This window comes from Athene cunicularia, assembly GCF_003259725.1.
Source record: "Athene cunicularia isolate RWA chromosome 7 unlocalized genomic scaffold, athCun1 chr7_part1, whole genome shotgun sequence".
NCBI lineage: Eukaryota > Metazoa > Chordata > Aves > Strigiformes > Strigidae > Athene > Athene cunicularia.
This window is the reverse complement of record NW_020799107.1, coordinates 235403-379581: the sequence shown is the minus strand read 5'-3', so window position 1 is coordinate 379581 and position 144179 is coordinate 235403.

Sequence of the window (144179 nt, the reverse complement as noted above, 5' to 3'; positions counted from 1 at the left end):
TCCATGGCTGAAAAAGGGACAAGGGGCTCCTCGTGTGGCACCTGGACAAAGGCGTTGGAAGAGGAGAGGGCTGATGACCCAAAGTGTTTACAATCCCAACATATAAAACTGCTAGTATTCAACAAATCTGGTTGATATCATTCCTCCCCCCCTCAGGCAAGAAAAAAATCAACCCTTTAAGACAGAACTCCTCTATGCGGCCAAACATAACACTAGTTCTTGTGCAAAGCTTTGCAGGAAAAGATTAAAAAATCCTGTTGTTTCCTAAGCTTGCTGCAAGCTCCCTCCCCAAATGAGCCTGGTATGCCTCACCGGTACTGGGCAGTATGCTTGGAGCTCCTGCTGTGGATTTCCTGATTTGGGAGAGGAAGGGTGAATCAGGTGACCCCTCAGTCATCCTAAATTTGGAGTGGTTTGGGGACCACGTGGAGGTCCCCAGCATGCCACGAGAGGCCAGGGCGCACAGTGCAGGGTGGAGGGGCTGTATTGGTGGAGGGGCTGTATTTGAGATCAGATACACACTGACTCTTTTTCTGGTAGAAAGGAAAGGGGGCAGCATAAGCCAGAAGCTGTGCTTAGGTGTTCCACAGGTAGCAACACTGTGGCATGAACGCGTCAGTTACCCCTGCACTTCCCCCACCTCGTTATTTCCCAGCAAAGCTCAGCCTACAATTTTGTCCTTATTTCTTGTTCACACATGGATACCTCACCACAACACCTCTTGGACCCTTCTGCAGAAAAATTCTGATTTTAAAATCTTTCAAGTTCTACTCCAGAAAATTCAATGCACATCACTGAATATGTGCTGGAACTCATTGAGTTCAGGTTTTTTCCCAGTTGTTGTGCACAAGACCTGTGGTATAAGATGAGCTGAGGGCAGGAGCTTTAATTGGCTGAAATTGAACCAAATCTGTAGGAGAAAATCTAACTAGACTAGTATGATACAAATACTCATACACTTCAATTTCTTCATATAACCAGGCTCTCCAAGTGAAACGTGGTCCTTCCTGCATCTAAGGACAGCAGTGCTGGAGGACCATCATGGTGCAGAGGCTGCACCAGCCCAGTGGCATGGAGCCCTGGGCAGGCACAGGGCTGCACCGATGGCACAGGGCTGCAGGAAGGACAAATTGTAAGACCAGCAGGTAAATCCCACTGATTTTCCAGCCTTTCTACCTGTTTCTCTCTGCCTGTCCAGCTAGAAGGATTGGGGTGGGAAGCAGGGATGCCAGCTGGTGCGGGGGGGTCATGCTTCACTGGTCTCATGCCCAGGCACTCAGCCTCTCTGCCAGGGCACTGGTGCCCAGTGGGCAGGAGCAGGGGCTGCCTCCTTCTCATCACTTTTCTGGCGTTTGGCAGCACAGGTCACCGGAAACACGCCAAGGCGCTCTGTGCCCCTGCCCTCTGCAGTGCAGGGGAAAATAATTTAATTTAGTGTTGCCAAGATTTAAATATTTACTGTCGGCTTGCCTGGCTGGTTGCCTCCAAGCACGGAGCTGGAGGGATAGCAGCCCGCGGGGCATTGTGGTTGGCTTTTGTGAATGGCAAGAAGTGCTTCGAGTCAATGGAAATAAAAGCATTGTGGGAACACTGGATGAGAAAGCTGGAGAAGCCCCACATTGTTACTGAGTCCCTAAAACATCTCCCTGGATAACACAATCGTACTTAAGAACGAGAAATAGAGGGCAAAGATTATTTTGAAGTGTGAAATTAACAGACTCTTCACCTCCCGCCTGGGGAAAACTTTCAAGGCTTCCAAGGATAAAGAAAAGGACCCAAGGACCCGAGCCACCTGAGATCTGCTGACGCCACCGCTCCGCCAACACCAGAGACCTTGAAACAAATATATAGGGACTCAACAACACTGGTGAGGGATGGGGACACAGAATCCTTTTGCAAAACACCGAGGTTCCATTGATTGCCAAGACAATGCCTGGAAAAGCTTCACGGCGGGTGGCAAATAATTGAGAGGCGCTGAGGGGTCTGTCCCTTCCAGCTCACAGGGCTAGAGCAGGGCCGGGGGGTCTCCTACAGCTTCAGCCCTTGGGTGCATCAGTGAGGAGCTGAGGACAAGCAAAAATAGACGGAGAGCAGACACTAGCCATGTGTAGCATAGAGCAGCTACTTGCCGTCCTTGTAGCAGAGGCAGAGGAGAGCAGCTGAGAAATCAAAGGGAAGAAGACAGCTTCAAGACTGTACAGAGCTCATCGAGTATACTGGATAGCTCTGATCAAATATTGCTTGTGGATCTGCATAATTTAAGCCTGTAGAAAGATAGATGGGAGGCTCATGGTTAATCCTTAGAACTTCTAAAAAGGGGAGCAAAGGAGAGGTGTCAGTGAGGTAGCTTCAGAAAAAAAGGTTTGTCCCAAGAGAAAGGAGGAAGGGGGTGTCAAAAAGGGATCAACAGGATTTTTAAGCTTGAAGGAATTATCATTCCTAAAGACAGACAGGTATGTGCACAGGTAGTGCTAAAATAATTCAGCTTTCTGTGACTATTTAGTTGGTGGTGTTTAAACACCGTCATGGTATTGGATCTTCAACCCAAGTTGCCCCAGGGCCCCTAGGCCTGTGGACACTGTCCTGCTGCTCCCCAGATCACAGGCAGGGCTGGGAAGGTACCCGGAGACCCTGAACCTGTGTGCAGGGAGGAGACCCAGGCACGTGATCGCAGCCAGTGGTCAGAGCCGTGTGAGACTGCATCTCATTGCACTAAAAATTTGTTGTATTTTTTAATCAAATTGTTCTTAAGTAGGTTTACCGAGTGAGAGGGAACAAGAGATGAATTGTCAGAGACCTTCATCTAGACAAACAACCAAAGCCACTCCTGCCTCCGCTGCCCCTGCAGCCTGCCTGCACACATGGGTGCCTACACCAAACTCTCCCAAGACTCTGAATCCATGAGCTCTCCATCTCTGATCATGATACAGGTTGTTTCTAGCACACCTGCGCTGTGGGCTCTCAAAGCTACTCATTTGCCCCTAAATTCATTCCCACTGACCTTGACAGACATTCAGATAGGCAACATTCAACAGCACCATTGCAAACGGCCTCAGGAATCCCACAGCTCATTGCCAAAGGCTTTCAGATATGCCTCAGATATTTAGAGTCACTCAAACCCAACCAGGGTTCCTCAGCAGGTATCACTGGATTAATCTTTCCTGACATGAAATTTGGCCCTCATACCAAACTTTACAAATGGGAAAAAACTCAGGGGACAAGTACATGATGACAAAACATGATGTTGAGCTTGCTAGTACACACAGCCAGGCTGAGAGGAAAGCAAAGTGAAGTAACAGTAACAGGAAAAAAAAAAAAAAAGAAGATGGAAGCAGACTTATTTCCATTGCTCACCGCAATTTTGGATTTTTTTTTTCTTCATGAAATAAATGACTTGGAATAAAAGAAGTAAAAGAGCAGATCAATATGGCTCTGTCAGTTCTAAGACATGGGTCTTGAAAGAGAAGGCTGAGCAGGGTTTGGAGCTACAAGGCACTGGCTGACAGCTCCTCGTGCTGCACAGCACACAGCGTGCCTCCTGCCTCGGCCGGCATGTGTAACGCTGAGCCACGCCACTGCTTGCCCACTACAGCGAATATCCACAAGAATGGCCCTCGGCCCTGTGTTGGTCAGATGCCTGCATTTGCACATGCCAGTTTCTCACACTCAGGCTGCGAGTGATGTGCATCACTGGGTCACACGGTATCCATATGGATATAGACATAAACTGTAGGAACTGCTGTGTTTGGGCCTGTAGCGTCATTGTGAAAGCTTCCCGTTTCCTCTGGGGCTCCTGTTTGTCCAATAAAACCACTTCTCCAAGTTTCTGCTATTGAGTCCCCTGCACATGAGATTCCAGCTGGGGTAAAACAACTGAAAAAATTAGAAGTCCCACAGTAGAGTAGAGAATAACCCAGGAGGTCATCTAGGGTCAGTGGCTATGCAGAAGCTTTTCTTATTGGGACTGGAAGATACAAGAGGTAAAGCTGTGACTCGGAGGGTGATGCTACGGGGCGTTTGCCGAAAGCTTGTGCTTTTTAGGGTGAATAGAAATAGGGCAGGATCTAAAGCCCTGAAGCTAGTGGAAAGAGTCCCTCTAATTCCAGTGGTCTATGAACCAGGCACATGTGGATTTGGCTGAAAAAATGTTTTATTTCACAGCGCTGTATAACGGAGTCACTCACAGTGAGCCCTTGATGGCAATGGTCCTTGAGGTTTTATGGGACAATGGCATTTCAGCTTAAGAAACAGAGTGCAAAGATCACTGTCAAGAGTGGGTTTGACAGGCACCATTTCACTAAACTAATTAGAAAAAGAAGGAATGCATGAGAATGACAGCTGCCTCTTAAGATAATATGAAACCTGTCTCTTTAAATGTGCTGGGGTTTTTCAATGCAGACCAGGCAGGGCTATAATCAGAGCAGCAGTGGGTCGGATTTAGGTTCAGTACAGTATAATTCCATTGCAAGGACCATCCAAGAATACTTTGGCAAGCTCAAATATTTTGAAATTGCCTTGGCTAGTGGCTTGCAAAATGGCTGTGGAAAGTCAAGATAATTAGAGCATTGTGGAGAGGAGAGACAGTAAAATAAAGGGTAGAAGACAAAAAAAGACAAGCCAATAAAAAAAAGGATTAAAGACATGAATAAAGTTTTGGAACAGAGTAATTGAAGGAGAAAGGCATACCCAGCAGATTGGAGTCGTGTCATTTGTACAGGAGGAAAAGGACGAGCACCAAGTGAAAAAAAGACCAACCACCCAACAATTTGAGATTAATAAATGAATTTAAAAACACCAAGAAAAACACAGCTGGAAGTTACACAGAGTTTTCTGAATGTATTTAAATTAGAAATCAGAGAGGAAGCTTGAGAGAAGAAAGTCGCTACTTTTGGAAGTAATGTTTTGAACTGATCCTTGCACGTTTGGCCTGGCTGGGAGTAGGACAAGCCAGGTAATAAAAAGTCAGTTATGTAAACTGAGAAGTCTTTCACTGAAGTAGCCACACCTTAGTCAATGCTAGCAAGTCTGAGCCCCATTCAGCCAGGTGCTTGAATCTACATCTAAATGTCTGCATGGTGCAGACCCATCAACCCCTACAATTTCCATGTTTATGAGCCCTGCTTAGTACCTGGTGCCTTGTTACTGGAAACCTGAGATCACTATACAATGTAAAAGACCCAAGCCAACAGGAATTTTGCCAGCAGCTACACTGGGATGAGTTCTGTGGGCATCTATTTTATAAAAAATAGATGGAGCACTAAGATGTGACAACACTCTCCCGATGCTCCCTAGCTCCAGAGTTGTTCGTCCTCCCATACGAAAGCAAACCATGCATCCACACTGTACTTCTATACACAGTTTGCTCTCAGCTCTAGTATACATTTGCCATTTACATTCTAGTTTCTTAATCCCGATTTCGACTTGCTGTTCCATTTGTATTTAAGTATCCCACAAAATGTATTTGCATAACGGTTAGCATCTACGCAAACACAGTAACAGAGATGTTTCTCTCCTGCACAAGCAAAATTTTGCTTCTACATATTAGTTACACATGTATACATTATTTATACGTATACTTACTACAAACACATAGATGCATATATAGCTATCCTTGTGCAGTTCCATTTTCCACAGAGGAAGCGACTTTCATGACTAATGAGTAACGTTATCATCCACGTTGTTGCGATCAATTACGAAAGCAGGGATGATGAAGAGCTTTTGAGCCTGTGACTGCTGCCTGGCTCTGTGAGCTGAAGGAGGAGGCTGGGGCTGCAGGAGCGGGTGGTGTTTTCAATGAACCCCACATCCTCCCAGCCCTGAGCAGGGTGGGCTGTCCACGAGGCTGGTCGTCATTTGACATGAAATACAGCTTCCTGCAGAGACCTGGCAGCCCCCACTCCCCTATGATCTGCCACCAATATGTTCCCTTCTCTGTGCTTGTACTGGGTTGCTTTTTTAAGGCTTGTGGGCCTGATCAAGCTGTAAACTGACACAGCTGAACTGGGATGGAGCGGCATTGCTACATCTCAAGTAAACTTTGAGTCTTGCAGGATAGTTTCGCTCACGGGCTGACACAGATATTACAGAAGGGGATGTCAGCATGTTCCTCCTCGTGCCAGCCTTCCTGTCAATTTGCAGCCACCATCAGAAGATTTTTATTCAGTAGTATTAACCTTCACAGTTAAAAAAAAAAAAAAAAGAGGATTTGTAGAGAAAAGGCAAGACAAGACAGCGTTTGTTCACAACCGTGGCAGGCAGAGTGCATTTCTGCAGGTAAGGACCTCTCACGCCTCTGGACAGGAGATAGCAGCTTGTTTGCAGAGGTTCAACTCCTATTTCAAACTTGGCATTACAAGATTTCCCTCACCTTCCCCTAAATCAGGTTGCTCTTGCCATGGGTGGGGGCAGGCTGCAAGACTAGACTGAAGGTCCCTCCAGCTTGGAAATTTCTCTCTTCCTACCTGACCTTACTCTTGTTTTCTGCTTAAAGATGAGGAGAGCACCAAAGCAAAGAACTTGCCCACCTGACTGGCACCCCAGGCAGATGTCCGATTGACAGGGGGCCACTGCATGTAATGGCACAGCAGCACTGGTGGCACTTGAGATGAGAGCAACCTGTGTTCAGTGACATATCACAGTTAACCTGAGCTGTGAAAATCATCACCAAAAGAAGCATGAAACACCGCCACTTTTAGTAAATATTCTCCGGGTATAGATGAGGAACTCATGGACTATGGCTCTGCCCTGGGATGCAACTTTGCAATGGGGCTAAGCCTTCCTTGAGAAATCCATGGTATAGCCAGCAGCGGAGCAGAGCCTGGCTGTGTCAGAGCGAGGGGTGCAGAGTCTCTGCACAGCCCCTGCTGCCAGCAGCCCCCGCCACAGCCATTAATGAAACAATTGCTGCCAAATGGACACTGTGCCCGCAGCAGTGGTGGCTACAGCTCGGGCTGTCCTGGGGCTGCTTTGTCTCACAGGCTGTGACAAACACAGGAACACAGAAAAATGTTTCTCACTTCCAACCACAACAAGGCTATACCCCATTCTGAAAGCTTAACATGTTAGCAGGGAGCATGATGAAAATTTCATCAGGCAGCTGTTCCCTGTGGTCCTTGTGGGGACTTGTCCCGGTCCTGCAGCCTCCCTCTTGCTCACACCAGCAGGCTCGAGGTCCTGCAATGGATTGTTTTAATGCGCAACATGGAAAAAATACTACCTGGAAATGCCTGGACGTATAACTCCTGATGCAACAAGCATCAGCCCCACTCTCTTTTAATCTTCATAGATGTGCTTCATTATTAACTTTTCATGTGACAACTGTTTGTGCATTAAAAGTGCTTCACAAAACATAAATATTGGAAGTGAGGACTTCTGACAGTCTGTATAAGCGGGTCCAGCTTTTTAAATGATGGTGACTGGGAAACTGGAACGCAAGTCAAAGAGGTCTGTTCTGACCATCACACCCTCATTTTCTACTCTTCAATTAAACCATTGCTTTTAGCTATTCATTTTTATCAGTATTATATAAAACTAGGACAGAGTAAATGAAAATTTATAATTTATAAACAATCTGGGGAAAAAAAAATCACTGAATTATTTATGGCACTTTTGAAATATGTTTGTTACTTGTACAAAAATTAGTTGTTAGGTCTTAATCACAGCAGTGCCACAAATATGTTGGAAATTAGGACTCACAAACCTGATTGTTTGGAAAGAAAAAAAAAACCTGTAACTCTACCTACAATTGGAGAACCCAAACCAAACTGATTCTGAATGGTCTAGTTAAACAAGTGCCAATTATTGAATAATTCTCTGACCTAAACAGAAAGTTATTGTATATGGAAAGATTTTTTTTTTTTTCCTGGAGAGTGCTTTATACCAGATGCCCTTTTAAATTGTTTTGAATTCTCTGTAGGCAGTAGATAACTAAACCTACAGAATGTAGTAATGGCAAAAAGGAAGCAATCAAGTTGGCCACTTCTAGTTAAGAGTCATGGAAAAGGCATCTGTTCTATATGAATTGCAGACTATAGGAACTTTGACAGTTCATAGACCAGACTTAATTTATTAAACTAAGTTTCTAATATAAACAGTAATTCGTTTCAGGCACTGACACTGAAGGTCTGGATTATGTGAATAAAATATAGAGACCTCCACTGGCCTCCTGAAAAAAGGTAGTTTTGCTGCATAGGAAGAACGTAACAGTGTGCCTTAGCAGCAGGCATCCGTGCCGAGGGCATGCCCTGCATGCACTGAGGCACAGCTCTCCCTGCACCCTCTCGCCCAGCAGAGGCACTGCTGGCAGCACGTCCAGCCGATGCTCCTGCCTGCATCCAGTCACTCGGGTGCAGAGCATCCTTGAGATCAAGGATGGCAGTTGTCAGATATCTCAGCAAAACTGCGGCTTGAAGTCTTCAGAGAGATGTTCAATTGTAAACAAAACAATGACTAACGGGATGAATGTTGGAGAAAAAAAGATTGAGAGAAGAATGCCTCGACACTGTGCCTGCGGCCTTTCCAGGAAGGCTGTTACCCCAGACTAAGCCAGGGCGTGGGTTTATCAGGGACCCACCTGCCCTGCCACCGGCACACCCTCCCTCCGGCAGTGTAAGGGACACCCTCTTAAGTGATATGGCTGCATCTGGTGTCCGTAGTGTACATGCACACAGAATCACAGAATCATCTAGGTTGGAAAGGACCTTGGAGATCATCTAGTCCAACCGTTCGCCTAGCACAGTTCCCACCTACAGCATATCCTTAAGCTCCAAATCGACCCTACTCTTGAACACCTCCAGGGATGGGGACCCCACCACCTCCCTGGGCAGCCCATTCCAACACCTAACAACCCCTTCTGTAAGGAAATGCCTCCTAATACCTAGTCTAAACCTTCCCTGGCACAGCTTGAGGCCATTCCCTCTTGTTCTGTTGCTTTCTACTAGGCTAAATAGGCTCAAACCCAGCTCTCTGCAGCTTCCTTTCAGGTACACGTGCATAGAAAAATACTTTCTCACTGGCAGTACAGTATGAGGCCTGATGCAGATCAGCAAATACTGCTATGAAGTACCCGAACAAAATGAAATACTCAAAGCATATTTTACAGGAGACCCTCACTTTGTTTGCCCAGCCCTGACTTCATCCAGATCTGGAAGAAGCATGGATCAAGGGGACTCAGGGCCTGATGTCAGTAAATGTTTATCTTCAAGCACTTTAATAATTCAGGTGAATGCAGTAGGACTATTTCACTGCTTAAAATTAGGCAGGTACCTAAACAATTTCCTGGATCAAGTTTACATTCATCTCAAGTTTCAAGCACTGGCTTTGCTGTAGCTTTGGCCAAAAGCTTGGTCATAACTCAGAAATCACACACAACTATTTCCTTATGTCATCAGCCCTCAGCAGAGACCGAGAATGGAAAACTTCAGTTAGGGTTTTTTCCCCACCAAAAATGTTATGGAAATGAGTGATGGGATAAAAGCATTTTACATTGGCACTGGCCAGTCCATTGCTCTTGGTGACAGTAATGGACCAAAGTTTCTGGTGACAGGAGTGTGAAAGCAAAAACTGAAGGCGAGCTCTCCATTGCCCCCCACCCCAGCAGAGGCAGCCAGAGGTGGCTTTTGTGTGGCACTTTGCTCAGGATAAACCCGTCACACTGCCAACCCCAGCTAATTGCTTGATTCCCCATCTCATTTGCCTGAGAACGACTGAGAATGTGAGACAGCGTAGGGTCTATAAAATCATTAATTGAATTACTAGTGTGGAATAAGTAGCGCATCAATTTGAATTCACCATCATCCCCCTCCTCTCCTCCCCCGTGTTTTAGAGACCAATCCTACTGTTGATATGTGCATAGCTTCGGAAGGAAGCTCGATAAATAGATGTGCTATTCTAGCTAAACAAATTTATTTTTCCAGCTGTTCTACTGAATTAGTAAATTGTAATGTTGACTTCAGACTATCTTCCCCATAAAATATATGCTGGCCTGTATATTTTACTGGCACTTCTTTTGCAACACCTCATTAAGGGCTGATCCAATTCATATCCCAATCTATTGGAATTTTGCTTTGACCTGAGTGAGCTTTGGACCAGGATGCAATATTGATTCAATACTTATTTTATGTTTTATTGTTGAAACCTGAGCATGATTTTTGCAACCCTTACTTAGTTTTCTAAGATATTTTAGGGCAATAATTGCAGGTACAAGGGGGCTTGGAGTTTTGTGCCAAATGTGTTGTCTGAATTCATGTGATTTCACCAGCACATATTAACAATTGCTTGTCTAGAAAGCAGTCAGGAATTTTTGTCCAGCTTTGATATGGAAACTTCTCTTTAGCCTGCCTCTGTGTTCAAGTGGACTTAAAAGCTTTTACAAATTTTGCAGGTTTGGTTTGTCATTGTTCCGCATCTTCCGTTTCATTTACACCAGTGCATAGTAAGCAGCAGTGTTACTAGGTCACAACTGCAGCATTTCAATCTTCTACATTAATATAAATTAATTCTGGGCTAAAGTTCAAATTTACCATTCTTAAAGCCAGTATCATGTCTCACCTGGCAATGACCAAGCGAAGCTGAGCCTGGTGGCTGCCCTGAGCAGGGCAGCACGCAGGCAGGCAGCACATTATTGGGGCTCCCGGCTGGCTGGGTGAGACGATTCGCAGGGCAAGGACAAAGCTGCAGGCACTGCATCTCCAGGTCGGTCAGGCACCGGGCAGACCCAGACAGGTTTGCCAGCACAGATGCAGCACAACCACCTGTCACCTATCGGCTTTGGCAAATCAGTGTATTCCTGTGAAAAGCAGGTTTGGTGGCAGAGTCCTGTCAGTGCTGCTGTGCAGCACCATCCCAGCCGGCGGGAGCTGGGACCACCGTCATAAGCTCCTAGACAGAGTGGCTACCATTTAAAAGGCTTGAGGGGGATGCGTGGCCCCTTGCCCCCAGCTGTCAGTGGTGCCTCTAGGCCATGGTTTAGGGTCATCCCTGGAGCCATCAGAGGCCGGACATGCCATGGGAGAGCCGCGGGACACGCCACCCGCCTGACATGCCAGCACAGCCACTGTGCCTGGGACCCTCGGCTGTGATCAGTCAAGCCCTGGGCGAGGAGCGGGACGCTGCGTTTCTGCCCGGTTGGCAAAGGGGCCAGGGGAGAGAGCGGGGAACGCACACGTGGTGAGCAATACTGCAAACTTTTTCCTTTGCAATAAAACCAAACCCAAACCAAAGCAAAACTTAAAAACAAACAAATAACATGCTTTTAATGTCCTGATATGAAAGGGGTCTAATACCATTTCCACATCCATTAGGCAAAGGATTTTGCATGTTCCCTCACAAAGAGCGAGCATTTTCAGCAGCTTTCCCTTAAATTAAGATGACAGGTTACCACTGCAGTGTTGTTAATCTTTTCCTAAAAGCTTAATGTTACTACTTAGTAGTTTACTAATAAATCAGAGAAAATATGGAATGTCATTTTGATTTAGATATAGATGGATGACTTTTTAGTATTTGTAAAGTTGTAAACCAGGTACTGTCATGGCATTCAGCAAAAGGAGCAATACTTGCCATGGTAGCTGTATTCCTTTCTGCCCTAGGGCCACAGTGCATTACATGTTCAAAACCAATTCAATACTCTGTCATATCTGTTCCACTAGTAACTGGCTTTCAGCTGTCTTTCATGCAAGATGTGTTAAGAATGGTTGTTAATTTTCATGTGCTTTCTGTTACTTTGATCCTATTTTTCATTATTTTAACCTTTCTTTCCCCTGAAAATATTCTGGTCATAACCTTTTAGGATTTTTTTTTTAAGAGTGCATCTTCACTGTTGTAATTCTGCACTTGATGTTGCTGCTGAATTCCCTCTAGTTTGTGAATTTACTGCTTTCGATGACATACAAGTGAATTTAAATTGGTAGCTAGGACGTTACCCTTTGTGTGTCACTGATGATGGGAGATGGTGCGTTTTCACGGGGATGTCCTGAGAGGCATCCCAAGTGGAGGAGGGCTCAACGAGTTTTATCTTTATCGTCGGGCAGTTTTATTTTACTGCTCAGGAAATGGCTGACAAAATTGAAAGCAAACAGAGCCATGGAAAGGAAGGGACCTTGTGCCTGCATCAGGACAGGCAGCTGCTGGAACATCTGCCATGCATTCCCCCATGCACCAATGAAGGTCTCACCCTGAGTTTCCAGTAACACTAACCCCACCTTTACTGGTAGGTCTGTCTTTGCCTATATGGAGTAGACATCCCTAAAAACCAATGGTCACCAGTAATCTGCACCGCTGGGGGCCACAAGCTCAGCACCCCATTGGCACTGCAGTGAGAGAGGGCAAGGGCTGCTTTCTGCTGCAACGAGTCCTGTTTGTTTGGGCACCAGGGTGGGAGCAAGACTGTGAGGGAAACTCACACAGTCCTAGTTTTGAAGCCAGCTGATGTTTCTGAAAACCCAGGCTCTCTGCGGATGCCTTGGGCACAAGTTCTCCCATCACAACAGTGTAAACCAGGAGCAACCCTGTTCCACTGAGTAGGGTTAGCGTAAAACCTGTATGAGCAGGAGACAAAACACGTGTGATACACCTGAACTACTTGGCCCATAGCACTTGCCTTTCTGAAGGCATTTTTCTCAGTTACTGTCACTACAGACAACAAACAGTGTCTTTTAGCTCTCTTCAGGAATGGCACGGCGCATTCTGCAGAAATACAGTGCCTTTCTGGAGAGAGGAGGTTGCCTCTAACAGTGAGAAAGAGGAGGAGAAAATCCCCATTTCCATCCTGGTCATCGCCTGTTGTCGCACAGGTACTGACTACAGTTGCCCTTTGGAGGGGCTGCAGCTGTGCAGAGAGAGGGGGAACAAGAAACATAGAGGGGAACCAGAAAGGTAAGCAAGGGGCCCCTGTGCCACCCCCTGCCTGTCTCCCTGGGGTGGGGGACAAGCCCCGAGTGGGGGGCCAGGAGCCAACACCTACCCTGCCGGAGGCCGTGCAAGGGCTGGCCCACGCTGGACTGTCCAGGTGCTCCCCGTCCAGGGAGCCAGGGGCTGCTTCCCCTTTATGGGGAATTTTTACAAGAAAAGCCCCGGCAGCCCATTTTGTACTTTCTAATGCCAGATCCCGTCTATATTCTTAGGTGCTCCTAAGGCCTCCTAATTATTGCTTCCTGGTCATTTTTACTTCCTTATTAACTTAATAGGTTCTCTGATGAGCAGAAGCAACAGCAAGCACCCAGGAGCCACCATCAAATGACCCTTCTTCTTTAACCCAGAACTCACGATTTTGTGCCAGTGAACTATGCATTTTTTGCTGCACAATAGATGGCAGTAGAGAAAAAAGGCTGAGAGTAGACAATTTATAGTTTGGAATATGCAGCTGATTTTTTTTTTCCCCTCAAATCACTGTACAGTATTTGTTGCTTTCTTCTCAACAGAGAGCTTTCCTAGAAAAGGCAGTCTGGTGCGGATGAGGCTAGATGAAATAAAAGATTCATGCATGAATAATTAACATATTGGAGGCCTCACTTGAACTTGTTGCCTTACCCAGATGAATGAGTTAACATGTTGGAGATTATTATAAAGAGGGACTATTCTGCTCCGGTAGATCAAATCAGCTGAAAATGATGAAGTATCGCCACACATATAAATATATGCTCAGTACTTAAAAATAACCCTTCCAATAAGTATAGTCATATTGGAGTTCAGCTACGCTGACAGTCGCAGCGACAAGATAAAAAGATTTGGCATGAGTCATTCAGTTTGACTTTTGCACTGAAATGAGATGCAAGCCTGGGAACTCGCTTTATGTAGGGCAGCCGCCGCGCAGGCGGGCAGCTCCCACCTCCCTGGTTTCACAGCGCGGGGGAAGAGCGGCGGCGAGCAGAGCGAGAGCACCTCCAACTTCAATACAAAGGCTGCTGGATAAGCGTGAAGGGCTCGCCAGCTCCTTGCAACGACCCTGGCTGGTGCTGTCTGCAGGGGCTCACCCAAACGCCGAGCTGGATGTCCAATGGGGCATCACCCAGTGGCCACGGGGCCTGTGCAGGAGCTGGCAGAGAGTGACGGAGTCAGCCATTGGCCCCACATTGAGCAGAAAGTGTCCCTTAACAGAGCCATGGTTTACCCTAGTCTTTTTAATTTAGCAAATGCTTTCCATTACTGTCTACTTCTTTGAAAGCTAATTGCCACAAAAAGGAATCTTCCTTGTAAATTGACATCAAACTCATGCTAACCACGGGTGGGAGAGAAAATTTAATTACAAACTTTAATTCCTACCTCAGCTTTACTAATTTTTAATTGTGCCTAATAATAGTGAAAACCAAGCTGGGAAAAATGCAGGAGATTAGACTCACCACAAAGAAATTGCTAGATTTCCTATTCAAAAGTATGCTGTGGCTTTCCTGCCTATCCATACCTCTCCATATCCCACAGCACTAATAGTAAAATAAGGTTGGGAAAGAAAACCGTATCATCACTTTTCCATGCCTCTGTTAAATAAAACCTTCCTGATGCAGGCGACACAGAGCTGTGGTGAGGATGGCGAGCTTGCACCATGCACATTGCTTGGGGGTGCCTGGGGTGTGAAGGAATGGCAGCCGTGGGCTGGTGCTTTGAAGGGACCGGGACTTGGCAAGGCATTTGTAAACTGAGAGCGCAGCACACCCTGTCCCAGTTGTGGCTCTCATTGCATTAGCTGCACAGAAATTATTCCAGAATCAAATTATTTTTCTTTTAGCCCTTGTGCCAGCCCAAGCACTGAGCAGGAGCAGTGCAAGGTCGCTCTGACACACAGCACCGGGCAGGCAATGGGTCCTCCCCTCATGCGCTTTCTTTTCCAGAGTGAGTTAAAGGTGTGCCATGCCATGCCATGACATTATTCAGGACTGCATGAAAAAAAAAAAATAGATTGGAAGTATTTTAGAGACATTTCTGTATATTATCTCTCAGCTGCACAGCGCTGTCAAGCAAAACATCTTCTTTCTTAAATCAGTACATAAACATAGACCAGATATAACAGGGCACAGAATTTGTGTGCAAAAATGCCTGATTTCTACATACAACTTAATTTTCGACAAACTGCAAGTTACCACTAGCTACAAGCGTGGTCAAAACAGAGCTTTTCTTCCAGCTCTGGCGGTGAACTGGGGCTCACCGGCTGCCTGCTACTGGGCTTGGGCTGCCAAGGGTTGGCAGAGCCACGGTGATGACTGAATGGCACTTTTCTATCCACAGGTCCCCCCAGCTGCTCACTGAGTCACAAGCCGATACACTTTATTCACATATGCCTTCAGTATATCGATACTTCCCAAAATCTGGGCAGCAGCAGCACAGGGATGCAGAGCATGCCTCTCACCGGAGGGTTTATTTAGCTATCCCTAAGGCTATCAGCTTTGGCACGGGAGGGAGGCAATCCTCCCTGCCACTCAAACGTCGTCGTGCTTCAGCGGGTGCTCGCTGATGAACTATCCTGTTCAGCAGATAGTTAAGGGATCCGGTAAGAAAATCTTCACCTGCTAACAATATTTTTCCACTTAGATCTGTTCCTAAAGCTTATTGCCACATCAAATCCCATTATAGAAAATAAGGAAATGTTAAAATTAAGAACTAATGTTCACATGAAAGAATTTTTTTTACTATTTCCTTCAGCAAACCAATGAATGTTTAACAGTTGAAATTGCTTTGAAACAGCAATAAATTATTTCATGCATACATGCCAAATATTAAAACCAGAAGGTTTCTTAATATGAAGTCACTGGTACCAAGATTCATGTTTGCCTTTGTTAATTATCTACTTGTTTATTAGCTTAGTTTCACTGAGAAGCTGCTGATATCCCCAAGTTAAGGATTTCGGAGCTGTTCACAGGATGTAATAATACAGTTTTATTGGGTGCTTGTTGAGAAAGTGTTTTTAGTTGTTTGCACTTAAGCAGTAAAACTGCCATTTCACTCAGCCTGAAGCCCCCTGCACAGGTCCCTGCTGGCCCGTGCCCCCCCGGGGTGGCTGCGGCATCCCCCAGTGCCGTGGGCATCACTGCCGAGGGAAGGCAGAAAGCTGCTGGCACTGCAGCTCAGTCAGGTCTCTCCTCTTTAGCCCAAGTTAAAACCAGCCTCAGCTCAGACAAGCCTGCCCTGAGGCCACGTTCCCCACGGCCCCATGATGTGAGAGGTGCTGCTCACTCAGAAAGACCCGTCTGAGTAGGCAAACCCAAAAAGACCCAACCTTTGCTGTGGATTTTTTAAATTTGGGAAAATTTTATATATATATATATATATATATATTTTTTTTTTTTTAAATCAGCAGATTGTGCATTCTCTACACAACAAACTGCTCCAGCCCACAGGGATTTCCTCTGGGAGGAAAAACCAGCGGCACAGACTCTGGGAGTACGTTATTATTGACTAAATAATTTTTATTACTGTCATTAAGGAGCTATTCCCTCAAGCTTCACCTCCCAAAGCTAGGGCATTAGAGCCAACTTTATGGGAAAAAAAGCTTCCAGTTGTACTGACTGCAAGGAAAGGCTCAAAATCTTCAGGTACATATGGGGTGAGAAAACAAATGCCTCCAAATCTCACCAGTTAGCAAGGCCTCATGGTGTTCAACCCGGTCTAATCACTCTGGAGTACTTGATGTGCTCAGTACTGCCTACTTCCAACCCAAAACTCATCTTCCCACCCACCAACCTGCCTGAAGCACCCGCTGCCTCGAAACAGTCCTGCCCACCCTGCCTGGATGCTGCGGGTGCCTCGGCACCAGGCGCAGCACCAACAGAGGTGGGAGCGAGGAGCTGTGGGGTGATGCCTGCCTCGCCCTGACCAAACATGGGGTACCTCTTTTCGGGCACCTGTCCCCACACCGTCTGGCAGCCCCTGCAAGAGGAGAGCACTAATCTCAGAGCAGGGCTGCTGCTACAGCAAAGGCTGCGGTGGCATTTCCACAACAAACCCCTGCTTGGGGGAATTTTCAAACGTGACCATAAAGTTTCACTCCGAGCCTTCTTCAATGTAGCTTTAAACCGACTCAGCCAAAGCCTATTTCCTTCAAACTCAAGCCCTCCGAAAGAAAAACACCGTGGCATTTCCTAATGCAATACCAGTGTGAAGGGTAAGGCAGGTCTCAGCTGTGGTTGATGCCTCTTTAGTCCATGGGGCACAGCCAGAGAACAGCATCAGTGTCTCAGGGGCGCACCTCCCTGATTCCCCGTGGATGCTGGGAGCCCCCACGGGAGCACCGCACTGCACCCTGCCAGGCTGTGGCACTGCTGTGACAAGGGCACTGGGCAGAGGGGCTGGGAAATGCACCCTGGCTGTGGGCTGTGGGTGGGAAATGCACCTGTGACTGAAACAAAAATGGGTTTTCTACTGACTATGGATATATTACATAGTATTTAGAGGAAAAGAATTATCTTACATTTTCCTCCCTCAAATCCAGCAAATGGCCCTTCTAGAAATGTTTGTTACTTTTTTTCAAAGTGACTTTAGAAAATAATCAGCTTTGGTTTCGAAAGCCTGCAATATTTTGAAACCCAGCTTTTCTTACTGCAGCTCAAAACCCCCAGAAGTTTAACACACTGAGAACAGCACAATTAAAAAAAAAATAAAAAAAAAATCACATGAAGAATAATGAATCCACCCAATCCACCCTGGTGCTTTTCAGAGGTAATACAGGTCCTGCACTGCAGGCCCCCCCAGGGTGCATGCTCCTTTGGCCTGTGATGGTAACTCAGCTGCAGGTTATTAGCAGACTTAGAGACATGCTTTTCCAGAAAGATAATAATTTTTTTGGGCATGTGTGGCAGATGGGAATGTTAACTCATAGTGCTAGGAGTTAACCTGATTGTATTATAATGTGATAGCTCCACAGCTAATGCCCATCAGCACTGTGGGCCATTTACTTTATCATAAAATAAAATTAATTGAGTGAAAATAAATTGCAGAGGGATACAGAAGAATTTGAGACTATATACATGAAATACACGATAGCTCAAGTCTCTAGTGACACTTATCTTCATTAAGGAGGAAACAATTATTATTAATTCACTCTTTAAAAATAAATATCCTGAAACTTGCAACAAGATTTACTGCGCGGGCTGCAGATGCTGATAGGGCTACATCAGCGCTTAAATTTCTTCACCTTTGAAAAAGGACTTTTAGACTCAGCAAAACATTTTGACAAGACTGGCTGCTGGTGCCACATCCCAGTGAAGAGTGTCCAGAGCCTGTGGGGTGCAGGGAGGGTGATGCTGGGGGCCCTGGTGCTGCTGCAGGAGCAGCACAGAGTATCCCCCCGGCCAGGTGAGCAGCAGGGAGCTGCTGGCTGGGCTGCAGGCAGCTAGAGTTAGCTAATGGGCCGCAATATTTCTAATGGAGAATGTTTATTTGAGTGCATGTGTGCCTTTGCCAAGTATAGCAAGGTAATGACATTGAGGCTTATTGATAATACAGTTATAATTCCATGTAATGACCAACTGAGCAAAATGACACAACCATCTCTCCTTCATCTATTATGCTCCTGTCCACAGAGACTTCTCAGTTAAGGGCTGTTTATTTCTGCAGCAAGACATAGACCAGATATGCGGAATATAAACCTTCCTATTAGGACTCACTAGTATACTCTTTTTTCCTTCCAAGTCATTTAACAGAACATCATTTGGGGGATCAGCTTTCTGGCTGTGTGGTGAGCTAGGCATCAGAAACGCAGCTGTGGCTGCAGCGCTGAGTGAGAGGTAGCAACCCTGCCTGGTCCCAGCCACAAACACCTCCTGCGCTCCCACTCGAGAGAAGCTTTTATTTGTTTTCTCACAGGTCAGTAACAAATTCCCACAAAAGGATTTCCATGTGTATTAGTGGCGGCGTTCCACAGGTCGCCATTTGTTAGCTTCCCTAAAAAACAAGTAGGGCAAAAGATTTTTTTCCTTTTCTTTTTCTCTTCTTTTTGACGTCTGTATACCAGCAGCCCCTCATGACTTCCAGTGTCAGCTCAGCACGGAGAAGCATGAGGGCAGCCCTTCCTCATGCCAGCACACGCAGGTATCAGCGGACACGCCAGGACAACTGCTCCTGCCCTGGCTGTGCTGGTTCCCTGCCAGATCCTGACCTGGAACCCTTTGACCCCTCTGGTGGGGCTGGGGAGAGACCCCTGGGCTGCTTCCCCAGACACCCTCTGGCTTCGGCTTTTGCAGATTTGCATTAAAATTCATGTCTACTCACAGCAAACCACACCAGAAGCTTCCACGTTTGCTGTGCAGTGCCTATGGGTGTGATCTTTCACTTACAGAACCACCCTGGCGAGTCACCCCTAACGCCTCCTCCTTTGTTTAACTGACATCAGACACAGATTTGTCACTCACAGGTGACATCTACAGCCTGGCCACTGAGAGACTGAGCAGTAATAAACCTCCACAGCGCTGGGTGAGCAGGAAGGACCCTTTAAACTCACAGGCATTTTACTTTGTTATTGAACACTCCATGTGCCTTTCACATTATGAGTTTTGTTCCCACTCTCAGATCTCTGTACTATTCAAGGTTAATTGGATATACTTAATAGAAATAGCCATGTCTGAAAGAGTAACACGCATCTGCCTCCCTATTTATAGGATGGGATAACCCTCAAGCGCCTGACCAGTGCATAATGACTCCAGGTAGCAAGAATTTGAAATCAGATTATATCCCCTCATTAGTGCGCTGCCCAGTGACCGGGGCACAGGTAGCAGTGTGAGGCGAACGCTCAGTAGCAGCGCAGTCTTTGGGTACTGCTCTGGACATGCAGGAAGACAGATAAGATGCAAGGGATGTGGTTTAATTAGGCCACAACTTTATTGAGTTAACTCATCTGGGATCTATCCAGCACAATTCTTTCTTTAATCACTCCCACATGGTGGAGAGTTGCCATTAGCCCTCCTGCTCCCCGCAGCTGGTAACCAGTCCTGCGCTGGGGCTCTGTCACCCCTCGCATGTACAAGGGTCAGGTCTTAGTTTTACAAGGGAAGAGGCACCATTGCTGCCATGGACACCGCACCTGGCACCAGCTCAGCTCAGCAGTGAAGCATCTCTCTTTGCTCCCATGAGGACAGCCTGCGGCATGGTGCCTGTCTCTCTGCCACTGGCCCTGGGGCCATGACGGTCCAAAGATGCTGTTGGCATAGGGCAAGAGTGTGCTGGGATAAATGACCCCTAAGATGCAAAGGAGAATTAGCATCATGTTGTGGAATATAATTTAAAAAAAAAAAAATTGTCTGTCAACCCTGTATGAAGAATGCAAGGTCTATTTTAGCACGGGAGATCTGTTTCCAAGGGAGAAAAGAGCTTGGCTTCTTCCAGCTATTGTCCACAGCATTGCATAGCAGCCAACGTTTTTTTTCCCTCCTGACAAAATGCAGACTACCTTCCTGTGTTAGAACATTTCAGTGACTTTAATTACCCAGTTGTGTGTGTGTTCGGGGCAGAGAGAGAGAGAGAGGCAAATCCAAATGCAGAACAGACATTACTCTGCACTGCCAAGTCCAGTGCTGGTCACCAAACTGCAGCGAGGGGCTCTTCCCCTGGGCATGCACTCACGCTTGCACCTTACCACCATGTCCCAACCGAGCAGTGTCACTCATGCTTCGATAAAGAAATATTGTCTGTGTGTGGGTCAGGAGCAGACAATTTTTCATCTCTCCATGGGCTAAGTGCGCCATTTTCCTGATCAAAAGTTAACAGAAAAAGCACCCTCCGAGGGCCAGCTCCAGCCTGTGGCTGGGCTCCACATCCGGGCAGCACTGCGCTCCCCAGCTGGGGTGGCATGGCGCCGCTGGCAGGCAACACAGCCTGCCTTGAGGTTGCTCACTGGCGTGGTGCAATGTTTCCACAGCATAACTTGAACTAATAATGTTTGTTGTGTCATGGACGCTCCTTTTTTCTACAAAACATCAGGGGTCAGAGGAAAAGGGCATCAACTGTTGCATGACTTTGTTGTTACATGCTCGCTGCGCTGGAAGCGGCAGCATCGTGCCCGGGATCCACCACAGCACCATGTGCAAGACGGTACCGCAATGTAACGGTGGCTATTCTTTCTGCTACATAACCCTTGTTCTTTGCTTTTCTCATACACAGCATTATGACTTTTTATTTTTTTATCTTCCACATTATTATAAGCCTTTATTTGGCTGCTGCAACCCAAGGTCTTAATCAAGCTCAAGGCTAAATTATGCTGGAAATCCCCCAAGGGAACAGAGGTAATGCCAAGCTGCAGGCTCCCAACTGGGGCCCAGTCTCTGACTCAGCAGCTGTGTGGCATTGTTTATTTTAAGCTATATATATATATATGCATACATATATAGAGAGAGCAAGCAGACACATGAGAGAGACCTGGGAGAGTCAGCAGCTACATCCTCAGCACCAATACTGAGGCTGCTGTTGGTGGCGTGGCCAAGGTGTACCCCTGTTTGAGCATTTAAATGTTTCAGCAGAGTGGAAACAGTTTCCTACCATATCAAAATCTTGCTCTGCTTTACCTCCATCTCCTCCTGGGGCCTGACTCTGGGTCCCTGCCAAAGCAGTGGGAGTCACGAGCATCCGAGAAAGTTTGTCCCCCCAGACCAGCCCTTGGGAAAGGAGTCATCTCCCACCTCTCCTCTCAGACCTCATGCTTTGAAGGACACTGAAGAAATTCCAACAGGGGACAAGGCCCTGCAGCAACACGCTTCTGCACTTGCTCCCCAAGCCCTGTGCAGAGCTGGTTTCACTCAACTGTTTCATGCCTTCCCAGGCTCCTTCACACCCCTGCTTCAAAGCCAAGCCATCAAATCCCGGTGGTCACTTAGCTGTTCCCTGTATTTGCTTGGTACAATTACAATGACATGCCTGTCATGTTTCTTAGGTGACACAAGGCTTCCTCCAACAGAACTGTATCATGCTCTTTTTACTGATGAATGAGAGTAATTTCTGGGGACCCCAGACACCCTCAGACCTCCAACAGATCCTGCTCTGAAGCTGCTGAAGGGCCAGAGGAAACCATGCCTGTGTTTACCTGTCAATGCTTTCCTGCCAAGGGCAATCAAGGTGGCAGGTGAAGCGGAGGACCTCACACCTCTTTCACTCAGAGCAGGCTGATGCTACAGACCAGCGGTGGAGCCCAGGGATGCAGCAGCCACTGCTCCCTCATATTCCTTCACTTGCTAATCACACATCTGCCTTCTGAATGTCAGACCTAACGCAACACGGCTATCATCACTCACTGACATAGCACCATGTATACACAAAACCAGTATCAGATATACCAGAAAAACCCCAAAGGTCATCAACTGACTTCAGTCTGCAAGAAAGCCCATTCACCAGGTTTGATAACCCAAAAACATACCTTCGTCAAGGGGCAGTCAGAATTTAAGCAATAGTCTTGAACCTGAGGCACAGCTACTGTGCTTTTGACAATAGCTTTTTTCCACATTACAAATACACATTGAGGGACACACAGCCCAAACAATAGAAAGAGGTTTTGTAGTTTTACTCTGTTATTAGCACCTTTTGTGACTTTGTTCACAGACACTATTTTAAAGCAAATTAAAATAGAATGGTATGAAATTGCAGATTTCTAAAGGCCAAAATGTACGTTCTGTATTTATTTGAAAGATTCATGACTTTATTTTGCCCTCAGACAAGTATATCTGAGCACCGTGCACCTGGGGACTTTAACCACAAGAAAATTCCTTTATCCCTCCCACCCCCAAGGTCTTCCCATGATTTGAGCACCAGAGGATCTTATAACCTCTTCCCCCTTGCTCAGTTAGAAAGCGAAACCAAGAAGTTGCATTTAATCTTATTACAGAAGTTCTTTTCAGGATGGGCAGTAAAGCCACGCTCTTGCACTTGCTCCCCAGGAACGTTATCTTGCCTTCAGCCCGGGACCAAACCCAACAACACAAGGTTTTCCTTAGAACCATTCTAACCGTGGTTCTTAGTGCCATTCCCCCTCCAAGTCTCTTTCTAAATCAGCTTGCTTGACAACTACCCAAAGTATGACGTTGCTAAACCATTGGCTGTAAATTAGCTGGAATTCACCATTCATCCAGACAATCCCTGGCATGAGTGCACTGATCTAGTTACATTACGTAGATGTTTATTTCTGTCAAAGATACTTGGGTTTCATAATGGGATTGAATCTGAGAAAATCCATGACTCCTAGTATTTTTTCCTTCCCGTTTTTAATGGTAGACACCAGCATTTTTCAGATGCCATGACTGCTGTGCTTATACAGATCTAATGAGGTCTTCCCATGCTGTGGACCACTCTTCCAACCCAAGCACTTGTCTCCAACCTGAGCCTCATTCCTCTGCTGGTGGGAAGCATCCTGGGAATGTTCCTTAACCCACTACTGGCCAAAGCCAAACTGGTTTAACAGCTACCAGAGGCTGTTCAAGCTAACCCAACACTGCAAGACGGCTCATATTCCAGAAACAAAGCTATGGGACAGGCAATTTTCAGCAGATGGGTGAAAGCATCTCCTCCTTGAATTGCTCTTTGCCATCAACACCTCCCCATGAAGGGCGAGTTTTACTGTCACCTTCAAATCAGCCTCTCTACTTGCTCCCTGTGTTCTGCGCTGACTCCATTGATAGACATGGTGCAATTAAGAAACAGGGTATTTTTATGTTTTGAAGACCTGTCATTAGAAGCAATCAACTCTTATTTTAATATACATGCTGTGTATCTCCACTTGCTGGAAGTCAACAAGATCACGAGATACAGGCAGCATTATGCCATGTCCTCAGCCAGTTTCCCAGGACATCTAGTTTCTTGTGCAGCTGAAGTAGAATCTCAGGGCACCTCAGGCACAAGGCAGTTATACTCCAGGCATCGTCAATCCCTGTAATGCAGGCCAGTCCCTGGACTCTCAGACCAGATCTGACAAGTTTTTGATCTTCAGCTGAAAGCAACCTAGATGGAAGAGGCTGCGCTGCCTTGGCTGCATGAATACTTAAGGCACTTGAGGAACATCACTGCTACTTGAGTCTGAGCATGTTTCTACCCAAATCTTTCCTGAGGGTTATATTTATTTTCTGCTAATTTTCTGGAACCACTGCTTGCTAACTCCTCTCTCTTCACCCAGATAAAGACTTCCCTGAGCTTTTGCCTGCTACCCCTCTTTGTGTTCACTGCTCTGTAGAAGTCAGTACAGCTGATATCCTAAGAATATGAGCTTACTCTCTATCTACTGCTGTCTCTAAGGAACACTCGTGTTTGCAAGAAAAGCAGAGATATCAGAATGAGAATAGAAATTACACTTGTAGCACTGCTTCCTTTTATTTAGCACATGTCATGGATAACCCTTACAGTACACACATTTCATCCCAAGCATACAATTTTCATCTGTAGTATGACTATTACAATATTACAACCCAAAACAAGATGACACTAATACCACATGTGGTATCCACAAAAGCACACAATCTCCTCATAAATCAGTCTATTCTGCACACAGTTAACACCCCATGTATTTATGTTGCTTGTACATTTTCTTTCTATGTCCCTCAAATATGAGTCTTTCGCTCTTACTGTAACGGAACATTTGCTGAGAGGAAAATCAACCTTTCTCCCTGAGCAATTGGAGTTGCCCAGCTCTCCCAGACCACACACAAGCACTGAGTGAGGACAAGGCGCTGGGGTCTGCAAAGGTTGACAAAGTGACACAGCTACAACAACACTTGGAAGATCTAGATCTCAACACATCTGCTTATGACTATTTTCTTCATAATGTACGAGTCCATGTGGCGAGTTTCAACTTGAGGTGCACAGCTTCCAAAATAGAGGGAAAGATGAACTAAAAGCTGTGTTGGCTTTGGTCAGTGTTGGCATTCATGCACCCCCAGTGCCAAGACACACGCCACGTGTCCAGTCCCCTCCTTCCATGTTCCTCTTGCAGCTACTGATGGCATATCAGCAGCTTGTCATTATGTAGGGATTTAATCTCAGCTGGCTATTTTATAACCCTAGTTTGTCCCATCTCTAAAATTAACATCTAGCATTAACATTTTTGAATGTGACTTTAAAGCTTTCAAGCAAATATAAGCAGAGATAGACCCATATAAAATAGGTTTCCTTGGCATGTTGACAAGCCTTCTGAAATGGTAGGCATGAAGGCTGTCTCTCTTCATGGGGTACAGTGCATGCTTTGGAACTGTTTGATAGTTTTAAAATATTTCTGATGCAACGGATCGTAATGCTTTCCAGATGTGTACACAGAGTGCAAAAGGTAACGGCACAGACACTTCACTGTTCTACCTCTTGCCCCCTTTCTGCCTATATTAGAAGAAATGGTCCCAACTTATCTCTAGTTTACTAGTAAATACAAGTTATCTGCTTACCCCTATACTAAACTGAAAATGTTGTTAAATGTACCATAAACAAAACTTATGAACTTTTTTTTTTATGTGATTAAAATGGTCATAACTATCTGATGTTTCTTGCTGATTGAATCTGCCACTTCCATTTACTAGGAAAATAAATAACACATGTTTGCTGTCTTTCTAAAAGGTTCCTATTTATTCTGTGGTCATTTCCCACTTATGATATTTCCAGCTTAATTTCATAAAACAGCTTTTACATGGCTAAAAAAAAAGGCTCTTATTGTACATTGTCTTCAAAATATTTTGCCTTTGAGCTGTGGGCTTTTATTTGTAGGAACAACCAACCACCCTGTTTGTGAGGCCTGTATTTCTCCAAATTAAAAAGAGAAACAGCTGTATGTCTTATAAGCGTCTGCAGAGCTCCAGCGAGATATTGTTGAATTGTTTGCTTCCCTATCTTCCCACAGGACATGCCTCCTAAATCCACTGCATGAGAGAGAAACATAGGTAAAAGCCAAACAAATGTTCCCCTCTGGGCGCATGCTTGTAGGCACAAGTCATCCATCCATTTCCAGCAGATTGTTTACAGCTACTTTTTGGGATTTAGGGGATGTAAATACGAACACGGATTGTTTGATAAGAAGTGATGGACCGACACACATTGGTTCAATTTTCTGAGTGAGGGCTTCAGCACCTAATTTATCAGTCATCAACACAATGTTAATTACAGCCCACTTTTGGCATTTCATTACAAGGCGTGGTTCTTCAAGCCCCAGGCTACTGGAATCAAGGGATTCCTTGAACATCTCTATCTCCCATTCATTGGCCTCTCCAGTTGTACAGGTGGAGTGGGGGGAATTGCTTTTAACCTGTTTGGTATCACATCTATGAGGAACAACTTCAAGAACAGGAGGGACTGTAAAGTCAAGGCTCTGGACAGAAAAAAGCAGACAAATTAAGAAAGATTCGTGGCTGATTTTGTTGAAAAGGAAAAAAAAATCTGAGATGATTTTTGTAGCCTACCTCACAACCCACGAGTGCTTCTGGTGGGTTCCCTTTTGCTGGCTGCTAACAAACACCCACCGTGTCCTCAGGCCTCTCTGGGTCCCACAGGGCACTCGTGGTGGCCGAGGACTGGTCCCATCTCCCAGTGTGGGATGCAAGCTGCATCCCAGCCCATCAGCCCTCACACATGCCTACCTTGTGCAGAGTTGCTGATTTTACAAGATGGGCTGTGTTGTGCTCACACATAATGATGAGCAGATTTGAGCCCTAAATCTGGAGAGCTCAACAGCTGCCCCCAAGTCAAACAGGAACAGAGACAATGCATAACTGAAATGGCAAGTCATGGGATAATTAAATTATTTGTGACAGTAAACCAAAATAGAAAGAAACAAAAAAACTAAAACAAACAAACAAACCAGACACAGAGCCATATGCTCCCATGTGCTGCATGCCGCAGAGCAAAGAGAGTCATTGCAACACAGCGCAGAGACCCCACACCCCTGGCCGACGGCTGCGCTGAACAAGAACCTCGGCAACGCGCTAGGATGGAGGCAAGGCACAGTCTGGGTGCACGTGGGCTGGAGCTGCTGGTGGGCCACTCCATCCCACGCATGTGCAGAAATGTGGGACAGCTTGTGGCTGCGGCCACGCAGACCCCTGTGTCTGGGTAATGCTCCAGCAAGCAGTGCTGCAGCCCCCGGCCATTGCACCCTTTGCTCTTGCAAAGTTCTTGTTGGGGAGGATGCTGCCACTTGCCTCCTTAAAACAATTCAGAAGATAAAAGGCAATGAAAAGACTCTCTTCTGATAGCAGTAGAGGGGACCCAGGGTGATACGGGTGAATTCCTTTGTAATGACCCCTCTGCTAGGTGTGCTGGGGTGGCTCGGCTGCCAATGCTGCACTAATAATTTCCTCCATTGGCCCAGAACAGTGCTGTGTCTTATCGCTTGTCAGGCTGGCATCCGCAGCACAGGACTCCACTCCCAGGAGCACTGATTCCCCTGCCTTGCCTCTGGTTAACAGCTGTACAGGCCTCAGTATGGCCAAGCCAGCAGGCAGCTGCTGTGCGATTGCCCTGCCCAGGTAGAGCATCACCCATCTTATCTCTTGTCCTGCTCTAGAGAAGGAGTAACATGCTCCTTCCTGAATGATAGGCACAATTCATCATTGAGTGATCAATGCTAGCAGATGGTAAAAGTGAAAAAAGTCAAGAAAAAGTTCCTAGGACCAGTTAACTAGATTAAAGGGGGAGGAAAAGAAGTGCTAAACTCACAATTAAATCCCAAATAACAAACAAAGCTTCTGCAGATGATCCAAAATCTGTCCATAGTTTCTGTGGAAGGATCCTTAAGAAGCTTTCATGATTAGTGTGCAGGAAGAGATCAGCAGCTGCCTTCGAGCCTGTCCCACCACACAACCATGTCAGGGATGCAGAGCCACGGCAGCACATAAGCACTCTCTTTTTCCTTCCTATAACCTATACCTGTGATAACCCATGGCCTGGCATAAGCCCCGTCCTTTAAATAAGCCTTTGAGGAAAGCACACAAAGTCCGTGAAGGGGGTTATTGAGTAGCAAAGGGCAGGCAGGGGAGGCTGCAAAGGTGAACGGCCACAGGGCGAGGGACTCTGGTGACCACGTCCCCACCAGCAGCACTCACGGCTGCCAGGTCACAGGCCCTGCTTCACTCCTGTACATGTGCAGTTTCCTTTTTAAAACGGATAACTTTCAGAGTAGGAATACGGAAATATGGTAATGTTTATAGGCGACAGCAGTCTCCACCTTCAGATGTTAATTATACATTAGAACTGGACAAATTATTCCTCAGGAACAGTTTGATCTCAGGGGAAAGAAAACAGTTTTCTCCTCTAAATACTGCAACCAAAGCCTTTGTTGGGGCACTTTAAATATATTGAGTGGATTTGTGTGCGCACACTTTACAGTACAGCTATATTTAATGACCAGTATGATCTGTAGGCTAACTCAACAGTTTATATAAGTGTCCAACTTTGCTTGTCTATCAACTGCTCAAATTATTCAGATATATTATTCTTCCTAACATGTTACACCTCTGCCATGCTGGATTTGCAGCCTTTGGATCCAGCTTGTGTGCCCAGACCTATCCCTGTCTAGAAGTAAAATTGCCTGGGAGCTGGGTTCCAGTGTGCCAGGCAAGGATTGCTGGGCTCTCCCACCCAAGACGAGCATTTGTCATAGAACGTCTTCAGAGAGGTGAAGAAACTCCTCAAAACCACTGCCTGCTAGGAAGTCAGCAGAGTGTGGTCACATTTTATGGTGGCTCAGGTTTCTTAAGTGTGCTCAGAAGTATTTGTCCCATCACCAGTGGCTGAATGCTGGGCTGCCCAGGGAGGCTGCAGCCTTGCCATCCTTCCTGCAGCCAAACCCCTCCCACACAACTCTGCCCACACAAGCGCAAACCTCAGACATTTCGCTCCTATTCTTTGACTGGGTTTTCATGAGTGCTGAAATCCCATTTTCACTATGCAGCACCCCCAGAATTATTTCTTCATGTGAAAAATTACTGCTTCCATTAAGCTCTGTAGATTTTTAGGAAGAAAAGGCCCTCGTACGTAATTTGGTTGATGTTTAGAGAAAAGAAGGGGAGGAAGCAAACTAACACCAAAACTTTGGGAGGGAATTTTTTCATGAATTAAATTTAAAGAAAAAAAAAGCCAAAAACACACAACACTAAAATAGAATAGAGTTAGATATTTACAGCTTAATGTTTTTTTAAGTCAGCAGAACAAAACTCTGGTTTTCCTTATTGACTGTTAACCACAATAACATAAGACTTACTCAATTTCATCTTTGTTCCTTTAATATTGGGAATTTCTTTCTTATTTTATTGACGAGGAAACATCCAGTTTTCTGGCTGGAGCCTATTATGTAAAGAAAGCATAAAAGGACTCATTACTTTTTAACTACTAGCAGGGAAGCAAACAGAATAACTATATTATTTTCAGTGAGTTCAGCAGCTGGTAGCATTAGTATTTCAAACAGCACATCTAAAATATCCCATCTCCAAAACTCTCTGAAATAACATCAATATAGGATCTGACGACTACGTCATACACACATGTATATGTGGGGGTAGATGGACATTACAAATGATGGATTTGCACACACAGTGGATTGCACTGCATCCTCCTTCAATTAACCAGCAGCGTATTCCATAGCACAAGTGCTGGAATTCAGATGCTTAGTTGTGAATTCAGAGTGGTTTTCCATGCACTAGCCTGGTTGCAGTGGGACCCACCACAGCCAAGCCAGTGGGCTGTGCTCTGGACACTGCGCCACTGTCACACCAGCAGGTTCTAGGACCTACCTGCGAGACCTGTGCCCCCTCCCAAAATGCCCTCCCAAAATCCCTTGGGAGAAGGAAACCAGACAAATAACAGGGACACTCAAGGAGACGGGGATATGTCCTTCCCTCCTTCCTCAAACAGAAATCCTATTCCCAATGCATCTCGCTGCAGCATCTCTTTTTTCAGAGGCTGTCTAAATATTACATAGGTTTGGAATACAGAATGCAAAGTTTTTTGGGGGTAGGTTTTTTGGGGGCTTTTTTTTTTGGTGTGGGTTTTTTTTTTTTTTTTTTTTTTTTAACCCACACAGTAATTAAACCAGTGGGTTAAACAGTGAAAGAGAGAATCTGCCTTGGGGCTGAGGGCTGTGGAATACCATCCCCACCAGAGACTAAACACTGCAAACCGCTCTGCTGGTAATGGATGGGCATTTTAAAGGAGGCAAATGATAAACAGCGATGGAGCGTAATTGGTGCTGTTTGTTGTGCGCTCACTGATGAAATGCCAGCAAAACTGAGTCGCTTCAAAATGACATGTTTATGTGACATCAAAGAGGCTGAGCTGACTTTACATTATATCTGTGACAAATGTATATATTGGATCGCTGTTTGCCATTTAGACCTTCTCTGATTACTTCTCATTGTAAAGAGAAACATTTGCGATTCTGCTCACTTGGTAAATCTGTAGAGTGACTTGTTAGCAACACATGCAGGGAAAGTTGTTGAAAAGCCCTTCTGGGCCTACCGTAGTAAATATGTATTCACACACCCGATAATGTGCTGCCGCTTGTTGCCTGAAAGACGAATGCAGACAGAGAGGCACACACAGTAGTGCTTCGACGCGTGCTCCTGGCCAAGTATTTGCACTTCAGGCATCAAACCCAAGCCTCCTCCTCCTCTCCCCACCCTGGACCCCCATGCGACCCCACTTCATAAGCTTCTTGCCATCAGACATCACGGAGCTTCACTTTGACATGGCAGCCCTGGGAAGCAGGGCTTTGCACAGGCTGCCCAGCTGAAATGCTACAATTAAATTGTCCTGGGGGATGGAAAATAAGCAAAAATAGCACCAGTGCCTGCATATCAAGGATAGATGCAGAAAGTTGCTTGCCTTTCCCAAACATGTCTCTGTTGCTTTTAGGGGGGAAAAAAAAAATTAAAAAGTCTGAGGAAGTACGCAGCACTGACATGTCCTGGGAGAGCGGCTTTTTTCCGTGAATCCAGCAGCCCTAGCCCTGGCAGTGTGGTGGGACACGGCACCTGTCAGCAGGGCAGATGCTGCCAGAGCTGACACAGCTCAGTGGCCAGCTGAGAGGCGGCACAAGGGGAGCACCTCAGCCTCCCAGATCCTCCAGAAATACCACCCCGCTTGTCACCAGGTCTCTTGGATACTGTGGCTGCCCCTTGTGATCCCTGCATGCCCCACTGGCCTTGTGGGGATGTCTGCCACAGTGGGCTACCCCTGTGGGGAGCATGGGGCAGCTGGCACTGCAGCTGGCAATCCAAGCAAGCTCTTCTGGTAAAACCCATCTTTGATGCATTTTACTGCTGTCAGTAATGGTTAATGATTTTTCTGCTTACTAGCAGAAGCACAGGTAACATATTCAGGCTGATGGGAGCATGCTGCCATTGGTGTGCTCAATTGTCTGCTCTTCCAGGAAGGCTAATGGCTCCCACAAAGCAAGGGAGAGGGGAAAAAAACCTTCACCAACTGCCAATTCCTGCCCAGACCTCCCAGGTTAATGGCTTCTGCCAGGCTGATGACTTCGGGTGTCCCACAAAGACACAGGAAACTCCTCTTCACCTTTCTCACCCCCAAAAGACCCCATCTATCAGTCCTGGCTAAGGAAAGCCTTGGAAGATGCTGCTCGAAGCATTCCCAGCAACACTGCAGGCCAGGGTAACACAGGGGCCACCAGAGACCAAACCTGGCACTGTCTGATCATGGCAAGGGGAGGAGAGAGAGCTCAGACAGTTATCTGCACCCTTGCCTGCTTGGGAGCAGTTAGTGCTTGCAGGGTGCTTGTTGCTGAGCAAGTGGGATGAAGGGAAAGACAGGTGATTGCTTCATGCTGGGGGCAGCTTGGGAAGCAGCTTTGTGCTCAGGACAAGCCAAAGGGGACACAGTGGCCACAGAAACCTGAGAGCATTTCATTGTTAGCTGAGTATCGGCAGACCTGGAGCCATCAAATCAATTAAAAAAAAAATTCCAACAAAAAAACCCCAACCAAAAAACCTGTGACACAGGTAACAGCCGTGTGCCACTCACTGCTTCATGTGCAAACTGTGGGGAAAGCAGGTTTTGAGCCTGAGAACAACAGGGCTGCTTGGGGAAAGACCAGCACACTCTTCGCCCAAGGGACCCAGAGCTGCCTGCAGCATCTCCCTCGCCCTCAGCACAGGGCAGGCAGCTAGCAACAGCTGAACACACCACAAAGCTTCCCCCCAACTCTCTGGGTAGACATGTAAATAGGGAAAAGATTTTCAACCTGCTTCCTGTTACTTCTGTTATGCTTTAGCCTTCTTTTCCCGTCTGCCCCTGTCAGCCCCAGCCGTTTGCCTGGCAGGTAGCGAGCGGAGCTTGTTGCTGTCACCTACCTGCCCGCCACAGCATTTCTGCTTGCACAGCAGGCAGCAGCTCCACTGTGCTCTGAGGGGGAAGAAGCTGTCAGGACACAGAAATCCCAGCCTCAGGGGCTGCGACAGCCTCTTAACACTATTTGGCCAGCTTCTATGTTTTGTTTCAACCTTGTTAGCCTTTTTTAAAAAGCATGTTTATGATTATCATACTGGAGGAATGCACTAAATACATAGCATAACTGAAGGAATTATTGCTGGGGGAATGTGTAACATGTGTGCGCACAGCGCTGTAATGCTATCACAGTCTCATTGATAAACTCAGGCAGATTTTAGAGGCAGATATGTTTGTAAATATTGCAGGGAGTGGATGGTCTTCGAGCTGACAGCCAGAGAAGGCTCAGGAAAGGCAGCCTGCACCCCAGCTTTGGTGTTCCCCATGCAGGGCAGCTGCACTGCCCCTTGGCCCCAGGAGAGGGGAGGCAGCATCTCTTCCACCAACCCACCACCCAAATTGCTGTGCTGCCTCTCCTGCCCGCGCACACTCACATGGGAGGACTTTAACCACTAAAGACTCTTGCATTCCTCACATTAAAGCAAAGGTCTATTTTTGCCTCTCTTTACAGACATACCCTCAATACAGACACTGGGACTCACAAAACTTTCTTTGTTCCAAGGAAGGAATGAGAAGCCTTGTTAGAGATGCAATTCACACGGATAAGGAGGACTGAGGTTTAGTTTATTCTTAAATCAATACCATAACAACAGCACCACCACCCTGCCTCTGCACAGGTGAGAATTTGAAGCCCTAGCTGTACTCTGGCTCACTCATCACCATGAGCCTTCCTGCAGGTCCTCCCTGGACCCACTCCAGAAGTTCTTCTTCCCCTGTCCACAGCCATGCACGGCAGGCTATGAACCACTGGCTCATGCCATTTGAGGTGCAAGTCATCCTGCCACTGCCAGAACCTGAAACAGGGCCCAAACACTGAGGCCATCACCCTGCTGGAGGCCAGACCTTGGTTTTGTACTTGTTAGACACCAACTTTTCTTCTAGCCTATAACACCACATAACACAGAGCTGCAGCATTGCCAGTCACAGGCAGCCACCAAAGATAAAGCTCCAGGCTTTTGTGCAAAGTTCGCACAAGGGTAAATATGCGTGGGGCCCAGAGCAGATGTGGTGGTCACTGCAGGCACATCTGGGCAGAGGACATGACTTTGCCCTCATCACCCACAAGGCAGCAGCCCAGGAATGTGCACCACCCTGGGAGCTGTGATGCTCCCGGAGCTCCAGCACTCTTCCCAGGCAGTTCTGTGCCAGCAGCACCCAGCACCCAGCCCACCCACGTCCCCAGAGGAGACAGTGCACTCACAAACATGCTCCTGCCTTCTCGCCTCTGCAGGGGACCACCAGATTTGGCCTAACGAGCATGTTTACTGGTGGGTTACAAATAATTGCACATGTTGATATGCAATTGTTAATATGTCTGTTGATATTGATTAAATAAGGAGTAAGATGTTTCCCTTTTCTTTGGCGTGGCACTTTGCCTGTTTGTTTCTGGCTGGTGCCAGCGCTGAGCGCTGAGCAGCCGGAGTGACTGCCAGCAGCGCTTGCTTGGCCATGCCTGCGCCGAGGCGCTAATCGGTGGAGGCTCGGGAAACAGGCTTCACATTGGATTTCGCAGATTGAGCCGGGCAGGCACTAAAAGCGTGTCAGGCCTCTCGGATGCTGCTAGGAGAAGTGTTTCAAAGCAAAGCATTTTTCTAGGATTAGGAATGTTTTGCTAAACTTTGAGTTCCTCTCTCCCCAAACAAATCTGGGATTCAGTGACTCCCACGGACACCTCATTTTCTATGTCAGCTCACACCAAAGGCCACAGTTCCTGAAAAAACATTTTCCTTCCTGGCCTGTCATCCCCGGCATGAACACAACTCCTCTGGCTCTGGAAACCGGCAGAGACTCCTGCCAGCCTCAGAGCTTGTGCCACAGCCAGGACACCAGCATCAGTGGCACCCTCAGCACCCTCTGGTACAGGACCCTGCCCTCACCACCCATGAGGGACAGAGATGATGGTGCCACCTCCCAGAAGCACGTCCTGCACTGCAGCCTTTGCTCAACAGATCCTTCTGCCCATGGGAATGGTGACTTGACACATTCCACCACCCAGCAAGTAGCACTTTGGGAAGCCTTATCCAGATTCAGGAGCGCAGGCTGTTCCCTCTCCACCATGACCAGCCTAATGCCTTGGCCACACCAGCTATACATGTGTGCCTCATTTCAGTCCTGAAAGAGCTTTGCAGCTTCCAGGGCATATATTGAGGCAGAAAAATGAAGTGTTTGCAGGATCAGAGCCTAATAAGAGAACAGGTACACTCAAAGCACCATGTGAGCAAGCCCTGTACACACTCAGCTGGGAATGCGGGAGATGAAATGACCCTGGTATTCAATTGTGTGTTGTTAACACATGTATTTTTTCCCAGTTGGTTTCTTAAGGAGGCAGGATTTGGGCAACTGCACTATTTACTTCCCAGTCCTTTCTGGTACTACTGTGCTCTGATGGCTGATTTCAGCCAAATTGAATGCCACAAAGGAATCTCAGATATACCAATTTCCTATGAGTCTCAAGAAAATAGTAGAGAGACTTGAACTGCTGTCCCCTCTGAAGAGCAAGACTGAAGTGTGAAATTACCCATACTATTAGATACCACAGATCCTACAAGGGAAAACAATGCTATGAATACTCCAACCACAGGAAAAGCTTTAATCAGGATGATGCAAGATAATCAAGCCATGTGAGAGAGCGCCAGAGAAAAAACAGGATTCATAAGTTCTGCTGCTCTTGCAGCAATTATTTTCTTTCCCTCTTAAGAGCTGAATAATCAAGTGGCTCTTTTTCCAGCCTTCTGTTCACATGCTCTTTTTGGATTGCCTTTCTCTAGCTGCTTGCACACAGCACAGAGGTTACTGACTTTATGTTGCACAGCATCCACGAGAGCCCGGAGCTGAGCAGTCATCAGCAGATACTTTGGCAACTGCAGAGCTGCATCCTCCAAAATGAGAGAGGAAAGGAGGAAAAGCTCCTGTCCCTGCTAGCTTGTAGCCACAGATTTTAGCTAATGCTGCTTGTGAACTGTCAGGTGCAAACCAGCAGCTCAGCAACAGGCCCAGACACTTTCCCTACCCGTGACAGGCACTCCCCAGCATCATGGTAAGCAAACGCCTTTATGAGTAGGAGATGAAGAGCAGTCACTGGACAACAGCAACCAAAGTCTGGTGCCAGCTGTGCTTCCACTGGAAAGGAGGCTGTGCCAGCAGCTCGCTGCCTCCCCTTCCCACGCCAGCTGTGACTAAGGGCTCCACGAAGCCATGGTGGATCTGAGCATCCCACGTTGACATGTTGCCCAGATGCGCAGAGAGCTGGATCAGGCTGCTGGAGCTACAGCTCAGCAGCTTCAGGGCTTACTGGGCCAGGTTTTGGGTAAGGCCACGTGCCGGCCCTGCTGCACCTAGTCACATCACCCAAGCCCCATTTAGAGTATGATGGGGGTGAGGAGCCAGCAGGGCTCCCTGTCTTCCCCAGCAGCAGGTCCTGGGAGTGGGCAGCCATTCAGCAGGTCACACTCCACTCTGGAGCTGTGCCGTGCTCCAAGCAGGGCAGCAAAGGCAAGCAAAAGCTGTGGGTACATGGGGGGCTGTCTGCTGAGTTTAGTATCTATGTCCTTTCCGTTGGATTTCCTACAGAGGAATCAAGAAGGAAATATTATTAGCATTTTGTCTTTGCCCCATACAGACAGGCAGTGCAAGGTGCAATGAGGTACCCTTATCTGGGGGAGCTTCCACTGGCCTGCCCCATGGCCGTTTCCTATAACACTGTAGATGAGCAGTGTTTTCCAGCCACTTTGGCACCTCCTGTACAGCCATCCTTGTCCTTTCTGCTGTGCCATGCTGCACAACACTGTTGCTGCCATTCCTCGTGCATATCCTTCCCTCTTCTCCACTGACACGCACCAGCCAGCCAACTACATCAATTCTCCCACCACTCACAGCCATCTCAAAGGCATTTAGGTAATGCAGATCCAATGCACAAAACACTTTAACATATTCTGATAACATCCCACTTGCTTACACTCCCCTGTGCGTTGTAAACTCTTTGGAAGAGACACGCACCTGTTGCACAACACAGCTGTACCACAGGGCATGAGCTCAAACAGGGACAGAAGGCACTGCCCTTCCCCAGGCAAGTAGTGCTGCGAAACCTGTGGGGTCCAGCTCAGAGGGGTCTGACACTGGTCTAACTCACAAAGAGGTTAGGACTCCAACTTCCCCCCAAAATTATGTCAAGCCCATCTGAGCTGGGCATGGAAGGGCATAACCACAGGAGGGACCGATCACCACAGTGAGATCATGCATTTGATCTGCGGACAGCAGCTACATGTTACTCCTTTCTTAGGGTGTTGAGTTGTCCTCAGCAAAACCATGCTTCAGAGAAAAGAAAGCCGACCCTACAACCGATTTTTAATTTTATGGCAACAGCTCTGCAGGTGTGGAATAGGGTTTTAAAGACAAATAAGGTCTGCACACCTTAACGAAACTTAATTCATTCCATCCACAGCTCCCCTAAGCTATTGAACTCGTACACCTATGTTTTACGCATAATGACTTTTCTATCTGGTATCAGACAGTAATCATTCCAGAAGGCAAAAATCTCAAAATAACCACAGTATATGCATACAGAATACATTTAAAAGAAAAATCTAAATTGACTGTTCAGACCTTCCCTCACTTGCCAGTGGATCTTCTCCAAACAGAAGGCATTCCAAGTCGGCGTAGGAAATGCTAAGATAGCATGCTTTCCATATTGTGTTATCGGAGCGTCTTCCAAAAACTCAAGCTTTCCCATACAACAAAATGTCATGAAGAAGGTTTTACTCCAGTCTGCGTATCACAGGCTGTACATACTGCTTCAGCTACTGTAACGTTGGCAAGCAAAGCTTGTAATGACTTGAAGTACAGTTTAGGAGCAGAAAAACTTTGCTTCAAAGCCACTTGCTCACACTGTCTGATTTTCATTAGGAGGGGTTTGTGTGCCTGTGTTTTTTTCCCCCAGGAATGAAGACAGAGATAAATGTCACAGAGGACTTTTTGGCTTTCAGTGCTTTCACTGTACGGAGCCTGATTAATTGAGCTGATGTCGTATTTGCACTGAAAGTAGGTGGAGTTTCCCAGAACCAGGCAGCCCAGCTGAACAGAGAACTGGGTCAAACCCTGGCAGTGACAACACACTTCAGAGCACAGTGAGCATCTTCATTTTAAAAACAGATTTTATACCCAAGCAGGTAGCTTTCCCCTTACCTCCTATTAACATTAAATCACTTGCTTTCATCTCTGGTTTTGTAAGGCCAGCAAGAAGCGGTCTCTGCAGTATTTCACTCAGGCACCATCACAGCAGAACTAGCAGAGCTGGGTTTGAACAGCACAAAAGGCAACAAGTAACATCACTGCCAGGAAGCCAGGCATAACAGCCTACCAGAGCACCACAAAACCAACCACCCAGCCACAGACGCATACTCGCGCTGGCTTAACCTGGCAGAGCCCAAACTGCTCGTTGGTCTCCGCACAGCATTTCTGGTCCTGCTGCAGTGGTGGCAATTGGACAACAGGGAACCCAGGGCAGATGGAGCCTGGTCTCAGCTGCAGGGACCCCAGCCTAGCAGAGAAGCAGCCAGGGAGCCCTCACTGCACACCATCTCCCATCAGTGCTAGGCAAAGCAGGTCAGCCCTTCTCACCACTGCATCTTCTCTACAGGTCAGCCCCACTCTCAACCTCAACCTTGTTCCTCTGGGCCCCAGCTGTAATCAATGGAAAAAAATAAGCTCACCCAGAGGTTAACTCAGAGCACCTGGTGCCCAGGCTTTGCTGGGTCCCACCCAGCGGCATTTCGATGGGCTGAGCTCAGCCACCTCGACCACCTTTCCTCAAGCAAGCCCTGCACTGCCCAGGATAGTCCAGCAGGGAGCAAGGCCCCAGCAGTGGTGAGCACCCTGTCTACTCTGTGTGTCTGTCTGTGCATAGGAAGATCCCTGGGTGCTTGCTGGGGGCTAGGACAGTCCTCTGCCACACCAAAACCGCTGTGCAGGACCGCTGGGGTGGTGCAGGTGCCTGATCCTGCAGTCAGGCCTGGGCAAGAGGGAAAGGAAATAGAGTTTCACCAGAAACTCAGTCTTTGGCACACTGATTCAAGTTAAGTTCTGAGTGAAACAAAATATGCTATAAAGATTTTAATAAAAATCCATTTACCCAAATAAAGTCCTCATTTTCCTTTTTTTTTTTTTTTTAACTGTCAAAGAATTTGACAAATTTGATCAGATCATATCACTGAGCCGAAAGTGTGAGCTCTGAGAATGAGCTATTTGCATCACTGTAGCTCCCCACTTACAGTTTTGGGCTTGCTACGCGCCCCCCTCTCTGCCTACTCCGCTATTACAACCCATCTGATCTCGCTTAGGGTGGAAAAATGCACGTCTGCAGGCACAGAAGTCTTCACAGTAAAAAGGCAGAGTTCTCGCCCGCAGCTCAAATGGGGCAGGCTGGGTGCCCCGCCGGGGTGGCACGTCTCACCCCTTCTGGTCTTCAGCAGTCCCGGCCCAGCCCGCACGGCTCAGTGGTGGAACCCCAGTGTGCTGAGCTCCACATGACACAGATGCTGACTGCGAGCTGTGTTCTTAAATGTAAGCGTGTGTGCAGATACACTTACAAAGGTGTGTGCATGCAATTTGGCTGAGCAACTCTTTGACCCCAGCGTTGATTAGACTGGATGGCATAAGGTAGATCTTTCTGCTGGTGGCACACAACAGTGAGTAAATACACGTTACTCCCTTCCAAAAGCAAGGGCCATGCGTAAGACCTGCAGCTTGGCCAAGTCACCATGACCACACCACAGGGCAGGAACAGTGGCCCTCTCCTCTGCCCCACTGGCTCATCATGGTTTGTCTTCCGTCAGAAGATGCCACATGAAGCTCATGCACACATGCTGCTCGCGGCCTCCGGCGACTACCTCTGCCGGATAGCGGCCACTCTTCAGGAGAAACAAGAAGACCCCACTCACCAAGTAAATAAAAGATGCTTTTGTGAAGACCAAAGTACTGCTTTCGTTTATTTATTTTCACTCTGCACAACAAATGTTCTGGTGACAGGAGCACGACTGCCAGCAAGCCCTTCCCCTCCAAAACGACACCTTCCCTCAGAACAGGGCACCATGTCCCACACTGGGGACAACAGCTCAGGGGCTGTCTATTCCTTCCAAGCAGCAAATCTATTTGAAAGCCATAAGTGGTCATGCACAAGCATCTTCCAACACTGAGAGGTCCCTAAATATGTATTTTTCTAGGCAAAAAGGAAGCTCAGCAGCAAAGCTCCCTGGACACAGTCTATCCCTGCAGCAGCAGCAGCCACCCAGCAGCTGCAGCCATGGCTGCTCAGTGCCTGCAGAAGCAGGAGATGCTCGAACATGGCAGAGCTTCACATCATCCACCAGTGCTGTGGCATGAAAATGCCACCCGCATCAGCCCACGGCTTTGTTGATCCACATGCCTGCTTTGCCTGTTAGTCAGTGGAGGAGCCTGCAAAGACCCATGGCATGGTTCCTAACGGCATGAATTTTGATTGTTCCTGCGGGATAAAACTGTGGGCGAGTTATTCAGGTCATATTCTGCATGTGCTTACAGAAGTGTGTACCATCAGGTGTTCAGACTGAGCCAGTTTTCAGAACAATTCTGATGCAAAACTGATTATTCTGGAGAAAAGCTCGTGATTTTGGAGGTGGTGGTAGCACTACAGTTATCAGCTCATCCTTGTTTTAAGCCCTGCTGCCCATAAAGTCAGTGTGCCAGAAAGGGTGAATCCAACTGCTCAGGCATGGAATGAAAAATGAACGTGCATCCTTTCAAATCCCTCAGGATGCCCTGAGATGTCTATCTGCCCTCACAGGACCTCAGTGCTCCCGCAGAGCTCTGTTTGTCAGGTGTGAGATCTTACAAGTCATCCAGGCAGGAGAGAAAAGCTAGCGGTTTCATCCTGAGTCACTTCTAGTGGGAAGAGGGAAGATGGTGGTGGGGAAACAGCTCCTGGGGAGCTTCTTTCCAAGCACAATTTGACTTTGAAGGGCAGCTTCTTACAGCTGCTTTGAGGTGAGAAGCAGCAAAAAGAAGGAGGAGGAAGAGGAGGAGAATACATATAAAGAAATGCCTTGGTGTTCCTCAGAGGCGTGTTTTCCCTTAAGGAGTCCAAAACAGAAGGTATTTCCATCAGCCAAGTCAGAAGTCCCGTGATACTGCAGAGTCTGGCATTACCTCAGCTCTGTGGAGGGTTTGCTCACTCAGCTCCTCAAAAAGACCAGAAAAAAATTGTACAAGCCTTTAAAATACAGTTACTGAGTTATAGATTTCCATGTTTCCCTTTCATGACAGATACTCTCTATTAGAACAACTTTTATTTCAAAAGGGATCAGAAAAGAAAAGACAGAAGCAAACTTCTCCAGGTGCAGCTCCATTCCCAAACATCACCAAACCAAAAAGCTTATTTCAAAGCACTGTAAAATAGGATTGAAATAGATATTGCATTGTGGTAAACCTGAAATGTGTTGTGATAATTTTGATTTTTTTTCTTTCATCTATAGTTTTCAAAAACCTGTTTATAAGATTATTAATAAAAATGCTTTTATCAAAAAAGTTTCAACATGAAAAATCAGAACATTCCCAGCCCCATCCCCAGGGCTGAATCCAGCTGTCTCAGCCTGCTTATAATGCTCTATTTTCATCAAATATTTTCTTTTGACGAAACACCATTTTTATCATAGAAAATTCCTGACCAGCTCAAACTGTAAGTCAATATACTGCAGCAAACAAGTCCAAGCTTAAGATCCAAGTTCTCATATACTGTGCTGGCCATTGGGAAATAAAGCTTTTATTCATAGACTGAACATTTTTGGTATACACTTGCTGAAATCTAATAAAGAGGAGACCCTGGAAAGTAACCACAGATAACAGCATTTAAGTGAAGCAGGTTGAACCTAAGCTTGTTTACCTCAGAGGGTTGTTTCCTTTACAGAAATCTTTTAGCTGACTGGGAACACGCAGTCATGGATTTGTCCAGTTCCCCACTCCCTGCCTGCAAGCATCCTCACTGGCAGCATGCTGGGTTTACCACATCCGATGGGAAAAGTTCTCAGGCATGTCTGTGGCTACTGTATTAGCAGCAAGTTTCTGACAGTCAGTGCAGCCTCACAGTAATCACTTAATCTTTTTATGACCAGAGACAGAATACTTCCATTTGGCTTTCCAAGGGAGAATTTTTTTATAAGAGGAAAAACATCTTTCTCCAGCACTGCCTAAGAGTGCAGGGAAATAAAAAGTTTCAAAATGACCAGCATCTGCTGCAAGACAGCTCAGGGGATCTGCCCAAGGTGGTGGTGTTCAGAACAGCAGAAGTGGACGGGAAGGCAGATCTGTTCCTGAACATAGAGCCACTCATATTTTTTGGGGAGCACATGCTTCCCCTCTGCAGCTCAGAATTAACATGCAGCATCTGTGAGATTTGTACTGTGAAAGTAATTACACACTAGGAGTATTCTCATTACTTAACTATGTGCCTGTGTTGGTGATTGGTATGTGCACAGGACGGTTCATTGGGGGAGTTCATCAGAGCATCAGTTCACAGCAACTTGCATCCCACTGGCACTGTAATGGTTAATGCCTAAAACTTGCCTTGGCTGAGATCCTTCTGCTGTTTGATGGCTCAACTGAAGCTTGATGTTTATGGTGGAAATTGTCTTGATTTCTTTAGATGAGATGAGCATCCATGGAGTTTGAAAATGTGTTTTAATTAAGATTCTGCTAAATTCTACCAGACACCTACTTGGAAAACAAAGCAACTGAATAATTAACTCTGATGAGAGCAGATGCTGCTCTAATGACAACCTGTTACTGCTCAAGTGCATCATTAGTTGTTTTACTGTGTTCTTTTAATACGTCCAGAGATCCTCAGCTAATGAATATATTGGTAGCAATGCATCTAAAATAATTCTTTAGTGTGGACTGTTGTAAGAAAATAAAAATAAAAATAGCCAACAACCAAAAAAAACCCCGCTCTATTGAAATAGTGTTTCTGCTGGTCTGTGGTGTGTGTGCCTGAAAGCAAACGCTTCTTTAGTTATCCTTGTGGGATTATTTTAGCCATACATCAAGTGAAGCTTACAAATTGATGAGAATCTAATGATGCATTTATTTACAGATGTGCAGTTCTGTTCCCTGTTACGTTGCTGAGGGGTGAGAAAAGGGAAGGCTTTTTCTTTCCCCCATGTAATTTGCACAGTTGCGCATTTGACAAAGTGACTAGAAAAATACCACCAGCATGATTTTACTCTGTTTCTTAGCTCTCAAAAATAAATCTATATAATCTCCTAAAATATAGTCAGAACTCTTAAAAAATAGAAAACATAATATTTATACTTAAATAACCCTCTCTAATGACACACTGGACTTCCTGTTTTCACAATATCTTGTGGTTTCATCTTAAAGCATAGATTATTTTTGTATTAAAAATTATGGGTTTCTATTTTGGATTATCAGCATCAAGAAGGATTGGCCTGACCATAAAAGTAATGAGATGAACATCATGAAGTTCAACAAGGCCAAGGGCAAGGTCCCGCACATGGGTCGGGGCAATCCCAAGCACAAATACAGGCTGGGCCTTGAGTGGATTGAGAGCAGCCCTGCGGAGAAGGACCTGGGGGTATTAGTGGGTGGAAAACTGACTGTGAGCCAGCAACGTGCGCTCACAGCCCAGAAAGTCAACTGTGTCCTGGGCTGCATCAAGAGAAATGTGGCCAGCAGGGCAAGGGAGGGGATTCTCCCCCTCTACTCTGTTCTTGTGAGACCCCCCCTGCAGTGCTGTGTCCAGCTCTGGGAGCACCAACACAAGAAGGACATGGACCTGCTCGAGTGGGCCCAGAGGAGGCCACAAAGATGCTCAGGGGGCTGGAGCACCTCCCCTGTGAGGACGGGCTGAGAGAGTTGGGGTGTTCTGCCTGGAGAAGAGAAGGCTCCGGGGAGACCTTATAGCGGCCTTCCAGTGCTGAAAGGGGCTACAGGAAAGGTGGGGAGGGACTCTGCATCAGGGAGGGTAGGGATAGATGAGGGGTAATGGTTTTAAACTGAAAGGGGGTAGATGTAGATCAGATCTAAGGAAGAAATTCTCTACTGCGAGCTTGGTGAGACACTGGCACAGGCTGCCCAGAGCAGCTGTGGCTGCCCCCTCCCTGGCAGTGTTCCAGGCCAGGTTGGACGGGGCTGTGAGCAACCTGGGCTAGTGGAAGGTGTCCCTGCCCGTGGCAGGGGGGTGGGAACTACATGGTCTTTAAGGTCCCTTCCGACCCAAACCAGTCTATGATTCTATGAAGTGCAATAAAGAAAGCAAAACCATCATATGGTAGGATCGAATTTTTTTTTTTTTTTTTTTTTTAATGTCAGAACTATCCCTTTTGTCTTGAAATAATTAAAACCTGTGTTGAGGAATGATTTAGGTACACTTTGAGATGTTTTTCAGAGCCCATTGATCCACTGAGTCTAGTGGATCCAAAGGCAGTGGAAAACACTCTAACACCTGGAAAGGAGATGGAGACTGCTGGGGAACATGTGCAGGGAATCTCCATCAGCCCCTGGGGAGCAGCACTGCTCACCTGCAGCTCAGCTGGGTACCCACAGTGCAGCTTTTAAAGCTTAAGACCTGTAAACCCACCAAGAGTTCAACAATGCCAAGCCCATACCTTGCTCCCTGTGATCCTAACCCCAGAGATGCCACAGCTACTGATGAAGCCCCATTTCTCCTTTTGGAGGGGCTCCATGGCTGCTGCCACACAAAGGCAGCAGCACACTTGGCCTAACGTATGTCATGGCCACGTCAGCCAGGAGCAATGTTAAAGACAGTCAGTACCAGGTTAAAGACTAAGTTCCACCAACACCCAAGTGATGGGCTCACCAGGCCCTCCCAGCCCAGGGGGTTTCCCCAGATAAATCCCCCTCTGGCCTTGCCCTGGCAGTGCCCCTGAAACCACTGACACCATGCCTGCATGCCAGCAGCAAGATCTGCTCCCTGCATGTGCATGGCAGCAGACAGCCCAAGGCATGCTGCCTGCTGGGAATCTGCTACCTGCATTGCCAGCAGGTCACTACTGGTGTCCTGCCCCGTGGCACTTTCTGTGAGCACACGCTCCTGGCTGCAGAAGAAGCCCCATGCACAGGCAGGACTGGCAGGGTTTGGCTCCCTGTGGCATATGGTGATGGACAGGGCTGCAGTTTTTGTCCCCTCTGAGCCATTGTGTTACCATTTTGCTGCTAGAAGCTAATGCAGCTATCGCCACTTTGTTAATGCTTTCAAGCAAATTAAAAACAACCAAAAAACAATCCCACAAACCGACAAATACCCAAACCAACCAAAAGAACGTGAGTATTCACACACTTTCAAGAAAGCAAGGTAGCCAACTCACTTCATTCAAGCATCTCACACCGACTTTTTAACAATGCTTTACTTCAAATACGCTAGCTGTATTCTTGTTAAGGAGGAAGAGGAAAAGCACCTACCAAACCCCAAAAACTTTAATAAGTTTGCTTTCTCCTGTGACCCACTCTTAACTGCAGGATGCAAAGCTTCCCAACTCAGCATACCTACATAAAGGATAGGGAAGCCCTTTGAAATTATAGGGCTCACAGCTGACTGCTACGCCTCTTATGGAGACCTCTTTGGGTCTGATTAATTAGTAATTGGGGTGGGAGCTATGCACTTCAGTGACTCTTGGTGCCTTGATTGTAAATCGCAATCTGGTGCTAAATCTCAGCAGGTCACATTGCTGTTTTTGTTGTGCCCCAGTGACACAACTGATTAAATCTGTGTAAACAGTATCTTAACAGAAACATTTTTGGGGGATGGAGGGCTGCCTTCAGTTTGGGAGAATCGAGTTATTTATTTCTGAGGGTTCTGTCTGTTCTAAAGCATTTTCATCAACTGTCAGTTGTCCCAATTGATCATGCAGCAAACTAATGGTTTTAATTTGGCCTTAGAAAGCTTGCCCACTGTGGGGGCTTTTAAAAAGCAAGTCAGCACTCCATTCACACATGCAAGCCTAGGATGATAAACAAACACTATCCTGGGTAGCTTTACAATTAAAGAAAGGACAAGGACAGTACTAAATCACAGTTTTTTCTACATATTTTCCTACCTCCTGCTAGGAGGCCCCGCAGGGCTTGGTGGGCTGTTTCTCAGCAGGCGCGTGCACTACAGGTTGCCTTGTCTGTGTGTTTCTCACCACGAGACAGGAGGAATGCAGAGCTGCCTGCTTTCCAGGATGTTTCAGAGCAAGTGGAGGACCCACACCTTCCAGTCTGCCTCCAGCCAGGACCCTGGCTGTTCCCACCTCTGTGCCTGCCCAGGCTAAGTCCTTGTTCCTATCCTGTTCTCCTCTTTCCCTGTGCAAACGGGTCTGGTTTTCCATGGTGTAGGAGCCCCTGTGTTTCTTCCCCTGCATGAGATGCTCCCATTTCTGCCCCTGTTACTGTTGTGCTCCCCACAGACCCCTCCTGCATCCCAGCCTGTGGCCATGCCTTGCCACGCAGGTCCATGTTGCCCCAAATCTTGTGAGGTTGAGCCCTGCCTACAAGTCTGAAGCAAGTGAAATGAGTGTTACTATAACACCATGGCAGAAATGTTTGACATGTTGTCTGCCTCAGAAGTCCACCACTTAATTCAAAAAAGCATGTTAATAAATGTAGGATGCAAACCAGTGAGATGGGCGTATGTTTGCCTTTCCTCTGCTCCAGCTTCCTCTCCAACCAGCATATCTCAGTGCAGGTGATAGGTGCTTCTCAGACCACTACCTTTGGATTATCTAACAACTGCCTTTGAAGAGACAAGAAATCATTTGCAATGCACTATAATGCCGAACAGCTGTTTTCATATGCTCTTTGGGAAGGAAGTGTGTTTATCTGCAGTTTTGATGAGCTGGAATGTTGTCCACGACCTTGCAGATATGTTTTAACAACTGCTGTGTGGAGCAGAAGCCAGCCAGTGCTCTCCATAACCTTCCATGGGGTGAGGTGGCTACGTACAAATCCTAGGCTGTGCATTCTCACTTGAATTACCTGCTGACTATTGTGGTTGAACAGGATCTGACCTGCTTTTAAACAATGTAACTTGGGTCTTTCAAATGCATATGTTCAAATCGGTACTAGAGAATTCAGCTCTGGCTCCTGGAGTTAAAGGCAGAGCTAAAGAGTAGGTGGGCAGAGCTGTTCTCCTGGATGAGGATGGCACTCACGCAAGAAAAGGAAAGAGCTGGGGAAGCCTGGGGAGAGGAGGCAGCAGCCTCTGCAGTCGCAGAGCTCCTGGCCACAGCAAATGGCTTTCCTGAGTGAGGTGTCTGGCTGGTGCCAGATCCCGAGGGTTTGCTAAAAGCAGGAGACCCCAAGTGCAGAATGAGGAGGGACGTGTTCCAACCCCTGGACTTGTGAAAAGGAAACTAGTCAGGAAAGAGTTGGGCAGATCTATCCAAAACTTGTTGTGTTATAGACCTCTGGGACCTGGAACAGAGATTAAAAAATCTTGGAAGATCAGAGGAATGTTTCTGGGTAGATTTCCAGCAGTTCATTACTTTTTTCCCACCGTGGTGTTGCTGCAAGAACACTTTCTCTTGTGTTAATTTGTTACTTCCTCTCTTGATTCCAGAAGGCAGTAGTAAAGCACACAGCAGTGGAGTGAAAACTACTGAACTTTCAGAAACCTCACATAAATAAGTTCTGGTTGGGTAAAAATCTAGTCTGTCCTTATCTTGCCTGAAATTGTTTGCCCTGTCTGAAGATTCGGCACAGTCCTGGTATCTGCAGAGCTGGAGATGGTTATGAACTGGAGTGCCAGATGAGCCTGTGCATCACCTGCTGGGCTTGTCATGATGAGAGATGGGCTCATGTCAGCCAGTTCAAGTGGGGAACCATACACAGTTCCAGTGGGGGTTGCTTGGAGCCAGCGTTCAGGATAGGTCACTGGGGAAATACATGCATGTTGCAAGTTTAGCCCTGGATTTTGGCACCACCTACCTAAGGAGGCTTCAGATCCACAACTGCTGCTGGAACTAAGATTGCTTCTCCTCAGATCGCTGCCTCATTAGAGTGCAGCCTCTTACTATCCTGTATCACACAGGCCTTGATGCCACCAAGTGAGCTTCAGTCCCTGAGGCCAAGATGCTGTAACAGTGGTCCAGAGCAGTGAACAAGCCTTTCCTCTTCCTGGGAGTACAGTACATATGGCCCTGGGATTTAAATGTTAAGCACATTACATCAGTGCTTATGGAGACTGAAGAGGAATGCTCTGATGCCTTTAGTAGGGGTTAGGCTGAGGATTTCTTATTGAGATGCGGAAGGCAAAGTGTAAGAGATATAAAAGCATCTGCCAGAAGGCAAACAGCCTGGGTAGCAATATTGTTCTGTCTCCTGAATCCTACAAGCCAAGGGCTTTATCTACTGGCCTCTCCAGCCTTTCAGTCAGTTCCTCAGCATGGATTCCTCCTTTCTTTCTCACATTTTTCCAGGGAAGGGAGAGATCCCCAGCTGCTTTCACATGTAGCAGTTTTTATATGACCAACATCGAGGCCTTGTTGAAGACATCAGGATTTTGCTACCAACTTCAGTAGTCACGTCTGGAAGTACTGGAGCATATGTTACACTAACTGCAGGGCAACTATTCACTGTGCATCTCTTAATTGCATCCATACAGCCAAGATGTTCTACTGCACATGGTCAATTCCAAATGAGCATGAATCTGGCTAATGAAATGAGATTTTCTCCAGAGCAACTGTAAGTGCTACTCCTTACTGAGGACCTTATTCTTGCCAAATTTCAAGATTTTAGCTCTATCCATTCCTGCAGGAGCCCTGTCTGAATAATCATGGTTGATTGCTCCTGGAGTTGTGTGAACATTCACAACAGCATTTGTCATGTTCTCATTTAGTGTTTTTCTAAGAAAATAATTTTGCTGTCAACAAATCCCTTTCTTGAATGAAAAGCTAGTAGCTGAAGTAGCATGCTTAGAATAGGAATGGGTTTTTGTCCTCCTCGCTTTGCCAAACTCAGCACTGCTTCACAGCCTAACATCTAAAGGATCACAGTGAATTAGAGGATCCAAAACGTGAGAATTCTTTCTCAGCCAATGGCAACTATCAATATCCCATTACAATGGAACATACAACCATGAGGTTGCTTGATTTTTCCTTCTATTCTGTGGGAGCTGAGTTCTGTGAAAGACTGTTCCAACAGTGGTACATATCACCCAACTTCTCTTATCTTTAGGTATATGACCATACCATCCATTAACCTTCTTTTTCCTTATTACCATATCAAGACAAGGTTGACTTATTCAAATACAGGTGTGCATTTTACAGTCAAGAGTTAATGTGCTCTTATGTGCAGTCTAAATTGAGCTGTTGAGCTGAGTTTAACCGTGTTTCAGGTTCCTTCTGAACAGAGATAAAGGCACAGAGCTAAACTTGGGACACAGAAGAAGAGGACAAATATTCAAACTCAGCATGCAATTTTTCTTGCCCAACCTGCTGGACAGTTTAGCAGCTGCAGGCTGACGGAGTGTAACTCCCATGTTCTAAGGAGCAGATTATTTCAGATGAGATGTTCCAACATAAGTTCTTTTCATTCGGATCACTAGGGCTTCTGTAGAATTTAGACTTTGTACGTTGTCTTTAAGATTATTTACTATCTGCTTCACACAAGCACATGATTTAAACCATGGTGCTTCATTCTTTAGAGATTTAAATCAGGTGATTTTTTTTTGTGCTTGTGGCATATTCTGTGTTGATTCTTGAGAAAACAGAGCAAGCATTTTGACTGCAGAGCTAGTGATGGGCCACTTCTGTGAGTTAGAATTGATGTTAGCAGACACGGAGTGATCCCAGTTTGTTCCTGCATCACACCTGGCTGGGACAGTTCAGCTGTATGTTTATTCACTTGGAGCAGAAAGCAGGAGGTACTGAGCAGAGCAGTATATCCCTTCTTTGGGAAAAGCGCTTTTACTATCACATTATATCAGGTCATTCTGGATTAGTATCTCAAGCAAATAGTTTTATATCTTTTGTACCATGTAGTTAAAAGCACAAGCTGTTTAATCTCACTGCTGGAGCAATAAATGGCTATCTGCATTGATGCCCATTTGCTGATATGCTTTCAGAACAAACTATAAATTAATTACTCTAGTCAGGAATGCTCAAGAAGTGTTAGACATCAAGGTTTAATTTAAGCATTAATAAGAATACCAAAGAAGACATTGCAATTGATGGAGGGTAGTCTTTTTAATATTCTTTTATATAAATATATATGTACATATATACATACAGATATTACTTCTGCAAAAGAACAGGTTTGTAAATAGGTAGTTTATAGTGGCAACTCTAATGTTTGGGGTTTTTTAACCTGGGGGTGTGTGGAAGGTTTACCATGCAGGAGTAGGGCACTTCCTTTTCTGTGACCGTGGTGCCAGGCTTGGCATTGGCATATGCCCTGCTGCTCTCCGTGTTTTCTGCAATGAAAATAACTCTGAAAGGATTGCTCAAGTGACCCTCAGTGGTCAGGAGGGGATGGACCCCGCTCTCCCTAGTGCAAGGGCCACTTCTCCGTCTGTGGGGGTTTAAGACAGATAGCATGTACAGAGGTTAGCAGGGAGCCAGGAATTGTGCACATTGAGACACAGGCTATGGCCACACAGTCAGAAGATATTTTATTGAATAAGTATTGTATCAAGCATGGATGGCCGGGTTCCTGGTCTTCCCATGCCTTTTCACCTCTTTCAGGGTGACAGGATCAGCCTTTTTGGCTTTGCTCAGTTCTCCTGACTCACAGCTGGCATTGGTGGTTATGCAGAGTTATACCCCAGTCCTGCAGTGGATCTGCAGAGGATGAATTGGTTGGACTGCAGATGGATGTATGTCTCTGCTCACAATAATCACATTACAGGATCACGGCCATCATCTGGAGCTTCTAAAAACAACATTCCCTCATCTGTTTGCCTAGCTGATGCATAACACATATTTACATAGGCTCTCATCTTAGGAAGTTTCATCATCTCTTGCGTAGGAGAATGCTGAAATGATGTTTGTACCACAAATGTTCCAGATTCCACACATGCTTTCAGCCACTCAGCATGGTCCTGCAGGCAAAAATAGGTGAATACCACTGCCCTATAGGGTAAAATTAGAAGTGGTACATACCTCATTGGAGTTTTCCAGCTTATTCTTGGATCTGGCCTTCAGATATTGGTGCTGGATTATTAATGTACTCAAAGTGAAATATCTGCTTTAGTATTTTAATTAGTAGGATGTTAGGCTGATCCACTAAGATGCCTAAAACCAGGATTAAGGGTGTGAAATGCAGAAGTCAATAAGACCATTTGTCAGTTTCTTGAGTCAGAGTTTAACCCCAAAGTCAGAGCAGTAATCGCAGACTCAAAAACTACAATCTGAAATTTAGGAAGAGTATATCTTCATGCTGATTTAAAATGGAACTACATGCTTGGAGGCAGTCACAATAAAAGCAGTAAATGTAGCCACAGGTGGGACAGTGGTGTTGCCCAGCCCAACTACGTGCTCCTCATCTTGTGAACTGGGAACACCAACAGCATGGGGTTAGCAGATCTGCAGCCCCATAAACTCCCCCTTTGCCCCTCCCTCAGTTATTCCTTGAATTAACCATCATCACCCCATTCAATAAACTTTCTAGCCCCTAACCTCTAGTTACAATATTTTTTAGTCAAAATCAGTGTGAGCTGGATATACAGATGACAGTTTCTCATGTCATCATATTGTGTGGTTAATACAAATTATTATATTAATGCTTTCTGCTCTTGTATTACATCTTATTATTTTGTAAACATATGGTTAAGAAAATTAAGAAATTGAACATCCTGTGTGCAAGACCTATTTGGGTGACATTAACATAAAATAACCTGTCAGTTGAGAAAGATGGCTAGAGCTAAGCGTGGAGTTTTCTGGGTTTACACACATAGCACTGCAGGAAGCTTCCAGTTATACGAAATCCTTTGGTGATGTACAATTATTATTGTGACTGTCAAAGGCTCTCTGCCTGAACTGAGGCCTCCAAACTACACTCAAGGTCCATGAAAATGTGGACCATCTCAGCCCTAATGGGTTCTCAGTATACGCAGCAAGGAGGTAGCTGGAAGTCAGTCATTATGAAACCTCAGGGAACGCTGGCTCCAAAGCACAGGCTTAGGGGACTGGGGAGCCAAGGAGGTAAAAGCCTGCTTCAGAAACAGTGAAGATCAAATAGATTTGGTAAAACCAAAAGAAACCACTTTCTCCTCCAAAACTGTTAGTTTTCAACAAATTGGTAAATTCCAGTGTCTTCAAGTTGATTTTAGGCAGACAAAAATAGCAGTAAGCACATTGTTGGCAGGACACGACTGGTAGGTGTTATGAGAAGTTTTCTGCTGGGATCCACAAGAAATCGTTCAACCTTAACATTTTAATGAAATGTGTAAGTTTCATAATTGTACTTTAAATACTTTAACTGATGTACAATGGAATTTATATATAAAGAGAAACTTCAGAAGTTTCACAGAGGATTATTGTGGGTTTTGTACCACTCTGACAATTTAGTTGCCCAAGGACATGGACTTTATCAATACAGAAAAGTGTGAAATGACAAATTAATGCTTAGGGAGAGTATTTTCAGTAATTTTATCCCATTTAGCTCATACACTCAAATCTCCCGGTTATTTCAGGCTCAACCCTTGACAGTGGCATGGACAAAGACAAAGAGTTGAACACTAAAAGAAGATAAGCACAGCTTGCTCAAGGAAAACTCTCTGAATGAAGTCATTCACTTCTGGTTTGAGAATAAATAGCTCTCATAGTCCCTGGTCCCCATAAGATTTCTGCAGGCAAGCTTTATTTTATTGCACTTTGAAATCTAAAGGACTCTTCAGCAATGGAAGGTTAAACATGCACATAAGCGTTCATGAAGCTGGAGACTTATTTGACTAATTTCTCCTAGGCTGATAATCAAATACTAAATAGCCCTGTCTCTTGGAGCAAACATTTCCCCCTAAGGACAAACCTCTTTACTGAACAACAGATCAGAAGTGAGCTGGCACTCTGGAGTTCAAGACGGACCCACTGTAATTAATTCAGTTAGAGCACAGCAATTTGGAAGTAGCAGAAGGATGGCAAATCCCACCCTGTTTCCTGATTTTCCCCAAAGGAACATATTTATTACAAACTCTTAAAATCACCTTTTGATAACGCTGAACAGCCTGTGAGGGGCCCATTAAGGCATACAAGGCAGACCCATTTTAATCCTTAATACCACTTGAAGATTATCCATTTTAAATGGCCTTGCAGAGCTTATCATAATTTTGTAAACTATTAAAAAGTATTAAAAAGCACTACTACATCTATCTGATGAGAAACATGGGCTCCTCCAGCCTGACTGATAGAAAACTCTGTATCTCTGTGACTGCCTGATGGTGATTCCGGCTGTGGCAATCCAAATTCTCACTGGTACAGAAAATACCTGAGGTTCACTGAGAGTGAAGATAGCTACCTGGGCTACTCTGCTTCTCAGGCTGAATGCAAAGGTCTCCTTTTCTACATGGGGCACTGTCAACCAAATCCAAGACAGTTAACACTACTTCCCATTCTTTTTGGGATACACAGTAACTGGCATTGAAAAGCATGTTGGCATTCAAGAGCGAGGCTGAAACAGAGCCATCTTTCATTTGGTACTTTAAAAAAGCTTTCAAATCTAAATCACTTAAGACAAAACTGAGCCATTCTGTGGCTCCAGGATGAGACAGAGGTTAACACTGGCTAGGGGTCTTCACACCTATTGGTAAAGACAATGTGTGAATAATCATAATTTCCAAGGGGATTCAGTGCAGAGTTTACCAGTTTCCCCACTCAAGAGTGGGTGAGCTAACCTCTCCACAAGATGCATCACAGCAACTGCAGTTACACTCTGCAGGTCCATTGTAGTGTCTCTTGATGCCCTTCAGATTCAGCAGCTCCATACTGCTCCTAAATGCAGGCCACTGCATCACAATTGGGCTGGAAAAGGAGAAGGAAAATGGAGCAAAGTGCAGCCCTCAGAAATGTGTAGTGGAAAGAAACTGAAATGCAGGTGTGCCTGGTTGCCTGAGATCCCTTGGCATGAGGAGAACCCCAGCTGGCTAATTCCCCCTAACCGCTGTCTGAGGAGCATGGGGGAGAGGGGAGGCAGAGGAAAGAGCTGGGTATGCTGTCCACTTTGTCTGACTCACTGCTGTCTGCACCACTGAGCTTGTAGAGAGAGGTCAGCACAGGTGCAACCTGTTGACTTGTAAACTTGCAATTGGATGATCCAGCCCCTTCTCATTCCCCCTTTTGCTTTTGCTAAACAACTAACACATTTACAGGACTAAATGATAAAGGAAATGTGAGCTCAAGAGAAAAGTGCAGCATTGTGTGTTTGTCCTTCAAAGTAAAAAAAACTCAGGGGAGCAGGCACAGCAAACCAAAAAGTATACAAAACATGGAACATGTGGGATGGTTTGGAAAAAATGGGACACTAATTACCCTGGCTTGAGCCAGATAAGCAGGACTTCTCATGCAGCAGCGCCCATACCACATCTAAAGCCTGACCTGCAACACCAACCTGGGCTTATGAGCAGAGAGGCATTCAGGCTGAAATCGAGCAGATAAGAAGTGAGGGGAGGCTGCCAAACTCATTTTCACTGGGGTTCTGAACCACAATTCAGTCCAGGTGACATCTTACATATTTTCACCATTGTTTTTGTTTAATTTGTGAAAGCAATTACACAGCCAATTGAACAGTGTAAAGCAACTGCTGCAATAGTCAATATTTCAGTGAGGTACAGCGCAGCTCAGCTTTCCCAGTTAGGATATTCAGGCATAGCCCTACGGTATCTGTGCCATCCATCACTGACATTGCCATCTGGCTTACCTGAATCCTCCCCAACTACAGCTTGTGCTGAACAAACCTGACTTTTCTTTGGGCTCCTTTTGAGGAAAACAAGGCAATGAAACACCCTGCACTGCTGGTAATGTGGACAATGTTAGCTGGCATTCTCAGCTCTTAATTGAAGCGTGACAGGGGACAGCTAAGTGACAGACGAGGCCAAATACACTGGGTCTCTGGGTGGTCACTTTGATGCAGATAATTGATGGCTCACCCTGTTGAATTACACAGTGTAAACATGTAATATGAGACCCCTACAAAACTGCTTTGCCCTCATGTCACTTCAGCTGAACTATGATTTTTATTGCTGTGGCTGAAATCAAACCTGTTTCTCTTTGGTGTGGTGTGGCACAGGAACCCCTCCTACCCCACAGGCTGAGGCTGAGCCAGCAGGGCCCAGTTTGCTGCCAGGATTGCAGTGGGACAAATTGGTGATACAGGTGAGTTGCTGAGGTGGAATAACACTGTCAGTAGAGTAGGAGACAACTGCACACACAAGTATGCTGGGAGCTGGCGGTAGTGCCGCTGTGTTACCTATGATAAATAGCCTGTGTCACCGCAGTAGCTGGTCTCCAGATTGAAGCAGACTTCTGCGAATCAGCAGGGTCAGCATTTGAAAAGCATGTGAATATTGTGCACTTGTAAATATTTGAGCACATCTGTTTAGCTCCCTCTCAAAAACCACTGGGAAAAACTACTTCACATTGTGCCATGCAATGCTGTTACCCTGCTCTAATTGTCAAATCTGTTGAGTGTTTTTCTCATGCACACAAAAATTAAAAATTACTATCCTCATTCATGATTAATTCAGCTGCAGTGCTGCACTGTGTCACACTGCATTTTTTAAAGTATTAAATTCTACCTCATAATCAGAAGAGTTTTAATTAACTTCTTGCCAGTTCATCTTTTTCTCCCTCCTTCACAGAGCCTCAGACAATCTTCAAAGCCGGTCTCCTGCAAACATCTCCTCAGATGCTACCAAGGGAGCAATGGAGTGCCAAGCTGGCACTGTGAAAATTGTCTGCATGGACCCAAAACTATTTGCCTCTTCTGTGCCTCCCTGCTATAGGCCAGGCAACCAGACACAGGCCTATCTGTGCACAGCTCACTTGGCCAGGGCATGACAAAGATCTAAACCATTTCTTAGTCGCCTGAGAAGAGCATCTGGCTATTAACTTTCCTTCAGCCCAAATCTTCTAGCAGATATGAGACTGGTCTTTTACATTAAACCTTTAGGGAAGTAAAAGAGAGGACTTCAGAGGAGCAGTATTCCTGCCTGTATATCTGTCATTTTTCTATAAAAGCATCTGTCCTCTTCCCTGCACCTGGTGTACCCCAGGATTGCCACAAACTGCTCACACACCTCTTATGGGTTTGAAGAGGGACTTTCCAAGCAGGGACATCTTTGCAGGTAGGAAGAGTCATGTTCCCTCTCTTCCCCAAGATGGCCCTAACATGATGAAAGGAAATGGGTTATTAAACTTCATTAATTTCAGGACAGAGCAAAAGAAAAGAAGACAACATGGGAAGAGGACCCATGAGAGACTCAACTCCCTCCCACAGGTTTCATGAACCTTTCTGGACCAGTGTGATTTTTTAGACTCAACCTGGAAGTGATTAAAAAGCCAACAGCCAGGTGGACTGGATCAGGTTTGGATCTCAATATAGGAGTTTTCCTTGTGAGCAGCAAGAACAGAGAAAGGCAGCAGGAGCTCCTCTCCCTGCCTCTGCCCCTATGGGACCCTGATGGAAAACTGCCTCGGCAAACACACTGCCTCTAGATGGTTTTTCCTTGCAGGACCAGCACTTACTCAGCGGATCTCCTTAGCTTTTTCTGACCTTGGCAATATTACAAGGGTCACATTTTCACATGGCTGAATTGTTCCTGAACAATTTCTCTGATGTATTAGGCACAAACATGCTTTCTGTCAGCATCAGGCATGTCTAATCTCACCACCTGCTTTCTCCTCCAGCAGTTACATTTGGTATCTGTTGCATGGAAAATCCCACTTCTTTTTTTGTTTAGTAGCAAATTCCCACTTCAGGCTGAAGAAGCAATAACTCTTTGGAGGAACGGGGGCCAGCTGGGTTAAATTTACTTTGCTTTCCCCAAGAAAACTTCTTCCTGGGTCCCTGATTTATATTAACTAGTACCACTGACTGTCATTCTCTCAAAGGAATGTCAGATGTTCTCTTTTGAATCCAAGGGTGCCCAGGGCACACCTCTTACATCACCTTGTTGGAGGATGATACATCTCTTAAGTGTGTGCCTATGCAGTGAAACTTCAGCTCTGGTCCCAAGCCTTTCAGACACCTGTAAGGCCAAATGCCTCTTCTTTTACAGGGATAAGGTATCTTACAAGCAGGTGGGGTGAGCAGGCCCCCCCTGTCTGAGAAGGACTTGAGGCCCCTGCACTCACCCAGGGTATGTGCAGGTGGCCGTGCTGAAGGGGAGCGCTGCGAGCACGCGTCAGGGCAGAAGTACCGCCTGCGATTCCCCTCGACAGGCTGAGAGGAGGGAGGCTTTGGTGGAGCACATGTTGCATATCACTGCTCTCCCTCTCCTCTCTACCCACACCAAGGCCCCACTTCCCTCATAAATCAGCACCAGCAGGTTTCAGAGCAGAACTGGTACCAACGAGGTCTTGAATGCCTCCTAAGGGGCAAAGGGCTGAAGGGAGCTGTGAAAGGGGTCCCTCCACCTGTGTCGGCATGGCCATGCCACAACATGAAAAACAACAAGGATTCTCGTGGGGTGCAGGAACTGGGAGATGGAGGATACATAGCCTGATAGAGTTAATGCCTCTTATTAAGGCATTGAACATTACGAACAAGATACAAGCAATAGGAAAATGGGAAGTGAACAGAAAAGAAAGGGAATAGGATCAAACAGACATTTCATTATGGGAATTTCTGACCGTGGTTTGCTGCATATTTGAACACAGAAAGATGAGCAGTAGCTCTGATGGGCACCAGCTCTGATCCAAAGGGATACTCTGAAAGAGCAGAGGTGATGTTGATTCGTTGCTCACACTGACACCTTGCAATGTCCACTGCTTTTTTGCTGCTTCTGTGTCCCTTTAAGGATCGCATTGCTGTGGAAGCTCTCTGAGCCTCTGGAAGGAGCTGGGAATCCTGTCAGTACTTGAGAGGATAAAATGTGGTTATATTTGATATATGAGGCCAGAAGAAACATCTTCTAAAACGTTTGCTTTTCAGTAAGAAAACAAGCAAAGACATTCCTGGCCCAGGGGCATTTTTAATGGGATTTCCTTAATGCTTCTTTCCTATCCTCTCCCGTCCACTTCCCCCCAGCTCTGAACCCACTTGTGCATTGCACAGGTTGGAAACAATCATTCCTGTGCCAGAGCAGCATGAACCTCGCCTAGGCAGGAGCTGCTCTGACGATGACGACTCCTTCCAAGCTGATATTTGCCTGGCACAGTTTGTATTGCTTTCTGGAGTGAAAGAGCTGTACTCACGGAGACACTTTCATGTCATTAGTTTCTATTTGTTGTCAAAACAGTTGTGTGTGCACAATAGCTCTACTCCAGCTCTGCAGCGGTCAAAACATTACCAGTCATTTTAGAATAAACTCATGTAATGACTAGGCCCTGCGCTGTTAAGTCAAGTCTTAAAATAGTAATCCTGTCTACCCTGGGGTTTAAGCAGCACACGTTTCCAAGGGCTAAGACTGTGTTTATCTGCAAAGAATGTACTGATTTAAAACTACACATCCCGATAAAATTGTGAAGCCCTGACTCTTGTTAGTCTGGTGTAAATTTGCTGATATCCCTGTCTCCTGCACAGGAGGAAGATGAAGACCCTGTAGGAGTTTAGCTTTTTATGCCTTTGCTGTGGGTCATCTCACCCACCCAGCACAGTGCAGCACCTCTGTACAAAGGCAGCTACCAGCAGTGCCTTTGTAGGATGGCAGTTTGTCCTAGCTTCTTCTCCCCCATTACAGTTATGAGAGGGGAAATGTTAAGTGTTGCATCATGTGGGAGAACATCCTTTCTCCCTTGTCTGCTGAGTTTCTTGGGTCAACTAATATTAAAAGTTAACTCCTCCATTTGCTGAAATGTTTTGCACTAATTTGCTGCCACCTCCAGCAAGCCCCCAGGATGGGCAGAACTCTCTCCAGATTGTCCTAAACAGCTGAATGCACTGCATTAGCTGAAGAGTGTGAAACATAGTCTTTCTATGCCTGGATTTTGCTTTGAGGATATTTCAGTGATTCATAAAATGAGTATACTCAGAATAATGCATATACCTTTTACCATCAGGGTTGCTCCAGGAAAACATTTGTGCAGAAAGGAAGGGCCATTTCTTTTAGCTCTGAAGCATGATGGGCTGAGAACAGAGATCAATACATGCTTTGTGAAATAAAACTAAGAAAGACCACCAATATGGAGCATGGTTGATATTTATAGAGGAATACTGCAAGTCTGAGTAAGGGATTTGGACGCTTTAACACCAAAATTAATCAAAGACATGCATTTCAGTCCCCTAGGCTGATTTGCAAGTATGCCTGTGGGTCTCAAATGTACAATGCATATGTGTAATTGTCAGTTCGAGTTTATTTTGAATAGATTCAAGGTAAGACAAAACAGACAAAAATGCAGGCACTCAGGTATATCCTGAATTTGGCAGACCAAAGAACAATACTTACCTATCAGCCTGACACCCATGTGAAATTCTCAGCAATCCTGCATGTTCAGCTTGTAGGTTATTCTCAAATGAAAAACTGCATTACCAATTTTTGCTCGGAATTTAGAAGAAACAGGTAAGAGCAGAGCCAAGTCCACAGATTTAAAGGAACCCCTCTCTCCAAACAGTGTAATTCTTATTAATTAATCTTCAGCCCTCCCTCTTCTGCCAGAGGCTGTCCTCCTCACCAGCACAACTACCCAATCTCACGCCATACACAGCTTTTTTGCCTTCCCACTGACACCTGCTCGTTAGCACTGCACCAGGGGCCAGTGCTTTGCAAACAGGACTGTTACCAGCTTTTCTGCTTGTGAATCTCAGCTGTCCTGCGCAATCACCTTCTCTACTGTAAGTGTCAAGGAGGTTCTGTCTGTGGGCCATGGATGGTGGCTTTAAAAGTGTTTTGTTTTGTTTATTCAGTAGATTTTCCAGGTATCACAAAGTTCTTTGTTTCCCATGCTGCAGGATACAGAGAGGCCTTGGCTGCTCTTTGACCTCTGGTGCATCTCTTCGTGTTTTTCCTTAAGTAATCATGAATGTAGAATATACAGAATCATACAGTATCAGTGAAAAGAATATATTCATGCATGAAAACACTATTATGCTTCAACAAACACCCTCAAAGTCAAGAAGAAGACATAGGAAGAAACTGTACTCTGGATAAGCTTATGAAAGTGTCAAGTTCAGCATAAGATGGCCAACAAAACAGCATTCAGAAGGTTCTTCATGAGTTTCCTGACCCTTCAGCACAGTGGGTTATAATGGATAAGCAGAGGGGAGAATTTCCCAGAGCCAAATGAACATGGTAGGTTCTCTGGCTGTGTCAAAGGATAAAATGGGTTTCCTCAGAAATAACTAAGTAACCAAACAGGAGCTAAACACAGCTGCTTACAATAATTTTCAGTTGATTTTTGGTCATAAAAGTCCATTATTAAGATCTGAAAGTTAACAAAAAACTGTTTTCACTGGATCTGGAAAAGGAAATTTGTATTATTCTTTATCTTTTCTTTATTATATTTTCTTCTTTCTAGTCCACTGTCTCTGCACCTTTCTGTGGTGGGGTATCAGATAAGGGGTAACAAAGTTAGAGGCCAGAGAGGAGTAGGAGGAAGTATATTCAAAAAGAAGCATGTGAAAACAAGTAATAAAGAAAGAACAGAACAACAAAAACTGAGATCTTTCAACTGCAATTATTTTCCCTAAATTTCAGTGAAACCATTCAGGAAAACAAAATATTACTCATTTTCTCTCCAGAGGTTTTTGAAATGGTTTCAACATTCTTCCCCAGCCTGGTTTTCTCCTGTCTCCAAGCCATTGTGATGAGTGGTGCCGGAGGAGCCACTCCACCAGGGCGGGAGCTGGGGAACAGGCCATTGCGCCGTCACAGAACACATCGTCCAGATTAAGAAATCACCAGGGCCAGGCTGAATCCAGCAGGCCTTAGCAGGAATGCACTGGTCACCCCATCATCTCGTCTTTCTGCATTTCAAAATCAGTTTTATCTAATATGGGATGCATGATATAATTTAGACAATGTAAATATCTGATGGGTTGAACATCTAGAAAGAAAAACTCAAAACCCGAGGAGCTCCTTTCTCTGGGTCAGCTCACTGCAATGCATTCACAATAAGGGTTTCTGTATACATCTTGGCTGGTAGAGGTGAACATACTAATTTAACCCAGGGAGTTGTAGGACCTCCCCAGAACTTTGCCTGTGCCCAGGGCTTGAGTAGGTTCCCTTGCCGCTGGCTAGAGGGCACATACCAGTGAAGAGGGTGCTGGACTTCTAAAACCAGAAAGAAGTGCTGGCTGATGGAGCCCTGCGAGCACTGATCTGAACAGCTTGTGAACCATTACTATCTAGAAGTGTCAAGAAAGATTAGAACAAACATCAAGCAAAGATGAAATAAACAGCTATTGTATGGGCAGAAATGGATTTTCAGTTTCCACAGTAAATAAAATAATGTGCTGTCTTAGTCAGTGCCCCTGTGATGATACAGTTTGCAGGATTTTTACTGGCAAGCTGCCATACTTACTTTCATTTATCTGCCTCAAAGCACCATTTCAAAAAGTGCAAAAGCATGTTGTTGATAGAGTAGATTGTTTATAGCTGAATTGAGTATTTCAGAACAACACGCATTGTAATAAAGCGGGGGAGGGGATGAGGAAGCCAGCACAGCTGCAGCTTCTTGAATCCTTTGTCAAAAATCAATGCCAGAAAGCTGAGACGTATTTGTTCTGTCTCAGGGAATGCAATACGCAGCCCCCTCGCAGCTTCACTCCGTGACAAGTGCTAACAAAGGCCCACGGTACTGCCAAGGCTTCCCCAGCACCTTGCACCGACAGTGCTGGCACCCCTGGATGGCTGAGCAAGGGATGGCACTGCACTTTCTGACAGCTCCTCGGTGGCCAGCGGAGCTTGAGACCCCTGTGCACCATCACAGCTCTGCTGCTGCATGTAGACAGTGTGGAGCACATGGTACAGTAACTCCTCCAGCAACCTAAAGACCATGTCAGAGTGGGGGGAGAGAGAGAAAAGGGTAGTAAAAATAGCAATGTAAATAAAACTGAGGTCTTTCAAGAGCAGAGTGCAGCCCTTGTCACTGTGTTGGCAACCTGTTGCTGCTGGAGTGAGGTGAGAAGCCAGGGCAGCCCACTGCAGGTAGGAAGTAGTGACTGAAGCAGAAAGGTGCCTTGCCCCAGTTCACCAGTCTCCCTCACACTCACAGTGTCTTCAAAAGGACAGTAAGTCACACAGTTTGGTTCTCTGTGTTGAAAAACAGCACGAAAAGCATATGCCTCTGGAGGTTTCCACTGCTAACAAGGGCTGGTTTCCTCAGCACAAACAATAAAAGGCTGATGAGTGAGGACTTCAGTTCCCCTGAGACCATCACATCTAAACAAATAACAGACTGAAAAATATGACTAGAATTAAGGTAAAAAGAGAATTAAAACTTTATGGGAGGATAACCATAGCTGCTACCCAGAGTTAGAGGACATGGGGAGTATGTGAGAGTCTCCTTCTCCAGCCCTGCTGGCCCCAGAAGAAAATGTCTCATACTCCCACCATGGTGGGGGACAGCAGCTTTTCTGGCCAGTATTCCTGCAGCTCACTGGAGATAACAGGGGTGGTATTGCCTCCATCCTGGCAGTGGAGGGTACCGGACCACGGGTACTGGAAGATACACAGCCTTTGTTTCCTCCCTGAGCCCGGCTTCCCCAGTGACCTGCCTCATAGCCCCCTGCTATGGACGGCACTGCGTGGGGTGGCTCTGCCGCTTGTTCCTGGCTGCCTGGGGCAGGCTGGCCTGAGAAAATGCTGAACTGGGGCACCTCAGCTGTGTGGGTGACTCCCGCTTTGCCATGTCCCCCTTGGCTGGCCCAGCTGACACCAAATGCCCTTGGGATGTTCATTATGAACTTCGCTCTTTCAGGCACCATAGGCTTTCAGGAGATATTGTGGTCCCTCAGCTCCCTTTGTCAGCAGGAGCTCTTGGAGGCACTCAGCACCCCAAAGGAATGCTTGATCCTTCACTGAATCAAGCCCTATTAGCATATTTCCAGGCATTTACAGATGCCATATTTTCTACATTAATATTTAACCCACCAAGTATTTCAAAGACCATCTTTCCAAACCTCAAGTTCCCAGATGCTTTTTAATGCCCTTCTCAATAGGGCAATAAAAGTCTGATATTTTATTACTCCCATGAATTATTATCCTAATTTGTAATTTGCCAGACTTTTCTAAACTTCAAAATCTGTACTGTATTTTCCCACACCAAAAAAAAAAAAAAAAAAAATGCTGTGCGCAACACATTTTTCACTAACAAGCTGAAGCCTAATATTTAAATAGACACAATGATTTTTCTGAAAGGGCACACTATCTTTGTCATACTGTCAGCAAGGTTGTTTTATGTCACCCCAAATCATGTTTAAAGGTTTTCCTAAAATAGAAAGAATAACCTAGAACTGTGCATAAAAGACTGGAAGCAGAATGAAATGGTTATGCATTCTTCTGCACTTTGATGTAATGTAAACTTCCAGGATGGTTTATAGGCATCATTTTTTTTTTCTTTTTAAGAAGTAAGACTCTTGGTTATCTGGAATGCAGATGCTGGGCAAATTCAGAAGCTCTGGAATGCCTGCAAGCTGTGCTCCCTATGTAGTAGACGCCAAAGATAATGGAGCAAAAGACACTCAAGATCTCATCCAGCATCTACTGGAGTCAACAACAAGGGCCGTTTTACTGACCGAGCTGAGCTGAGGATGAAGCTGCCAAAGAGCACTTTCCCATCAATAAGCTAGAGACCTGACTGAGTCCAGAACACCACAAATGAGGTGGGTCAAATCAAAGAAAAGAGAGACACTGAAAGGGTAACCTCAAAGCCAAACTTAGTACACTAAGAATGTCTAAACAGGTAAGACTTCTAAAGACACAAGGCTGATGGTGTTCTGTTGATGTGGGTTGCCCAGGAGATCAGAGCTCTGTTTGTACTGAGAATGACTGATCTACCAGTGTGAAGATGGATCCCAGTGAGAAATGAGGGTTCAATACCTAAAACTCACAAAAGTGCATTCCACTGGAATCTCAGTGGTAAATTCTGGATGCTTGGAAGTGAAAGCTGTTTGAAACTATCTGCTTTCTTCCTCCTGCAGGCCTATTAAAAATGAAGACAGAAAACTGTGGAGCCCATCTGTAATGCCTCAGAGCTGGCTACAGCTTTGTGCAGAGTGCTACGTTGGCAACTTGACTGGCAGGAGGACAAAAGCTTTTATTTTTCTGGGTGGAAGCATGGCACCACACTTCCCATAGGTACAGGCTATGTCATCCTGGAATGAGCAGCTTGATTATTCATGGAGAATTTGTGACATTTGAGGATTATCTAAACATTTGAATCCTGGAGCATTTAAACTCATCTGTGGTTGGAGAAATCTGAGCCAGAGATTTGTGCTCTGCATCTTGACTGGGGAACCTGAGTTGGGGACTGACTGAAAAAGTGCTATACTTTTAGTATAGTTTACTAAGGGTACTTTTCCACCATGTGATAGATCCACTTTGCAGTGGACCTTTCAAGGTCTATTTTCACATGGACAAGAGCTTTGGGTATTAAACTGTCCTCAGAGAGGTGTGATTCCTAGTGATGTAAATGGATTTTCACAGAGTACCTGTGCAGGTAGATGAGGAGGTTTTTCACAGGGACAGAGGTCCTGTTCCACTATTCCTTCTTGCTCTGCCTTCAGCCCCTGCAACTGCTCCCTGTGTAAGTTCACTTAAAATTCACAGTGGAGTGGAGCTCCATCTAATGCAACAAATGCTCAGTTTGTGCCTGGTCTTGCTCTCTCATCATGCTTCCCTCCTGTCCTCTCATCCCCTTGGGTTTTCCAGTTATGGGGGATCCTCTTGACCACTATCTCTTGCACAATTATTTGTTTGCAAAACTTAAGAGAATTAAAAGTGGCTTTCAGAGTTAATAGGAGGGATCTGCTTCTTCCTACAGATGCTGTGTGGAGTTCAAGCCTCCTTTGGGAAGAACACATGACTTTTTCAGGTTTCTGATCAGCTCCATACTCCACATAGGACCAGTACTGGACTTTAGCCTTAAAAGGGAGCAACCTGATCCCCAGAGAGGGAAGCAGGCAGACCCTCACTGAATTGTGAGGGATTAGTCCTGGACCAAGTTTAAGCCTGGGAGCTAAGGCCAGGTCACTGGAATTACTTAGCTCTATTAGAGTCAGGATTTGCTTCGGGTATGACACTGATTAATGAACTAATAGTAAAATACAATACATGTACATTATGCCTATTATGCTATAGGCAATGGAATTATTTTTCTTCAGTTACAATTGCTTTTCTATTTGCCTTTTATTTTTCTTTCAAACACCTTTCCTTCAAGGAAATGTTGAAGACAACTCTCTATTTTGCTGAATATGCACTTCTTGCCTTTGACTAGCTGCTTTGACAGTTGGTAAAGTAGACATTTTTTGCATCTCATCCAGCCAAATTGCAGCTACTGATCTCAGAAGACTGAACTCAAATCCTCTCTTTTGCATCATTCTTATGGCATGTTTTTGGAGAACCTAACCTTGAACCCACAATTTTCCTTGAAATTGAGGGAGCTGAGAAGTTCAAGTTCCCTTCAGCATCCAGGGACCCACAGTCAAGTTGTTAACACAATACAAGAAAGACGCACAGCTACGCTACAGGCTGAAACACAACCATGCACAGGGACAGTGATGCCTCAAACTACCACATAGCTTAAAAAGTCTTTCAAAGATGGTGAGGCAGAATTTGAAAGCCTGGGAGAAAAGTCAAATACATTCTGCTAAAGGCCAATGAGAAGGAATTCAGAGAGTTGCTTGTGTGTTTTTCAGCGCAGGCAACCATGGCATTCCCCCCAGAAGTCCTACCACCAGAAGGCTGCTATTGGGACCCAGTCAGCTCTGTTGTCATATTACCCCTTGCATCCCTTCCATCACCTCCCTGGGCTAATCCAAAAGCAGAAACTTGCCTATCTGCAGAGCAGGGAAAGCCTTTGTGAGCAAGCACAGGGTCGATATGCAAGAGTCCAGCTTAGTATCCAGTAGCATGTGTATGAGATAGACCGCCTCTATGTGGCACTTACCCTCTGCTTATTTCTCAGGGCTGCAACTTATTAACAGTATTACCTTTTCTGATGATATATCATCATCATGCATAAACATCACTGACAGGCATTAATTGCAGACAATGCCTTTAATCAACAATTGAACATTAATAAGCATAGACCTTGAGAATTAACATGAGACACTTGTACTTAACCACTAAAGAGTACTTCTCATAAAGAGAATGCTCTCCTTTTGTTCCTAAAAAAGGTCAAAGTCTTCTTTATTTGACAAGGAGGAAAACCACACATGGTAGAGCATATCTAGGCTGTTTTATGTGGCTTAAATTATTTCCATCCATGCGTAAAAAACATTCCTTTTCAAAGATGTTCACTAAGTTTTTGTATGTGATCTACAGCTCCCAGAGTCTCTGTTCCTGAAATTATTAGGTTAGCTGCTGAAAGCAGCAATCAAGTTTTACTGTTAATCTTAAAAGCTAATCCTTTTTATTGACTTCCCAGTCAATAAACTTGTAGCTCTGAAACTACTTTCAGGTTTCCTTGAGTAATAAGAGGGTTTGTGTGTACCTGTGCATGTGTTTGAAGCTGCTAATTTCCTTGCTGAGTAAGTTGCACTTGCAGGTTAAAACTATAAAGCAATTTGCTTTATCCCCTGATGTGGGGTCCTACTTCCATGGAAATCAGGACAAGGCTGAAGCTGCCAGGACTCAGGGAGTAAGGTCAGGACCCTCATCTGGTCACAGTTTATGAGGGGCTGTTACAGGGAGTGAATCTTCCTGATGAAGATTTTTTTTTTTTTTTTTTTTTTTTTAAGAAATGGAGTGGATATAGTCCTGTTCCTATTCTTCAATTAAAATCTAGCCCAGAGAGCTAAAGAATAGTTAAGCATCACACAGATTTATCATTCCTCAGCTCTAGCCAAAGAAAAGGGAATGAAGGACATGCCAGATGTCTCAGACTACTTCAAGTTGCTGTGAACCAGTTTGGCTGTATTCAGCCATGCACAAGCCCTGCTCACAAGTCTCCTCTTACTCACACCAGTAACCAGCAGCACGGGACTCCCCAGAAGCCCCAGCATCACCTCAGCAAGAAGAGGATACAGTATGGGAGAAGAAAAGCAGGTCTGTTCTCAGCTTACGTGCTATGTCGAACACTAAAATATAAATAGCTCTCCGAGCAGCAGGGAAAACATGAAGGCTTCCTTGGCTTTGTAATCTGTGGTGGGATTTTCTTGCGCTGAGCAGTATGCAAGCTCTGACTGAAGCTCTTCCCACTGGTGGGGGGCATTCAGGCTGCCGTTCGGAGAGCAGCCCTTCCCGTAGCAGCACGATTAATGCTCTTTATCTTTGTCCATCACCACTTTCATGTAGTCTAACAGAATTAAAATGTTTACCATTCATAGCTGCTGCTCAGGCTTAGCAGAGACCAGCCCCTGGGTTCAAAAGTTGCAGGGGGAAATTTTCACCTCCCTCACTAAGCGTGAATTTTTCTCTCAGACTAACGCCCTTTCCAAGACCATCCAGACAGTGAGCTGCTATCCAGCCTTCGGCTGTACCAAGAGACCATAAACATCTGAGCACGTCTCACATCTAGCATGGAGCAGAGGGCAGTGCTTGCTGCCCGCACAAGCCAGGACGCGCTGCAGCTCTCAGCCTCACATTTCTGCTCGGGTTTCAGGTGGGCTTGTTCCCCGCCTGCTCTTAGCATGTACAGCAAGCTTCATGCTCTTAACATTTCCCAGAAATTCAAAGTGACAGAACCGGAGGTATTGCAATCTGGAACTCTTAACTTTCGTAAACTGGTGAGAATACTGGAATGTGCATGTTCCTTATTTAACTGCTCCACCAGCTTTTCTTATATGCTGCTCAGCACAGCCGTTCAGGATACATATTAGACAACTAACATCTGGACTGAATATCTATTAGGACCATATGCTCTACTCAGCTACAGTATCATGTTGGAGATTGGGAAAATCCAAACCAAATGGAGATATCAGAAACTTTCAAGGGTCAAAAAGAAAGTAATTTTGGTTTTCCCAGCCCCAGTGAATATGGTATATTGGCCTGTGCTCTATGCCTCGTGCGAAAGTCTCATTGTAGAAATAACCTGACTTAGAAAAACAATTTCAGTATTGTGGTTGAAAACAGATCTATCTTGATGATTTTTCCTCTAGTAAAGTTTTGAGTGAGGCAATGCTGAATGTCTCTGTCTCCTAAATGAGAATGAACAGCAAGAGCCCCAACCTTCACTTTCCTGTCAATACTTTATAATGGTGTTTTCAGTGTGGGTGCGATGGTTTCCAGTTTCACCCCGATAGGATTCTCCTGGTTTATGGCTGAAAAGATTATATGTGCCCTAAATGGCCATGCCTGGGAACGTACCACTTAAATAAACAGAAGCAGTGCTTAAATGCCATAAAAGCCCCTCAAGATAGCTGATGGAGCACGGCATGACTCCCTCACCACTGAATAAGGAATTGAGAGCATTGAGCAGCTAAAACCATTTTGTACATGAAAGGAAGGAGGCAGAAGGAGTCCCTTTAATCAGTTTTGAGACCTGATCAAGAAAAAATTATAGATGCCCACAGTCTCACAAACATCTCATGTAGGAGGAGACATTTTAGTGGTTTTACAACATTTCAGGTAAAGCCCCGAGTCACCAGAGGCCAACAGTGTTTTTTAGGTAACAGCATTATTTTCTGTGACCAAGTCATGGAAAACAAAGACTCAACTGGAGCAAGGAGCACAACATAATACACTGGCTTCTTGGTACTGCTGCCACTTCAGATGAATGTGCTTTAGGGCAGTGCACATCTGAGTGGTATCTCGGGCCCCAGATAAAGGGATTTGTCCCAGCTTAGCTGGGAAACCAGGGGAATCATTGCATTTTATCAAAATAATATCCATACTATATTTTTTCAGGTCAAAATGGCAACCCTTCAAAATAACAAACCCAAAATAATTTTGCAAGAGAAAACAATTCCATTTTCCACTATTGTTTTTTGTTACAAAATGAGATGAGTCCAAACCCCTGTATTTAAAAACCTGACATAAAAAATCCTAAACATCCTTCTTTAACAAGTGCTTTTATTTTCTTAATGGTTCAGACGGGTGAATCAACACAACAAAGGTGGAGAAAAAGAGTGCATAGGAGGGATATTTCTGGTCCAGAGGAGGAGAACTGGATGAGCTGGATGACTGGAGTGATAGAAACAGGGTGGGATTCAGTAGCACAAGGTGCCCAACGGTAAGCTGTAAGGAATTGGAGCAGTATCACTGCTGTGCCCTGGGAGCTCATTGGCTGAGAATGACAGCAGATGAGAAAGGCCTGGAGGTACTGTCTGGTCACAGGACAAGTGTGAGTCACCAGCATGACTTGGCCTTGAGAAAAGCAGGAGTCTGCTGTGGTAGGTGAGGCAAGGTAATTTCCCCAGAGATAAGGCATCAGTAACAGCCCTGTTCAAGGCCAGGAGACCTTACCAGGAGTGTGGCAAGTTCTCATCACCACCTATATTCAGGAAAGATGAAACAGGTAGAAAGAAAGGCTATTAGGATGACCAGGGAGGCACGGATCCCAAGAATCTGAGTCAGTTTAGCCCAGCAAAATGAAGCCAGAAGCAGACCATGATGGTGGCCACAGATTCATGGCAGCGCAAAAGTAGAGGGAGGAATAAACCTCACGAAGGAAAATTATTTTCAATAACTGTGTTCATAAAAGATATGTAACAAGCAGTTAACCAGCCATAAATGAACATTAATGATTTCTTCAGGGTGTTAAATTCAACTGTAGTCTCTCAGACAGAGAAAAAATGTGAGGCTTGATAATCCTCCCAAAGCACTGCCATCCTGATGAAGTCAACGACAAATTCCTGCCCTCCATCCCTGTGTCTGGCTGCCCACAGATTCAAGCAGATGTTACTGAACTCTTTAGTTTCAACTCCTTACCGAAGCCTTTCTGAGGTCTAGAGACTTCGTTTTCTTCAGATGAAAGATTAGATTCTGTCAGTTCTGAGTACATATGTGGGCTGATCTGGCCTATGGGCCGTATGTTTGACACCTCTAGTATACTGTGTTATTGTACCCGGGGGAGGTGACGGGGACTTATTTATAGAGACAGTGTCTGTCAGGGGAAGTTATAAGTGCGATTTGTGTGGGTTAAAATAGGAAGAATATGTACTCTCTTAAGTGGACACTCCCTTGATTTTTAGGCATGGTCAGGATGAGTGCCCTTAACTAATCTTAACAGTTTTCAATTTATTACTTTTTGTGGGAAGACGCAATATTTTTAGAATCCTCAAGTATATCTTTAAACTTGGAGAAATGACAAGTCCAGGGACTTCTGGGACACTTGAAGCAGATCTAACCTGTCATCTGTGCCGTGAGTAGCTGCAGACGCCACTGTAGAGTTAGTGCAAATGCTACCTCGCTGCAGGGGCGGTGCTCAGCACCCACGCAGCACAAGGGCAATGTGGAGCCAGGGCTACTGAGGCTTTGGTCCTCTGAGCTCTCAGACCACACCAAGCCAGGCTCTCTCTTGCCTGTTAGCTGCTCTCCTTGACAGAGAGACATTAAAATACATGCAATGCCCTGCACAAGCCTGATGTTTTGGAAGATCAATTCTGCCAAAACGCCTTAATATGAAATAAAAAACCACCCTGGGTTAAGGAAGAGGAAAGCATCTCTTGTTGACTTCATGACAGGGGCTTGGGGGCTTCACCCTGTCTCACTGAATCTGTTCCTTCTCTAGTGCAAATTATTTGAGAAAGAAAGTTTCCTGATATTAGCATTTCACACATCACTGAGCACATTGCTGGTGCTTGAGAAATGGCCAACAAAAATAACTTTCTTGCAAGGTTTAAGTGCAAAAGATTTAAAGTAGCCAATGAAGTTTTCAGACTCCTAACACTTCAAACATAAGAGCTCCAACAGTAAGCATACAGCTTAAAAACTTTAATCAAACACACTAGTTCACAGCAAGAGCAAGTAGATAAAACAGATGCAAGATTTCTAGACCAAGTCATTCTCACATATGGTAACATCATCCTCTCTTAGGGGAAAGCAGTGATGGCAAACAATGAAAATGCCCTTATTTAAAAACATTCCTTAGTATGTCCAAACTGCCATCTCTGTTTAAACTCAAACTTACAAAAAACAATCCCCTTGGTTAGGAGTCTGCTGATACTTCAGGTTTAAAAAAAAACCAACAAACCAAACCCCCACAACTCCCTCTCCAACCTCCCCAGTTTCCTGGAGTTGCTGCTCTGTAAGTTAGGGTGAGGAAAATTGCTTGAGAAGGTTGTCTCAGATTCTGGTTTCTAATACAGCATACTGGGACAGCATCCTTAAAGGTGGGGTCCAGACTGTGTTAATCCATTACCACAGGTCCCTAATGCTTCATCAGCAGCTGGCAATGGAGCTGGAACCTCCTGCAACTTCTGTGTGGCAACCGTGAAACAGAACTTACCCGCTTGTACTCAAATTTCCTTTACGACTCCTTATATTTAATCAAAAGGTTTCTTTCCTGCTTGGTCTGGATTGAATGTGGCTCATGATCTCAGTGGTGATGAAAAAGCCAATCATTTATCTTACTAGTCAATCCTGCATTTTCTATGTTCATTTATTAAATTAAATTCCAGCTGTTACCAACATTCATATGCTTTCTCTTGTGTGTACACACCCACATCCATCGAAACAGTAATGCTCATTAAAAGGTAGTACTGTTACGGTTGCCCATCTAACAGCCAGCTTATTAAGTACTGTTTTCTGACAAAAATGAAAGCTGTGAAATCAGTATTGCCTAATGCAAAATAAGAAAAGTAACAGACTGGTTTCTTAGGTACATACACCAGCACAGCACCATCGGGTGGGGTAAGACTGCTCTCTCATGTCTAGTGACAGTCTGCCCCTTTGGCTATTCTCATTAGTCCCCTTTTCCTCAGGATTAAATGCATGCAGCAGAGGATTTTACAGCAAGGAAAAGCTGTGGGCTCAGAGGGCAGGTCCAGGGCTGCCAGCACTAGGGCTAGAGGTGAGAACAACTGTGTGCCTGTGCTCAGCAACACTTCCTTCAGCTCATTTTGAACCCTCTCCTCGTGTCCAGGCTGAAGAGGCAGATTCAAGGCTGCTTTAGCCTGCAGACTTTGCAAGAGGGAACACGTAACTTCTCCTCTTCTCTCAAAAACAGGGAGATAGTCGGTGGTGAAGTTAGGAAAAGCCTGCTCCCTGATGCACTTTGGCAGTCTTATACTCCACATTTTGGCCACTTAGAAATAAAATTGGTAACATCTTGATTTAACTTGCTGGCGCCATTTGCAGGCAGGATCACACCCCGAGCTGGTGCAAAGTGGCATAGCTGTATTGGCTCTGGGGAGGGTTCAGCCTGGACACCCCAGATGAGGATCTGGCCCCTGAGGCTGTGGCTGTGGGGCAGTGGGAACCCTCGGTGCCAGTGCATGCAAAGTACTTGAAGAACACATTATCTGGATGATCGCACAGCTCTCCAGGCGGCAGATCAGTAACAACTAAACCCAGCGCTCCTCTTGAAACTGAAACTCTATCAGCTTTGAGAAAACAGTTGTCCTAAATGAAAATTCATCCCCTGCTAAATTTAACCAGGTTGCATGACAGCACATATGTGTTGATTTCAGAGAGGTTTCTGAGGCATGAGGGAGATCATAAATAGGCCCTAACATCTGAGAAAATTAGACAGAAAACACAGTTTTGCTTTCCGTTACTCTTTTGTTTAGAATTCAGCTCAGTATCTGCTCTTCCTTAAATATCCTGGCACACAGCTTAATTATTAGCACGGTTTCCTTCAGAGGGAATAGAAAGTGGAAAAGGTTATTTTTATTTCAGTGTCATACACAAATTAATGGGAAAAAACTATTTGCAAAGTGAGAGTTTTTAACTTCTGCAAACTGTGAACCTGGCTGTCAGCAAACCAAGTATCATAAACTCCCCGAGTGTTCTGCTTGATGTCAGGCAGCCACCAGCACTATCAGGTTAATCATCTCATGTGTGAATAATCACCCAAACAATGTGAATGGTGAATGACACAAAGCCAAAGAGACAACATTTCTAACCATGGACCTGAAGTTAGGTGAGACCAGGATAGCTGGGCTGTGGTGGGACTGTAGCATCTTCATGCAGCACTGTTGACCCAAGAGCAGAGCTTGCCCTCAAGTTGGAGGCTTCATCTCTAGGACAGAGATGGAGAAAAACTGTTCTGAGAGCAGGACTGAAAGAGGCTTTCTATCTATTTCAGAGTAAAAAGTCAGTTGATGCTAGATTGCCTGGGAGCATGCTCTGGTCTCTAAGCACTGAAAATCAAAGCCCACAGTGCAATATTCCACGGTTTCAACATGAGGTCCACCACACACAGATGGGACATACCCCCATTCACCACTGCCAATGGCAGAACAAGCCCTGAGGAGATGGGAGCAAAGCTGAGAAGGTGCTGGGAGACAAGGAAGCTGCTGTCACGTGTCTAAGACAGTGACTTAAGGCAGTCAGGTCTATGTACCCTTCCCATTTCTTTCCCTTTCTTAGCATCTGGACCTTATGCACACAACCAGAGACATTTCCACAGGGAAGGTTCTGAAGTGTACAGCTCACAGGGGTGCTGCCAGCACTCTCTGCCAGCTGCCCCCCAGCCTGGGAAGCCTGTGGCTCCACTTTACCTGTGAAATGACCATCATCTGGCAGAGTGAACATCCATCTGGGCACAGAGCACGGCTGCCATTTGTAGGGAATACTAACCTATTTCAGTTAAAGTTATTTATCTGTCTTCTTTTCTGAATTCAAATGAGAGGATCAGAAAAAGAGCCATTTCAAGAGCGGTTGCAGCACATTGGTTTTATATCTGTGATTTTCCCTAGATATACTAAATTGTTTGAAAGTAGGAAGCATTGAATGAAATCTTTGCTGTCTACAAGTTTTCCTTTCCTCAAGCCTAAAAGAAGAAAAATCTAAAAAAAAAGTGAAAAATACATTCCTAATAAATCACTGATTATCAAGATTTGAAAACACGTGTCTGATTCATAAATCATTCCTGTAGGCAGTAATGATGCAGATGGGGAATGCTGCACCATGCACTGTCTCCCCTTGCACAGCAGGTTTGAAGAAGCCAGGAGAAGGTGACGCATCTGAAGCCAGCCCCTCCTGGGAGCTGAGCAGTGTGACCGGACAGTGCATCAGCATGGGCTGGCGACTCCCTCTCACTTAGCATTTACCTATTGTTGGCAGGTACTTACTGCTTTTCCTCTAACCAGGACTCACAGAGCAAGCCCTAATCAAGTAAATAGTGGTATTAAGTAAATGTTAATGTAAAATAACATAATCGACCTGTCACTGCATAAATCTCTCCACTCAAAGTTGAACTGCATTTACATTAGTGTTGCCAAACATTATTTGTAACTGATAAAACACCCTCTTATCCACTCAGAAGGAACACAGGAAGGCTTATGAAGCTCTCTCACAGTCAGTGTCAAGAAGAGAGGGGCTTTAACCTTGTCACTAGGATAGACTGCAGGTCCCATTTCAAATCCTTTATTCTAAGATTCTCAGATTTGAAGCCATTATTCTTAACAAAGCAGTTGATTTGTTTGCAAATCATCGAATAAAGTAAATAGAATATGTAATTTTTCCTTTAAATTTTTGGCAACTTGAATTTTTTTCTGCAGGTTAGACACAAGTAACTTGTGTTTTATGCTTTGCCCAGGATGGAAGTCATCAGCAGTGGTATGCTGGGGCTCCTAAATACTACACACCATGATCAGATGAACCGTCTGGATCCTTGGCACAAGAGATTTTTTCATATTTTGAGAGCATCACTTGGAAAGCTTTGGTTTCACATGAAAATATTACAAAACTGTAGGGGGTGCGGCTGAATACAAGCATTGCTTTGTCCTAGGGAATTTGCTGTCTCTTTGTTTGGCCCCACTCTCAGGTTTCTTGAAGAACATGCAGGTCCTCTAGGTGCTGGACACCATGGCGAAACCCAAGGCATGAAGGGTGTTTGAGGAGGCCAGGGAGGCAGCAAGATGAAGACCAAGGTTTAAAAGAAGCGTGGCCTGAGAAGGAAGGTGAAAGAAAGGAGGGGCAGGGGACATCACTGAGGTCTGAGATCTCAGAGGAAGGGGATGTGTGGAGGCTGCTGACACCACTGCATGATTCCTGCATGCCCCGTCCCCTGGCTCCTCCTGGACTTGGAAGATGAACATGTTGATTGTGTTGATGGGCTACTCAAACTGCACAAAAATGTTTTCCTTTTACATGTTGTACTAGAACTGAAATTCCTGGGCTTTAATATATGAATTTCAGGCTAACTTTCTTGTCATAGCAGGGTTATTTTTTTTCTTATGCATACAAAAATATTTTAAAGCTTTTATCTCTGTGTATAAACTACTATATTTTTAAAATTTTGTTTCCCTCGAAAATATTACTATTTGGGAATATGAAATTTCCCCATCCGTTTCCATCAAACATGGCTGACTGGATGCTTCAGCATCCCCAAAGGAATGTCTCTTTTAGGGGGGCAATGTTTTCTACTCATTTCTGATTATTCTGATATTCTGATTATTCAAAATTTAATTGAATTTCATTTCTTAAGGAAAATTCCAAGATACAGAAGGACCCACTAAAAAAAGCTGAAACAGTTTTGATGGAAAAAGAAAAGTCAGAATCCCACAGATAAATCAGGTTGCACAGGAATCGTGATGACTTGTGCTTCCTAGAAATGTCCAGCCACTAATGAGAAGATCTGGCCAATCTCTTTAGCACACTCAGGGTTCAAACTCTCCAATAACGGGATATTTACACAATGCACTTCATCCCTTAAACCAAGATAATGTTCTTGTCAAAGAAACATGTGCAAGTCTAAAGGGAGTGGTCTCCATCTCTTTAGGCTTCTACATGAAGAAAGGAAAAAAGAATAAGAATTTACTCATCCCCTGGGTCAAGATTTCAGTTTACCCCAAGAAAACATATGCCTTCCATGCAATGTAATTACAAGTCAGCTGAGAAACTTGGAATGAAGAAAAGCAGATCCATACACTGGCAAATTCATGTAGTCCCTCAGCTTTGAGGAATGCCAACAAATCCATTACTGCAATAGTATTTTGCACCGCGATAGTCCCACTTCAGGATTTACAGGCTTAATATAAGGAACTCAGGCTGGAAAGGAAAAAAATTCCCCTCACATTCACTATTTCAAATGGAAAAGAATTTTTCCCAAGTGAAAAGTAAATTGCTGAGAAAATGCAATTGAAATAATTAAAATTGCTGAAGGTTTCCCCTTAATTTTGTTCACATCCTTCTCCCCCCAAAATTCCCACGATAGTCAATGTCAGAAGATTTCACTTAGTCTTGAATTCCTCCTCCCAAATCATAAATATTTATCACGTGAATGGGGTCCTTACAAGTCTCTCACATTTGTGAAAGAAAGCAGTTTGCTGCAGGATTTGACCTTGAAAATCTTCCCCAGTCCCATTGACAGGAGCCAATGCTATTTTTCCTTTTTAATAGCCTTGGAAACTTGTGCCAGACAGACAGAACAGCCAGACAGACCACACGCAGATTATTAAAAACAGTTAAGGGTGTGTGATTTTGGTATAGAGACATAATAGCCACTACATTATGGGCAGATGGGAGGTGGTTGAGCGGGAGGGGGGATTGTTCATTAATGAACATACATAATGAAAGGACATTGGAGCATGGTTCATTCAACATAAAAAGCCAACTTCTTCAGCTAGAAAATGGTATCAATTGTCTGAGGTAATGGAGGAATTAGAAAGCACTGACAACCTCTACGTTTTGGATTCCTAAGCAGTTATCAGACTTGGATGCTGGAAAAACCACTAGAGTACTGCCGAAAAAGCAAGAGGATAGATTGTATGAACTATCACCATCTCTTTCACAGACCCCTGTACTGAAATAACTAAAGTGCCCGTAGTCCCTCAATGCAGACCTCTGCCATAAAAACACATCATACAATGGACACGGATAAATACTGAGCTTCAGTCTACGCTGGACACTTTAACACTGAAGAAGCAACACAGCTCAAGGCAGAGAATGGACCAGGAAGCAAGAGGCAACGCTGCTTTGGCCAGCTCTGCTGTGAGAAGCAGGAGGCGGCATTTTGTTTCCCTGCATCTGTGCTTTCCTCCTCCGTATCTTCTGTTGGATCTGTAAGAGTGCCCGGTCACGGAGCTTGCAGCAAGGACCTGACTCACATTCAGCCCTTGAGGCAAGCATGGGAAGTGCAGAACTTGCACACAGATCTTCACTGCATGGTGAGCAGTTACCTTGCAGTTGCTTCTTTGACTATTACTGATCTTTTATTTAAAAAAACCCACAACAAACTCAACATGAAAATCAATTACTCTAAAGGGCAGCCAAAGAGAATGGGAATCTGAGCCAGCGGACTGAAGTGGGCTTACTCCTGCTCTTATTGAAGAGACATTTTCCCACAGTTTCAACAAGTGTTGGATTATCACCCATCAGAGTCTGACTCCTATGTTAAATTAACGCTAGCCAGAGCACATCCCCTATACAAAGACATCAATGGAGGGGGCTGCTCAGTCAGAGAAATCTTCCTGAGAAGCTACCTTGCCAAGATCAGAAATGAGTATTCATAAATACCTCAGGATTTGCACTGATGCTTGTGGCACAGAAAGAATCCCTAGGTCTGTACAATTGCTGTGGCCCACTGAATTTTTCAGCCAAGAAGAAGGAGAGTCAGCAAGTCCTGCAGAACTGAGGACCTTCTAGTCCTATAGCCAAGGAAGCTGACCTGGTCAGGAAACCCACCATCTGCCCCTTCCTTTCCAGGCTCCCCCCTCCTGCCTGTTTACCTTCCCATGGATGTTTTGATAAAAATGAGGAAAAAAAGATGTTCTATTCAGGAATTTCCTTGGTTTCCCAAGGCTGTATGGTGAAACACAAAGACATTCTGGCCAGGTTTCCTCCTTCATCTCACTTTACTGACACACAATAGAGTCCCATTCTGGTGGCAGGAAGTGATTACCCATGGTATCTCTGGCAAAGGAACATTTCCATTGAAAAATGGCTTTTGGAAAACTCACTTGTTTTCCATTGGCCTTAAAAAGACCATTGACTGAAAAAGCCTCTCTCAAGGTCAGGAGCCTTGTCTGGATTCAGTAGCATCTCAGTATCACTGAAGGAGGGGACAATTTCCCAAGGATAATTTGGGCTCCTTATCACTTCTTCCATTTGCCTTCTCCAGCCTACCACATTGTCTCAATCACACTGAGCCAACTAACCCAAATACCCAAAGCCGCTAAATCAGATCAGCAGCTGCCTGCGCATGAAAGTCCTATCCCAGGGAAAAAAGAACAAAAAAGAGCCTTAAATATTCTTCAGGATGCAAAAAATGGGATTGTATCACAAAGCAAAAGAAATATTTTCCATCACCACAATGAAATATTTATTAATAGCAGACACTAAATAATCTAGTACAGACTTGTTCACAAGAGTGCAGATTTTAGCAGGAGTCTCTGAGAACCAAAGCCCATTTAATTGTAATGAATAATAGCACAGATTTCCTATATTTGGGCTCATATTTTGCAGAAAGCATTAGCAAGTAAACATGGATATTCCCAAACTGTGAATATTTAGTTAAGTTCTATTCTGATGTTTCTTGTTCTGAATATTACTCTATGAATTATTAAATTGCAACCAATTTTCATAAGGATGAATTTTTTTTGTTTGCAAAAATTGCTACTTTCTTCCACATGAAGCTAAATCCACTACACATGGAGACAACTAGAGGCAATATATTCTTGAAAAGAAACATAAGATCCGAGCCAAAGTATATATCGAATGAAAACCAGAAATGCTACTTTTGTTTGAGTGTTAAACACCCATAATGACTTCAGACAAATGAAGGTTTTTACCAAATGGCTTACTAGTATTAAAACTTCATGAGTAGATATTGGTTTAGTTGAGCACTGACCAAGCATTTTCACTTTGTTTACACCTTGTGTCTCTGACTAGAAATGTGCAAAAAGCCATATCCCAAATGCAGAGTGTAGGGGACAGAGAAGAGGGGTCTGGAGAGGAGAAACCAAGTGCTTTCTGCACATGGTTCACTACCATGGGAGAAGAAGCCCCATCCCAAGTTGCTGCATTGCACCAAAGAGCTCATCTCACGCTGGGTGATGGAGGAATGCCAAGAACACATGGCCAGGCAGAAACCCATGCTCTGCACTAAAACACCAACTTTCCCTCGCCGTGCTTGCTTTAAACTCTCCCGCTTTTTTTTTTCTATGAGACTGGACACTGCGGGGGGAAGCAAGTGCCCCCTGTGGGTTTGTATGAGACCTGAGGAAATGATCAAGGCCTCATGAGAGCTTCATCTGTGCTTATCTATTCCATGGAGATGAGGGGTGCTCATGTCACAGGGGCATTATCAGCAAAGAGAGATAGAGAACAGACCTTCAGAAGCTGAATTCTCTGGGGGCAAAGGAAGGGGATATTTTTAAGCTTATATACAAAAGTATCATCTACCATAAAGATTAAATGATGGTTACAACAGAGGCGTAAAAGTCCAGAAGAATAATTAACGTTGACACTATTTTGCAGAGTGAGAGTCAGCTACTCGCACTCCTGCTCCCAGAACTATCCCTATGATTGTCACACAGGCACAGTGGAAATACCTTTTACTCCCTTAGAAAACATACTGAGCCTATATAGAGAAGGCAGAAAAGAAGTTACATGTGCCTATAGCTGCGATTTCCCCATGCTAGGCTTACTGCTCAGGCCTGTGGGCATGTACTGATGTTGCCAAGTGGTAAAGCCTTTGCTGCTGTTTGCATAGCAATTTGCATGGCATGGCTCATAGTGTTCCATTATTTATTTCTTTTTTCAAAACCAACACTATTTGACAAGTACCAAGTGACAGTGGCAAACCTGTTTAACCACTCTGCTGCTGGGTTGCGTTGGAAGCTTAGGCTAGGCTTATAGGTACGATTGTCCTGCCTATTTTAACACGCCATACACAAAGCTGCAAATCAGCCTGACAGCATGGAGAAGCCTCTGATTAGACAGCAAACTTCACTTTCTGTCCTTTTTAAGTGTAACATTTTCATTCTCACACATGTGCATGCTCATTTGGGAAGCATCTGACTAGTTCTGGCATCAGATTTGGACACCTTAATGTGTGCATCTTCCTCACAGTCTCATAGCACTGAATAACACATGAAGCTGCATTTGTCTAGAGGTCTGCTCAGTTCAGCTTGGGCGGGTGAAGAGGCAGATATTTATTTACACTGCTGCCAACAGGGGTGAGATCTTGATGGCCTGGTGCAGGGTCTGCAGTACCTGACTCCAAGCTGAACCGTTGGTTTCAGTGCAAGTCCTCACAGAGCAAGGCACTGCTCACCCGGAGCCGATGCCGGTCCTTGTCTTCAAGCCTTGTAGAGATCACTGCTGTTGGGGGCAACTGGAAAGGCTGCCCTTTGCTAGCACTTCTCATCTACTACCTGCAAAGCAGTTGTATTTAGAATAAACCTCAATGTCTGTGTAATGTTTATCAGCAAATACTGTCTTTCAATGACAAGTGTTAGTGATAAGCACAAATTCATTTGACAAACCTTGTCCTATCACTGAAAGAAAACCAAACCCTTCCTGCAGAGGAAAACCATCCTTTAATGTTAGATAGCTCAGGGTTAGGCCTGGATAGCCTTCTCTCTCCCTTATAGCAATATATTCTGCAAGAGGTAACGGCAGTAAAGTGATAGCTAGGTCATTCCTACAGCACAGACTAGATTTTGAATGGAAAATCCCATAATTTTCTCATATAAACAAGTCCAAAATGCATTTATAGGATAAGTTTGGGTTTTTTCAGCTTGCAAGAGGGTTTTAAATTTTTTTTTCCTCGCCACATGAACTGCCAACTAAACTGAGAAGCAGAAATCCTAAATAAAAGTTTAAAACCAACCACCAACTGTTTAGAAACCGAAAAAGAAACCCTACTAGGAAATCAGCCCTTTTAAGACAGTGTTCCAGTAAGATGCCAGGGACAGGTCACTTGGTTGTCTCACTGGAATAACCACATTTTAGGTTTTCAGAGTAAAATATATGAGGTTGGGCAGCCAAGAGGGTTAGTACAGGGCTCAGATTTTAATACAAACAAAGGGTAATCTGGTCTGGCGCAGTCTGGTCACTGCAGCAGTGTATCTGAAGGTTAGGTTTTATGTTTATTAGCATCATCCAGATGGCGTTTTATGTCCTTAATAACTTTGTCCCTGACTAAGCCATGAACCTACTGTTTGACAAACACTGTAGGAAATACCCATCAGCAGAAAAGCCATTTTGTAATGGAGGAGTAGAGCCGGTATGTTTAAGATGCCTACAATTTACTTCTGTGTACCTGTCACCTTTTGCTGTGTACACTTAACATTGTAAAGCACTTCAAGCAGTTGTCCTTTAAGTGAAGGGGCCTGGACAAATGAGTTTGGTACATTTGCAAATGCCTAGGAGCCCTGCAGCTCCTTCCAGTGCACAGCTGAGCAGCATGGGGTTCTCCTCAGCTGCCCACACCCTGGACCCTCTGTGTGCTCAGCTCTGCCAAGGAAGGAGAGCCAAGGCTTTGGCAGGGCACTGGAGCTGGCTCCCGCCCTCCCCCCCCTGCACCTCATGCCATGATGAGCAATTCACATCAAGAATATTGAGCTCAGAGGCTATCTGCAAGTTGGGGCAAAACTGCTTTTTCACAAAGCTGTTATAACAATTCAATTATCCCTGCTCACAGAACAAATTGCAGTCTCCAAGGGGAACATGTTCTGTACTTCATTAACAGAGATATCTTATCTCCAGCATGTTGTCCCAAACACCGTATGCCTCGCAGAACCTCCAGGATTTACTGTATTTTGATGACAGGCAGGAAAGCTCCACTTCTAATTAGTGTGACTTGTGACTTTGTGTGAAAAACTATTTTCCTTTCTAATCATTAAAATAAAAGGACCGTTGACACTTATTTTAGCAAGACTGTCCTTGCCCCATAGGACATCTCAGCAACCCAAGAGCTTCTTTCAGCACCTCAGAGGTGTTTAAGTTTTTCCACTTTCAATCTAAACTGAAAAATGTTTGATTTCTTCCTAGCTGCAAAACACATGGTCAAGACATTCCTCCAAAATGAACAAAAGTTACTGCACGTTTGCAGAGATCAAAGACTTGAGCACTGCCCACTCCAGGATCTGGGGTATGCAGTGCCACCCGCTGAGCACAGCCCCCTGCACAGCCCCCCTCCTGATGCAAGTGTTTGCATGCTTGTGGTGGCTTGTACAGTTGTATGATTTTTTACTCAGGCAGCCTTGTACACACATGCCTACATGACATTTAAAACCCAAGCTGTGACCAGCTATCATATACTGATCAAACGTACGGGACTAAAAGATAACAAGTTTAAACAATCCAGGAGACTCTACGTACTTGTTCCTCCGGTTTACTGAACTAATTTAAGTTAAATTGGTTCAGCCTCACGATTCAGACAAGACCAGAATGAATGTTAGCAGCACTTTTGGTGTTTCATGACACAATTTACTTCGAATTAAAGCAACTGGAAAAAACCTTGTGCTCAGGGAAGTATGTATGTATCGCTGTTGAAGCAGACACTGGCAGTAGTGACATCAGCATGTTTTTTTAAGCATACGTTCGTCTTTTGCAGGGATATTTTGAGACCCTAAAAATGTCACTACAGAACTGTCCCAGTTTTTGATTTTGAAAATGTCACCTGTGTCATCGTTGGAACTGGGCTGTTATTTCCAGAACTAACCATTTGGGGAATGGTTTACGCGAAACTGAAACCTTAGCACCAGCTCTGCAGCGAAAGAGAGAAGGCAAAAGTGCTGGCGCTCGCACTGGTGCTGGAGTCATCCAGGAATTGGCTGGCTTACCTCAGGCCAGCCTTTCACTTGCCAGAATTCAGAAATTCACATTTCTTTTCAAATTTGCTATTTTCTTTAGGCATTCATTTTGAACGTGACCAGCTGTTCTCAGAACAGGGATCTGGAGCCATATTCTATATTTTTAGAGCAGGCATCTTTCCTGTTAAACAGAAAGATGAGAAACTCCAAATTAGAATATGGTTAGGAGGAACAGAAGAAAATTCACAAGTGCAAAGCTGCTGCTGTTCACCCAAAAGGCTTGCAACAAAGATGCAGGGTGACTTTCCTGGTAACTCACAATGGTTTACCTGAGATGGGAGCAGCAAAGAAGCCAGGACAATCACAGAAAAAACAAATAGCTCACTGGGAACCCCAGGGTTCAGTGTCACGATCAGCTGAAGGTACCAAAAGGGGCAGCCCCACCCCTGCTACAGGCTCCTACTCATCCCTTGGACCAGCACCAACACTAACACAACTGTCTCAGGGACTAGATCAAGGATCTTGTCAAGTTAAAGACTAACCTGGTCAAAAAAATCCAGTTTTGGACAGAGCAAATCACTCAGCTGCTCCACAGTGTGCATACTGGTGCTGTCACAATGATTGGGGTGGGACGGGGAAGACAGGACTGGGATGGACAGTAGGACTAGCACTTTTTGGCAGCAAATGTGCAACCTGAGTAACATTAGCATGCATTTCCAATGGCACCAGAAATGACTAAGTTTGAGCTTGTAGGGACTTGGGCTATGAGCTTCTAATCAAGTGTTGCAGGTACCTGGGCCATACAGCATGGCTTCTCTGGGCACACACATCCTCTGATGCCTGGTAATATGTGTGTTCATGCCATATCCTTTCCATATTTCAAAATTGACAGAGCCTTTCTGCTCTAACCAACCGCATATATTCCTAAAACTTGCAGGAAATTAATTATCCTCAAGGCCTTTACTGCTTCAACCAATTGACTGAGGACAGCCAACAGCTTCCACTACCTTTGGATGTGGCAAAAATTACCCAAAACATTACTAAGCAATTGCATATCCTTAACGAATCATATAAAACAAGAACAAAAAAAAACCAACCCCAAAACACTGCAAAAACCACAACATCAACACCAAGCTTAAGAGAAATGTATTTAAAAGACCATCCCTGGGGCACTGTCTCCAGAATGCCTTTGTCTTGAGTGGTCACTTCCCTCAAGGGGTCCCCAGCTCCTTTGGAGGTCAGCAATTTTATGCTGCTTTACAAGTAGGAAGCTGAAGAACAAAGAAGGAAGACACCGTGCGACTTCAGTAATTAGTAGAGGATCGAGTTTATTTCCTTACCCACTAGGTAGCGCCACTTCTTTTTAATTTATTTCTATGTTGTCCATCTTAGAAATTTTGAAAAAACCCACATCATAAGCTAAAAAAATCGAAATATTAGCTCATCCCTATAATCAACCCTCAAAAGATCATTTATAACTGTTCATGTTGTTTCTAATTCTCATCAAGTTAACCAAAATTTCAAAATGTTATTCTTTTATAAAGCCCTGTGTTTATGAGGTGATGGCACATGTATCTCCTATCCTTTGGCCATTGTTAAGTATTTCCCTTTTAGAGGAAAGCTTTGGTTCATTCCACATGGCCACACTTTTGAAATGAAATATTTATATTTGTAACAAGGTAAATTAAAAAGTTTCACTCATCCACTCTGTTCAAATCCAGATTAAATGTTCTGTGCAACACTTTACCCCTAAGTGTTTAATCGAAGGGAGTTTATCCCTCCTCAGTGAAAGCAGGACCCTTTCCTGTTCTGGTCCAGAATGAATTGAACTGAGCAAGACGACTTGGAGGAGATGCTTTAAAGGATCTGGCTCTGCTCTTTTCTCACCAGCCCTTGGCCAGCAGCATAAATGGGGCACTGCCAGCATGCAGGCAACCTGTCCCACCTCCTACTTAAATACAAGGGGCTATCCACCCTGCAAACAGTGCGTAAAACCCCTTTTTGACTGGAACCCAAAGAAGCAGCGCTCCTTCAATGGGCCTTTAAAGGTCCTTTTGTTCCTTTGAGAAGGAAGAAACCAAAAAATTCAAGGTTGTATATAAACAAGAGAGCACCACATGTTTTCCCAAACTCCTCCTAACCCTTGGCTGTAGGAGAACATTTTAGATGAAGGTGAAAACAGGTCTCTCATGCAAGTGGATGCCTACTGTAGCCCCACGTCATTCAAAAGAGCTGGCCACTTGCAGCAGTGAGATTCTCACACAGCATACTACACTATACTGTACACTAGTCTCAGTCCCAAAGAAAAACGTGGGCTCCACTGAGTAATCCCGTGATAAGACAGAGTACATTTACTTTACATTTGTAATTTTAAAGATGAAGGGGTATGAAACACCCTTGGCTTGTTATTAGGAAATGCCTTGTTAGCCACTTTCTTTTGAATTCACTCAGTGCCATTTGTAGAAAAGCCATTTCTCCCCAGGAACAATTTCTTTTCAGATTGCTTTTTCCCCTGCTTCCCAGCAATTTCTGTTTTCAGAGTAATGAAGACCAATGTGGTTCTCTTCTACACCATTTCACTACATTTACATTTTTTTAAATAATTGATCATATCTCTGTAATTTTATACTTTTATTCTAAAACATAGGATACATACAGTCACTACTCAGCATGGCCAGTGAATTATGGCTTATTTGGGATTTTAAATACAAAGATTATAAAAGCGTTGGTTAAAGTGCTGCCAAGTGAACTAAACTTAGTGTTCATGGTATCTGGCTAAATATATGTTTTTTAAGTAATAAGAAGGAGTTGTTATTGAAACTGCAATCATCTTTCACAATAAATACTGTTTTACTTGAAGGCTTCTATACAATAAAGTTACATCAGTACTTGGGTATGGTGTACTTATAATTAACGCAAATATAGGGAAAACATACTGATGTTTCTTAAACTCATTTATTTGTTTATACTAATGCAAAAAATAATTTGGTGTGCCACATGCACCGAGGGCTGATAAAGGCATGGCTGAATGGCAAAGATGTCTACTCAGGTTACCGGCTTGGACAGTTGTAAGCAGGAGTGTTATCAAATGTAATCAATGTATTAAAGAGGAGGTGAGGCTCATGGACTGTTAATAGGGAAAGGCTGGGGGGCTGAATGATGATGATGATGATATTGTTTAGACTGAGATTTCATAGGTATGTTCAAAACTGCATAAATACAGCCTAGGTGAACGCTCCTGAGATCTGGTGAACTCATGTGAACTCTGCCAGGATGAAAGTTCTGTAAAATAAGCAACCAGCATTAAATTTCAGACATGTGTGCTCCAATGAAAAAATAAGCTTTATTATGAGATCTAAAAGGAAGGCTTATAAGCATCTGAAAAATCAAAGTTTTGTTTTCTCTCTGCTGTAACTAAAGGCAATTGAAAACGCAGATTTTTACTTTTAAATACGTATATACACATTTAAATAATATAAATATTTAAAAATATTAAAAATATATATTAATTTCCTAAGCAGATCACAGTGAAAAAGTATTATACATACAGTAACAGGTTTGCCTCCCATATCAGGAATGCAATAAGGAAACGTTAAAAATGGTCCATATATGGGGAGAAGATTGAACAGAGTTTGAGACTGGGAGGTTAAAGGGTTTTTTTCTTCTTGCATACAAAAATAATTCTAGCTGTGGTTTCTGTCACCAGAAGTTGAACTTCACCTTTATAAAGCATCCTGCAAATTTTACTCACATATTTTACTAAAGCCATGTCACTCATCCTGATGAGATCAATGAGGCATTAAACACATAAATGACTAAAGGATCAGGAGCCTACATGGCTATTTACTTTAGTGCCTTCTGTATTTTTAAGGGTTTGTAAGACTCAATCCTGTTCTTGCACAGCAAGGGAATTGGTTTCTTTATGACATATCTTGCCTCTTTCAGGGAGATGCACTGCATGCATGCACACACTTTAAAAGCCTTAAAGAAGAAACATCCTTCTGTTGAAAGCCACCTGGGCTGTCATGTTGTCACTGCTAGAGTACCCCTTCAGACCCCCAAAATACAGCTGGCACCCCAGAGCATTGCACAGCTGTCCCCGTATGGACTGATGCCCTGTCTCATGGGACCTCTCCAGGCAGATGGGGATAAGATAGACACAGCTGGGCTGGGGACCATGAAGGGATGCCAGCCTTCCCACTGGGGATGAAGCTGCAGGATCTGTCCCAGGTCTTCTCTGCCTGTCCTGGCTCTGTCAGAAATGTCATACAACATGGTGAGGAGGAAACAGCCCTGCTGCCCACGCGGGTGCAGGCAGGCGAGGGACAGAGGGAGCGAGGGAGGAACGCACAGATTTGTCCTTCATTCCCGACTGCTCCATGGCTGAAACATATGAAAGTGTCAAACCCAAAAACGTCAGCACAGCACCTGACATTTCAGACATGCAAGTCTGTGAGAAACTCTGATCAACTGCCTCTAGGGAATCTTTAATCCTGGACTCCTTTCAAATGAGGCGGTTTGTGGATGGAGGATGGAGAGCACAACTGGCACATCATGCCTTGCTTGCCCATTGCCTCTGGGAGAGCCTGATGAAGGGGACACTTTGGGGCCACGTCTTCCCCTTTTTCTGCTCCCTCTCCTTGCCTGCATTCTCCCTCAAAATGCTGTGGGGCCACATCGCCACCTGACATTGCCTGACACCCACCCAAAGCCAGCTGGTCCCTTCAACTCACTGGGCTCAGACTAAACCTCCTTTTGGAGGCTGCCTCAGCTGAGGAGCAGAGCCGGTGGGGTTGGCCAGTGGAGCCTCCCCAAGACCCTCACATGAGTCATGGACAGCTGTTGGTTGCAGTTCAGCATCATGATAGAGCTGGTCCAACTGCCTCAGTCAACAAGACTTCTCACCGGAAAAAGGTGAATTTTAGAACTTGAAACTTTTTCATGTGAAAATGGCAGTTTTGACAAAGGCCTTTCATTCTGTGATGGAGATAATCAAAATGAAAAATCTCATCTTGAATCAAAATGAAAAGAAATGGAAAACTGAAACAGTTACACTTTCTGTTTTGACATTTCCCATTCAAAACTCCTCAGAATCCTTTCCCTGCTGTGTGAAAATGTTCCTTTTCTGTTTTTTTTTTTTTTTATTTGTTTCAGTGGGGGAAAAGAATTTGGAAATGCTGACATTTCTTGCATGAGATATTTCAAGCTTTATCTAGAGAAGTTGTGCCTACAAGTACACTGAGTAAGGCTTGGTTCCTTGCACTCCATCCCATGAGTATTTTAGAACACTTGTTGAAAAATATCAAATTTAAATAATATCTTTCCAATATTAAAAGCAAAGTTAATGGGTTATATTTTTCTCTTTGAATCCAAACACTTTTCTGGGATTTCAAATATTAAAAGGTAACCAGATTTAAAACCAATTTCACAGCAGAAATCCTTTCATAGGAAATGATAGACCAGCTGATGCAACTGGCAAAATTCACACTTTTAATTAAAATGATTAAACACAAGAGACCCCATTGCCTGTTTTATGTATAAAACAACAACAAAGTAGGGATTTATGAAAGAAATATCGTGTTTCTGTGTATCTTAAAGGAAAAGCTGAGAATTGAATTTAAATTGAGGATTTTTATGTGAGGTGTTGATAGTCTTTTCTTCTCCAAACTACTAGTACAAATCTGAGACTAGCCCAATGTTCATATTTCATGCTAACAGAGGCAATCTGCTGTTAAACATTTCTTCTATAAAATCTATGTCTGCATATACACTGGAAGTCTGTGTTAATTTCAGTGATATTTCAGCAGTAGATACAGCATGAAATGAATCTTTTCCTCAATGGTCAGAGGTATTCCTATTGCAAAACAAGTCTCCTCTGAAATATTACATATTTTTACTGTGCTCTTTCACCACAAGTGTTACACAACAATGATTTGTTGTCAAGCAAAACTCCTCTGAAATGAGTAAACAGCTTTCTTGAGGAGATCAAGAGGAATATATATTTTTAGTAATATTAAATACATTTATAGATTATTTTATACTCAGGTTCCCTGCAAAAATAATATCGCATTTTGTCTATAGATCTTCCTCTTAATAAGCTCAGTAGAGAATCTTATTCATTTCCTGGGAAGCAATGAGCTTTATAAGAATTATTTGTAAATGCAGTTAAATTAACATCTTCAACTGCTTTTACTCCACAATCATGAAAATAACTACATCCAGAATCATTTCACTTTAAAAAAGTCATTTTAGTCTAAAGTTTGGCAAAAAAATAAACTGAAATGCTTAGAAATTTACATTTTTGTCACTCCATAAATCAAAACTTACTTTACATATTAGAACAATTTTTGTGAGAATTTTGGATCTGAGCTGATAACCTTTTGCCAAGTTTTAACGAAATGCAAATTGAAACATCTGAGATATTAAACAGACAATCGAGGTTTATGGTTACATCATAAGATTATTGCCCAGTAACACTGCATACTATGGCCCCAATTCTGAAACACTCACAGGCTTTATGTATGCAAGCAACCCTTGTGAACACAAATATAAGTGCTAATATAACCTCATGGCATCGAGAACACAATGTTGTATCAGCAATTGACATGCAAACTGTTTTGCTAAGGGAACATTCCTCCAAAAGATGTAGGAGGGTGTATGTGTAGAAAAGGGCAGCAAACGATGGCAGAAGCTTAATTATAGTACCACTAATGGCAGGAAGAGAATACAGCATTGAAGACAGCCAGCAGCATTAGCTCAGAGCAGCTAGAGAGCGTACAGGACCAGCTCCCAGGCTTGTGTAAGCTGGAATGGGTTCACTGGAGTCACACTACACGGATTTTTACCAGATCAGGATCTGACCCATATCTGTAGAGGCTGTATAAAGCAAAAAAGCCCATGGGCTGACACAGAATGAAGACTAAGTACTCTCTTTGTAGGTCACCAAGGAGCATCCTGGCACTAATGTCTTCTCCCCCAGAAACCCATGCTGTAGACACACAACCATAATGCAGACCTTATGTAGTGCTGAGGGAAGTGTTAATTAATATCTTTAATCATTACATACTACAGCAAGATAAGAATAAGTGGCTTGCTGGACATAAAATCTTTCCAGACACTGCGTGTAGACTCAATTACAGCCATTGCCCACTTCCACACCTCACAGAGGCAATATTGATGTGTTGCTGTTCAGCCTGGGATTGGCTTTCACAATAGCCTCCAGGAAGAGCTAAGCATGCAAACCTTAATGCACTTATGGTGCATATTAATTTATCCTTGGCCTCTGTGAAAACTACAGACAAACAGTTGTTTTAAATGGACCATTGTTAATAAGGAAGGGTACACAATACTCAAACAGTAATAAAGTTCAGATTTGAAGAGAAGGGATTCACCTAGTGCTCAGAGATACACTGATACCAAACCCAGATCCACAAAAGACTGGCATGGGGACTTTGGGTGAGGCTGACATTGGTTTCATGAACAGGGTGGGGTTCCTCCTCCCTTGGTGTCCAAAGCAGAGGAGGTAACGGCAAGTCCTCTGAGGGGGTCCACGTTATATTTATGAGAGGGATGCCAAGTGCAACAAAAAATAGATGCACCACAACTGGTTCACTGTGAGGTTACTAACCAGTGGATGCCCCCAACGTCTTGTTCTTCAGCTCTTCTAACCAAATAAATTGAGACTAAATTGTAGGCTAAGCTTTTCTCTGGTAGAAAAATGTTCCCACTCAAATTTTGCTGTTCTAATTGCAGAAGCTAGAAATAAAAATACTTTCATTCAAATAACCAGCATTCAAAATGTTTTCAGCTGGACTTTGCCTCCCAAAAGAAGCAAAAGCGCATGAAGGATGTTCCGTATTATCATTTTTATTGGTGCTATGGGCCAGGACCCCATAGGTGCTGTCCTACCACAAAAAAAAGATGATTATCCCTACTTCAAATTATGATATTTTATTACAACAGTTTATAGTCATTATTTAATCATCTCAGCATGTACTGCATGGAGTCTGCAGTGGAATCAATTCATTTCTAGCATGTATTGGGCCAAACTGTACTTTTACTCCCTGGAGGAGGGGTGGGGGTAAAATATACAGAGCAGCTGGGGCCACCCAGTAGTTCAGTGAAGCACTCTGACAGCAGCAATGGCAGATACAGGCAGAAAACATCTTTAAAGAGCCTTCAATTCTTCAGCAAAGCCATAATTATATTCTGAACATTTTTCCCATAATCATTTTCATCCAAAAATTTGCCAAAAAAATTCATCGTGAAAGGCGTAGAAATCTACATTTTTGACACTCCATAAATCAAAAGCTTATTTTACATAGCAGAACCAAATTGCAGTATATTTTACCTCAAACGTACTGTCTTTTAACATTACCTGCTCCATTTCCAGACTTGAGGATTTTTACATACCCTTCCCTTGCTCCTCTTCAGTTTTTTTTTTTTTTTTAAATTCACCATCCTCTTCATTAAAACATATAAAATAGAATTTCTTAAAATTTACCCCTTTGAAGCACAGTGTGGCCCTAGGGCTGAACTAGCTCAGTTTCTGCTATGATGATGTAGAACAACCCGGGATCACTCACCCACCACTTCCCTTCAAGCTATTCCCCACAGGTTCGCAATACTCCCTCTCATGCCAAAGGTGCAGTAAACCTTTTGTGAACACACCCAAGCTGTAAATGAGTGCAGACTTGACTTCCAGCACAGCCATTTCATCCTGGAGGGCAGAAGGGTTTCCCCTGGGGAGGATACATTTAGGAGCACTCCTTCCAAGGGGGGTGGGGGGTGGGTAACAAGCCCTCATTTTGTGTTAGTATATAAAAAAATGTTTGCTCTTCAGTTTCAACCCTGATTTCTTTTTTAAATTGGAATGAGTCACCTTTTTATTTGGGAAACTGGATCATAAATTCATATAGTCCAACCACAACCAAACCAAAACAAAACAAAAGTAAATCTGAGAATAATAGTGACTTTCAGACATGATCAAGCTGGGTTTGATTTGTGTTATTTATCAAGAGTTAAGAAACCTTATTTCCCTTCACCAGTCCCCTGAGCCATTAACTTTCACATTGCACCACATTCTTATAAGTTTATGGGAATTTTCAGTTTAGAAAATCCAAAGCATTCTGCAGCTGAGCATATTTAGTTGCATTTTACAGTTCTATTTTAAAATAATACCACTACATCTGATACCCCATACTTGTCTGTGACAAATGTAATATGCAAACATCTTCCATTGCATAAACGGCATAAGAATGGCAATAACAATACGCTGAATATCTAACTCCCATTGTCAGGAAAGCAGTCTTAATGTTGCTGAGTTAATGAGTGAAATGAGCATTGTGGTCTAAGTGTCGCGTAAATAATGGTTTCCATTACAAAAAAAACTGTACCACCACACCCTGGCCATCTCAAAAAGCAAAGCTCTAGAGGTTTCCCACAGACAAATATATAAACCAGTGCTGAATTTCTCCCCTTTCCCCCTCTCCGAGGCAGCTAGTTTACTGGCCTCTTTCTTTTTGTGACAAAATGCAGCTAAAACATTATGTGGTTTTTTCTATGAACAGGAGTAAAATGCACTCAGTGCAGACCAGCCCCTTCCCTGGTGTGAAGGTCATCCACCAAAGCTGCTGAGTGGCAATTCAAGCCATTTTCACAGATAAATAAATCTCTCTTTTTCTGTCTGTGTCTTTTTGCACATAAAGCAATGAGGCTGAAGTCCTCCTTGCCTTGTCCTGAGCTGTGCTGTCTCACCTTTGATAGCAACAAGGAGCACATGGGCAGAAGGGCGTGCAGAACACACCAACAGATGCTTGGATGCAATTCCATACAGCCATGGCACTGCTGCCAGGGAAATACTGAGGATAACTTTCAAGCAGGTTTGGAAAGGGAAAGGGAACAAAATATACGCAAGTGAACTATGTGCTACAATAACAATAGCAGTCAGAGGGATATGAAAGGATAACCATTTCAAAGCTTGGGTCAGTATAAGCACAGCCTTTCTACAGGCACAGAAGCAAAGGCAGAGAAGAAAAGGGAGACTTGACCAAACTAACCTGGGAATTCAGCCTTGCATGAAACGAGGCTCCAAATTGCCGTACAACGGCCTGTTCTCCTACTGCCGCAGGCGCAGAAGTAGATGCTTCTTTCCCCAAAAACTCCTGAAGAAGTGTGAAAATTACACTGACAATCTTTGGGTAAAACTATCTGCAATCTGTCACGGGCTTTGTATCTGACATCTGGTAAGATGCACAGTCAACCACAGAGCATTTTACAAGGATGCATGGGATAGCCTACAAAATGGTCAATATCTTTAGTTGTTTATCTGGGCTTTCGTGAATTTTCTGTAATTTCCTGGTGTGTTTTTTTGCCAGTGGGGATCCACAAAACAATTTAAAACGAGTCAGGTGTTCTAATCCCACTGAAACCAAATAGGAAGTAGGTACCCAAAACTGCTTTGAGCACATCAGAAGTATCAGGCTGGCCACCTGCGGCTACTCATGGTGATTGCAGCCTGAATGGTGTTGACAGTGGGCAGTGCTACTCCACTACATTTATGTAGTGCCATCTAAAACCAGGATGAACTTGCACAGAACCTGAGTCACTGCTTTCATTCTATAACAAATACATTTTTCTTTTGCTAGTTCTAGTGACTCCCAGGTTTACAGAAGGCTCAGATGAAAATCAAGTAATCTATTCCAACAAAACAGGAAAGGTTCAAGTAACTGAGGGTGAAAATTCAGATTATGGATAGTAGCAGTAAACCTTTCCTTAACAGGACACCCCCCATTTTATCATGATGTTCCAGAACTATTTTTGGAGCATATGGAATTAATCGGCCTTGTTAAAACTGCAGTAGCAGCTCTAGGAGCTTCGGCTGCAAGTCAAGACCCATGTCAGTTTGCTGGTGTCTGCACCAGGAAACATCACGACAGATTGTCCTTGCTTTGGACTGTTTACGGTGTAAATCTTGAGTGAAAGACAGAAACAAGCCCAGAGAGAGGGAGCACAGAAAAATGGTGAGTGAAGATTAGTGTGTACAGCGCTGAGTAGCTGTCTTTCTTTCATTTCATCAGTTGAAACATCTGGAGCTTTTTAATGTTATTTTCTTTTTAGCTGTACAGCATACTGATCTGTAAGGTAGGATTCACTTTGTGCAGATAGTTAGCTGGAGCAATGCGCTAAAGATTGTTTGTAAGGTCTAAGATACGCAGACTTCATCAAAGCTGGCCTCCCTCTCAAAGTGAAAAGTAAACACTGGGTCTTTTTCAAGGTGAACTTATTCAGCACACAATTTATTTGAAAAGGTCCTTCCCTTTGAGAAATAACTGTATGACCCTCCTGAACTGAGACCAGAGACATCAGATTCTCCGAAGATGGGCTTTTGTCTTCTTCAATTTAAAAGTGTACTTCTTTATTAATGCATAATATGTAAAATTTTAAGGACAGGGCTTACCTACTTAAGGAAAAAAGGTGTCATTTCTAGGTACCAGATGTACTGTATATTCCCTTGTTTAAGACACAAGCTTTTTTACTCAAGTTTTTAGATGGGCATTACTAGAAAAGATTAGAAGAAGATAAAATATATTCCAACAGAAAAACTAAAATCCACTTTGTTTTGAATTACTGTGATTTCTGTTGCCCCATCTTCAATTTTTGTAGCTGATTTTTGTGAGGCAGACGCAGCAATAAGGACTTCAAGATCCATTATGGAACCAAAAGTTTTCCAAATCAAAATGCCTATGTAGTACTCATTTAGCTATGACTCACCTGTGGCCACCCTGTCACTCCAGCCATGGTCCCATGTACAGCTACATGACAGATCAACACAAGCAGGTAAAAACTCAAACAACCATCAGGTAACTGCCAGAATCACAGGTAGTGTGGGATCTAAGTGACTTGACAGCTAGGTAAAAACGTAGTGTTTTCTGAGGCAGTGGCAAACCTGTTTGACTTAAAGGGTAGTGCAGACACTTTGAAAAGATGGGAAGCACTTTGCATCCACCAAGTCCTGTCCCATGGGTACGATTAGGTGGCATGATGGGCCAGGGTCTGAACACAGGTTATAAAACTATGTTAAGTATGGATCATTGGCTCTTCACTTTATTTCTGGGCACATTCAATCACTTCTTTTGCCTGTGCTCCCGTTTCCTGCTTTGCCATGTTTTGACTGCACACCTCCAGGCTGAGACACTTTTAGTATATCTCAGTATTGCACTGAAATGATTTTCAAGTATTTCAATTGGCCAGTAAAACAAGTTCAGTGGAGAAGATGGAGGCTTTTTTACTAGTGATTTATGCTGATCAAACATAGATTTGCTCTTCTTAATTTCATCCTCCATGATGCTCAGAAAAGACCACGAAATTCCAGGCTCCACCCAAAGTAGGCTGTAGGACAATATCTTCATTTCAGCTGGAGCTATCAAGCACACCACCAATGCCAACACAATATTTTCGGTTGGGTTTAAAAAATGCGAGTCTAACTCGTAACATGTTTTTCTGATATGAAGTCTGCTTCCACTAACGACTAACAGATTATAAGCAATTGATAAACCTATGGAAACATGGAGAAGATAAATAATTTGAAGAAACCAATGGCTTACTGTTTCTTCCAAACCAAGAACTGGAGGTGGGAAGAGTACCAAACAAGCCAAACAGGTGGCAAGGTTGAAGCAGGCAAACAATATGTCTGCACACAAAGCATAGATAACCTGGGAACTCCTCACTGTGGGATGCTGTGGAAGTTAAAAGATAAATGGGTTCAGAAAGTGATCAGACAATTCTGTTGACTCATGAGGCCCTCCTCATTCAGGAAGTCTCTGAACCACACAATGCTGGAGGCTGGGCCAGGATCACATCCTCCTGCCCCATTTTCATCGTTTTCCAAGGCTACTGTGAGTAGCAACCTGGTGTAGGCATTCCCAGGGCTTTTATATTGGTTTACAGGGCCAGGTCTGAGTCTGAGTCAGGCACAGTCCCCATCTCATCTCTGCAAAGAGCACAGAGTGCCACACAAAGTTTTCTCTCTCTGAGGTAAAGTAGCAAAAATCTGGGGACAGAAAGGGAAGTGTTTCTTATGAGGAAATCAAACCCATGTTGTCCCTTGGTGACATGCAAGCAGTCTGGGACAAAATAATGTATCTACATCTGAAGTAGTTGTTTTCATTCTCTTTCAGGAAGCCATTTACATGATTTACAGAACAGTACCTTAATCCATTTCTGTAAAAAAAAGGTATATTGGGAAATTCTGATACAGTAGTTAAGATACCTTTAATTACTGTTTGTCTCAACTTTTGGGCAGACATTCCTTCTTTCAATTGTCTTTGGTGATTTAAAGCGGATAAACAAGGACTTCTCTTGACACACATGAACGTTTGTCACATCTACTGCAGGGCTCTACTAGCCTCAGACCAGCAGTGACCCAAGATGTGGGGCACTGGCAAAATAATAGTAGCACCAAGAACAAATACTGAATAATGAGGAATGTCTAAACCTTTTCCCAGAAAGTTCGCATTTGGAGATACGCAATGGGCTGTATTTAACGACAGTAAATTCTCTCGTCTCTGTTAATGTTCCTCCTGTTGAAAGCAGAGAGCCTTGTGGGCCTGGTGGTTTCTCTGACCTTGTAAAACAAGTATCATCCCCCTTCTCCCAGCCACAATTTCCTGCTTGCTTGTGAAGATTTGTATGAGCTCCATTATCAGGAGATATGGAGCCCTGGTTCTTTCAACAGCCTCTTGCAGCTGGGTTCTCCCTCCCTCTCTCCCAGCTGTTGCTCGGCCTTGGGATCCTCAAACTCCTTCACCCCACAGGGCTGCACCACACATGGCAGCTCCTGTGTTCCTGCTCCCAGCCTTTGGGTGATGGAGCAATGCTCCTGCTTTCCCCTGCCATTCCACCATCCTGCCCTCAGCCTGGGAGAACTTGGGGACAAGGATCATTTCCAAATGGAGCATGGTACAAAACAAAATAAGCTGGTACCACAGAGGACTGCATCAATGAACATTACTTCAAGCAACAGCAGGCTTGGTGTGGCAAGCAGAAGGGGGATGAAAGCGATAGCGAGCAATCGTGGTGAGGCATACAGGTTTCCTTCACGGTATCTTTCTGGAGCTTGCAGGTTTTATTAGCAATCATTGCCTGTGATTTGGGCTTAGCATTCTGACAAAAATTCTGACAATTCAGCACTCTGCTCATCTCATCCACCCCAGCTAATGCCAGCGTTTCACTGAAAACATACAGACTGATCACAGACAGCTTCTACCCTATATTTACCTTCTTGTTGCAAACCTCAGCCAGTAGCTTTTTCTAGACACTATACCTTCTTGAATGACTTTCTATTACTTGAGAAGTACAATGTACAAGTTAGATATTTTGGATTCACCTCATAAACTGCTAGTGTTGCTGGTAAAGTCTTTTTCTCTGATCCTAGGATCTAGGTAGTATAGACTGCAGAATACTGTAGTTTATTTGTGGGCATGGAAGTTAATTTTAATGCCAGTTTTTATACCTGAGACACTGTAAATGAGTATCTTCAACTTATATTGCCCATCATAAACTTTTTTAACCTGTGAGTCATTTTCAAAATAATAAACGTAACTATTCCATAAAAATATCTCAACACAGAAGAGCCAGAAAAGTGAAGGACATGAACAGATGGCACATCAATCTTCTGCATTTATACAATTTGTTTTTTAATGCAAATAGTGTGGGTTGCCTGCTCTTGCCTTGGATATTGTTCCAAAGACGAGCACATTTTCTTATCTTTCTGGATCAATGTGACATTTGCAGTTATCATAAAGTGGGAGCCCATTTAATGATGTTAATGCTTCCTTAATGTAAAAATAAAATCACCTCCTTTATAAAAGCAAACAGATTAAAAGTCCCAACGAGACCATTGAAATCTGTGACATTTGCAGTTACTGGTGGCTAGATGGCTTGATTATACACAGGTAAAAATATCTTAAAAGCATTGTTTATGCTCATTACTCAGAACATTAAATAGGAATGCTGGAGACTCCTCAGCTAGGATCAGTTTTAAAAATGTATTAATAAAAAAATGGAGGCATAATTTCATGCAGCCTGTTTCAATGGTTCAAAAAACCCAAAACTGCAAACAACCAAACTTATGGCCTTATGGCAGCTTGGTAAATCTTCAGACCCCAGATGTAATATGTGGTCTGCATTTTTATTTGCACATATTGGAAAGTGACTCTGCCAGCAGTCCCTGATTCATGCCTGTACCATTCCCTCTACAGTGCCACCAAGCAAGTGGCACATCACTAATATTTCTATTCTTGCCCCAGGGGAAAATTTGAATCCTTAGGTTTTGTAAGGGCTTTTGGGGAAAAAAAAAACCCAACACACACACACACACAAAACCCAACAAAAAACCCAAACCTTTTTTTTTTTAAAACCCCAAAACAACAAAACCAACACAATCTACTAAAAAACCCTTCTATTTTGTATTCTTACAAAAAGAGAAATTAAAGATTATTGAAATTTCTCACTTGAAACTATTCTGAGTACAATGTATCCTGCAAGTCCCAGATTCTCAGACTCCCAAATGTGGCTGGGACTACATTACATCTCTCTCGTTCTAATAAGAAAGAAGTAAATGGTATGAAGAACAGTATATTTTTTATTGAACTGTATTTTAGGAAAAAACATTATTTTTTAACAACACAACATTTTGGAATTTGTAATTGTTTGAAAGTCAAAATGTGGTGATGGCTTCTATGGAAACATGATTTTGAGCAAAAACCCCAAAATCCAAACAACCTCTTTGAACTCCGCTAATAATTTTACTTGGGAAAAAGGCCACCGCTTCCCCAGTGAAAAAAAGAAAGCTCCACATGCCCTGAGAAGGCAGGAGCGATAGCTCAAATAACACCATCAGGCTGGAGGCAGCCACCACAGCCTGCTGACCCCCAACATGGTCTGTGACAGATAAACTCTATGCATTATTTCTTTTTTAAGATTTTACAGTGAAGGAAGGATTAATGCTATAATCAGGAAGGTGTGGAGGAAATAATCAGAGAATCCCTATTGCCTCTCAGACTTCCTTCCAGACTTGCAGCTTCTTGTAACCACCCTTTTTCCTTTGCTGCCCAAAGTTCTGCCCAAAAGACCCCAGCTCACAGGGGCACTGGAACAGATCACAGATGTGGACATTGCTTACACAGCTGCACACACAAAGTCAACCCTCACAACCACTCCCTGTACAGTACCTGCAAAGCAGGTTAGAGGAAGATGTGAGGTGATAGAAAGCTGAATTTACTGTACAGCCCACAGACTTCTTTTTTACTGTTTTGGAAATGTTGCCCTCAGACACAAATGCAAAATGGGGGGTCTGTTGTTGGGAACAAACCCCTTTGAAATAGCCCACTAACTTGAAAAGGTAATGAAAAAAATCCTTTTAATTCCCTGTCCTTCCCCTTCTGAATGAGCTGTTAAAAGACCAAGAAAAACTGTTATAGCGATACCATAAAAAGAAAAAAGCCCAAAAAAACAAAGAGCTCTCAGCTCCAGGCGTGTCCGAGGGGCTGGCAGGGAGAGACAGCGCCCACATGGGAAAGTTCTGTCACCCCATCTGAGATATCACTTAGCGGTGGCAGCTCTCCAGAGGCAGAACGGGTCCCACCTGTTTGCAATGTGTTTAGCTATTAATATTTATATAGTAGTTCAAGTGGGTATAAAAAAAAAGGGGATGAAATTCATCAAATTCTATGTCATCTCTTGGTGGTGTAAAATAAAAACCATTGCAGCAGGGGGAGAGGGGAATGGCTTGTTTTCTTGCCTTTCTGCAGAGCAAAATGTCGTTGCTCTCAAAATGTCTTAGCACAAAGCATTTGGCAATCACCTTGGTGTGATCCACACCTTGACATCCAGGCTAAATACCATGGCTATGACCTGGCCCCCAAATCACAAGGCTTTGAATAGCACTGCACAAATAACACATTTATCAGCTTAGTGGCTCGATTTACAACACCAGAAAAAAAAAAAAAAAAGCAAAAAAGATTCATATTGATGTGGAAGTCATTTTCTTAAGCTTCACTTACTGTGCTAAAAAAGCCCCAGAGACATTTAATTTTAAAATTTTCTCAGGTACCGGTTCATGGATCACTGTGAGGGTGAGCGAAGTCCAAGGGGAGCCCATCTTCCTATGTAGAGGTGAAATCCCAGGTATGTTTCCTAACTAAAAAGATACAGGTATCCCAGACATACTGCTGGTCAATCACGGGATATACTGGTGTTCAATGCTTTTGGATTTCTTTGGCTTTCTAGAAAATACTCCAGTATTCATTCAAGCAAAAGAGAGGAGAATGACTGATCACCCAGTAATAACTTTACCATCTATTTGAGGTGAAAGTAAATATTATATATGAAGAGGACAATTTCAGCATGGAAAATACAGAAACTCTAGGAGTCCTGTACCACAGAACATGGAGCACTTTCCAGACAGGCAAGAGGCCGGGACTGAGGATGCTGCTCTAATAATGCAAGTCTTCCACATTTAAAATTGATCTGCCTGACATAATTAGATCTAAGCCACAGAAAATGGAAGGGTTTTAATAGGAAAATCTAAAAGCCATTCATTTCAAAATGAATGCCCATCTTTGGGTGCTGGCCCGAGTGTTCACATTTTCTTTGCATAAATGCAAATGTTGCCTGTCCCTGAGGGGTGTCCCCGAAACAAGGAGCAGGCGAGGGAGGTAGGAATCCACACTGGATTTTCTGTTCAATCCTGTGAAAAATAACCCACCATTTTCAGGAAACTGAAGTGAAATCAGTGAGCAATTTTGGGCCTTCTAAAACGTCTTTTGTCAGTGAATTAAGTATTTGCCAAAACAAGAGCTGAAATTGCCCAGCCTCTGCACTGAATAGGAACAGCACCCAAGAACCTCCTGAACAGCAGTGACGGGACAGGGATCTGCTCTGACCATTGAGAGGAGGACACATGCCCAACCAGCAAAGAAAGGAAGGGAAACAAAGCTTCATTTTCCAGGTGTCAAGAATGCTTTCGGTCAGGAGCGATTTCCACACCTTCCCACATCTTCTCCTTCCTGCCCTCTGATGCTTCCCAAAACATCATTGTTCAAAACAGTTTGGCTGAGGGTGCTAGGAAAAGCCCAGGACAGGAGCTGGGCTGCTCTCTTTCCCTGGGATATTTTTTACACACCTGATGCAAAATGGAGAGTGGTTCTCGTCTCCTTGTCCATGCTCACCTGTAGCCTCCTTCCTGTCAGCTGATCTAATGTCCACACCTTTCTCGCCTACAGAAAATTTGCACCTGATTAAATTAGCTTGGTTGAAGAGCTGAGCTAGCTGGAGATCACAGCCCCAACCAATGCCTCACACCATGCCTGCAGCAGGATTGTGTGTAAACATCAGAGCTTAGTGCATAGCAGAAGTGGGACCCAAATCAGCCACTGTTATGCTTCTCTCTTCCCTCTCACTCACACATGCACAAAACCCAAGGCCACACAGCCTCTTTTGCACAATACTGCACAGTCTAGGGGGAGAAATTAAGCCAAAGAAACATTAGAAAGAAGGAAGTGATAAACCAGAATAACATACAGCAACAGTAAAACGTATGGGTCTAACCATGTCAGGAAACCTTGTGAGGGCAATTTAGACTAGCATGCATTTTACTTACCTAGCTCAAGCAACCAAGAAGCCACATGTGACAAAGCCACTACAAGCCCCGAATCATGTTATTTAGCTCAGCTCTCTCTAGCGGGTACTGCTACTTTCTATTTAGTCTTAATCCAGTCTTTCCAAGAGCCTTCATTCCCATCAGCCTAATCAAAGCTTTGTTATTTGCTATCATAAATTTTCAGCATTAGATTTCATGAAATCTGTATAAAGTTCTGTACACTCTTGCAGTAAATTCATTTTAATGAGAGCACTTGTCTCTGACATGCAGACTCATTGTATTACATGCATTTTGAAACCTGAGTGACTTCCTTCCAGAAATATAAATGAAGAAATTCACTCCTCTGTCTTCAACTTTTATCCACATGAGCACTTTCAGAATTTTCATTTTTAAACAAAGATTTTCTATTTCTCTTTTTCACACTTCATTCAGCAATCACTTTTAAAAAGCAGGCTCTTGTAAAATTTCACCCATCTCAAGGTCCTCTTGTTGGTAGAGAGGGCTAAGTAAATTTCTGTGTGAATAAGTAAGGAAGCACCTTGCTCTGGAAACAGAGAGGATGGGAGCATACAGATGAGCCAGTCTGCTATTATAGTGCTGCATCAAGTAATAGGCAACATGCAGAAGAACAGAGGAATAGGATTAGCCTTCATGCAAATCCACTAGTAAGTTAGACAGCATGGTGATTAGACTATTGAAGGAAACCTTTTCCTTGCTTTGTCCAACTATGAGCTCCAAATTCATTAGAACTTTGGTTTATATGGGGAAAAAAGTAATTTAACTCTTCTATCCTTAGCAGTATTTTCATCTGATATGTATGTCTGGATGAAGATGCAGGCAATTGAAAAGTTGATCTTTCGGGCTTTTGGCTTAAATTAATAGTATAATATAATTATCTAGAATAGTCACAGGAAGCGTATTTTCTTTTTATGCTCCCACCCAGATTTTGGGGGTCTGTGGGAGCACAGCACTGTTTGCTGATTTTGGCTACATTGAATCTTGTTAACAGTTTTGTGTCACTAATAAGGATGCCCTCTGGGTAAGAGAGTCTTCAACAAAAGTTTCCTGCAAAGAAATAGGCAAGTTTGAGAGGCAGTCCCATGAAAACACAGATTCCAGTCGTTCTGCATTTCAGGCACTGTGTGTACAAACTCCAACCTACTCAGGTAGACAAAGGAGCAAGGGGTTGGCTCGCTTCCCTACAAATGTACCTTGGCTGATTTCCTCAGCACAGAGATCTGCAGCAGACCAAGGCAGACACCATCCCTCCTCCTTCCCATGGTCATTGCCAAGTGGCATGTCTGAAGGGAAAATGGAAGCTGCTCTTGGGCCGGGAGTTCAAAGCCTGAGGAAGTCGCCAAACTAGGGAAGGCAGCGGCTAGTCTCATTTGTTTTTCCATTCTTCATGCGCTCAAGCTTGGGACACCAAGTACATTTATTTGATTTTGAATCTAAAGGGGAAAACATCCCTAATTTTGTGGTCTACACATAGTAATTAACAGCCTTGCATATCTTCAGGTTTCAGTATTTATCTCCAGGTATCCTCTACAGTTTTGCCTTTGGATCAAATCCAGAGCAAAAGGACCCACTTCTGGCACTCAGGTGATCAAATTCCTCTCTCGATCTGTCAGAATAATTTGATCAAGAACAAACTGTCGCTACTGGTCAGTTGAGATCTGAGCGCCACTTTGATTTATGCCACCTCTAAAGTAAAAATCTCTGGCTGAAACAACAGCAGACAAAGATTTCACATGCCTCTTCATTTAGTCTTAAGTTTCTACTAGTCCCTTTCAAAGAGATCAAGGAGTCTGACTGGTGTTGGCATATTTGTGTCAGAGAAAAAGAATCAGCTTTACCTCCATGGGCAGCTCTTGTGCTTCACGAGAAACTTTTATACAGTTTTAAAATAATTTTTCATGAGACATAAGAGAAAGAAGTCATGGTCAGCATAGCAGAGAACAGACATAAGAAAAGTTGACTGTACGGGACTTTTTTTAATGGTCATACTGATTTTCAGTTAAAATAGTCTTCGACTCTCCAGGGATGTAGAATTGGGTAGGAAACAATCTCAGTAAGGAGCATCAGCTTCAAGCCACCTATTACCTTCCCCCTGACCACCTTGAATTCAAGTAAAATCATGTCTGAATGTGGATTTAATTTATTATTATTAAAAAAACCCAACAGCTCAAGCTTTTTATAAAACAGAAATTGGAAAAAGAATGTGTCAAAAATGAGTGATCAAAAGCACAAGAATGCAAAAATGACACTGTTGGTCATATCAAGGTCCATCCAGGTTGTCACTTCATCTCCCAGAAGAAATGGTAGCAGATACCAAGTCAATTTTGTATCATTTCTGTTTAAAGAATGTGAGAATTCTTCAGAGTGATGAAAAAGAGGATTCAAATCCTGCCCCTGCCTGGCCACTGAGACACCATCAATTCTAACCTATGCCAGCAAAATGCCAAATCAGCCTCAAATGTGTCAAAATACAATTTTTTGCCAGACTAATCCCAGTCTTAGGGAATCAAGAAATCGGATAAATGGAAGGAACCTTTTCTCCTCAGCAAACCCACGACAAAACCACAGCATGCACGTCTGACACATCAGGCAGAAAAGCCCAGGTGCTTCCCGACTGTGCCACCCCCTCTGTTTCCTTCCCCGAAGGCGTCCCACCAGTGCAGACTGCATGCCTCCTCCCACCTCTCTCAGAGGACACACAGAGGAACAGGACCGAGGGCAGAGAGCAGGACAGGGTGCTTGGCAAATCTCTCCTTCTGCCATCTGCCTCACCATCTCTAAGAGACCAGGGCACCCAAAGCCTCACTGAGGCAGCAATGCCACTTGTTCTCCTGGGCTGAGGGAGATGCTTCGGCAGCCATGCCGGGAAGCACTCAACGCCTGTTTCACTTGCCTCATGTCTGCTCTGTGGTGCAGAAGAGGCACCATTAAACAGCCACATATATTACCACTTTAAGATGTTTAAATCAATTCCACCTCCATTCAGATGAGTGTTGAAACCCCCGTGTGGCTGGCAATTCCTAGAAGAGGACAGATCTTTTCCAAAAGCTAGGCTGAACTTAAAGTAGATACAAAATAATACTATAGATTTTCTTTCCCTCTCTCGCTCATCACAGCCCTAAGATTAGCATAAAAATGTGCTATCCTAACTAAGCAGTCTGTTAACTGATAAGCTATCAAAAAATCATCTGTTATTTTTATAGCTCAAAGGCAGATGCCATTTCAAGAACCAGAGTTGATTGAGTAGGATTTTTAGTGCTTCGTAGATTTATCATTGTAAACTTGAGGTATTTTAAAACAGAATGATTCAAGCCTTGAAATATTACCTCAAGAGCAATCAAGCATTAGGATTTTTGTTGGTCTTAAGTTTTATCTGGGATGAAATAATTTAATCTCATATCATAAAGAACTTGAGTTGTTTTCTAATGCATGCACTAAAAAAATCTTTTCTGCATTATGGTCCAAACCGATGTAATTACTCAAAAGCATGGATGTCAAAGCTTCCCAGCTCCTCCTGCAGGGCCCCCTTCTGCACATTCTGTTCATATCCCCCTTCTCCGGACTGTATTTGGTGAGGACCTCAGACAGCCAGTTGCAATCAAGCTTACTGTATCAGGTTTAATGGTTTAATTGGCTTGGCACTGATGAGATGCCCTGCCAATATCTGTCCGATTATCCTGCTGTGTGTTATACAGACCCTTTATTGTAAAGCTGAACTACACATGCCACTGCAGGAAAGGAAAGAGACTACCAACATGAGTGTTGCACACAGTAAATCAAGTATGCTGAGTTTTTCGATAGTAGGCAGAATGGAACAGGGCCAATGTGCAAGTCGTAGGAAGAGAGAGGAAAATGTGGAACAACGCTAACCCCACGTTACGTGTGATGTGGCCGCTGCATTGGGAAAGTATGTATGACTGTGGAGAAGCAATCAGCAATAGACAGAGCATCGAAAAGCTCCAGTAGAGGGGCTTCTCCTTTCGTAATGAAAGACAGGTGCTAACAGGAATTAAGAGTCTGCAACCAGTTATTGCGATTAATATTGAACTTTTGTAAGTTCTACAAGCTTTCACATCAAGGCATGGGCAGACTGGCTTCCCAGGGCAGCTCTTCCACATTTTATACCAGTCAAAACAATTAGACATACCTCCAAGCTGATGTCCTCTGAGAAAGAGGCATGACATTACCCCCAAAAGGGAAATAACGGGAGTGTCAAAACATGCATATCACCAATTTTCAGAGAAACTTGCCCCTGAAATACTTCAGTTCTTATGACAACACAAGCTTGCAGGGTGTGCTGGGTTGAACCTCCTTACTCACGAGCTTTTGCTCAGATTGGAGTTCTCCACATAAGAAAAGAAATCAGTTATAAAACAGACTGGGAGATTACTTCTTTTTTGAGCAAGAAATACTCTGCCAGACCAGAGACAGCAAAGAACCACAGAGTACCTAGATACAGCCTGACAGACCAAGAATTTTTTTTTAGTGTTGTTTCAGTGCAACTGACATTTCACAATGCCATGTAATTGCACTTATCAGCAGTTAATCCCAGTGTATGGTCTCTTGCACTGATGGTCTGCATAGTGACATGTATGCATGTGGCTGGCTGAGAGCTGCCGTCATACCCCCTGCGCTGCTGGGAGCCTTCTGCAAACTTCTTGGAGGATCCCTAGTTCCACATGCTCCTGACTCCTCCTGCAGGCAACTGAGCTCCTCATTACACAGCAAATATGCACCTTTCCCGAACCACATTAGGCTTTGCTCCATCACTCATTTCAGGGATAGAAGACCCAGCAAAAAACTTAATGAGGTTAAGAACAGTATTAATTTATCTTCTTGAGTCTATGGGGCATTCAGCCTACAGTTGCTTCCCTCACATGCTGCCCCCTGCACATACTATCTCAGGGGGATCCTGCAGTCTTTGGAGGACAGTGAGGGCAGCATGGTAGGCAACTTCTCCTCCTGCCTGTCTGCTGTGCAAGGACCTGAGCTTTCAGCGACCTGCCTCCCTCTCCACCACACAGTGAGGGTCATGTGGATTTGAGGAACACCTACGGATTGGGAAGGTGGAAAACACACCCTGATATTGTCTCCCATGAAAAGATGCATTTTTCATTCAGATTCCCTGACTGTCCTTTATGGCAGGCGTAAGCTCAACCTGTCCTTGCTTGAGCCCAACCAGAAGCTGTGTTGGTATGGTCACTGTTGAGTTCAGGCCCAGTTCATGTGTCCAGCTGTAAGACAGGGTGCCAGGCCTGCAGGGCTCCCTGGGTCCTGGTGAGCAGAGATAGCGTGCTAAGAGCCAGCATCGGCTTCAGTGGCCCACCTTAACACGCTGGTTGGCATCACAGTGGCCTGGAGAGGTAACACGAGGGGCAAGGAGACTCACGTTAGCCTTGCCAGGCTATCCCATGGTAAACATTAGAAGTGCCTGCCTACTTTTAGGGTTTTACAGACATTTATGCTATGGAAAATAAAGAATACATAAAAAATAAAACCAAAACCAAATAAAAATATCCACCAGCTTTTCAAACAGCAGAGACAAAGCTCTCCACGTAGTGGCAACTGCCTCCTGAACATGTGCTCTCCTGCTAACCCTCTGCCACTGCTGGGAACGGCTCCAGGCTTCAGCCTCTTCCAGGAGTGTGCTAAGTGAATTGGTCTGGGAAATGCCACCACGTGCTTTGATATGTGCCACCAAAGCTCTGAGTGAGCTACAGTGGCATCCTAGAGATTCATATGCCTCAAATAAATGAATTTTTAAAATCAAGCACAGCAAAATACCAGGGCAGGTTAAAAGCTGCTGTGCAAAGCTGAAAGAGCATTAACGGTCCAGGGACAACTCCCTTTTGGTCCATCAGATTTTAGCAGCCAGTTCTGTAAAGCCTCAACTTTTGCCAGCTATCTCCCAAAGACAAAAGTGGAGATGTTTTTCTTGCCCAGAATAGTAAAAAGTCATCAAACAGCTCTGTACTTATAAGGCCAACCTTTCTCGACCTTTCTGGCTAGACCAACTCCTGTTACATTAACCTCTGACCTCAAGTCTCCTTAATAGCAATATTCCTGGGCACTGTAATTTCCCTCCCACCGTGTTGGCTCAGGGAAATATTTACTATCTTGGCTTCAGAATTTATTTTTCAACAGAAGTGGCAGGGACCACCCTATTCCACCCCCTCCTCATGCAGCACAAGTGAAGTAATTCCTGAGATATTATTTTACCCGAACAAATGTGCTTCAGAGTCTCCTTAGCTTTGTATGAAGCCCTGACTTCCTATCAAAATCAAACAGGGACCTTGTCAGATTTGAGATGGATATAAACAAGAAATGGGAGCCCATAATTGGTGATGGAAATCAGATAAGCTCCTTTTAAATACAACCATTGATAGAGAAATGGGAACTCAAATTACCTTTGATTAAGTCTCTTAAGAAAATAAAGTGAGGGGGAGGGAAAGGAGGGTCTGGCTTAGTAAAACCACCCTCGTGGATGAAATCACTGGGAAAGCAGTGGAAGGAGATGGCTGTAGCTTGTCAAACTTCCCAGCTTGGATGCAGCAGGACTGGAGCCAAGGAGAAATTCCTCACCCACTGTAAGCAGTGTCAGTACTTGTGATAGAAGGTCCTACAGAAGGAGCCATGACAAGCTTTTCATCTGTCTGATGCCCTTGTTAGTCCAGCCTCTGTAGCCAGAGACTGTGCAGAGGTAATGCACAGAATAAGTCATCTGAAAGCAGATGGGGACACATGATACCAGTTTTCTGCAGGATTTTTAGACTTATGGGGTTCATCTCATTGCTTCCACATTTAGGCCTGGACTATAAGGACTGAGGAACTTGCTTGATGACTTCAGGGCAAATCACCTGTGGGTTTGTCAGCCTGCCTGGTGCACATCTAAACAGGAAGAAAAACCGGTTTTGTTGCTGGAAATCTGGCTGACCTCTTCAGCTAATCTGAATTTTTCACCACTTAATTATAGTTAATTGTAGTGACCAGGGATTTCTAGATATTTCATCCAATTGGGAATTAAATTAAAGTTTTGGATGTACACCAGGCCGGGGGAAAAAAATATTACTTCCAAAATGAAACTGAAATAAGCAAAAAGAAGGAACTGCCTCTGTACAATGTACCATTTTTCAGTAGCCCTTTTTCCATTGCCGTGACTTGCTCCCTCTTCCCACCTCTCCCCATCCCCCCGACATGGTTTCTTATGTACTTTAAAAGACTTCTCATGATTTAAAAGCAAACCCTAAGCCCAAAATATAAATATATTTTGAGGGAGGACAAGACAGGCTCACTAATATCTCTCAAGAAGCAAGCAGCTCTGCTCAGCTGATGACCAGTTGGTGCTGAGCACTGGTCACAGTCACATCTGGGAGCTGCAGCTTGCGCAGGACCACTGGCACAGGTGCTCAGCACCTCATCTGGGAAACTGCCACTGCCTGAATCACACCAGCAAAGGGGGACAGACTCAATCTTTACAATCCACTCCCAAAAGCTGTTTCAGAGCTCAGCTACTGCTGAGCATGTGGAAAGCTGCAGCATCTGTGAGACAATTACCACACATGTATTAGTGACTCCACTCCCTGTTGGGTTGGGGAGGGCTTTGAAAAGGAGAGGTGGGTGTTTTACCTGCTGCCATGCAGAGAACAGCTGATGGCTCCTGCTAGGCAGCACATGACTGAGCTGTATATGTGATGCCATGTGTTCTTACTGTGAGGATGCTGTAGTGCCATGTGCTGCTCCTCCTGTCAGGGTGGAGGGTGAGCAGCACAGCCGAGGAAGCCTGCTCCTGCCCAGGGACAGGCAGGCACCACAAGGAAGCAGCTGGCATCGTGGAAGAGGGGAAAGACAAGAGCATGAGCAGTAGGGCCAGGGGAAGTTACCCCTCCGGGCAGTGCTAGGAGCTGTGCAGGAGAGGCCTGGGGAGACAAATGCTGGGCTTGGCTTTATTTTCATTTTGGGATGCCAAACAACACTGGGTCTCTTGTGCACTAAGTGCCTTACACACATGTGCAGACATGCTGGCTCTTCGGAGCTTCCCAGGGTGGCCAACCACCTCAGGAAAGCCACAGCAAGGGGCTGCCCATGGCTGCTCCCTGAACCCAAACAGCCTCAGTTAAGCATCCCCAGGGTGCCTGGGTGGCAACACAGCACACAGACACAATTAAGGGGACACACACTGCGTTAGATGTCAAAAGCTCGTTTTCACACAGTAAGCCTGGATCTGAACACAGTCCAAAACTGCGTCCTTCGGCAGTGCGCACCAATGCAGCCACACTGAAGTCAAGGTCATCCCCCAGCCTGTCACCACATCACCTCACCCCAAACCACAGGCTGGTTTGCTCCCGCACTCCTGAGTTTCAGATCAGGCAGCCAAGGCTCAGGACAGGTACAATTACTAAGCTACTGCAAGTAATACCTTTAGCTTAATTACAGACCAAAACCATATTTGCGGGTCAGTACTCTGTCAGGATAAATAAGCATTTTCACACAGTATTACATTTCTCTATTTCTTTTGGCTGATAATATTGGATACTGCCCAAGTCTGTCCCTAATGACCGCAATAATCATTCTTATCTGGACTCTAATCAGTGTCATATGTAACCTTATCACGCACACATCTTTGTAAACAGGCAGTGTTTAAACAAGTGTAAGGTCATAAGGAACTCTAATATTTTGAGCAAGTTTGTGAAATGCAAACTACTCATTTTTTGAAGAATGTTTAAAATTAAAACTTCTGATTGTAGAAAACTGGATATTTGGGGGCTATTGGATTGAAATACAGCTGCATGCAAAACTGATCTTTATAGTGATGGATGGGTCCCTCTGTGCAGATAAAACCCAGATTTAAAATATTTCTTTTAATTGTTATTGTCTTTGTGCTCAAGGACTGATTGTGGGAAAAATGCCATTCTCTGACCATAAAAATAAAAAGAAAATACAATAAAGCAGTAATTGGTCAATGATGATTGAACTAACGACTTTACAGTGCCAGTCAAACACACATAATAATTGCTCTTTGGACTCTTTATGAAGGTACACCACTGTTTCATAAGACTAATCCAGCATTATAAATTCTTCATTTTATGTAAGTTTCTGCCATTATCACATAAGCCTTCTGATAAATTGCATATATTATTAAAGTTTCCTAATTTAGACAACATAACACATGATAAAAATGAAGGGTTATCACCACCAAAAGCAGGTCAGATGCAAGTTGTGACCAAGATGGCAATTACTTTTTTTTATTTGAAATCTGAATGACAAGGCTTTGGAAGTCTTGGGTGCTGTGATCTGCCCTCTCCTCCTGTGGCGGGAGGCAGAGAGATCACATCAAGCTCCGCAGAGCTGTGAAGGCGAGGGGAGGAGGGAGCTCACCTGTGGCCCCTGCTCTGCCCAGCCTGCCACCAGCACAAAAGCTGACCTCATCTGCAGCCAGCTTCGCAGCATCCAGACATGGGCATACCATTGCTCAGGCACCTCAACTGCTCCGCGTATGGTGTGATGATCTGCCCCCCTTCGCTGCAGCAAGCGTGCTCTGAAACTTTGAAACCTGTAACCGCTCTCATGGCAGCCGGCACTTCAGAGAGAAAAGGCGCACCACCCACCAGCAAGTGGGAGTGCCTGGCAGCAGCCAAGGGATTCAGGGCATTGCCCAAGTTTTCTTGCATCCAGCTGTGACATGTTGCTGTAGCAGATTACTCAGCTGTCGGACTTCTTCCACTGAGCAGAAGTTAGCTTCATGGAACAAGTAACTGAGACCACTTCCAGTTATCGTTACCTACTGGTGTCATAGTTGTACCAAATGGTGCCTTCTAAGATCAGGGCTTGCCTGTGCTGTCATTCAGGTGAGTCCCCACCCTTAAGCACTCCTGACACAGATACGGCAGGGAGTGGAGGGAGGAGAGCACCAAATCTATCAGTGTCTCTGTGCAGAGAGCCAGTGTGGCTGAGGAAATGCAACAGACTTTCTTGAGATCCCTTTAGGGCAGCAGGAGGAAAGGAGCTCCTCTCCTCCCCCAACATCCCCATTAAGGGCTTACAGACAGGCCATAAATTCTTGGTGTTGTTAAATGAAGTTGGAAACCCCCTTTTTTTTTTTTTTTTTCCTTAATACATATCTGGAGCCTAACAGTGCTACCAGAACTCATATTTTACTTTTTTGCTTTCTTTCTCTTAAATGTAGTCTTGGAAACATATCAGGAGAAGACCATGATTTAATATGCAACATTAGGATAAACTCCTCCAGCAATTCTCCATCCTGGTTGCACCCTTGCTCCCAGTCCCAGATCTGCTCTGCAGGATGTGGTGAAGAAGCCAGTGTTCCACTCCACTGAAATCTCACAGGGTCCTTTCCCTGTGTGATCAATTCTGAGACTTCACAGCCTTTGTCAAGCATGCTAATAAAGTTCTCAGTAGTTGGCTGTGTGATTGTCTATCAAACACCACAAAAGAAAACGTTTGTTCTCCACAGAAGCATTCAGTCATTGCTAGCTAGCAGGGGCCATCTCCACCCTCCGAGTGGAGAGCCTTTCAGCCCCTTCCAAAAATGACTGGCCAAAGCACAAAGCGATACACACTCTGTGCCAAAACCCCCCTGTGCATTACACATTAGTGTGCCCCTCAGCGTTTTGGTATTACCCAGGAAGCAATGCCAGCTTCGTCCAGCACAGGCTCTGCCACCGTGGGAAGCCATGGCACAAAGCGCCAGGAGGAGGTAAAGAAGCAGGTCTTGAACCAGGGGTGCTCAGGGACCCAGGCAGGTTCCTTTCATGCTCCAAATTGTACAAAAAATTTCATGAGAAATACGAGATAGAGATAAAACTCTCCCATGGAAGAGATAAAATGTGCTTATGTCAGTGAAATCTCTACAGCACCAAATCACACCATACACTTTGCATATCCACATACAAACACATAAGGGAAGACATTAACAGAATTCCTTGGGTCACAGAGTAAAGTACTGAAACAATATTGTTCCATCATATGCTGTTAACATGCATTGGCACTACAGGACTTACAGCCCAGGTTGCAATCACATCTTCAGTGGAAGGGATGAAGATACAAGCCAAAAGAACAAGGAAGTATTTAAGGGAAGCTGAGAGAGGAATTTGCGCATTAAAGCCACCACTGCACACTTGGCAGTAGAGATCCCTCCACCGGAGAATACTACAAGGGACTGTACTTCCTCGTCTGACACACAAGTTGTGTGTCAGAGAAGCTGAGGTTGTGGGAAGGGAGGATCACACAGTCCCCACGTGCACTGGAGGGTGGGTGTCCACTACCTGCTTCTGCTTGGCACAAGGCCCTGTTGTTGCATACAGTCATGCTGGCTTGGGGCAGGGGCAGGACAGCTGGCATAAGCAGGCTGTCTCCCAAAGAGCCATATCAGGGAGCCAGAGGTGAATGGCTGAAATGTGGTCTTTGTAATCAAGCTTTTGTCCACTGTACATTACCTTGGAGAATGCCCCAAGATCACCAAGTGAAAAATACATCGTAGCCATAGAGCTCTGAAAGGGTGAAGTTTTGGCTTTCCTCTACATCAGAGACTTATCTACATACATTATCCAAATGAGATCCAGGTACGTGTTAAAAGAAAACCACTAGAATTAGCTCAGATTGTAGAAGACAAAGCCTTCCTCCTGCATTGGACTTGAAGCACACCTGAATGATAACATTAGAAGTTACAGCTTTGGCTCATGGGTCACAGCACAAAGTTCCTCAGACTTGACCCTTGACCCACAGCTTCTGGAGAGAAGGGCAGCTTCGTCAACACTCAGCCTGTGCAAAATCAATAATAGCTGCCCGGTAGGAATTTAGATATAGTAATTTTATCCTGAACTGTCATCAGACAACAAAACTATTTCGACACAGGGGACGCAGGCTGAGGCAGCACCCAGGAACACACTGCAGCTTTTAACCATCCCATGCCCACAGCCCAGGTGCACCACCCAGCCTGACAGCTCCGGGGCAAGGGGATTGTTACAGGCTGGCCACTAACACTTTAAATGGTGAACACTTACTGTACTGATCAAAATTTATATTTGCTCTGTGCAGGCAGCAGTCTCAAGCATCAAAGCTTCTGTTTCAACACTGTGCCAAAACCCATAAAGTTTAAGGCTTGACCAAGCATTGATTCAGCACTAAAGCAGAAGCCTGGACTCTGGAGACTACTGAATAGCTGGATTAAATAAACACTTTAAAAATACCTCTAGCGCTGCTAATAAAAACTGGAACTAAAGAAATGCATAGATGAACCTTTATTTGCTGAGTAGAGTTTTTGTTTTCATATATATAATAATTATATTTACAATAGGAAAAATGTTTTCTAAAATAACTATAAAAATAAAAGCATTCACAGTGAAACAAAGGTGCTAAATACAGGTATTTTGAGACACAGGTAAAAATTAATTCTATTTGATGCTTGCTAACAGGGTTCAAGGGTCCTGCTAACACTTTCTGCCTCTTTTGAGAAGGAAGACAAAAAAAGATCAGTGAGAGTGAAAGAGAAGAGACAAGGCGGGGAATGACAGTTACAGCAGCATCTGTGGCAGCCAGCACATCTTCAGTGTTTCAAAGGTTCAAAAGACCAAACAAAAACCAGACATATTTTTCATTACAAGTTTAAGCTTTCGATCAGGCTGACACAGGCATTAGGTAGATGGCACAACCACACACCTACGAGCTGCTTAATGCCCTAAACTTGAGCTGACCAGGGCATGTAGGGTCCACGACCTCTCCCCTCTCCTTAACTAAGCACAGCCCAATCAGTAGTACATCTCCAAGAGCAGGAAGACCAGAAACAGAGCTGGAAATGCTCACCACTTCATCTATGGTTTCACTGTACCATCTGTTTCTTTTAAACCTCCTATCCTTGAGTCATGTGATTCCCCGGAAATAAAAATTAGTTAATGGATAGCATTTAAAGCTCTGGAAGCAGTTCTGCTGGGAGTAAAAATATAGCAGGAAAGACAATGTGTGTGCTTCCAGACTTACAGTGAGGTTTCAAAAACTTGCTTGGGGCTAACAAAGAAAACCTCATCATTGTATGTGTGGGATTGCGCAGGCAATGGAGGAATGTGAAGACCCTTGATAGGTCCCAGTGCTAGGACCAGGGCAACACAGAGAGAGCTGCCCAGGGGAGCTCCTCTGAGAGGGTAGCTTGGATCAGGAGGGGGAGGGCAGCTGTACACTACACTGCTTGGGATCATCTGGCTGAGTAGTGCAGTCTAGTCCATCTGGAAGAAATAACTAATTATACCCCACCTCTATTTATGTCTAATTTTAACAGCAAATTTCCTAGGATATAAAACATGATCTGTTACCAGTCAGACTGAGCGCTAACGAATATCAATGAGCACTGTGTTACCCCAGTGATTAATGTTTTTGAATGTCTCCATTTAGTGCTTTGGATTTAAAGAACAAATCAGGTAGGCTCTTCTTGACTAGGCCATTTTACAAAGATAGATTTCAAAATATGCTTTTCTCAGGATTTTCTCATTTTTCTAAAAAATACCACCATTAAACACCAACAGATTGGAAAAAAGCCCCCCAAAGATCTGACTAGAACAAGTTGTGGCTAAAGTGAAAACCAAGTTTGAGGCTGGGCCACAGAGGCTTTTTCATGGCTCCAGCATGGAAAGGACGGGTAATCAAAAGTTAACTAATACACAGTCAAACAGAGCTAGCCCAAAAAAACCCAGCAAAGCTTCATTGTAAATTGTTCTACCTAATAAAGTAATTGACTTGATCTTTTTCCTCATAACATCTATTCACTGACAAAACCCACTTCATGTCCCCTTGGTTAATATTTCCCAGAGCTTCCCTGTGCTGCCCTGCCAGCACCAACTTGGGACGTGCATCATCCGTATTATCTGTGAGACTGTAATGGGGCTGAGAGCTACCAGAATCTACCTAAAATGTTTCCACTCCAACATTACTTATCTTCTTACTTTCTTCCATTATGACAAATGAATTTAAATTCTTTCCTACTATTAACTTTTTATCGTGGGTTCGACAACTTTTAGGGCTTGAGTAAGCAATCAACGAAGTTGATGGAGAGCACGCCAGAGGCAAAGGCAAGTAAGGCTACAAAGTATAGTTTAAAAATGACAGCTACTCCTGTAACAGCTGTTAGTAAACAACTAACTGGGTTAGTTGTTGGTATGGTCCAAACATACTGCGAGTTGGGGAGATGTTGCACTGAACACCCAGCAAAGAGGTAATTATAGTAATCAAGTCTCATGGTCAAAAAAGACCAGAGCTGCTCCTAGTAGTTCACTGCGGGACACAGAAGGGCTCACCACAGCCTATGCAAACTTCACAACAACAAAAAAACCCCAACACCTAAACCCTCTGATATCATATCAACACACAGCAAATTTTCAGAGAAAGTGTGGGATCAAAAGCCTTGCTAAGGCTGCCAGATCAATGAACTACCACTAAGCTTCCACTCCTGCTAGGAAAGGGAACAGTGGAAGGAGGAGCTTTCTCCTACAATACTCATACCCATGCCAGATTCCCTTGGCTGAAGAGAAATGCACTCTGACATTTCTTTCAGCTTAAATCTTCCAGAGCACCTTTATACTGTCCACAGGTAAAAAAATACTGATGTAAAACTGTCAAGAGCCACAAAACCCATCATCTGCTTTTAAGTGACCTATCCACCTAGCTTCATGATGACCACAGGGACTTGTGTGACTTTTTCCTAGGTGCTGCATACTGAACCCTTTAATGGCACACATGGATGCCCTCAGGCCCCTTATCTTCTGAACAGCAGGAGCCAGATCATCTGGGCCTGCTAGTCATCAGTACAGCCCTTGGTAGTGAATGCTGCTGGGTGGTCAAAGAAGGCACCTGGCAGCCTTGTGTAAAAGCAATGAGAGGCCCTTTCCAGAATAAAATCCCTACACAAGGAAACCCTGGTTTCTAAGCAGGCTTGTGCTAGCAGAATAATATGGGTTTCATCACGTAACCTTTGATCAAGGTGAGAGAACATCTCTGGAAGGAGAAAGCTTGGGGTCAGCCCACAGAAGCAAACCTTTTTACAACATTAAAGCTTAAGGATAATTTTGGGCAGAAACGTCCCAGAGAGGACATTTACTCCTGGTCTAGCATATCTCTCCCTGAAGTGACATGTAAGACTTCTCCTAATACACCTTTAAAATCCTGCAATGAGTAAAACCTGAGCACCTCACTGCTGAAGTCTACAGTCAAAGCACTGCAGTTGTCCAAATGTATTTTCCTGTTTCTACACAGTTTTGAAATACCCAAGGTAGCTTGGTGCCAGTCAGCTGTTGATTTTGGTAACTGGCAAGAAACATCAGCCTTTGTTTTTCAGAGCACTGATCTTGAATTTCAGAATGGTATTAGAGTTTGGATTTGAGGTTTTCTGTAGTAATTTGAGTGATAAAAGATATCATATCCCTTTAATCTCAGAATTAAACTGCAATATAAATGCTAAATTAAGAAAGTCACTGATTCAATCTGGAGGAACTACCTTTCTGTAAAAGAGCCAGGAGAGTAAGGTGAGATGAGTTCCTGAAGCAGCAGTGGTGGTGTTATGTGAACAGTGTTGCAGGGGGAGATTTAACTCCAGCCACAGGCACCAAGATGTGACCCTTCTGCTCCAGAAACTTAACCTTGGGTTTTGTGTATTACCAAATTTAGGAACTTCACTGCCTGTCACACACAGTAGAAAGTCCTGACCTAGAACAAATTTTTTCACATCTGTGAGACCAGTATGGCTGTGTAGAGATATGCTGTTTTATAAAGCTGTGTGAAAAAAGAGTTAACTATACAAACATTGAAGTTAACTCTCCATGAGAACTACTGCAGTGAGGACCACAAGGCTAGCAAACACACATAGGAGCCCTAAACAGAGAAGAAAGAACAAAATTAGCCCTCTGGGGCATGTGGTTTGCTGCTCTGCCTGTTTAAATAAGCTTAAAATTTTAAATTCACTAACAGGAGGCACCTTCTGCCAGCATTTCATTCTGAGGGGTGAATTTCTCAGGCCCTGGAAACTGTAACACAAGCATGCATCACCTCAAAAAGAAAATCGGGGAGTTTCCTTCTCTGCCCCAGCCTCTCTAGCCCTATCTTGAAGCCCAGAGCACCACATCCCCATGCTGACACAGAGCTGCACAGAAGTCATGCTTTATACGAGCTGGCAAACATCTGAAAATGCTGTCCACTAGCCTTTTTCTAATATGGCTCATTTTACAAATACCACATCGTTTCATGGCTGAGCTGCACTTTCCCTCTCTTTAACTTGGGTTTTATTACTCTAGAAATATTCAGGGGGTTGATGTATTTAGTCAGTAAATCATCTGGGGGCTCTGTTCCTCTGAATGGAAGATGGTAGTATGAAACCCAAGTTTCCTTTCTGGTACAAAATTGTCGAATAGAGCTGCCACATTTGGGCACACTTAAATCTGTTGAGAGCATCTGCTTGCACAAGGACTGAGATCCTCTGTGCTTCAGGGACCCCTGCTCACTCCAGTGGCACAGTAGGGGTGACAGCTCCTCACCCAGCCCCTGAACTCCCCTTTCCTCACAACCCCCTCTCCCTGCCCATCATTCCCCTCAGCAGTGAAAGGCCCCACCAGAGCTTTGTCAGAGCTAAGTGCCCCACAGAGCATCCCACAAGACCCTTTTTTCCATTTTCTTTCCCCTTTTGGATCACAGTCTGCTGTTTTGAACAAACTAAAGGCACCTCATTACCCGCTCCCTGAGCCAGGGGTACAGCGCAGACAAGGCCCCCTTCCCTGTCTGCCTCTGGAGCAGAGCCTAGAATCCAATTTCTGCAGGACTCGAGCGCATCCTACAGGGGTCCTCCAGCAAAAAACATGCCACAACAGGCGAAAAACCATGTGAAAGGAGCTAAACCTTTGTGGCAACAGTCCCTGAGTGTTATCCTAGTGCCCAAGGCCCCAGCAAGCTCACAGCCCGGCTGCAGGTAGCACAGGCCACGTCTCTGATGGCGGGAGATGATAGCACAAGCAAGTTGAGGTCTCTGTGCTCGCCCGGCCTTCCCCAGCACCCAGCTCCAAAATACTCCATCTACTCACTTTCCGTTGGCTTACTGAAACCCTTTAACACAGCTTCCCAGAGCAGGGAGAAACAAGTTTCTTTTAAAAATGGAAACGTCACAATACTTCTGACTTGCAAAAAACAACAAAAAAATTACCATCAGATATGTTTGTGCAGCAAGCTCATTCTTCCCTTTTTATAAAGCCACAAGAGATATAAAATATAGAACATCCAAGGACCACATGAAAAGGATGTCTGGATCTGTTAAAACATAAAGAAGGCTCTACCAGCCAAGGGCAAAAGTTTAGCAACAATAAAAGTGTCTTTAGGGTTGTTTTTTTTTTTAAATGCATAGAGAGAGGAAAAGAGTTTGTGGTCATGTTTTCCAGCTTTATGTATATTTGTCTATCATTTTAATATAAACAGGGTGTATTTATAAAGCCTAAAGAAATGGGAAACAGATTCACTGGTTTCTAAATGCCAAGAAGTCTCTTCAAGGATGATAAGCAATTAAAGAGGAAAGTCAATCAAACTTTTATGACACTTCTGACCAAGGGTTTTATTTTTATTGCACAAAATCCAATGTGACAACAACAGATATATACAGTAGCAGCACCCACCCATCCTTCTGTTGTGAGGGGCCTGCCAGCATTCCCAGTAAAATCCCACTTCTGAGAGGAAAACAATGCTTGAATTCACGTACCCTTTGACAGAGGAGTTCTCAGCACTTCTGAATATATTAATACACACAGGAAAGCATATAGAAATGGATACACATGTACAATTTCCATATGCATCCACAAATACTCTCTTAGAGCAATTCTCCACACAGCCCCTAAGGAAATATGATCTGTTTTCTATAGCGAATGCTCAGGGGAGTCCAGAAATCCTTCAGTAGCCCTGAAAAAATTAAGCAGAAATGGAATAATGTACGAAAGCAGACAATGCAGCTGGTGCGTTATTTTGCACCAGTCCCAAATATTCAGCTTGCACAGTGGTACAGACAATTTTTTATTGACAAGGCAGAACTTCAGTTGTCAGGTTTTGACAGGCCATTTTGGTAGTGAAGAAGGTTTGGCTTTTTCCTGGGAGAGGGGGAAGGGGGAGAGGAATGAAGGTGCTAATTAAAGACATAGAGCGTATTATGTGCCCGTGGAGAGAGAATTGGAAAGTCTCGTTAATGGTTCTTTTGATAAAGGATATCCAAAAACGTTGACTAAAATACAGTGCAATGAAAGGGTCTGTATATTTTACAGAAGAGGGATGCTGCATACTCCAAAATGTACAGTTCTTATCTAAAATAACCAGTTATAGAAATTTTGAGTCCAAATCATGAAGAATGTTTTAGGAGATATGAGCTTTGCATCATTAAGCAACTGCAACTTATACATCAAGTAGCCAGAAACGAAAAAGCAGAATAGGGCCAGGGGAAAATGAGTAACAAGTTTTTTGAGATAAAATGTCTTTTAAATACATCAATTAATGTCTTTAAAAAAAAAATAAAATTCTTGTGATAACTCAGTCACCGGTACTGACCTGGAGACTAGGGACAGCCCCATCGTACCACCTGTAGTTGTGACATGAATGCACCCTCATTGGATTTATCCTTTTGATTTGAGAATAGTCCTTTGTCTAGAAATCAGCTCAAGCCACAGAAGCCCAGCTATATACACCATAATACATAGGAACCAGTAGGAAAGGGTGGGCAGAAAAAAGGCCTGCTTTCAGCTAGAATACATCATATTTTACAAAGGAGAATGTTTCTGTATAATGAGTAAGGGTTGATTGTTAAGATCTTCATTTTTGTGGTATTTCTCATCCTTGCCACAAACTAGATCAGTGTAGATAGGAAAAACGTTTGCTGCACTGAGCTCCAGAGACCTGGCAGCTGGACTGTCCCACACTGCAGCTCACTGTCCAGCTGACTGAGCACCCGGCTTGTCCTGCACGCTCCTACAGTGCACAGGCACCTCCACGTCTTACTGCCTCCTGACTTCATAGGGAAAATGAGGTCTGAGTTTTCTAACCCCTTTTTAAAAAACAAATGGGTCAGTTCTAAAGTACTTGTAATGGCTTGGTTCACTGCACTGTCATTTTTTTCTTATCTCCTTCAGCTTACTAGCTCTTGAGAGTTACCCACCATAATGCAAAGCTCCTTTATTTTTTCCACCATCACTTGGGATGAGCGTCCTTGAGGGACTGAAGTGTTTACATTTTGTTCAATTTTGGCACAGATGCTCTGAGCTCTATTTTATCTGTCAGATTAAATTCACCCTGGTGTAAATCCAGAGTAAATCCCAAGCAACTCTAGTAAATCACTGAAATTACTCCAAAAGTACACATGTAGGATTTGACCCTGAAATTGCAACAACCTTTCCTTCCAGACAAGCTAAGCCCCAGTCCCTTCTCAGCCCATCATTTAGAGCAGACACCTGTGCACTACCCACATAAAACTGCAACTCACAGGCAGCAGAGCACTGAGCCTCTCTGGCACAGTTTGCTAAAGAGAAGAAAACAGCAAAAAGGCAATAAACAATTATAGCTGAGGAACATGGGATGGGGGCTGTCTTCTGTTGTCTTGGTTTTACTGTAAGGTACAAGTGATTTTTTTTTTATTTTTTTTTTTTTTTTATGCAGGCTCCCAACTCCCACTGCCCTATAAGGGACATGTTCACTTGTGTCCAAGGACTGAAGAGCCCTAAGGAGCAGTCAAGTTATCAAATAGCTCATGTCTCGCACAGCTGTTTGAACCAGAGCACTTCTACTCCCTCCCTTGGTGCTAGGCTTGATTCAGAAAGGCAGAAAAAGTTAAATATAATGTGACGTGAAAAATACAGGGAGGCATCAGCAATGAACTGATAAAGCAGACTGTCTTTCCTCTTAAAACACCAGGAGACTGCTCCACATTAGTCAAGCAGAATTAATAATTCACATTGAGTAATCTGGAAAATTAGATCTCCTTCTGACTATGCCTACAAGCAGCTTACAATTTGGTTTTATCCATTATTCTTGGAAACATATATGAATAATTCTTGGTCCACTAGAATTGCTGTGGGAAGCAAATTCAAAAACAGGAATGAGCACAGCTTTGGCCAATACAGTCATTTTTTTGTTGTTCAGATGCATGTAGCAGTCAGCTGACTATACTGTCAATGCTGAAGTATTTGCTCAGCTCCCCAGCAACTGCTCCATATTCTCCACTAAAAAGGTAAAACATGTAACATTTTCATATTTGGTCTGAGGTACCAGGACAATATATAGCTGTTTTCTATGCTTGTTTCAAGATGCATTTAGCAACAGGAGGAAGATGGAAGAAGGTGGATGAAAAGCAATTTATTTTGTGGGAGCCAAACCCGATATCATCTGACCTTCCTTGGTGTCCAGAAGGGGTTTGCACAGAGCAGAGCTGATCCCTGCTGATCCCTACTTCCCAGCTCTGCAGCCTGGAGCAGCCAGCACCAGCTAAGGGGAAGAAGAAAAGAAGGGAGCCCATCAGCACTTTCAGAGAACAAGGGTCAGCATATAAATTAATAAGTCATACATGAAACTTCACTCTGCCTGAAGCCCAGTCTAGAAACAGTATTTCAGATGACCTGATGCAAGTGACAGCATCTCCAACCTTTGCTCAGTCGGGCCGCTACTTCATTCTTGCGCCTCTGCTTTGGGATGTGGGTGAGCTTCACTCCTCCCTCACACACCAAAGGCACAATGTTTTAATGTGTAAAATGACACAGTGCTCAAAACCAGTTGGATAGCCCAGGAATCAACACAGCAAGAGAGGAGAATGAACCACCTCAAGTCTGAACATGATTCAGGTTGGGGTTCTGGCCACAGATTAAGAAACACTGAAGGGAGAAAAAATACAAACTGTACTTTTCTAGAAGTTTTTGTAAAAACCTTGACAAGCACATGTCAGTGATGGAGTAGACATATTTGACTCCACATCCTTGCAGAGGAAGTCCTTCCTGCCCTACATCTCTAGGATTTTAAAAATCACCAGCAAAAAGGTTCTGGTTCAGGGTGATACAGAGCTGGTGGTGAATTGCATCATCCGACACTCTGATTTCACTAATGAAAACCAGCACAGCCAACATTTCAGATGAAGTCGGCTGAATCCTGAACTTCCTTGCTTTCCTGGGATTAGTCAGACCCATAACAGTCCTTTAAACATTTTTTTTTTCTTTGTGGTTAAATTTTTTATATCATGCTTATCATCCAGGGAGCTCCTAGAAATAATAGCAAACATGCGTGCACAAGGGTCACACAACTGCTAAAATGTTAATGCAGCTTATTCTCTCCGGATTCTGCAGTTCTCCTTACCCAAGAAGTTTGTACTTCTGCAAACAATAATGGAAGAAGGTTTCTAGAACTCTACTAATTATTCTAAAATAAGGAGCTTGTGTATTTTTCATTAGTTGCAAAGATACAAAACTCTAGAGACGCTAAAAGACAGACACTGATAATCTGGAAATTCAGGTATGTGCTAAGCCTTTCCCTAAAATATTTTGTATTTCTACCGTTGAGGAGCTTTTGGTTTCAAGTCATCTGAAGTCCTCAGCTTCCAATCAAGGCACGTTTCTTCTATCAAGCAATGTCAGACAGAGCGACGAACTGGAGCTTTCTTCTGGCTAAGAGGAACTGCATTTACCACGCAAGTATCTTCCCCGAGCACTTGCCTGAGCTGCCCAACACACCCTCAGTGATGAGACCACTTTCCCTTTCGGATCCTTTCCCAGGTGATAACGATTAACCAGTGGCTCCAGGGAAGTCAGTGGAAGTTTTCCCATCAGCTTGAATAGGGATCTTCTCTTCCACCCCTCTCCCTGCCCCAGGCTCTTTTTCTCTTCATCTCCCTTTGAAGCTGGAGTCTCATTATTAGTTTCTGCAACATCCTCCCTTTCTGCAGAGATCTTTGCACCATCCCTCTCAGCACAACCTCCTGATGCTGCTGTTTGCTGCCGATGGCCGATGCTCCCACCCGAACACATGCACCCCAAGCCAGACTGCTCAGTCTACTGAGCGCTCCTTGCCCCAGGCCCTGACAGCCCCACCTCGGGAATGACTGAGCCTTGTACAACTCTTCCTCAGGGATCACCCTTTCTGCTTTCTAGCAGCACAACTCCAGTGAAACTGTCTGAAAGGTGGAAGGGTGCATTTCCAGAGGAAAGCGTGTGGTTGGGCAGAGATATGGCCCTGCCAGGGCAGGGCAGAGTTTTCTGAGGCAATTTTTTCTGAGCATGGTGAAAATGCTCAGTATTGATTTCAGTTGAAGTCACGCTGTGCAGGAAATTTCAAATACAGCACTAACACACAGCTTGCATCTCAACTCCTGACTTTCTGCAACAAGGATCAAGTTAACTTCATCAGATAAGCAGTCAGGCTGGACATGGGCAGGTAGGAACTGCCATGGACAGCCCGGGGGCTGCTAGAATGCAGCACCCAGCCTCTGAAGATTGCCAATGCTCAGTGTCGAACTGCCTCTCTCAGGGCAGCCACTGAGCATGCAAACCAACTCCCAGTGCTCTGAGGACTAGTGAATGGTGAGAAAGGGGCGGCGGGGGGGAACATCAAAAGAGAGGAAAAATAGCACAAGTCATCAGCTTCCTATACTCAGAGCAGCAGAAGACAAGTTGCACACTGTCCCATGCTCCTACTCAGCACCCACAGTCGCATCAAGGGTGCCTCTAAGCTTAGTGTCTGATCAGGCAGCCAAGCATCTGCCAATGGCACCATACAAGGGGAAGGTGAGCACACCAGGGTACTGAACATCGTGGAAGAAAATGCTGTCTGCCCCCTTCATATGATGTCCCCTAGCTCCTGCAACAGAAGAAACCCCCAATGCACAAGCAGTCCACATCCACTCTCCCAGTGCCAGTCATGATTTTGTACACATCACTTCTTCAGGGCCTTTATCACAGAATTTTATAAATTTATCTCAGTTTAACATTTATTAACAGTCAGGATCAAAACTCACTTGTAGACACATTTCTATCAATTTCTAAGGCATGAAGTTGGTTAAAAATTCCTCAAGCTTTACTCAGTCATACACATGCACACAAAATGAACAAAATGAACATTTGGCAATGTTTGTGCTGCCAAAATTAAAATTAGGCACCCAGTCTGCCCAGGCTCCACCTTCAGGCAATGGGGAAGGCTTGGATCCATCGGATGGAAATGCAAAGTGCCTAAGCCAGGCTCTCTGAGACACCCTTTGGGCAAGATCTATGCTCTCCATCAGCCTCATAAGAAATGTCTGAAGCTAGTCACTGTGAAACTCCCCAAACCCACACACCCCTGCAAGGTTTTGTTCATAATTTCTTATTCACATCTTTACTAAACAAATGGAAACAGAGGAGTCAATTTCTGAAGCCCAACAGTGCAAAAATCACTATTTCCTTTCTATTCCTTTGGTTTTTCTTCTGATAAAAGTGAAATTATTTTGGTTTTCTAACAGAAGGAAAATGGAAAAATTAACCCAAAGTAGAAGCTTGCCACATTTTTTTCCAGCAAATCAAAGCCATTTTTTTCAATTAAAAATGTTTTGATGAAAAATTACAACCGCTCTTCAGTGAAGAAGCTTTATAGATTCTCTTAATCTAACAGAGACACCCACATAGATGCTGCATTGTTTAACCAGCTGTAGCATCCCCCATACAGTCCCACTCTGCAGAGCTCCTTGCTGAGCAGTAAAGATATTTATAGCTTGGATTCCCAGAAGGGAAATCTCCAAGGTGCCACTAATTAGTTCTCCTAATGCACTGTTAATAAAAAGGGGAAACGCAACTTATCTCATGAACAACAGCTTTGTTGCTGTTTGTAATAGGAACTAGGATATCCCATGAGGTAACTCAGGGAATTAATTCCATGGCCAAAATATGGATCTCCTCCAGGGGTTTCCCTTCAGGAGGAGGATCAGATTGCCACATCTGTGGCTGAGCTCCTGGCCACATTTCACCTCCGCCCTGGGGTGAGGACGAATTATGCACCAGTGCCCTGTGCCTGTTTTCCACATGGAGATAATCCAAGGTTGGGGCTAGAAAGCAGCCCTCCTGCACCAGGGGTAGGTGCTCAGACAGACTGATGGACAGTTGTCAGGTGAGAGCTGTGACAACTCCCACTATGATCCTCTTTGAACTGGACACTTCTACAGGTATTTGCCCTGGGAAATTTATCATTGCAGTGAAATCCTCTCTTTATTTCCAATAGCAGGTGACTTGTGACAATCCAGCTCAATGTCCAAGTGGAGAGCAATGATGAGTGGCGTTCCCTCAGCAGTCAATGATGGGACCAGTGCTGTTTAACATCTTTGTTAGTGACACAGACAGTGGGATCAAGTGCACCCTCAGCAAGTTCACGAACAACTCCGAGCTATGTGGTGCGGTCAGCATGCTGGAGGGAAGGGCTGTGCCATCCAGAGGGACCTGGACAGGCTGCAAAGGTGGGCCCAGGCAAACCTCATGGAGTTCAATAAGGCCAAGGGCAAGGTCCTGCACACAGGTTGGGGCAATCCCAAGCACAAATACAGGCTGGGCCATGAGTGGATTGAGAGCAGCCCTGCGGAGAAGGACCTGGGTGTATTACTGGGTGGAAAACTGACTGTGAGCCAGCAACATGCCCTCACAGCCCAGAAAGCCAACCGTGTCCTGGGCTGCATCAAAAGAAGTGTGGCTAGCAGAGCAAGGGAGGGGTTTCTCCCCCTCTACTCCGCTCTTGTGACACCCCCCCTGCAGTGCTGTGTCCAGCTCTGGGAGCACCAACACAAGGAGGACATGGACCTGCTCAAGCAGGTCCAGAGGAGACCACGAAGGTGATCTGGAGGCTGGAGCACCTCCCCTCTGAGGACAGGCTGAGAGAGTTGGGGTGTTCAGCCCGGAGAAGAGAAGGCTCCGGGGAGACCTTATAGCGGCCTTCCAGTGCTGAAAGGGGCTACAGGAAAGATGGGGAGGGACTCTGTGTCAGGGAATGCAGAGATAGGACCAGGGGTAACAATTTTAAACTGAAAAAGAGTAGATTTAGATCAGATATAAGGAAGAAATTCTTCCCTGTGAGGGTGGTGGGACACTGGCACAGGTTGCCCAGAGCAGCTGTGGCTGCCCCCTCCCTGGCAGTGTTCCAGGCCAGGTTGGACGGGGCTGTGAGCAACCTGGGCTAGTGGAAGGTGTCCCTGCCCATGGCAGGGGGGTGGGAACTGCATGGTCTTTAAGGTCCCTTCCAACCCAAATCATTCTATGATTCTATGAATCCCATGGTAAGCAAAACTACATCCACTTCCACTGAGAAACAACTAGCAAGCTACAGACTCAACAAAATGTGTAGAAAACCTTATCAAATCATCATAGCCTATCTGCTTAGGGACATTTCACAGAGTAAGTGGTTACCTGCTGGAAAAACAGGGAATAGACTGTAAATACTCTCAGTACCTCGAATGCCACTACCTTCTGGGCAAAGGCAGGGCATGGATTGGAAGCTCTTACTATCCTGATCCATAAAGACAGGAGCCCTTGCAAACTTTCCAGTTCCTACACTAAATTATTTTAGTACCAAACAGTCCTGTTAAACCACCCACCACAAATCAGAGCTTTGCTTGCCACCTTCTCTCAGCTCTCTACAGCATTAAGTGGCTGTTATCCAGCTGACCCCCGCCCCTGCAGGTACTATATATCTAACTCTTTAAAAGATGTTATGCATCCTTGTTGCCAAGAAGGCAGTCATTAGCATGCTGCCATGGCTCAGAGTGCTAGCCTGTGCTCATCCTTTTACATCAAATTCACGTGGGTGAGCATCTGGACAAATACAGATACAAGAACTATGAAATAAGGAGCAAAAATTTCAAAAGATAGCAAGATACTAGCTAAACTCTTACAAGTCTGTAATGCTATTGCTAAGAGTCATTAAAAATGGGTTTGGGTTTGAAAACCATACCTGTGTCTACGTCTACCTACAACCTTGTCTGAGTTAACTAGCTGCTGATTTGGATGAAATCACTGCTTATTCTATCTTCTCATGGACTGGACAACTGAACGACAAGAAAATGTTGGCCTTACTGAGAATAGTAGTCTCTGTTTTCACAGAACTCATATGCCAAAGCTCTCAGCTCTCTTGAAAGTTGCTTTCTGAAACAAAATTCTGCTTGTAAAAAGGTCAACAAAAGGTTTGCAGACTTGGCTGAAGTGATTTTTCATTAAATGGCACTGAAATGTTCTTGTATGTATTTCTTTAGTTCCTGTACCATCCCGTGTAGATACCAGTCATCATCTTCATACAGGTTAACGACTGGACACAGGGAACAATAGCAATTATACCCAGCTGAGGGTGTTCAGGTCAGTGTTGAAAATGAAGTGTACAGGAGTTGAAGTGTACAGGAGTTGCAACCTGAAAACTTAAAGTCCTGTTGGATATTGTATATCAAATGTAATTACTTTCTAACTGCTTCCAAAATTAGATCGTTTTTTAAAAAGGCAGAAATACAGCCTTGTTCCACTAGGTCATAACAAAAACATCAACTGTACTTGAAATATTCCAAGTTCACACTACCAGTAAAGCTTTTTACATACAGAGCCAAATCTTTTAATCTCTGGTCCATTTCTACCTGCTCTGTATTCTTGGGCCATCTGCCTCCTCCCAGCTTTACTGAAACAGTCCTGGAAGTCTGCTGGAGCACTCAAATTAGAAAAAATGGGCATTAGAACTGAAGAATAGTCTTCATGAAGGAAAAATACTTCAGGGGAGAGAAATTTGGAATAACTAAAAAAAATTACCATTGTAATGTCTCAGTGCAATGGTTTTCACCTGCCACATATTTAGGGTGGAGAGAGGAAATTACTTGCGCCACACAAAAGGATGCCTTCTGTATAACATGGTGAATAAAAATAATAGTGAATTTCCGATAAATTCAAGCCACATTCATATTTGGCAGCTTTTCCATCATGCCAAGAATTTATCCAATGCCCCTTTTATTTACGATGGAACAAAAGTGACATAACACTTTGTCATGAAAGAATGCTGTAAATGATGCTTTTTTAATTATATACACTGTTGTTCGTTCTTGAAACAACTCTCCAATAATTTATGTTTATAGTCTTACACACATGCTGCGGAAGTGGATATAAAATGCAGCTGTGGTCAACGACCACGTGATTTCAGTCTGACACTAGCTTAACATTAAGACTGGAAGAAGAAAGAAGGAGCAGACACTCCAACAAAGTGTTTTTCCCCCACCTCAGTTTTTGCAATGTTATTGAAGTACTGGCCTACCAGAAACCAGATGTTTACAGTCAGCCAGGCTACAAAAAAGGAAAATATCCTGGGAGTCAAATCTGAACACTGATGTGTCTCCAGCAGATCAAGAGCAGCACCAGAAAAAGCTGATTTCTGTTGAAGAAAGAAGAATGCAAAAGAAGAATGCCTGCACATTATATTGTCTTTCCAGCACCTCGGAGCATTGTTAGCAGGTAGTGAACCCTCTTATGTTCGGAGATACCTTTGGGTTGCTTCAAAAGACTGAGATATCAATAACAGCAGCTAGGTCTGTCTATGCTTTCCATCTCATACTCATTTTCCTTAGCTCCTCAAGTGTTAAAACAAATATTTATAGACTTCTGAACATTACTATTCTTATGCTTCACTGCAGCCAGCACAGACAAGAACACACCCAACGATACAACAGACAGAAATTGCTGCTATTTGAGGCTCTCAGAGAATATCTAGGTTTGCAGTGCTAATAAGAGTTAATTTCTCCTCCTCTTTCTCCTGGTCATCCTTTCCAACATAGCCACTGAGCTTTATTCACTAGGAATATAAGTGCCAAAGCAATGAGTTGTCAAGTCCTTTGAATTTGGGATATAAAGGCGTCAAGAATGTGAAAATTCAGACATGCAAGAGCTTTAAGACACCTGCAACTCTCTACTGACCTCAGCCAGTTCATGTGAGTGAATACATTGGAGCAGAGCAGATAAAGTGGACTAACGTTTCTGATTTGAGCTACCAAACTACACAGTGTAGAAGTCAATGAAAGATCAGGGCTACTGTAAATTGTGTCCATATATCAACTGCAACGTAAAGATATTAAACAGATAAATGGACATAAACAGAAATTGATGTGTGACTTCAGAGAACGATGATGATAGGACCAAGAAATGTTTGCACTTAAGTAGCCTTAAGAGAACATAAAATGCAAAGAAGATGATCAAAGAATAAATAGGCTTTTCCAAAAATGGACAAATATGTATTCTGTTCCTTGCTTTTAGTGGTATTTAACACATACATATTTCTCATTTTCTAGTTGGTAGCCCCCCCCGCATTTTAAATTTCACATTTATAAAATACTTCAGTTCTTCCTGAAATTCAAAACCCTGCAGGGTCCAAAAGTCTCCAGAGTTATAGGCCAAATTCCGTTCTGATCAAACGTTATTAGTTTGAGGATCAAGAATGAATCCTCTGTGTCTTGCTGAACAGAACATACAGCCCATGAAAGATGAGCCTCTCTATCTCTTTCCTCTGGTTTTCTTTCAACACACAAGTTTGGTCCACTCTTCGCCTTAAGATTTCTGACTTCTAAATAAAATAATCCTTTGAGTTCAGATGATTAGGAGAGCCAAAAGGCATTGTTTTAGTTTTTGCTACATTTAAAACCAGTTTGTTTTCCTTGAACCAGTCTGTCAAAGTCTTTTTGCAGTTCAGGCGTTATGTGAGAAACAGATTTGCCATTAAAATGCACAGTCGTGCCATCTGTATAAAAATGTATAGCACAGTAATGACATAGCCTTGCAAAATCATTAATAAAAAGAAAAAAACAGGAATGACTGACACTACTCAACTCAGGGAGGGGGGAGGATAGAGGGGAGAGACATTGACACCTTTGACTGACAAAGGGGGGAAGAGACAGCCCTGTGAAGAGAAACAGATTGATGCTTCTCCCAGATTCTTTGTCTTCCTGACAGAGTATGGGCAGCAGCACAGGCCACCTACTTGCTGTGCTAACGCCTGCAGCACGTTAGGCCAAAAGCTTTGGTGAAGTTAGCTAAGAAAGATTTCCACTACATTTTCATTTATTTAGGGTACGCTTGAATGAACTCATTATTAAATGCCTGCTCAGAAATCCCATTTCACCAGGAGCTGTTCCTCTGCACCCTTGTATGAGGGGCCCTGTGTTCGGTCCCTCGGCAGCTCTCCCCAGCCAGGCTGTTGCTTCCTCGTGCTGATCAGAGCAGCTTTCAATACCACGGATTCTGAACCTTTATATTGCCCAGGACAAGACCTGATGGTGCCAACAGTCCCCCAGGCTGCACTGCTTCCTATCCAGACTGCTACCTATATACCCCTGCTTCTCCAGGGCTACCCTGCTCACACCAGAGCTCTCTAAATGCTGGCAGACACGCAGCTCTTTCACTCCCAGGCAGATGTAACGTTATAATGGTCACATCCTTCAGGTTCCCCCTTATAGGGACTATACCATGAGCTGAGGGCACAAGCAGCAGCACTTGCAGCAGTAATGCAGAGTTCCTTTGGTGGCCCGGTAAAGGAGCATTGGCTGCTGGCAGCCCTCGCATCACACCTACTAGATAGGATTTAGGTTCAGGGTTGACGTGTGTTGGTCTCACCTCACTCTGACAAGCCGGCAGGATACTGTGATTCACAGGGGAAGACGTGTGAGTCTTCCAAAAATATGCCCGGAAGGAAAGAACTGATGAGGGCATCTAAAAAAGATGCACATATGGTTTTTTTGATGGCTAAACAGCAACCAGTTCTCTAGACTTTTCTTCAGGTCACACAGGTGAATGTTTTCCTTAGGCTGAAACCTTCTAAAAATATCATGGAAAAGATTCATTTTTGGCTATGTTGAGTTTAACAAGTGTCCCTTACGCTTTGTTTACCCATCATCTTGTCAACGTGGCATATGCATCACTTCGCTATCAACTACGTGCTCCACCCTTTGCGTCTGGCTGAGTGCTGAGAGCCGACTGCAACCCACAGCCTCTGAACAGTCCTGGGTCGCAGCCCAGGTCTTTTGCCGAATCTAATAACATGTGCTGAAAATGCGAAAGCATCAAAACAATAAAAGCCATAACATCTTTACAAGGTATTTGCTAGCATTCACCCCAGGGACTTCACTATCATTTGAGAGAAAACATTGTAATTGTGGTAGAATTATAGATTACAGTTTTACTCGGACTTCCTAAAGTTAACCTCTACCATTACAGACCTAAATTTGGAGCAGTCCATTGTGCCACTTGGAGGAAAGCCACTAGTTCAGCACTAGCAACTTCAGTTGTATAAAAAGAACTTTTTTAATGATGATTTGGGTTTCATAAGCATTGCACTATTTTTAGAAATATGAGAAAGTAAAGTATGCCTCCTTTTAAATCTGGCTTTTACTGCACCCTGTAATTTATGGTGATATAATAAGTAATTTGAAAATAAAGATTTGAGACAACATTTTAGCATTAGTGTTTTTAAGACAAAACAAACATTCAAAATAAAACCTAAACCACAGCAATGAAATCTATCATTAAATGCCTACTTTCTGCTAAATTTGTAGTTATGGCAGCTTAAATCTCAAACATTTGTTGTGACCTCTTGCAAAGTAAAAATAATCATATTATTCATTGTGGTTCAAGACCAATATAGGGTATTATTTCATCCTAGCCTTAAGTATTCATGAAATTATGTAGTGTATCTTTTAAACCTGTATTAATTACTCTTTGTTGAGTCCAAGTGACTGCTGATTTTCAGAGAGAAATTGTATATCACCTCATCGTATTTGCTTTATTTGTAGAAGACTAGCACTTTTTAGGCTCATTTATGCATAATACATCAGATGTGACCTGTTTAATTGATGCTGAAGTTCTTTTAAATTAGTATCTCTGTACAAGTTTACCAGACACAAAGCCTTTTGACTGTTGATGGAAAAATTCAGACACACTTTTTCTCTTGTTCAGTGTGTAAAAGCTGCTACTGTACTGTAGTGCCAAAACTCAATGTTAGACTGCAGTGAATAACACATGCCAAGAAGTTCAAACCAATCCATTAACCCTTAAGACAGCCCTTACATCGCACCAAGTATCCATTCACATGTCCCTGTTTATCACATGGGTACCTTTCTGAGAGAAGGAGAGTCCCCTCTGCATGGGAACCAGCCCTGGGTTGGGATGTGGACATACGGCAGTTCTTCTCATCAATGCACTTAAAGTCACTCTTGGCCTCCATTTCTATTTTCACCCAGCATTAATGCCACTTGGGCATTAATGGACTTGATCATAAAATAGTGTTCTCTTCCTTAGCTTTAAGGAATGGAAATGTCATACTCAAAAGTTTTCCAGAAACTGCTACATAAGAGTGCCAAGCACTACATACTTTCAAGGCCAAGCACCATAGGAAAGTGCATGAACATTAGAAATCTTCTTCAGGCAAAAAGGGGAATTTGTAGGTAGTGAAGTCTACCATTTTTTTCCTCCTAGGATTTCTGAAAAAGGTAACACTTAGAGAAGAAGAAATAAAAGAGATTTTGCATTAAAATCTTCATTTATTTTGAGCTCCAGATGCAGACATCTGGTATTCATCCCTTTATTCAAATTCATCACAGACTTGTACTATGACCATCCAAGCACAGTACCAAACCATGCCTGTAGCCACACATGAACTCTAACTTTCATGTGCATCTCAGGGGAGGAAGAAGATTTTTCCTGTTAGACAAATGACTTGATTTCGTGAAGCCAGAGACAACAGATCATATATTTTGGAGGACAGCTAGAATCTGATCTAACCAGATCCAAAAGTGGCAAGCGATCTCTAATTTTACAAGGGGCCAACAAACCAGAAATGGCTATCTAAACATGGAGGATTTACAATCAAGTTCTATACAAGCAGAAGATCACTTTAGGCTCAAAATTAATATTTAGCCATTGAAATCCTTCTCTGAATTCCAAAACATTCTGGGACTCTTGTCAAACTCAGAGCTGCCAAGTGCTCATCTCGTCTGACAGTCCAGAGCATCTAGACCTAGAAATCTGGATTCAGACTTTTGTGGCTTGAGATCCATAAGTCTGCCTCTCAAGCAGCAAGTGTTAGCTCTACAGCAGAAAATACAAAGATTGACATTCTGTCCGGGTTTACACCCATACCAGCTTGCTGACTTCAGTGTGACTTGGCAGGTGCAAACAAGAAGAGAGTTTAGCTCTTGGTCTTTATTTCCTGAGTTCCTGAAGCTTCTTGTTCTTATCATTGTAGAGCAAGAAAAACATGCACATTTAGAGAGAGAAAAAAAAAACTTTTTTGCTCTTTTTCAACCATTATGCAAATGACATGTAAATAATAAGCTGAAATTTTGTAATAAATAATTGATCTTTAGTATGGCTTTTTGTGCCTTACAACGTCATATTAGTACTTGCAATTTTTTTTTTTTTTAATATTTTTTTAACTTGATAGCACTAACAATGAGTCTGGGTAGTTTTTTTCCTGGTAACAATTTTCCCATAACAATAATTTGATTTTGTGAAGATGGTATAGAAGGAGAAGTAGAAAAGGCAGAGTGAGATAGAAGATCCATTTTAATGGTAGCTGACAACTCCAGGCAAGATTAAACACAAATGCTGTTGTCTGCTCACTTGAATATGAAATTCTCTCTTTGTGATGGTCCCTCTCTGGAGAGCTGAACCCCAGAGGCGGGCAATTTGTGGAAGACAACTTGGGCAAATGCACAAATGTCACTTGCTGCATTTCTTCTTAGCCCTGAGACAAAGTAAACTCATTCTCAAGAGCCAATGAGAGCTTCAAGTTTGTCCCCACTAACGTTGAGCTATTGCTCTCTGTCTCTCTGGAAGAGCTAGGTTCAGGAAAGAGTAAGTGCAATAAATGATGCTACACACAGGCTGGCGTGACTTATGGAGATGGCAGTGCTAGCCCTCTTGCCAACCTGAACAAGGAGCCTCGATGGAGGGAGGAGCCAGAGGGGAAGCAGCACTTCTATAGTGGTAGCTGCACAGAAGCCTACTGGGCTGAAGCTATCCCAGTAGCAGAGCATCTGTCCTTCCCTTTTCCAGGTATGTTAGCATCTATGGAACACTTAAGGTTTGGGAGCAAGAGGTTAAGAGGTCTCTGTTCCTAATACCTCTTTCCTATCCCTCTTCTTGAAATCTGTGGAACTCTTCATATTTATAGCTGTTTTTTTCCTTTAACTAAATACAGCCTTTGGGGAAAAAAAAAAAGCGCTTTTACATAAAATGGCGATGAACTTCACCAAAATGTGGGTTTCATGGGGAAAAGAAATGTTTCCTTTCATAAATCAAAAATGCTATTTAAACTGTCATTGTAGTAGTGCTTGTTAAAGTGGAGGAAGATAGAGAAAATTCTCAAACATATTGATATCATTTAAAAACAAATAGGGCGAACAGACAGGGAACTGATTCATTTTTAACTTTCATAGAAAAACAACTTTAAAAACATTTTAGATGTTCATGAAAATAGATTTTCATTTACTATCAGCTCTAGAGGAAAAAACCATACTTATTCTCTTTTGAGTCTCACATAATCTACTAATCCACCACATATCAAACACAAAGAAATGGTAAAATACATTCATAAACACAAGTGCCAATATGTATGTGTCTGAAAAAAGCTAGTAATTTAAGACTCTTAAGTGGAACTACTCCCCAAAGAATGTTATTAAAAACTGTTGCAAGGAAAATAATGTTAGTAAACACCTTTATGATGAAATAATTGTGTGGAAGGCACTGTCACATAAGAACACGGACCTACAGCCAAGGACAATTGCTCTACTATGCTTAATTCATTTATGAAACATGAGGTGCCCGTTTTATGTGATTTGGCTGAGATTGGTGTAGATTTATTTTTTTTTAAATTATTCCTACAAGGCTAATGGATTATAATATATTTTGCCAGAGACTGCATTCCATAGCACATATTTTATAAAGTGGATGTAAGATGTATTCAAGGCTTGCTTACCCCATGAATCAATGAATCAACAAACATCTCCCTATTGTGTAAGATACTATTGTTTGATTGTATTTAAGAAAAGATTATTTGCTCAGAGCATTCTGAAGTTATGGGAGGAGGAGGTGTGCTAGCCAAGGAATCCTTTTGTAACGATTCATGAAAACAGACAATCAGCAGACCAAAGACTTGCCATGGCACGGACAAGTTCACAGGTCCTTGGTTCAGAGACTGCAGTGCACTTCATCTCCCACACAGAATACAATGCAGAACAGAAGCATTTTCAAAGCACCGAGTAGCTTGAAGGATAGAGGCCTTTTCTACTTGTATGGATCAAACTCAGCCTAGGAACATAAGCCCTTGAATTAATATTGTTTATTGGCTGCATCATGCTGTACTTGCCTTGGATGAGTAGGGAGACACAAAGACAGGGTTTGTAGCTCTTGTCTGAAATCCCTCATGCTGTGCTGCTGTTCTCAAGCCTCAGGGCTCTCTACCATACTAATGAAAGCTGAACTACATATCATGCCAGGCTGCCGGCCCTCCACTACCATGGCACAGATACTGGAAGCCCCAATGGTACTTGGTTTTGCTCTGACCTGTACAGCAGGACTGACTCCCTGGAAACCCAGCAGCCTGCAGGTGAGATAGGAATGTCTAGGAGAAAATGCACTGTCAAGCTTTCCTCCAAACCCAGTCTGTACATCTCCAAGCAGATCATCACAACGGATCTGTTTCCATAACTGCCAGGTGCGTGCATTGCCTGTGACTGTGCACTTCATCAGCCCTGCAGCTGCCATTCCCACAGGGGTATAGACATGGTGACCACGCATGGATGCTCAGGAGCACATTTCCCAATTCAGCCTTGCCTCTGAAGGAAACAGCCTTCACAACCTAACCACCCACTTCTCTGGTGGCACATTGCCCCTCCCTCCTTCCAGTGGCCTCCATCTACACTTGCTCCCTTAAAACAGGCAAGGGACCAAGTTGTCTTGAACTAGACACCTGCAGGTAACATACAGCAGCAGACTCATTCAGCTACATTTGCTGTAAGTTTCTTAGCTCTCCCTGTTGCAGTACTGCCCTATTTTAGTTTTTGGCTATTTACTCAAAGGGAGCAGTGGAAGGAAGAGCAGGTCCTGTGATCTCTATTCTGGCAACAGAGGATGCAGAAAACATACACATAAGTGAATGGTAACAAGCACAGATTGCCTGCAAAAAGGACCACGTGATGGCAGAAGGGTGCCCAGCCATCAGACTCCTCCCTACAGGAGGGCAAACTTTTTGGGGTAGAGAAATACACAGACCTGCAAGCCTGGCCATGCACAAGGAAACGCGGAGTCCTGCTGAACCCAGGGAGCCCCCCCAAGCTGTGGGCCCCCCCCGACCTCCATACCAGTCATGCTCCATGTGGGTAACAGGGCAAAGTACTCCATATTGAGACAGTCTTTTAAAACTGTATTCACTTTTTTCTCTCAAAGTAATTTCAATGCTATTGTATAATACAGAGGGAGAAAAAAACCTTTTCTTTTCCACTAAACAGGCTTTCGCACCACCTACAACCCAGGATTAAACTTCAGAGGCAGTTACACAAAGAAAAGGATTTCTGTAAAGAAATCAATCAATCATTTGTCAAGTGTGGGTTCAGCACCTCTGAAAACCAGGCCGTTTCTCAGGTACATGAAGATATGAGATCTTTATTTAAACCACCCCCAACCTGCTTCACTCAAGTTTCAGAAAACTGTGACCTAAATGGCTTAAAAAAGCTTGGATTTCAATACTAGCCCCTCAGGTTAAGACTACTAGACCTCATCATCGCCAGCTGATCTTTTCTTTCAAAGTCTGTGTGAAAAGGGAAATCCCACCACTCGTGCATGAGCCAGCCAGCTTTTACTGCACCAACTGCACCAGGGGTTATGGGAGTTGCTGTTACTTACAGTCATCTTGCGGCCCCAACACTGGAAGTTATGGCTTTCAGGAACCTGAACACTTCTTCAGACTTTCAGTTACAGCTGATGTTATGGCTTTCAGGAACTTGAACCTTTTTCTGAGAAAAAGGGCCTTTGGCATACTTCCCCCCCCCCCTTTCAGTTTCATTAACCTTCTCCTTTTTTACATACTTTAAAGCCCTTTATTATAATTAACTGTCTATAACGAAGCAATCCAAAGTAAAGCTGGTTCAAGTTATTTATAAACTTTTAGGACTCCACTGTTTTATAGGCATGGTCAGAGATCCTGAACAGTCAGACCCCACTTTCATCTATATTTTGTTATTTTTTTATTGTATGTACACAAGCAGAGTAGGCGGGACTGATACATCAACCCCTGCAGTCCACTGTGGGTAACTGAAGATAGTAACACCTTACCTGGAATAACTTCAGTCCTTTCCCACAAAGACATTCAAACTCTTAAACGCTTAATGGTATACCAAGGCCAACAATCCAGGGAAATAATTTTATGGTTGAGACCAAATGATCAAATCAAAGCATTTCACCAATTTGAATACATGTTATTCAGAAGTCTCTGCCACACCAGATAGTCTCAAAGCAGGGAGGGGGTTATAAACCAAGCAGTAACACTAGTGCCATTGTAGGCACTGTATTCTAAAGCTTAGCTCCAGCTGAGGGGTGGTGCCGCGTCAGGCTAGGCCAGGCCGTGTGCCCGAGCGCGGGAAACAGCAGCATGCTGCCCTGAGCCTGGGGAAGGGGCTCCACAGCTGCCCTCATTCACAAGCAGTGCAAGGAACAGACAGTCAGCTGCAAAAGAAGCTCTGGAAAACATCTGCAAATCCCCTCCCAGTGCAAGCACAGCCCCTTCAGGTGGCTTTGCAACTCATTTGCTCTTCCAGCAGAGATTGAGTTTGAGCAGCAACTGACCACTGTTATGTGCATCATGTCTCAAACCTCCACACTAACACATATGGGAAAACCTAAGCCTGTGGTGGACACGGCCCTGCCCTCAGGCTCTGTACCTGTTGCTTGGCTGGGGTTGAGGGCCAGGAGAGATGGCCTTTCAGCAGGTGCATAGGCTGCCTGACATCAGAGAGACTTGAGCAGATGGTGATGTGCTCTGCTTCATCCCTGCACACAAAAACATTTTTATTATCAGGCGTGGAGTGTTTGGAGGCTCAATATCTGCTCTTTGCTTGTGGCTGCTGACAGAGGCATCACTGGAGGGCTGTGATTTACCACCTTCATATTTATTTACATTTGTGTCCCAAGAAGAGTGGCAATTTGCCAGATTTGGAAGTGCTTTATCAGATCTGATGGGCAGATTAATTAGTGCAGGTCACAGCACTAGTTGCCTTCCAGGAACATTACTTTTTTAATTTATTTTTTTGTCAAGGTAAAGCAGTAGGAGGTCAATGCTGCCAGCATGTTTTACATTTTACTGGTTTAAGTCTTCATGGTTTTATTTCATTTCCTCTGAGTAAATGAACTTTCCTTTTATTTCTGCCATGACAATATACTCCAAAAAAAAATGGTGCAGGCACATACAAAAACTGGAATGCAGAAAGAAGAAAATCTTATTTATCCCCTGCTTCCTCCCATATTGTCCATAATCTCTTTCCCACCCCCTGCCATGGTTACTGCTCCTCCAGTACGATCCTCTGGATATCTTTCCATCTTTGGAAAAAGGAGTGTGGAGCATTTTCATACACACACACACACACACACACATATATATATATACACACACGTATCTACACACACATTTATATATATACAGACATCTATTTTTATATATATGTATAAATAAATATATATGTACATAGAGAGAGGCAGACACTGTACTTGGCTAACCATTATACCAGACTGAACAATTTTAAACTCAGCTGGATTATTCTTAATTTTCACCAGACTAACCGAAATGTGGATGTGGCCAGTTATGTGTAGACTGACAAACCAGAGAACATAGAGATTAATTTTTTATGGCTACAGGATCATTTGCACTCCATGACCTTGGGAGTGACACATGCCGGTAATGAGGGACACACATTGTTGTCATGCCACCACGGCAAATGTAAAAGGACCTTTTGCATCTGTCATGCCGCAGAAAGCAGGAGTGGCATATGGAGAGCCAAACCTCCTCAGGACACCACAGGGACCATGCTACCTTTGAACAAAGGAGAAAAAAATATTTCCCCAATTTTTCCCCTTACAAGAAGATGTTATTGTAGACCTCAGAGAGCAAAGGCGGGCACAACCAGCACGGGGACCATGCACAGTCACAGTGCCAGGGCAGCAGCACCTGGCCCAAGAAGAGCACTCACCACCTATCATAGGGTTGCAGAGGACAGGATTTGGCCCTTGTTTCCACAGCACAGAGCACTGCTGTGCATAAAACGCTCATTTACAACTCCTAGGGACTATTAGCAGCCAGCAGGCCTGAGACACCTCCAACACAACCAAGCCAGATACTGGAGACGAATGGATCTAGCAGTTTCCTACAAAGATCTTCTAACTTTCTCCATTCTAACTTTCTCTAAATACGCTTATTTTCCTTTCTTCTGGCACTCGGATTTATCACAGCACTAAGAGGAGAGAGAAATTGTCTCCAACGTTGTCAAGTATCCAAGCCCATGTGTCCACACAGGGTTTTGTGGGTAGATGTGAGCTGCATCTGCCTGCTCCTGTGGCCTTCCAGAAGTGACCCCGCAGTGAGCAGCCTGGCGGGAGGCTCCTGGCTGCCCTGAGCAGGAAGGTTAGCTTACAAAAGGAAAAAACATTTGCAAACTCTTGCCCAGTAAGGAGAGAAACTGGGTAGGACTCCACAAAGCAATAAAGCTGAGCTGTTTAGGAAGGATGTAAATGGATTGAGGTTTTTTTTTTTTTTTAAATGTATCCTCTCACACACATATACTGAGAAAAAGAAAGAAAAAGCCTTCCACAAAAAAGAATGACCATGGCTCTAGAGCCAAACCCCTATTCAATAAAACAAGCAGAGAATGTGTTTTCATGTTTCCCTATTTATTCTGACTCATTTTTATTAAGTAAGTTGAAGATGATAATTTTTATGCACATTTATGACCATGTTTCCAATACACATGGCACCCTATAAAACCTACCACTGCCGCACCCCACCCAGGGCTGCGCTCCAGCTTCTCATGCATTCTGCGATTACTGTACTGAGGCACAGCGCTACCACTGCAGGTCAGGCTGTGTCAATGTTTCCATTCAAACCCTTTTTTGGATGTGTGTCCCAAGACATGGCTTTGAATTTAGTTGTGCTTTGTTTCACACACTGGGGCAAATTCACTTCCCTCCACGTTATTCAAGAAAAAATAAATAACCAACAAAAATACATGCCTTATTTTGATTAAATCAAGAGGAAGGAGTAGAGAGGGAGAACCCCTGATTTGTGTTTGAACACATATTTGTTTTCAATTATCTCCAAGGGTCCCACTGCAGTGGGACAGGTGGTTACAAGATGCTAACATTTCTCCAGCAACATCCCTCATGCATGTTCAGTTTCCCACTGCTAAAGCTGATGACAGAGTTTATTCCAGGGCCACCTCCCCTTTTTGCAGCAGCAATTTATAACCACAAAACTTGCACCTGTAATTTTAAAGCCATGTTTGAACTGGGGGCAAAAGTCAAGTATCCTCTGTCTGTCATTGCCTTTGTGTGCAGCCAAGTCACAGAACAGGGAGCCACATCCTCATCATTTTCTCAACAGAAGGAAAAAATCATCGCAGGTACAACTGGTAAAATGATCCCTGCCCCATACAAAGGAAAGGAAGTTCTCGGCTATTTTCAGTGACAGCGAAGTTTCTTAGAGCTCTGGTTAGGAGGGAAACCTTCCAAGCAGGAATACAAGGCCAGACTGCTGGCTCGAGCTGCTGGATTGCCCCAACAATAGTGAGGAGAGATTTAAGATGCTGCCTTTAATCAAAAGGGAGTGTTCAGGCTGCAGTTTAATGATGACAATGTGAATGTCAACATTGTTAACAGTTTCACTGCTGATCTGATTAGCAGGAAAACCCAGCTAGTCCAGGGTTGTGGGTAATTTGAGTACTTTCCCACCCCTTCACACCCACTCCGTCACTTGACTGTAACTTAAAAGAACTATTAACTTTTATATAAGCCAGATATTTCATAGGCTCAGTCCTTCCTCTGGAATGGCAGCAGCTGTTATGTATTTATTTTCAAATTAAAAAAAAAATAGCTTAAGCAGTCACATCCATATTAAGTTTTTCTGGGCAGGGCCCATCTTCATGTTCTGTGCTTGTACAGCATCTAATTCAATCTGGATAATAATAATAAGTAACAACTGTTTAAAAGATTGCTGTAGCATGAACTGACACAGTGGTCTATTTGAGACGAGCCTAAATACATTTCCAGTCTCAAACACTGGCTTCTTACCACTGCATGAGCACACCCCTCATCACTATTATGGATCTGACTCCACATGGCATATTCTTATGTGGATTTTTATTTAAAGAACGAATAACTCCATTCTCAGCACAAGCTGTACTACCAGAGCAGGCTCCAGCCTACTGGAGGCAGCTCTTTACCTTTACCAGGCCAAGATGCCTATTTTGAAATTCACTCTCTCCACAAATACATACATGCATTAATATATAGCAACTCTCTAAATCAGCTGTTGGGGTTATATTGCTAAGTTACAGAGGACAAACCCTGCATCTCACAAAGAGATCACCCTTCTCAAATTTCAGAAGCTGCAGCTCGCAGACTTGATGGTTTAGAAGAGTAATGCACAAAGAGCAAACACCCTTCCTACCTTCACTGACACCCCAAGAGTTCAATGGACCCAGGGAACTGGTACTGTGCCAAACTCAGCTGCCAGGATAAGCTGGACTTGGACTTGAGTGACTAATAATTTTTTGCAGCCCACATCAAATCTGACCAGTGTTTTTATTATGACCACCATGAAATAAAGCTAAAACAGCCCTTCTGACTGACATCTTGCACAGGACAAATCATTTTCCTGCTTCAGGGTCCATGGTTTTGGTTTTCATTGTTCTGTGATAGCAATTTTCACCGACATTAGTGCAAATCATGCATGAAAACTGAATAATTAATCCCTAGAGGAAGTATTTTAAAAGCTACATTTTATTTTGGAGGCAATTCCTTGGTACAAGAAAATCACTGATGCCTGATCAACAAGAAAAGTGTCTTAAATGCTTCAAGACATCATACATACATATGTATGTATGATAAATAAACTGAAAATGAAGAATGAAAGTACATGTCAGTAATTTACAGATAAAAACCTTACAAGGATATTACAAACTTCAGCCCAGAAAGTATTGTGGAGATCGACAACTACAGCCACCTATTCTGTCAGCTATTCTCTATATAGCTATTATAATGCAGTCTCCAACATCTCCACTGGCTGTGGGTCACAAACCAACCCACAACAAATTTAAAATCACGTAACAAAAGGACTAAACCTCCTAACTATAACAAGCCCTAAGAGAGAAAAAGAATTAAAGATGTTTCCTATGTGGGTACTAGATGAACCTAGGTCCTACTCTACAGACAGTGCAAAAAATGCAAATCTGACCCAGGTGGAAAATCTTGTTCTGGCCCAACCCCAGTAATTATTTTAGTACTCTGAGTATGTGAGCATTAACTGAACACATGAGCATTTGGTACTGCTCGCAGGAGTTCACAGACTCAGCAACTGCAGAGCTGTAGAGTTAAAATAGCAAGTGAAAGTAAACCAGGTGTCCCAAAAGCTCTTGGCGTACCCTGTTCCAGTGCAGAACTGTAGAGCTGTCCGGTCCTCATGCCAGGCAATAACTATATGATTAGTGGTTGTGATTTCTCAGTAGATGAATATTGATTTTAAAGATCTATTAGCTTGGCGTTCATCAGGGTTTTATTGCTTGATCCCATCCTCCCCTTCATTTTTTGCCCTGAAGCAACCAGATTTGTTTCATTTGCATGCTCCTGTGTCTCAGAAAACATTTCTGAACTCTACACAAAAAGATGGCAAAGATTTTAAGCAGGGGGAGGGAAACCTCCAAAAGACAACAAGCAACATACCTGTGCAGACCACAATTCTAAGGGTGACCTTGTGGCTGTAGGAGTCTCAGCTTATATCCACTGAGCAAGAATATGGAGCTTTGCATGTATAACCAAGCTCCAAATAAATTTTTTTAAAACCTTAGCAACTGGACAGGCTTCTCTTCATCTTGGTCTTGGAACCAAGAGCTTCATCCCAGACCCATATGAATCAAAAAGGTAAGATCAGACTAGCCAGGCTTCTAGATGGGGCAACTGTCCCCTGTCCATTGTTGTGGGTGGGACCTTGTTTTACCAGTGTGCCTTGGACACAGGCTTAGGCACCCGAGTGCCCAGCACACTGAATGGCATCTAAATGCTCTTTTGCTGGATTGGGTTTGCCTTGTTAGCCAAGGGCAAAGAACACATTCAAAAAGTCATGGTTTCTCTAGTAGCAGATTTGCCTCTTCTTTTCCTGTTGCTGACAAGTCACATTATCGAGTTATGTTAACAAGGCTGGCATTGCCCGAGTTGGGAACATCAGCCAAAATCTCAGTGTCCAGTAGCTTTAAGGATACTCCACTTTTTCGTACAATACTTCGCCCTACCCTGTGCCAAGGAAGCAAGCGGCTTATCTGCAAACCTTAGGCACTGACAGCCGTGGGCCACAGAGCATTTAAAGAACAAGAGTTGGCTAAAAGTCTCCTGACAGGAGCCCTTCATAGAGGTGTGACATCCCTCTGTACCTCTGTCTCAGTGCTAGTCCTAAACGGAGGTGGGGCAATAGAGGCTGCAGTCCCAGTATCACAGCTCCTTTGGGCAACAGCTAAACAGTTCGGAGGACACTGTCATCCTCAACAGATCCATAGTAGGAATTAGGTAACAGTCATCAATGTACAACCATTGACTGTATTGAGGAAAGTCTAGCAACACTGACCATTAAGACAACACAGTTTAAAGTGTTTGCTCTGGTTCACTAGTGTCACCTGGCAAAGAATGATGGACTGTGATTTAGCAAGGAACTCGTTTTTGATGGGTTTTAACAAACTGATAGATTC